The sequence below is a fragment of the Dermochelys coriacea genome, chromosome 5, assembly GCF_009764565.3.
Source record: "Dermochelys coriacea isolate rDerCor1 chromosome 5, rDerCor1.pri.v4, whole genome shotgun sequence".
NCBI classification, from domain to species: domain Eukaryota; kingdom Metazoa; phylum Chordata; order Testudines; family Dermochelyidae; genus Dermochelys; species Dermochelys coriacea.
Genome location: NC_050072.1, coordinates 22169392 through 22282230, shown reverse-complemented (window position 1 = coordinate 22282230; position 112839 = coordinate 22169392). Strand labels below are relative to the sequence as shown.

The following is a 112839-nucleotide window of genomic DNA, read 5'->3' as shown; positions in this document are numbered from 1 at the left end:
GTTTTAATGCTTTGCATGAGTGATGATCAGATTGCAATGCTCTCATTTCATAACCCAAAAGATGTGGCTAATTAACTGAAATTAGCATTTCAACATCATTTTAGGAGTCAGGCTTCACATCAGCAATTTGTGCGAAATGTGTTGGCCAGGTGAGTTTGTAGAAGTACTGACACACAGTACCCTGAATCTGCTGCTAAAGAACAAGTAGAAACCTGCATCTATACACAGGGGACCATACATAATTAAAACATCCAAAACTGTGCTACTTGCATATGAAGATTTAATGTTGCTGGCTGAGTTAGCATGTTATCTCGTGATTAGTTAGTCCTACTAGGTGGGGTTATCATTCTGCAGCTGTAAGTTTAATTGTTAGAGCAGCTAAAGCTTTATGTACAGGCATTTATGGTAGTTTAAATCTAAATAAATACATGAAATAAAAAAGTTTTGCAACAGGCCATTGTGCAAATCAGATAGAGCATCTGAGGCTCTCCCCAGTTTCTGGAGAGTTGTGTGCATTAGCACTTACATAAATCTTTACAAACTTTACTTAATAGTTTCAACAACTCTGTTGTGGTAGGTAAGCAATATTAGCCCCATTTTACAGATGGGGGAACCAAATGAGCATAAGATGGGTAAGTGACTTGAGTAAAGCTAGAGAGGGAGCTGGTGTCAGGTGGGACTGGAATTCAAAAGTCCCTTGCTTGCTGTGATTTTTGGGTGGTTCAATTTGTGGGTGCCCCACTTCTAACTCCTTAGAAAGATCTGATTTTCAGAGGGTGGGTGAGCACTTTTTGAAAAATCAAGCTCCTTCAAGATGCTACATATCATCTCTAGTCATTTTTTATAACAGACACATTTAGAAACCAAACAAAATGTTCTTACCTTGGTTACTCACAACATAGATTAACTCACTGAAACTGAAAAATTATGTTTCAAATTGAATTTGCTTTCAACTGCTTATATTCTTTGTTCAATAAGTGAAATGCAAAATGAATGCAATGTAAATTAACTAGTCAGTTTCATTCTCACAATCTGGAAAAGGGGGTAAATAGTTAAGTCGCAAAGTTTGGAGATGATACAAAATTACTCAAGATAGTCAAGACCCAAGCAGACTGTGAAGAGTTACAATGGGATCTCACAAAGCTGGGTGACTGGGCAAGAAAATGGCAGATGAAATTCAGTGTTGATAAGTGCAAATTAGTGCACATTGGAAAACATAATGCCAACCATACACAAAATGATGTGATCTAAAGTAGCTATTACTATGTAAGAAAGAGATCTTGGAGTCATGATGGATAGTTATCTGAAAACGTCTGCTAAATGTTTAGTGGCAATCAAAAATGTTAACAGAATTTTAGGAACCATAAGGAAAGGGATAGATAATACAGTAAATATCATAATGCCTCTATATAAATCCATGGTAAACCCACTCCTGGGATACTACATGCAGTTCTGGTCATCCTCTCTTAAAAAAAAAAAAAGACACATCAGACTTGAAAAAAGTACAGAGAAGGGCAAAAAAATAAATTAATAATGGTATGGAACAACTTCCAAATGGGGAGAAATTAAAAAGACAGACTGTTCATTTTAGAAAAAGAGATGACTGAGGAGGGGGATAACAGAGGTCTATAAAATCATGAATGATGTGAAGAAAGTGAATAAGGAAATATTATTTACCCCTTCACATAACACAAGAACCATGGTACATCCAATGAAATTAATAGGCACAAGGTTTAAAATCAATGTAAGAAAGTACTTCTTCACACAAAGCACAGTCAATCTGTGGAATTGATGGCCAGGGGTTGTTGTGAAGGCCAAAATAATTTCTGGGTTCAAAATAGAATTAGATAAATTCATAGAGAATAGATCCATCAATGGCTATTAGCCAGAATGGTCAGGGATGCCACTCATTGCTCTGGGTGTCCCTAAGACTCTAACTGCCAGAAAACAGGATACTGGGGTAGATGGACCATTGGTCTGACCCTCTATGGCCATTCTTATGTTCTTAACCACAGTATATAGTGGTCTTGATGTATGGGTTTCTGTGGGGGAAATCTCCAACCAGGCCAGAAAGCAGCAATGGTACTACATCTCCATTACTGCTAGTACAGCTCTGAGATTTCATTAAATCCCACAGTTCCTGCTTCCCCAATCCATGGGGGCAATGGTCCAGGGACCTATATAGCAGAAGAAAGCTTGAAAAATGTTTTGATATCTACAGAGCATTTTCATATTATATCTATTGTGTATAAATAAGTGTTAATTTCAGAACATATTGCTCCCAAAAAGGAACCTTAATTTCAGAACATATTGCTCCCAAAGATTATAAAGTCCATGCATCATGGCCATAATAAAAAGTGTCACAGTGACAGGCATGATGAACTCCAAAGTATTTCCTCATGAAATATAAAATCCACAACTACTCATTGAGGATCTCTTTATTCTCTTTTTTACCTTTTATGGTTAGAGTTATTGTTGTCACGTAAGCACAGAATAAATATTACCAGTAAAACTGTGTTAGGTACATCATAAAATCTATAGTGAGGAAAGCATAAGGGATTGGATTGATTAGAAGCTTGATAATTGGACATACTATCAAGATCGCAACAAGGCCAGTCAGGACCAAAAGTCAGAGCAGGGGCAAACCTGAGGCTGGGAGTAGTGGAGGAGTTCATAGTCAGGCCAGGGTCAATACCACAGTTCATAGTCTGAGTCAGATTTCAGGATCCCAATCAGGAGGTAAAGTCCAAGTCAAGCCAAGGTCAAAGCCAGGAGTTCAGGAACAAAGATGGTCATAGCAGCTACAGAAGACCCACACTGTTGCCTAGACACTTCCCAGAATGCCCCAGGGGGTTATACAAGGTGGGGAGCCAATGAAAAGACATGAGGCTGCTGCCTGTCAGACCTAGGGTTACCATATGTGAATATTCAAAAAAGAGGACACTCCATGGGGTGGATTTGCTCGTGCCCCCCGTCCCTTCCCTGCCCCCATTCCAACCCCTTCCTCAAAGACTCCACCCCCCTCCTGCCCTATTGGACCCCTTCCCCAAATCCCTGCCCCGACCCCGCCTCCTCCCCTGAGCACGCTGCGTTCCCCCTTCTACTCCCTCCCTCCCAGCCACGCAAAACAGCTATTTCACGGCGCTAGCGCTGGGAGCTAGGGGGAAAAAGCTGGCACGCTCTTGAGTGATCAACATTTACTCTCTTTCTTGAATGATCAACTTTTCTTTGGGGAAAAATAGTAATGGCAAAATCCCAGACATTTTTAGATATTTAAAAATTCCTCCCTGACGGCGATTTAAGAATCCAAAAGCCGGACATGTCTGGGAAAATACAGACGTATGGTAACCCTAGTCAGACCTCTTGAGGTGGGACTTCCCATAGTCTGTGTCCAGAGCGGGCCATGGAACACAAGGTAGTTATAGCTGTCACTAGGTGGCAATATGGTGCTGTCAGCAGCCTGGCGACTTTGCAGGCCTGGTTTCCAGAGCTGTGGGGGGTCTTACAAATAAAGCTTTTTTCACTGGCTTAAACTGGACCCAAGATGTAGTGAGCTAAAGTTGTTGCTGGATGGAGTACAATGTAGATAATGTGTTTGGGAATCCCAGCCTAATTCCTAGTGGACAAGTGTCTACATCACAGAACCACCACAACAAACTAACATTGATTGACAACCTTAATGCAGCTTCAGAGGGTATGTCTATGCTGCATTGTGGGCCTGCTGACTTGGTGTTTCCAAGCCTGCTTTTGGACATCCAACTGCGCTGTAAACATTGGCATCCAATTGCTGGGCCTGGATCGCCCAGCCATGCTAACACATCCACACTGCACTACTCAGACCGTGTGTCTCAGGTCTGCCACTTGAGCTGCAGCCCCACTGCAAAATGATGAGGATTAGACCCAAGTCAGCAGAACTGGGGCTCTGACCCACCAGCCTAGCAGGGTCCTAGGACCCGGGTCCTGAGCGCTTGCTGACCTGATTCAGACTGATTTGTGTGTGGATAGAAGGGGTGTTGGACTTAAACCTGAGTCAGAACCTGGCCTTAGTATGCAATGTAGACATACCCAGAGATGCCAGGGTCTGAATGGACACGAAGACTGAAATTTTCCTTCAATCCTAAGGGTGCTCCCTGCAGGTCAGAGAACGTTGTCCAGGCAGTGTTTGATTACTTACGTGGTCACTACACATACAGTACTAGTTCTGTGGATAACACGTTTTATTGAGTCTGTCTATATGTACTATACAGCAGTAGCGCCAAGTAAAAACCCTTCAGTTTTGATCCTGATCCTCCTGGAGTCTCTGAGTGTTTTGCCATTGATTGCAATGGGTGCAGGAACTGGCCTTTAAGGAGACTAAAAAGAAAATTCAGATCATCTGAATTTAGTTGCTTGTCTGGTCATCATGTCCTCAAACTATACAATGAGGATAAGCCAAAGGATTTTAGTGATTGTGTTTTAATTTCCAGGACGAAATAGAAGGGTGGTGGGTAGGTACAATATACTTTAATCCTACTGTGTTCCTTATAGCAGTATGAACATGCTTCGCACATGCAATTGAAAAAATAGAGGGGAAACTGCCCAAAGCAGGAAGGGAAACTTGTCTGCTGGATTGTACCCTTTTGTTTGTAGCTGTCATTGGAAAATTAGGGATGACAGTATTTTGACGCCTGCAGATTTTCTTTAGAAACAGGGTAAAATGATACAATTTGCATGCCAATCATGAGTGGTGGAGAAGAGCATAGCAAAGAGAAGGGACACTGTCAAAATCCTGTTTAAAATTGCTACCATTTATAATATCATATTAAGATCTTGAAAATACACTCTTTTCTACCAGTTTAATTTTCCATTTGGACAAAATGAGTCCCTCACCCCTCACAATTCTGTTTCTTATGAAGCACAATGCAGTAGTAAGTGAGCATACAGGGACAGACCCTTGGGACTTGTGTACACTGGGAAAATATACCAAAAATTTCCCACATGTTCTAGCATGTATTGGATTCCTATCAGGGTGACTTCTCTAGACCCTGCGGGGGAACGCTCCATCTTTCACACCAGCCTCTGGTAGCAGATGCCTCTGATGTTTGAAGCCTCCCACTTCATGCCCACAGCTTCTGGAAGGGAGAGAAGTAGGGCTGGTTGGAAAACAATTCCATTTTGCAAAAATATGAAGATTTCAACATTTGTTTTTGTTCTGATACAGCATGACAGTGAGATCTTTCAAAAAAATTCACAAAAAACCCATCCCAGAATAGTTTATAGCTTGGTGGTCAGGGCACTCACCTTGTATGTCAAAGACCCAAGTTCAAACCCCTTCTTTGTCAAATTCAGAGCAGGGACTTGACCCAAATTGTCCCACATCCCAGGTGAGTACCATAACCATGGGGTAACTGAGTAAATCTCTCTCTCTCTCTCTCTCTCTCTCCAGCTGTGGGGGTCCTTACATCACTTGAGGCAGTCAAGGACTCCGGGAACCAGCCACATGTTTGGACAGGCTGTGCTTGTTGGGAATATAGATGATTCAGAACCAGGCTTGGAGACGTTGAGAGTGAAGCCTGGTGTGGGGCTGCCATATGACCTAGAAGTTGCAGACAAGATCTTGGTGTGGTCTGAGTTCTCTGCTGTAGATTAGAAATGAGACTGGACATTGTGACAAACCTGGCTGTAGGTAGGTATGCCCTGCTGATTGTGGAATCCAGGATGGCTCCAATGAAGTCGGTGTGTTGGATAGATGTTAAAGTGGAGTCCTCTATACTGAGCTGAAGGCCCAAGGGGTGGAAGAGAGCTAGGCCTGGTTGGTGGCAGACTGAACCGCAGAGAATGGAACAACCCTTGAGGAGCCAGTCACACAGGTAGGGGAAGACAACTATTTCCATCTATCAGAGATGACGGTGACCACTGAGAGGAACTTCGTGAAGTCTCTCGGGGCAATTGAAATAGCAAGGGAAGAACCTGGAACTGGTAGTGGTTGTCACCAACAATAAACTGTAGGAAACATCTGTGCATGGAATATATGGCAGTATGCATCTTGGAGGTTGAGGGACACACACCAGTCCCCTAGAGCTTATGATAGTACTATTACTGCTAGGGTTATCATCCTAAATCTCTGAAAGCGTTCAGAGCCCTGAGGTCCAGGATTGGTTTCCATTCCTTTTTCTTCCTGGGAGCCAGGAAACACCCCTTGCAGTGAATTCTGGACATTTGATCACCACCACTAGCCAGAGAGATTGAACCTCCTGCCTTAAGCAGCCCTCATGTGAAGTGGCCCTGAAGAAAGGTGGGGAGGAGGGTCAGTGGGGGGATGGAGTTGAAAGGTGTGGTACAGCCTGATAAAACTATTTACGGTATCCATCTGTCTGACATAATGAGCTCCGAGGAGGGTAGAAAATGGGAGCGATGGTCCCCATGTGATGGATGGACGACAGTATGGTCCATCATAGGATTCACACAGTGGGGTGGGTGATTTGTGACCCTTGCCCAACAGGTCAAAATGGCCACTGGGAAGAGGTCGCTGACTAGGAGGTAACAGTAGAAGATCATTCCTTCCTGTGAAATCTAGATCTGCTCTTGGGTGATTTGGTCACTCCGTGGGAGGTGAAGTACTGTACTGTGCAAGACGATGGGCTTTCTAGGACTTGCTAAATTTCCTTTTTGTTGCAGGGATGTAAATATTCAAGGATTTCAGGGTTGCCCTGGAGTCCTTGAAATAGTGCAGGGACTTATCCCCTGCATCATTGAAAAGCTTGGGATCTTTGAAGGGAAGATCTTCCACAATATTCTGCACTTCTCTAAGGAGACCAGAGAACTCCAGCCAGGAAGCTCAGCATATAAGTATGGCTGTAGCCATAGAGCAAGAGACTGTGTCAGCAGCATCAGGGGAGGCTTGGGTGACCCAGAGACCCCTTGGTCCCATTTGGCAGAGGGCATAAGGGGGCGGTGCATAGGAGTTTATGCTACATAATAGTGTGCCAAAGGGTGGCATGTGAGGTCACTACCAACAGCCAGTAATGTACGGGTTGTCCTAATCATTGTGAGATGTATGTACAGATGACATTTAAGGAGTAATGTCTCTATAATGAAAACTATGGTCTTAAGTTAAGATGCGTCACCTGAAGGAGATAAACATGTTCTGTTCAGACAGGCTGTAGGAGACACTTATTGCTCTCGAGCTGACCATTGAGTCTTACAAGGTAAGTCTATTTGTATATGGAGCCACCAGCTAATCAAGATTGTGAAGTCGACAAAAGATCACAAACTCTGTAGGAAGGAGCACACAGTAAGGGTGGGGAGGGCATCCTGATTCTGACTAAGCTCAAAGAATTACTCTGGTATATCAGGAGACTGCAGAGACACACCCAGTATCCTTCAGCTAGGGACTAGCTGCCAGTGCTTCAGCTAGGGGACAAGCTGACCTGGTTGTTAATCACTGGGAGAAACACATTGGGTAAGATCACCTTTATGGAACAGGAGAGCGTCTTGTTCATTATGTCTAGGCTCTAGAAGGCTCTGTTCTTTGTTAAATACATATATACTTATTTTCACTTTCAACAAATCTAAGTGTTGTAAGTTAAGCAGAGTGGTAATCCTGAGTTGAAACTAGTAAGCTGGGTGTAGTGTTCCTTTGGGAACAGAGCATCTGTAAATACAGTGAATTTCTAGTGGCAGGGGTTGAGCACATCAGGGAAATGCCCAGAGGACTTGGGGTTGGAGCTTTCCTGTAGCTAATCTACAGCCTGTGTTGATTGAGGAGCATGCGTGTGTTGCTCATGACTAGTGGAATCAGGGAACTGACCCCCGATAGGCACAGATAAGGCTCCCGCATGCTCAGGGGGATGGGGCCCTCACAACCCTGGGTATTACCAGGAAGTGTCACAGCTGCTGGTTAACTAAAGGTCTCTCTCCAGGCACTTATATACCAGATACTAAGAGATTCAAAAGTGAGGAGGTTGGAAACAGAAAAAGAAAAAGCTTATGGTTTGTTATTTTCAGCTTGTTTATTTCGGGTAAAGGAATTAGAGTGTGTAAACAAGAAACATACTCCACACTAGATAAGCAGCAGTTGGAGCAGCCGTGCATTGCTCAGGAATTAGATATTGAAGGGAAAAGCATTGAGGAATTGAGAGGTTTGCTCATGGAGCAACAAAAGTTGCGTACGGGACAGACAAGGCACCCTCATGCTAAGGGCAGGTTGTTGTGTGATACCTCATGTTAGGATATAGATATTCAGGCCTGTCTGTAAAGGTTATATTCTAATTTAGGTGTATTCTTATCACTTAGCTAGTTACAGAGGTATAAAAGAAAGATCACTGTCTGCCGGTGTAAGGGCCTTCTCTTCCTGTGATAGTCCGAGGCCCTGTGCTTAGGCTAAGGCCTTTGGCTAAGCAGCAGAGGCAGCCATAAGCTGGGAAGCGACTGGTCACATCCTCACATTCCAACCTAGTCACATTGAAATCAGGTGCTATTGGGCTGTTAGGAATACAATCCTGTCCTGATCGTGCCTGTTGCCTCCAGAGAAAGGGAAGTGCCTAGAAAATGTAAAAGGAAACTTAGTTTGATAGCTGGCAAGAACTCACTTATCAATAGCTGGGATGTGAAATCCTCATTTCTTTGTTGTTCTATCACTGTAGTCCCCATTTCCCTATTGTTTATCTGTATAATCTCTGTCTGGTTCTGTGATTGTTTCTGTCTGTTGTATAATTAATTTTATTTTCAGGTAATAGCTGAGACACAGCTTCAGATTTTAGCACTGTACACACACCCCCCCCCCCCTTAGGGTTAACCTGCTCCCCTTATTTTCAAGCTTCCATACAATATGACTGCATAGAGTTGCACATCCAGTTACATTTATGTAACTGGGTTTTATCATTTAACAAAAACTTCCTTCTTGTAACACCACAACTGTTACTCTTATCTTCACAACAGTTACTTTTTACCATTTCCACAACTCCCAAATGTTTACTTTTCTCCAAACCCTGTATTATCAATTTTTGCAAAAGCTGTCACTCCTTTAAATCACTTACTCCTACAGTTAGTTCTTTAAGGTAGTGCAATTTATCTGTAACAACTTTGCCACCAAGTACAATTATTGCCACACAGCTGCCTTAACCCATGCTGTCTTTACCTTGAGACTGTTCAAAGAGGCAGTAAAACATTTGTCTCCAGGGATCTTTTACTCCAAAAAAAATTCCAGTGGAATACAGCAGACCTCCCTCATACTTTGTCCAAAAAAAACCCAAAAACATTTCACATAAGTTTCCAAAATATCCTCCATTAAAACTTCAGAAAAACAAAAGAGTGTAGAAAGGCAGGGGGAAAGAAGTGGAAAGAAACCAATTAAACCTGTCAGGTCAGTTTAAAGTATAGGCTACCAGCAGCAAATTAAGTAAACCGAGAAAAAGAAGGAGGAAGAGAAGAAAAGGACATATCTAGCTCTGAGCTAAGAGTAGGCTCCCTGGGTTGGAACAGTTGGGAACCCTTATCCCCAGGTTCTCATTCTGGCTCTGGGAGAAGAGTGGGGGTTGTTACCTGCTCCTGCAAACCCTGCCATTTTGTATTTTGAAACCATTTTTTTCCCCTCTCCACTCCCACAGGATCAACTCCCAGCTCCAGTCTGTAAAGGTAGTCTTAACTCTACTTTTGACTCTAAACCCTGTTGTGCCAAATCATCTTTAACCACCCCTAACTAATTTACAACCCTTCAGCAGCCCTTGCTGAAGCAGCACCAAACTTGAAAGATTACTGGCAGCTTCCCATAATGCTGCCCTTATTTCAAACCTCTCGCAAGCAGACTGAAGTGCCTCCTTTCCCTGGAAGGTATTCAGTCCCCAGGGGCAGGGACCTTCTTCCACTACCCATATACCAAGGAGGGTGGGCTCCTCAGCCACCCCCTTCATCCCTCTGGGTCTCCTAACACTTCCTCCATTTCCTTTTTAATCTAATCTCAGGTTGACCCCTGCACCTGGTATAGGCCCTGGTTCTTCCTTATCCATTTATCCAAAAAAAATCCTTTACCCTCGCTTGCCAGAACCGCAACTACCATCACGAGAGTTCACAATACTCCCTCCAAGCAGCTACGTGGACTGTTGGGGAGGGGGACTTACAGGCTGCTACTCACCTATCCGATGCAATGCATCCAAGTCACAGCACCAAGATGTTAGGGGGCTTATTCCTTCACCCACTTACTTCCCTCATCCTTCTTGCATGAACAGAGAGCAACAATACCTGAAGTCCAAAGGTGCAAACCATTCAATGTTTATTGGGGTGAACTTCCAGGAAGCATGATTCCAGTTTCCTTCCTTAGCATCCCCCTTCCCACCTCTGACACCACAGAGCCTTTACCTGTGTCCCTGTTCCCATTTCCCCCTTTAGCAAAACATGATTCCAATTCCCCCCCTTGACTGCAGACTATATAGTAAAACTTGAGTTCTGCTTAGCTATACCTTAACCAATCATTTTCCTGAAATTTAACTAACCAATCCTAACATATTGTAACATGATTATTTAACCAATTATATCCCACCACCTTAATTAGTTTACACCCAGCAAAATTAATTATACAGCAGACAGAAACAATCACAGAACCAGACAGAGATTATACAGATAAACAATAGGGAAATGGGGACTACAGTGATAGAACAACAAAGAAATGAGGATTTCACATCCCAGCTATTGATACGTGAGTTCTTGCCAGACAGGATGCTATCAAACTAAGTTTCCTTTTATATTTTCTAGGCACTTCCCTTTCTCTGGAGGTGGTGGGCACTATCAGGACAGGATTGTATCCTAACAGCCCAATAGCCCCTTATTTCAATGTGACTAGGGTGGAATGTGAGGATGTGACCGGTCACTTCCCAGCTTATGGCTGCCTCTGCTGCTTAGCCAAAGGTCTTAGCCTAAGACCAGGGCCTCGGACTGTCACAGGAAGAGAAGGCCCTTACACCGGCAGACAGTGATTTTGATTCTTTCTTTCTATCTATTTCCTAACACCTCACAAACCCAGGCACACCCGGGAAGCATCACAGCTTGCAAAGGCGCTTTGGCAATCGCCTGATGTATAAAATGAGGGCTTGAACATTGTCCTTGTGGTCCTGTGGGGGTGGTCAATAAATTGGGAGAACTTGATGTTACTGGCATAAGTTATACTTCACCAGCAAGGCATGATAGTTGGTGACCCTGAATTGTAGCTCAGCCAAAGTGTAGCTCTTGTGGCTCAGAAGGGCTGGGCACTTGAGCTCTTTATGATGCGGAATAGATATTGATATTGCGGAATAGATATTGTTGTCCATTTCTTTCATTAACTACGTTGACCACCAGGGAGTTATGGGGTGGGAAAAAAGATATTCTGAGCCTTTGGCTAACACACGCTACTTTTTGTCAGCCCTCTTGTATGTGGGGGATGGTAGCAGATGTCTGCCATGTAGTATGGACTGATGACGAGGGCATCATTAATAGGCAGGCTATCATTCCTTGAGACGTAGTATGCAGGATATCCACCAGAAAGAGCTGAAGCTCCTGTATCTTCTCTAGAGGAATTTGCAAACTCTCAGACACCCTTCCTCATCAGTTCTTGAAAGACTTTGAAATCATCTGCATAGAATGGGGAAAAGGGAATAACTGCCTTGTCTGGAGAGAAAGAAGATTTATTGGAAGCAGGTGCTTTCTCCTCATCTCTTAGTGCTTGATCCTCTGAAAGATATCTGTGAGGAACAGGGACTTCCTGAGGAGGAGGCTACATGGAACCAGTGGCTGGTCCTCTTACTTGAGGGCACGCTATAAAATTGGTCACAGTAGGGGACCCAAGGGTCCCAGAAAGCCCAGTGAGGTGAGGCATTGGGAAAAGAAGGACCCCAACGGAGTTCCAGACATGGTTTACAAGTTTGGCATCAACTAATTCCTGGAAACTTGTCCTCTGGGTACATCACTGGGGAGGGAGGTTGGAATGGGAAGGTGGTGCAATTTTGGGTGGAGATGTCTGATTCCGAGGATGTGTCATCATACGTTCAGTGAAGGGGCTAAGGGTATCACTTACTGTACTAGTGGTCGAGTCAGCATCAGTGATGGAGTTTTTATGAGAGAGTGCAGCAGCAGCACTGGTTGGTAAGTTGTGGCAGGCGGTCTCATGGCCGGGGCATGTGTGGTCTGGCCTAGGGGTTAGTATCAGGCACAGGCCAAGGCTCCAGGAGCCAATTACCAGGAATCAGGCTGCGATGGAATGAACTAAAGGGCAGGGATCAGGAGTGGGTTACCAAGAGTCAGGCCAAATCAGGATACCAGGTGATCAGGTTCAGATGATGGAACCAGAGGGCAGGAACCAGGAGGCAGTTACCAAGAGTCCAGGATACCAGGTCAGGCTCAGAAGACAGGAACAGATAAATGCGATTCATGGCAAGGTGAAGCCCACTTGTACAGGCAACTTCTTGTTTCCTCCTCTGGGTTAAAGAGGGGCTATGGCCCAATCCGGAGCTCAAGCTATTTAGCCTAAGAAGAATAAGGTTAAAGGGTGACTTGGTTACAGTCTATACATACCTACATGGAGAACAATTATTTGATAATGGGCTCTTCAATCTAGAAGAATACAATGCAATCCAATAGCTGGAAGTGAAATTAGAGAAATTCAGACTGGAAATAAGCTGTAAATTTTTAACAATGAGGGTAATTAACCATTGGAATGGATGGATTATCCACCACTGGCAATTTTAAAATCAAGATTGGCTATTTTAAGATGCGCTCTAGAAATTATTTTGGGGAAATTCTATATGGTCTGTGTTATACATGAGGTTAGCCTGGATGATGACAATGGTCCCCTGTGATTGGAATCTAAGAATCTGCCAGGACACGATGGCATCTCAGGGAGGCTTTCAACCCCGCAAATGCTGATTGAATATCTCTGAGCTCCAGTAGGTGTATGTGATGAGGGCTACAACCCCCCCCCCCAAATACAGGCAGTTAAGAACCCTACCTGTCTGCAGACACCGAAACTAGCCATGCCCCAGCTCAACTGTTAGAAAGGCAAATTATGGATCCACACTCACAGCTGTCGTGACTAATGGGGAAAAGCCCAGCTATGTAGGGGAAGGAACAGGAAAGAGCTTGGGACTGCTAAGAAGCAGTAACTTTCTCCCAGCCAGCAGAATTAGCAGCAGATTGCCTCTGAAAGACTATTAACCCCCCCTTGGAGGGACAAGGGAGGTAAACGGAGACAAAAGCCCCGAGGATCCAGGGCCTTTGGACTCTTTTAAAATGTATGTTTACAGTAAGGTGACCATATTTTGGGAACCAAATCCAGGGGCGCAAAAGGGATGGGACCACAGCAAAGTAGCCAAGACTGAAAAATGTAAGTTGTGGAGTGTAGCGAGGCAAATTTTTTTAGCAGCTTATATTTTAACAAATATGCATATAATCACAAATACAAAACAAATATGCATATAATCACCATGGATGTGACATCACACAGAAGAAGTGCATTCAGACACTGGTGACAAACAAGACTAAAACACTATCAGGAATGGCAGTTTTCCGTACCCAATGTCCATATGGCCTATTTAAAGAATCTCTTTCTTGGCCCCACTGCCAATGCCATGTCATGTTCCCGGGCAGTGGCTTGTGCAGCTGCAGCCCCACTGGCAGGGATGGGGGGTGGTAGCGGCGATGTTTGAGGGGGACGTCTCCACCCCTCGGGGAGCCTAATGTGTCTCCACTACAACCTGCCCCTCCAATCAGGGAGTGATGATGTGTCATATGCTCACTCTGCAGACCAATAAGAGGGCAGCGCTGTAGGGGCCCTAATTCAAATTTTTTTCCACTTGCCGTGGAGACAGCTGGGCCATGGAGTTGTGACTTGTGGGGACCAGGCAACCCGGCTGGTAAGTGCCTGATGGAGTCCTGCAGCATCCCCTTGTGCCGGGGCAGTGAGTGTGGCACAGCCCTTCCCCCTCCCTGCCCCCAACCACCACACACCAGCCTCATGCCCCCCACCGAGTGGTCCCAATTTCTCCCTCACCCTGGCCTCATGCCCCCTTCCCCTGAGCAGTCCCTGGAGCCCCCCACCCTGACCCGGTGTCCTCCCCACCCCGATTGGTTCCTGAAGTCTTGTCCCCCAGCTCATCTCTAGATGTCAAGGGAGAGTTCATTCAGACCATGCTTATATGTGGTATAGCTAATAGTACTAACAACAGTAATGGAAGCGTTCTGGATATTTCTCTCTAGCACATTTATGCATTAGACTGGGGTGGCCAACCTGTGGCTCTTCAGAGGTTAATATGGGGCTCCTTGTATAGGCACCGACTCCAGGGCTGGAGCTACAGGTGCCAACTTTCCAATGTGCCAGGGAGTGCTTTTGCATCATGGGCCTATTGTAGGATTGCATGTTTGACTGGGGAAGGAAATATATCTGATGGAGAAGAGAGATGATGCCATTTTCTCAGGATAAGTGACTAGAAGACTTAAGAATAGCCTGGCTTGGTGGATCAAGACTGCAGAAGGTGGCCATGATCACCACAGGAAACACCTCCATGAAACTGCACTTGAGGAACAGAACATCCTGGAGGTCTACCCACGGGGACTGTATGTCCTATGAAAGCTTTCTCTGCTTTGGTGTAGGTAACCATCCTGAGATGGAGGTATTTTCCTGTCAGTAAGGAGCCGCCCCACCACCCCCACACAAACACACTTAGCTTGTGCTAAGAATGCTCTTAATAGAATGTCATCTAGCATATTTCCACCTGAAAAAGGCTGGCCACTTTTCTAGCCTTCTTCCTTCTTCTTGGCGATGGAAGGGAAAAGAAAAAAAAGAGAAAGAGCTGGAGAACTGTTTTGAGGAGTAGGATGATACATAGAGATGGGATGGTGGGGCAGCTATTATGGTATTCATTCTCTCTCTTCTTAAAAGAGGTATGTGTGTGTGTGTGTGTGTATATATATATATACACACACACACACACACAATTATTCAGGGCTTATGGAAAATCGAAAATCGTCCTATTTATTTAAATAGCAGGTATGTTATTGACAGTGACAGGTTGTATTTCCATATGCTGTCCTACCAATGTCTATAAACCCAAATCTAGAAGAAATGCTTCTAGGAATTAGGAGCTTGTTCAATCCCTGTCTCCCATTAAACCTCTGCTGAACTTACTACCAAGGAATGACAGTTCTGCCAACCTGGGGTTTTGACTAATGCCCATTACCAAATATCTGAGTTCCACCCACTTAATAGATTGGCAAATGAAATCCCTAATGGGACAATTTGTGGCAGATTCTTTGACACACGCACACTTGGAAACTGGACTGTGACCACCAAATTCATTTCACATAGCCTACCTAAAAACTTGGAGTCACTACTAACTTGGCAGTTTTTTGCCCTGTATGTAGTGACATAAAACCATTAGTTCAGGGTTTCTCCTTTGTAGGTGTACAATAATGGAAAGGGAACAGACAACAAAAAGTATTAATAATACCTGTGCAAATTTAACCTTTATTATCTGTTCACTGTATACAAAACACCATTGCTGCATAGTGATAACTTATTTGCTGTACAGTTGACAGTGCTCATCAACAAACAAGTGTTAAAGAGGTATACACTTAACAAAAGGGAAATGATAGCCAGTGCACATAACTGACAAAAACATACCAGGAACCTGCAACTTCAGCTATAAGCTTTAGCATACAGAAGTACTGCATAACCACCTAATACTTGAGTAGTGTATAAAGGGGATAACAAGCATCTACTAATCAACCAAATTAAGAACATGGATGGAGAGAAAAGGTAGAGTTAAAGTTTCTGATATACAACACAGAGTGGCAAGAGGAATTTTTACATAGAAGCTCAGGTTTCTAATGTTGTTAGAATTTAATGATAAATAACAGAATCTCACAAATCTTTAGGGGCAAAATGTGCCACATTTATTTACATATGAAATGTACTTAATACAGTTATAATGGACATAGTGTATAGTAACATTTGACAGCAGCAAGACTTTTAAGGAACCGAACAATTACTACAGTATATCATGCGGATATCTATATATACACAATTTTTTTTAAAAAAGGTACAAAATTTGTTTAGGGATACATACAAGGTATAAAATGCAAAAGCAAACAAACAAAAATATAACTCTCACAGAGAACTATATATGAAAGGGACAGTATGGTACCTTTTCTGTACTTCAAGAATGCGTAACCAGTAATATTAGGTATACTTTCTGAAATGACTGAACTAGTTTCAGATGGTCTGTGCTAATGTTGAAAGGCCAACTTTTATTTAAATAGGCTGGTGTATTACCTTCTTGACAGTTGTGGTTGGACAGAACACTGAGCACCAGAACATTTGGCATTAGCATACTGAGCTGGGAAATACCAACTCACACAGCCAAGAAATTAAACTATTTTCTTTCAAGAGCCAGAAGAAAGGAAAATACACAATGCTGTGTACTCGTTTCTATATAATGTTAAATAAATTATATGACAAACCCCACCATAATTATAAAATGTATTTATCTAATTACATCTTATTTGTTTAATCCACAGCAGCCCAGCCTTTCTGTAACAATTTTAACTTTGTGTGACCTTAAAGATCTCCTTGCAGGGCCTAAACAAATTATGTAGCGATGCCCAGTTGTGCAGTAACATTTTTTCAAAAGTGCAATGACGTTCTAAGGAGTATGCACCCTGAATAGTAAACACCTGGTATTTCTGGTGTTACTGCCTAAACACTAAAAGAAAAGGAGTACTTGTGGCACCTTAGAGACTAACAAATTTATTAGAGCATAAGCTTTCGTGAGCTACAGCTCACTTCATCGGTGAGCTGTAGCTCATGAAAGCTTATGCTCTAATAAATTTGTTAGTCTCTAAGGTGCCACAAGTACTCCTTTTCTTTTTGCGAATACAGACTAACACGGCTGCTACTCTGAAACCTGCCTAAACACTGTATTCTTTATAGATGCAGTGACTATTCCTTAGGGAAAGATTTTCAAAACCTGAAAGATTTAGAAGCACAAGTCCCATTGATTTTCAAAATCTTCCCTATACATAAAAGCACTGCTTTCTGGTGCAGTTTCATTAACTAAACTTTCTTTCAGAAGCATTTCATATATAAAACAGTTTAACAGAACCGAAGGAACTGACCCTGTATTAAGAACTCTGTTTTAAAGAAACTTACTACAAAACAAACAAAACAAAAAACTGATTTTCCACTAAATAGCAATACAAACACGTAACAAAGAGTATAAAAATTGTTAGTTTAAATATATACAAACTCTTTTCAACTCAAATACTGTTTTAATGCTTATTGAGCATATAGACAATGAGGTGAAGAGGATACATTTATGTAGAATATATTGCAACAGCCTAAACTGTACTGTTAACACTATTATACGGAGAACTTTCTGTAACAAAAATGTCATTTATATTCCAATGTGGAGACAGATTTTTGCTTCTCAAATATCTGATCACTTTTCAGCTGAACTCAGTCTTTTAGATTTAATGAAGGCCATGCCATGTGTTCTCATATGAGTATTTAAGGCCGCTTCAGTTTCAAATGTTTTTGCACATACTTTGCATTTTCGGTCTGATACCATGTTGTCAGATGATTCATCTTCATGATTGGGTTTATTTTCTTGTTGATTATCCTCCCCAGACCCGTTCTGTTTCGATACTGGCTGAGGCTCCTTCAGCTTATGTACAATGAAGAGATGCCTGGAGAGAGATACATGAGAGGTATAGCAGAGGCCACATTCCCTGCACTGATACGAAGAGCCATCAGATTTGTGCTGCGGGATATGTTCATGAAATTGAAGAAGATTTTCTGTTGTAAAGCCACACACAGCACATTTGTGGACTTTAAAAACATTTATCTTCAACTTCTTCAATGGCTGCGTGATTGCTCCTCTGGGAGGCCTGAATTCCAGTACAGGTTCTTCCAACTTACGCTTTGGACTGGGAACCTAAAAAACAAGACTGTGTTATAAATACACAGTTCTTCTCATGAATATTCACCACTTGTGGACTTAAAAACCTTCCATGGGCATGTTCAAATAACCCCCTGCTAAATCCAATCTCTGAAATAATAGAAACAACCATCTATGTTAACAAGAATCAGTTCCTTAATATTGTACAAGAGATTGATTTTGCTAGCTAAGTAACAGCATTTGGTGCATTGTACGAACATTAATAAATGTTTTCCAGTATTACTGTTTTAAAATATAATATTCAATGATACAGTAATGATGGACATATTTAGGATATCTTTCTATCAGCACTTTAGTGCTTACTCAGAAATCTCAATCTTAACTGGATTTGATTTTATTCCATGCATGACGATGACGACTGTAGATCACCTCCTGATTGTTTGTGGCCAAAAGGAGATACTGGAGAAAGATGAATCACTGAGTACAATTTTTGATTACTAATCTACTACCAATCTGTTTCTTCATTTTATTGCTCAAGAGGCATATTTTTCAAAAATCCTTCATTTACCTGTTTGGCTCAGAGAATCCACGTTATATTTCAAGACTATATACCTAACATGACCCTATTTTCAAAAATGTTTTTAGAAAGCGGGGACAATTTCATGGCAACATTTTTTAGGGTAAAAAGAAAAGGAGTACTTGTGGCACCTTAGAGACTAACAAATTTATTTGAGCATATGATTTCGTGAGCACAGCTCACTTCATCGCGTCCAATGAAGTGAGCTGTAGCTCACAAAAGCTTATGCTCAAATAAATTTGTTAGTCTCTAAAGTGCCACAAGTCCTCCTTTTCTTTTTGCGAATACAGACTAACACGGCTGCTACTTTGAAACGTGCCATTTTTTAGGGTAATGAAACAGTCACACATAAATTCCCTTTTTAAAAAATGTGTGCTGGTGTCACCACTATCAGCCTCTGACTCAAAGACGTGTATATTTCTTAGTGTACAGAATGAGTTGATCATAAAACACTGAACAAGTGTCATTAACATTCACCATGGGCAACTCAACAACTCTGATAGCACCCTCTAGCCATTTAGTTTTCTCTTCACTCCTACCATTCTTCATCACACTGAACACTAATTCCACTCTACCATTTATTTCTGGTAAACCCAGACAACATTTTACTTAATATGGAAATAAATGTTGATAAAAAAATTCAAATATTTGATTGATGTAATGGAAAAAAAATGGGAATAGTCCAGGTGTCCTGAAAGAAATTCCCAGGCATCAAATGGAAAACGAGGCCTGTCTCAATAAAACCAAGATACTTAATATATACCATGAACATTCCAAGCTCTGTTTTTGGATCAGTATTCCTCTGGCCAAGGAGGATTGTTCAGTGTTAGTCAACACCACTCACTCATCCGGCACTGCAGGAGGACTGCCTTATTCTATGGATTCCTTTAAGTTACAACTTTAAACTAAGCCTAAATTGGTAGTATTACTATGTGATATGAGTTTGGTGGTGCCAGTTTGCCAACAAACATAGCTTCTATCTAAGCTGTAGCTGTTTAGTTGATAAAGGATTTTGGTTTGCAAAACTTCCAACAGAGCACCTTTAAAAAGGTGCTATTGAAACAACTCATCAAGAGAGAGGCTGAATTCTCTCACTTGAAGTCTTTAGGTCAAGGCTAGATGTCTTTCTAATAAACATGTCTTAGTTCAATCACAAGCTACCGACCTGATGCAGGCCTATGTTTTACAGGAGATCAGATTAGACAATCATCATGGTCCCTTTTGGCGCTAAAATCTATGTATCTATAAAAAGGTCTAACTTCACACAAACAAGAAGGGACCAAAACATTCATTGTTGAAAGAGGTACAACTGAAGTGTTTACCTTTGTGTCTTCTTTTACTTCACTTTCTTCTATATTGGTTGATTCTGTCATTTCTTTCACATCAGGGTCTTTAATGCCATGCATCAACTGAATATGTTTTTCTAACATCAGCCGTTTAGTAAAAGTGCGTCTTGAATCCGGGCAGTGCCTGTATAAGTGCAAAGCAGACATACATATGGTCAAATATTTACCTTTTTTTATAAACAATCTTTAAAAAATAAAAAAGACAGATATGAAGTAATGCATTATATCCAGGCACCAATGCAATTTGTTAAAGAAAACAATATTTTTCTAACAAAGTTTGTATACATAAGTATTAAAAAGTAAACAAAATTACCAAATACACTATTAGTTAAAAATATTTGAGCAAATTAACCTCTCCCTCTCTCTCTCGCTGTGGATATCTTGGTTGTAACATCCTAGAAGCTGACATACTGGGAGACAAAGTGAAAACTGAAGTATCTGAGCTCCTTCCCCCTCTACTCTTTTGTTCACATCACCAATGGGTAAAATTAGACACACCCATTCTATATCTCCCCTCCCCAAACAAAGCTTTACCTGGGCAGCAAACATCTCCCCTACAGTCTGAATTTGGATTCCAAATATCATTATTATTATTATTTGTTTTGCTAGTGCCTAGGAGTCTTATTTATAGACCTATTGAGCTAGGCACTGCAGAAACTTCTCAATCTGACCTCACCCCTGGATTCTTCTAAGTCTCTGGGCCTGATTCACCTCCCACTTTGAATCAAGCATCCCTTCTTAGCTCCCTTTCCACTTCACTTGGCATGCATCCAGGTTGGTCAAGAGAGCAGTCTTTATCTCCCCATCTGGCTTGCACCCTCAGCTGGAGGTGATTGTGAGGCTTTGAAGGCCTCCCAGGTGACCTTGGATATTATATAACATATCCCAACTGATGTCTGGGTTGGGGATGGGGATGTTTTCAATGGTTCCTGGAAGGGGTGTGCCCAGAAGAGAACAGGGGAAAGAGATATACACCAATATTCTCTTTCAAAATATCTCTCTTTTCGGGAACTAACATTTTCTATGATAATTACATTGCTAATTCAAAAAGGACAATATTTTTTATGATACAAAGAGATGATTCTGACATTAAAATGAACATATACACTTAGGCCTGGTCTACACTGGGGAAGGAGGGGGAGTGAGTGAAGTCTGTCTAAATTACGGAACTTCAGCTACGAAAATAGCATAGCTGAAGTCGACGTACTTAGAGCTACTTACCGCGGTGTCTTCACTGTGATAGGTCGACTGCTGACGCTCCCCCATCAACTCCGCCTACGCTTCTTGCTCTGGTGAAGTACTGGAGTTGATGGGAGAGTGCTCAGCGGTTGATTTATCGCAACTTCACTAGATGCAATAAATTGACCCCCGCTGGATTGATCGCTCCAGAAGTGTATGTTTTCTTTTAAAGGCAATGCAAGTCAAAATAGGAGCTCTTGATGCTCATCAGATGATGAATGGAACAAATGGAACAGTGGCCAACCAGATTACATAATGAGTGACTAATGCAACTGGATACTACTTAACAGATCAGTTGAAATCAGCCTGAAATGGGTTTAGAGTATGGCAGATCCTGCCCAATAAGCAAAGATGTGACATACCCATTACTATGCTCATTATTTTAAGTCCATAAAGCAATATGCTAGATCAGTGGTTCTCAACCTTTCCAGACTACTGTACCCCTTTCAGAAGTCTGATTTGTCTTGCATGTCTCAAATTTCACCTCACTTAAAAACAACTTGCTTACAAAATCTGACATAAAAAATACAAAAGTGTCACAACACACTATTACTGAAAAATTGCTTACTTTCTCATTTTTACCATATAATTATAAAATAAATCAATTGGAATATAAATATTGTACTTACATTTCTGTGTATAGTATATAGAGCAGTATAAACAAGTCATTGTCTGTATGAAATTTTAGTTTGTACCTGACTTCGCTAGTGGTTTTTATGTAGCCTGTGATAAAACTAGGCAAATATCTAGATAAGTTGATGTACCCCCTGGAAGACCTCTGGTTGAGAACCACTGTGCTGTATTATACATAAGTGGGACAGCCCAAATACTCTGGTTGTCATTCAAATTCAGAGTTGATCCATGCATTCATATCATAAATTAACTGATCTAACTGAATTAATCAGATGTTTGGTTTTGCATAAACAAGAAGTGCAGATAAACTGACAACAGCCTCTACTTTTCTCTTTACCTTTGTCTCCATTGATCTTAAAGAACATTAAAAGTAGAACTTACGAGCAGGTATAAACTTTCCTAATGCCTTTGTGTTTGATACGATTGTGGCGACATAGACTATGGGATGAACTGAAAGATTTGTCACATTGTCGACAAGGATGTTTCTTCATTTGCTTTAAAGAAGGGAAAAAGAAGAAAATATTAACTAGCAAGGTAATCAAAGGCAGTATATATTTTCAATCTTTTAAAAATAACAAAGTAAGGTTACTTACCAAGATCTTTTATTCTTCGAGGACACTACCTCTCTAGGACAACATTGTAGGAGTCACTGGTCCCAGAACAGTTTCTAAACTGTGTGACCATTAAGAGGCATGCACACACCTACCAGCATTGTAAATTGTTGTGAAAAAAAAGAGCTGCCCTTGCCCTCTTTTCAGTTCTTCTCTGCCACCAAAGATGGAGGGGGGAAAAGGGAGGATCAGTTTGAATTTACATAGGCAATGTTTTCAGATAACTCCAGTTACTATTAAATAACCCTTTCTCCATTGCCAAATTGCCTCTTCAGATCGTCACTCTGGTAGATTAGCAAGGAGCAGACAACTGCAGGAGGAAAGGTGAGGGATACCTAATTGAAAATAGACTGAAGCACTGCTTTGCCAAATTTGAAGGATGGTGATTTCATCTCACAACTTCGACTCATAGGAAAGATTCCTGAAAAGGCATGCGGAAAGTTGGGGTATAGCATGGCACTCCATTGTAGGACATAAGCCTTCTTCATAATTTCGAGGATCTAATGGTTTTATATTATAGATGACCATGTGGAAGGAGGTGGGAAAAACAATCCCAAAAAGGAAGGAAAGAAGCAGAACAATTTATGTCAGTTCATTCTGAGCTCTCAGGAGATTTTTTTCAAAATTGTACTTGCTTGAAATAGATGCAGCTGCAGGTGCCAGCATAGAAGCCCTCAACTGTGTTGAGTTTCTCTAAAAGAGAAAGATTAATGGAATCATCTCTAGTGATGGTACTCCTAATGAGAGTGGCCAGAGGGTCTCTAGTATCTGAAGAGCACTTCTTCCCACTTCTTCCAAGCTGCAAAAGCTCAAAGAACAAGCCATTGTTAATGTCCCCTATAACTGATTTAGCATATAACCAACCCAAGAACTCAGCAAGTCAGTCCCTTAAACAGCAGGTCTAACACCTTGAGCTTGCAGCAAAGACACTGCACACTCATTGCACATTCAGGAGACTAGAAGGTTTACAATTAGAAGTTTATCGTCGCAGCCATAATTTAATCGTATTGACAGCTTAAACACTTCAGAAATTGATAAGTCAGTCCCCCACAGTCACCAGTGAAAGTTTTCTTGCTTCCAGGCAAGTGGATTTTCTAAACCCTGAACTACATCTTTCTGCTTCAAAACAGTGACTCCCTAGACCAGTTCGATCAAAGACCTGGAACAGAGGATTGAAAGAAAAAGACAAAAGAAAGCTGACAGATCTAATGTAGATCACTTTGACTTAGATGATCCTTCAACTGAGTTAATTAGAACCAGGCTCCAGGTTCACTCAAAGTATCCCCTCCCAACTAGGAGACTGTCAGATCCAAGGACTCTTTGGGTCTGAATATGCAACAGATCTGAAAGAACTGGGTTGGACCCTAGCTAGGAGCGCTGTGCCCATAGAAGGAAATCCAGATCACTCAGACACTGAGCTGAAGTGCTTTGATTTGAGGATGGCTTATACTTGCCATTCAGGTTCAAGTGAGAGGATGGCAAAGAGATGTAGTCTGATCCAGAGTCTGCCTGGTGCCTAGAAGAAGAAATATCTGATATCTAGGATCATGTCTTCCTTTTCTGATAGAGAACACGCCTTTCCTCCAAAGTGACTCAAACTTCATCTCCTTCCTCTTTTTTTCATGGGCACTGGCCAGGTAAATCAGAGTCTCCCAGTATTCCATTTGGGACTTCTGAGCCGAGTTCTTGGATCAATGCTTGGGAATGGGACTCCAGAAGTGAATCCATCTATTCCTATCCAACAGATTCAAAGGAATGAGCAGCAAGGACTTTTCCAGGAGGATGACATTCAGTTTTTTGCTTCACTCATTCCTATCCCTTGAAGCCAAATAGCCCCTACATAAATGCCAATTTTTAAACAACTCTTAAGCCCATATGTTGATCTCAGATGGGCATTTCAATATCACAGGAGATACATGTCTTGAATGCAGAGCACCTCTCCAGATCTGCCCAACCTAACGATACAACAGGCTGAAGACAAAAGGGAATGTTTCCAGATTGATCGTGCTGACAGAATTAAGAAGAACTGAAGACGATTTTAGGGACAGTTATTTCATCTCAATAGTTTTGAATGCCAGATTGTTAGTTGATGTACACATCCTCCCTAATGGTTACACTGCTTAGGAATGACTGCAGGACCTCTGACAGATAATGGGGAAAATATATCAAATGGGGTTAATCATAATTAGAAGATTTTACAGACACAGTCCTTTCTGACCCCAACTTCCATTTTATATTTAATCTTTAAAATAGTGACTCCTTAGGCCAGTTGAAAAAAAAATTAAACCAAGTAAGCATGTAAGGAGCCCCACTGAAGCTTATGGGACTACTCACAAGCTTACAGTTAAGCACTCCATAATTGCCCTGTTCTGTTCATTCTGCCTGAAGAAGCTGGCACTGGCCATTGCTGGAAGACAGGATACTAGGCTAGATGGACCATTGGTCAGACCAGCATGGCCGTTCGTATGTTTCTTAAGTACCATGCTTCTTCAGGGTATAAATCCTTTGTACATGTTTCTAAAAGAAAAGACATTTGGAGGGACATGAGCTGAAGACAGTCTGAAACCACATTTTTAGAATATATAAATGCCTGGTGGTATACTTTAAACTTTGGCAAGAACTATGGATGACCACTTCTCATGATGAAGCCACAAGTGTGTTATAGGGGCCATCCAAAAACGTTATACCACATTACACCCCCAAGTATTCTCTTTACTCAGCTTATTTCAGAGGAAAAAAAGCTTTTTTTTGGAGAATTTAATTGTTTTTATTGGTACATTTTTCATACCCTACACCTGTAAAGCCAGGCTTCATTAGTATCCATGAATCCCAGGCCTCCCTGGGAGAGAAAAACAACAAATAAATTTTTGAAAAATGGGAAATTCATTTTCATTGTTTCACAAAAATTTAGTCTTTTTTCTGTGCTGACATTTTGAAAAAAAAAGTCATTAAAATTTTGTATTTTGGAATTTTTCAACAAGTCCTACAGATTTTAGAAATCTGTAAAAACTACCTAAAATAGTTTTCTATACATAATATTATCATCATTTTATATCTTAGGACTGCTAGACTTAGAAGGAAGGGACATGTCTCGTTGCGAAGCTAGAATTCTTTCCTTTTCCAAATACACAGATGGAAAATTCCATATATATATTTCCATAAAAAAGGTCTTATATCTAGCCCTCTTTGGTCATGAGATATGAACCTGAGACTAGTGCAACATAGAGTAATGTCCACCTGCACTGCAGGCCATTATACTTTTCAGGAATTTCCACAACGGGGGAAAAAGGAAACATTTGTCTAGCATATTTTGTTTCTTTTGTAAATGTCTGTTACAAACTGTTCCAGTGTTTGAAATGTCAGTAGAACAAGTCAGAAAATGTTGGTAACTTTGAAGAAGAAGAGATTGTGCACTTGTGCAGTAATTGTGGATCTTCGAAAAGTACGTCCCTATGGATGATCCACTTCATGTGTGTATGCATCTCTTGAGCCCTTGATCAGAGATTTTCCATTAACTGTGTCTGTTCAGCCCGCACATGCTCCCTATATCTCATTGTGTTGGACACTGAGGCTATATAGGGACGTGCAGGCAAACTGCCCTCAGTTCCTTCTCCACCCACATGTTCCATAGAGAACAGTCCAAAGCAGAGGGGAAGGAGGGCGGGTAGTGGAGCACCCATGGAGGATACATCTTGAAAAACAGTAGTTACCACACAAGATGAGTAATCTTTTTTTTTCCTTAAGCAGTGCCCCTAGGGGTGCTTTACTTCAAGTGACTTCCGAGCAGTACTCCCAGAGGGAAGAGGAAGTTTTGGAATTGAGTCCAGAACTGAAGACAGTACTTCATTACCAAGTGCCACGTCAGATCTAGCAGCATGGATCAAAATGTAATGTTCAGAAAATGTATATAATGAAGCCTATGTTGCAGCCCTCATACCGCAGATACTGACACATTCTTAAGTAATGTTGTGGATGTTGCTTGTGATCTGGTAGAATGCGTTATCACCCTTTCCAGGGGGTGAATGTCCGCAGTACCAAAACTAGTGATAATACACCCAGATATTCATCTTGATAGATCCATGATCTGTGCACAGAGACTATCTGTGAAGGAGATGAACAATCTAGATGACATTTCTAAATTGTTTGGTCCTATCTAAATACAAACCCAACCCCCTCCTAACATCCAATACATGAGAACAGGTCATCTGCAAAGAGCTATGCAGTTTTGGAATAAACACTGGTAGATGAACGGATTAGTTAAGGTGGAATTCCAACAGTACCCATAGGTAAAAATTTAGGGTGTGGACATAAATATACTTTATGCTTGAACACCATAAAGGGGTGATCTGCCATCAAGGCTCCAATCTCTCTGATCATACAGGCTGACAAGATGGCTATTAAAAAGGCTTCCTTCACAGATAAATGGAGCAGTGAACAGGTTGCTATTGGTTCAAATGGAGGTCTCATAAGTTAACTGAGTACCAGGTTGAGGTCTCAGGTTGGGGTGGAAGGAATGGCATGGTATTTACCAGAGGTAGTTTTTACCAGGTAAATCATGTTTTTTATTGCCCCTGGAAAAACCAGTTAGTACCACTTTGTGAGATTTTCTTTTTTAAAAACTGCTTTGTTTACACTTAGTATTAGTTAATTTCCATAATGGGATTACATAAAGCAGTAGATTTAGAGATTAATTTAGGGTTGTAGAAAGCGGGGACTCTGGACTCTTGTGGTACCAAGTAGGGGAATGGTACCGACACGGTACTGAGGATGCAGTAGCCAAAGCTTATGGTGGAGGAGGGCCCTAACAATGTAGGCATCAATGGTGTTTGGAGCCATTGCTTGCTTGGTTCCGAGGGTGCTGAATGGGTAGGTACTGATGGAGGGCTGAGCCCAATGGTGTCAGTTTGGAATGCTTATGCATACTCTCCTTGTGCTGTGGCCCGGTCAGAGCCATGTTTCTCCTTCAAGCTCTGGGACTTTCCAGCTCCACCAGTACTAGAGGAGGAGTCCTTCAACTCAACAGTACTAAGCCAAGAGGTTGAGGCTTTGGAGACCGTAGATCTTGAAGGAGACCTGGTCTTTTTTGGAGCTGGCTTTTTAAGATGAGAGTCTGCACTCCTCTTTTTAGAAACCTTAGCTGAAGCCTCCAAAATCTTCCCTTTTCTAAGGGGAAGTGTTTGCGGAGATTGAAGGAGAGCTGGATCTGTCCAGAGACAGATGTATGGAAGGTTTTTCTAGCCTGATTCAAAAGCTGTCAAAGGGAGCGTTCCATCCACAACAGTCTGAGTTTGATTTCCTTTTCCTTCCTTAACCTGGATTTGAAAGCCAGGCAGAAGCTTCACTTCTGGGAGATATGGCACTCACCCAAGCAATGGACACACTTAGAGTGGCTGTCACTAACAGGTAGAGCCTTTTGGCAGAGTATAAAACTTGGTGAGCCAGGCATGCCCTGCCTGGAGAATAAGGCTCCCAGAGGGGAAGGAGAGGAACAATCCTCCCATTACATATCTCTAACTAAAACTATCACTAATAACTAACCTATATTAACTAAACAAACAATGATAGGAAAAAACTGCATACAAGATAACAGAGGCGTGTTCAAGGCGGACCCTCTGAGGCTCTATCTCAGGCCAAGGTGGTTGAGAAATAACTGACAGGGGTTCAACCACACATCCCTGTATATTTTCGGTGTCTGGCATGAGGAAGTATTCGGAGAATGTTCAGGCCAAATGGACACTGCTAACGGAAAATCTCTGATCAAAGGCTCAAGAGGTGCATGGGCACCTGAAGAGGAGCACCCATAGAGATGCTACTCGAAGAAGAAAAATGGTTTTTTTTTGGTGGATTTTTTCCTATTTTTTTGACTAGCTCTAAAGGTTATTAGATCTAGACAAGGCAGTCAAAGAAGCATGATGAATGCAACATGTAACATAAGTCTGTAATTTACAACAACCACAGTCATCTGGACAAACAAAAACAAAAAAAAATTATGTCCTCTGGAACCAAACTGTTAAAGAATTGTGAGGGGAATGGAAAGAGAATCAGAAATTAGTTTAGCTGACTCAGAAAAATTTCATAGGAACTTTTTTCAGTCATTCCATCTGTTCTTGAACAACCTTTGGTATTGACTAAATAACCCTACAATTAACTGAGGGCGATGAGAGTCTTTCAGTAGCAATTTAAAAAGCTAAGCAACATGAAAGGAAATGGATATGAGAACAGGGAAGAAAAAAATAAGAGCACAAAAATGAAATAATCAGAAACATTATCCCTCTATTTATAAAGGTCTATTGAATTTGAAAAAAAAAACCTGTTGCTATTTTAGCATTAATTCATTTAATTTGGAAGCTACAGTAATTTACCTTTCCATGCTCTTTCCTCATGTGGGATATGTACACATCTCTCTGAGTGAAGAGTCGATCGCATTCCCAGCACGTCCATCCAGGGTTGGTTACTTTTTTGGGCTCTGCTTTCTTTACAGGAGAAGGAGATTTCTTCTCCAGCTTTTCTGTTCCATTGATGGATTTTGAATCCTCTTTGTTGTGACTGGCTGAGTTTTGAGTTGTGGGTTTAGTGCTCAGGAGCAAATTTATACCCAAGTTTGGTGGCCCCTCGACACTTTTCAATGTTCCATGCATAGACTAAAATATAAAAAATAAAAATGTTACACAAGTTTGCTGTTGGTGTGGCTAAAATGTAAAAAATGATCTGATACTGGGATATAAAGCAAAGTCAAACTATCTCAGTATCAGGCTCTTCTTTGTAGGATAAACAGATGATTCCCATGGACTATTTGCCAGGTACTTCGCAAATGTCATACTCAGCTATGCTGTTTCAGAGTAGCAGCCGTGTTAGTCTGTATTCGCAAAAAGAAAAGGAGTACTTGTGGCACCTTAGAGACTAACAAATTTATTAGAGCATAAGCTTTCGTGAACTACAGCTCACTTCATCGGATGCATTTGGTGGAAAAAACAGAGGAGAGATTTATATACACACACAGAGAACATGAAACAATGGGTTTATCATACACACTGTAAGGAGAGTGATCACTTAAGATAAGCCATCACCAGCAGCGGGGGGGGGGGGGGGGGGAAAGGAGGAAAACCTTTCATGGTGACAAGCAAGGTAGGCTAATTCCAGCATTAACAAGAATATCAGAGGAACAGTGGGGGGTGGGGTGGGGGGGAGAAATACCATGGGGAAATAGTTTTACTTTGTGTAATGACTCATCCATTCCCAGTCTCTATTCAAGCCTAAGTTAATTGTATCCAGTTTGCAAATTAATTCCAATTCAGCAGTCTCTCGTTGGAGTCTGTTTTTGAAGCTTTTTTGTTGAAGGATAGCCACTCTTAAGTCTGTAACCTACTACAGGACAGGCCCAACAAAGAAAAGAACAGAACGCCACTAGCCATCACCTTCAGCCCCCAACTAAAACCTCTCCAAAGCATCATCAAGGATCTACAACCTATCCTGAAGGACGACCCATCACTCTCACAGATCTTGGGAGACAGGCCAGTCCTTGCTTACAGACAGCCCCCCAATCTGAAGCAAATACTCACCAGCAACCACACACCACACAACAGAACCACTAACCCAGGAACCTATCCTTGCAACAAAGCCCGTTGCCAACTCTGTCCACATATCTATTCAGGGGATACCATCATAGGGCCTAATCACATCAGCCACACTATCAGAGGCTCGTTCACCTGCGCATCTACCAATGTGATATATGCCATCATGTGCCAGCAATGCCCCTCTGCCATGTACATTGGCCAAACTGGACAGTCTCTACGTAAAAGAATGAATGGACACAAATCAGACGTCAAGAATTATAACATTCAAAAACCAGTTGGAGAACACTTCAATCTCTCTGGTCACTCGATTACAGACCTAAGAGTGGCTATCCTTCAACAAAAAAGCTTCAAAAACAGACTCCAACGAGAGACTGCTGAATTGGAATTAATTTGCAAACTGGATACAATTAACTTAGGCTTGAATAGAGACTGGGAATGGATGAGTCATTACACAAAGTAAAACTATTTCCCCATGGTATTTCTCCCCCCCCCCCCACCGTTCCTCTGATATTCTTGTTAACTGCTGGAATTAGCCTACCTTGCTTGTCACCATGAAAGGTTTTCCTCCTTCCCCCCCCCCTGCTGCTGGTGATGGCTTATCTTAAGTGATCACTCTCCTTACAGTGTGTATGATAAACCCATTGTTTCATGTTCTCTGTGTGTGTATATAAATCTCTCCTCTGTTTTTTCCACCAAATGCATCCGATGAAGTGAGCTGTAGTTCACGAAAGCTTATGCTCTAATAAATTTGTTAGTCTCTAAGGTGCCACAAGTACTCCTTTTCTTTCAGCTATGCTGTGGAACAGAACTATCTTTCTGTTTAAGTGGTCTCTACAGAAATTAATGCCATTTACTTTCAAAACCAAAACGTTTCATTAAAAAACTGTGACTAAAAAGATAAGGTGCTTTCACTTCACCCATTTGACATCCAAAAAGAAGAAAGGTTAACTCTTTTTTTAGCATGTCTAAATAAACCACTAGCTAATATAATGAAATCTATTCCCACTACAAGTTGACAAAAACTCTATGAAAGATGATGGGGAAAAAAAAAAGAATTTCTGGGGTGTGGAGGGAAGGTGTAAAAATGGTTGCTCATTTTGAAGTATTCTGCACATTTTTAACTTAAGACAATGTTAGCTTTCAGAGTCAAATGTTTTATTCGTTACATACCATATTCTTTACGTACCAAAAAAAACTACATTAAAAGAACATTAAAATTGCAAAGTCAAGCACTTAAAAGGCTGCCAGGCAACCTTAATTCAGCCCTCTTGTTTGTATCCATTATGATACAGTCTTTAATTACATGATCACACATTATTTTTTCCAGAGAACCCCACCCTCAATGAAATGGCTGTAAGAATTTTTTATGTGAACAAAACAACATATTATTCCCCAATGTTGTTCTCAAGAATGGCTAAATCGTTTTCAATTAAATTAAAAATCAGCCTGAAGCAGACAAATTTCAGCCCAAACAGTAAAAACATAGCAAAGTGATAAGCAACTAAAAACAGGGCCTTATAATGGAAAGAGTTAGGCAATCTTAACTATAGGTGTAGCTGTCAACTCCACCTTTGCTTTAAAATCAATTGTTTTTAAATACTGGTTTCAAATACTGAAACAATACATATATATTATAGCAACAATACATATATAACTATATATGTATATGTGTGTATATGCCACTATTTATTCCTGTTTAGAACTGAAGAAGCTGTACACATCACAAAGGGGATGCTCTCAGTAAGTTGCTACGGGAAGTATATTCCCTTGCTTGATGGTGGAGCAAGAAAATGATGCAAGAGTTAGATAAGAAGGCAAGTAAAGGACTAACATCACGGCGGGATAATAATAATTAAAGTATCTGGCAAAATGCAACAAGATTATGAAATAAATCCTCACAGAAAATATGTCACAGGACTTACAATGGGAGCTAACAGAGGTTAAGAACACTGAAAATACCTTGTCCTCACTTCTCAGAACATCTTTTGTCATCCCATACATTTGACAAACATGCTATTTTCCCTCATTTTCAACTATAGGATAAAGTCACTCTGAACTAAGAGCAGATACATAACTCGAAGACAGAAGGCAGACAATGCAGCAGAAGGCCCGGTCTGGTACAATATTTGAAACCAGTTTTTCTGGAATACAATTGCCATAATGGGATCCAGTTGCTTATGGCACCATATTCTCAGCAGAAAAAACAGGAATTTAAAGAAAAAATAATTTCTAGTCTCCTCCCCTACTGGGTGTAGATGAGAAAGAACTTTAGGGTATATTGTGTGTTTTTAAAAGAGTTGGTTTCTCAGAATTGCTGTTCTTGCCTTCAGCACAAATTTCAACTACTTCTCAGGTAGTAAGAGCCATAGCTCAAGCTGAAATTCAACTTGCTGATTTCAGCAAAGACTATGAGTCTGATTCTCCATTGCCCTGCACCATGTTAAGTCATTTATGTCAGTGTAAAGAAAATGCAAAGTGGATGTCAAATGCCACTATTCTGGTTCACACCACTTTACAATGGCATAAATGATGACACAAGGTACAGGACAATGATGAATCACACCCTTGTGGTTTAAGGAATCTAACAGTTGCTAAGGCCTCCAGTACTTTAAAAATAAGGTAAAGCAATATATTTAAAATAAATGGCTAACAAGTTGCAGCTGGGTGTGTGTGTGCGGGGGAGTTATTGTCTCTTAATAACACAGGTTGGAAGGATAATAGCCAGAGTTCTCCAATAAATCATCTTATTATGAAAATACAGTTATGAGATATTTTGTTTTATTTTACCTTCTAAGGGTATATATATTTCTGCATCCATACAAGTAGCACAATGCTTCTCTTATCAGTGAGTTCTGAGTACAGAAAGCTTGATTCTGTAATGAGCTGAGCACCATCAACTCCCAACGGACTTCAACAAGAGCTGATGATATTTAGCTCACACTGTAGGAGATGCCAACACTTAGCAGGATTGGGTCCATAAATCTCATTGTAACCAGTATTTTTATAATGTATCATCTTACATGCAGTACCACACACTTACTGGCATATATAAAATACTAACATTCAGACAGAGAAATCTAGTTAGTGCCTAGAACATATAGAATCTATATTGTAACTGCGCAGAGATATTAACTGCAAATTACTCTTTAGGAATAACTACCACCTATTAGTTTCTATAGTTTTCTCATAATTTTGTGCTTTTCTGAGATGATTTCGTGTAATGCTTTAAATGTGACAAATGCTGTACAAGAATTTAAATGAAAGGAGATGCCCACACACCTTGATATGATCCATCATAAGTTGCTTCTGTGCATATAAAAGAGAACAGTCCGGACACTTGAAAACAGACACCTTCTGGTTTTCAATGTGTTGATCAAAGTGGCGATACAGCAAGGGTTGCAGAGTAAACACAGTGTCACACATGGAACATTTATATATTATTCTAAAAACAGAAGAAGTTCATTAAATAAAAGTCAGTCATCCTGATCATTTATCAGCAGGAATCACTGTTAAATTTCTTCTCATCACAGGTGAGATCAAATGTATGTATATATGAACATATTGGTCTGTTGTGGAAAATCAAAAATGAAAATGATACAACTAATTCAAGAATAATCCTCAAAATGGAAAGTAAAGCAGCACTCAAGAAAAACAGTATTAAAATCCAAAATCAATGGCACATTTACACCTATTTATAACTGTTATATATAAAAACAGTAAATGCTTCTGACAAGGTTTTCCCAACGTATATATCTTTAGATCTCTAATTCACATTTATAACAAAAGGGCTGTTGATCTACCTGACTTTGGAATGCAAAGGCACAAATTTGAAGGGGATTTGATCAAAAATGTTAACATGTTTAAAGTAGGGTTCACTTTTGGCTTAGATGACTCTTCTCAATTTCTTAAACTATTAGTCCAATCCCTTCAGTCTCTCTGAAGCTAAAATTTCACTGGAAGGCAACCTTTCTATTTGGCAATTTAAATTTTTCATCAGCTACCTATTTCAAAGCATTGTACAGAAATGACCAAAGTACAGCTTCTAGTACTGCTGATGCAGGACTCCTGGAAAAGCAAAAGCCAATTGTGTAATTTTAATAGCAAGTGAATCAGCTTCCTTCCTGTATTACAATATTCTCATAAAGATGTTAACTAGCAACAAAAGCGTGTTATAATAATTAACTATTGCATAAATTCATCCAGACTTTATAAGAAGAATAGTGAAGAATCTAAAATAGTAATTAATAAGGACCAAAACAGGCTGAATTAGTAAAGGACATTGTAACAGCAGTCTCTGAAAGTGAGTTAAAATGACAGCATAAAAATGCTTCTTAAAATTAAGGAAAAATTATGAATTAATCTTGAAATGGGTATCATTTCAGCAGAATTTCTAACTCTGTCAAGCTCCCTACCAATAAGTAATAAACCAAAATGAAACTAGGATGTGCTAATGAAATGGAGAGATCAAGTCAGTTCACAGAGAGGGTAACCCTTTGGTCTAAGTGAAAGAACGAATACTACATAATAATGGTTTGAGGTTGGTTGCATTTTGCCAGTGATTCTGCAAACAACATGGAATGTTATGCACTGTTTTCTTTTCATGATTTTTTTGTTTGTTTGTTTTACATGTTTGGCTCTATAAGAAATTATTTTAATTTTTACATAAAAAAGGACTGTCAAGATTGGTAGGTCCAAAATTTATCCTCTTTTTCATCTGTTTATAAATCCCATGTAATTCCATTTATTTCTTCAGAACTGTTGTAATTTTTCTTTAGAAAAAGGATAGAAAGAAAATGGCATTTGAAAGGGAAAAATAACAAAGCAGCGTAGGAATTGCCATATTTAATCAGAACTAATCTAGTATCCACTGACAGTGGCAGTAGCAGCCACTTTATAGAAAAGTGTAAGTATCTAGAGTCCCCTGACATTTTTTCATCATCAACGCTTCTAAAATTTACTTTTAAAATGTTAATAATAATTTTCCAATGTTAATATTCAGTTGAATCTTACTGGTACTGGTTGTATTTTGTCCCTAAACTACTGGAAGAGCTAACTCTGTTAAAGGGAAATCTCAACTCACTGCCCAGTCAGAGCACCTGAGCAGAATACTGGAGAGATGCAGAGCAAAGGAATCTTTCCCCGGCCACGGAGCTCTTTTGGACATGTTCCATGCGCATCACTTAAGTCTTAAGGATGCAGTAGCACCTGTGCCCATAATGCATCCATAGGGAATGGGGAGAACCCAAGGATTCACATGGCAATGTGTTCACCCTCCACCGTTTGGCACACCGGGAGCTGCTGTGTAGCTCTATACTTTATAGGTGATGGCCTAGCTCAGCAGAAATGCAATAGCGAAAAGCAGTTTAAAATTGTAATATTTTATTCACAGCATTCTTCATTTTAATGTGAGAATATAAAGAGCAACTCACTAGCAAGAGTATTTGTAATTTTCATTTATTCATACATTTTGTAAAGAAGACGTGTATTTCCATCAATAATAGATGGCATGTATCAGATATCCATATTTTGTGATGTGACCCATCTCTGATAAAGTGGTTTTACAAAGCTAATTAATAATTATAACCAGGTTTTGAAACTGAGGCACAGGAAGGTTAAGAGACTTGAACAAGGTTATACACCACGGCACTGAGCCTCCAAACGATTGTCACCCATGGCAGCACACTAGACAGAACATTAGAATCCTGACTCCTGATACCCATCACTAACTACTTGATTACACTGCTAGAAACTAAGAAGGGAATAAAATGACATCATTCTGATTCCATACATTTTGAGTGAGAAAATGGCAGAAGTGGCAAGAACTCAGAGTTAATATCCTTACTCCGACTATAAACATGTATTTCAAATAAAATCGTGTACATTATAAATCAGAAAAATCTATTAGGTCATCTAGGGTAGTAGTTCTCAAAGCCGGTCCGCTGCTTGTTCAGGGAAAGCCCCTGGCGGGCTGGACCAGTTTGTTTACCTGCCATGTCTGCAGGTTCGGCCGATCGTGGCTCCCGCTGGCCGTGGTTCGCCGCTCCAGGCCAATGGGGGCTGCGGGAAGGGCAGCCAGCACGTCGCTTGGCCGGCACCGCTTCCCGCAGCCCCCATTGGCCTGGAGCAGCGAACTGCGGCCAGTGGGAGCCGCGATTGGCTGAACCTGCGGACGCGGCAGGTAAACAAACCGGTCCGGCCCGCCAGGGGCTTTCCCTGAACAGTTCCATAGCCAGTGACTTGAGTGGAAGCTGTTTCAGGCCCCAATCTATAAATTTGCGACTACAGGATTATATATATTGTCAAATGGTGGAATATTATGTTAGTACTTTTTAATTTGCTTTGCTTTCTGATCTTTTCATTGTATTTAAAGTAAATTAATCTTTGAGTAATCACTTCATGTGTAATGGAGCAACACAGTGCTCATTAGCAAAACCAGCTAATATTGATAGGAGAAAATAAATCTGCTACTGAGAATATTACACCTCTTTAAAAATATCAGATTCTTAATATTCACATTTTAAATAAACATTTAAGTTCAGTTAAAGATGCTCTGCTTTCGCAGAAGTTCAAAATCTTCTTGATAGGTGTCCAAATTCCCAAGTCATCTATTTTCAGAATAAACTCTACTAATTTAAATTGATACAGATATTCTGTATGGTATGCTGTATCATGGTAGACACATGGATCCAATTCATTACAAAATATTTCTTTCAGACGCATTTTCAAAGTTAGGTATATACAACTGAGCATATACATTTGTGAATCAAACAAATAATGTGAGTCAATACCAAAAGTGTCTAGTTAAGGCCCTGATCAAACAAAGTACTAAAGCATGTGTTTAAGGGCTATGCTCAATCAGGACTTAAATTACTGTAGCCCCAGTTCAACAAAATACTGAAACACATGCCTTAGTTAAAGCTCATGAGTAATCTAGTTGAGGTCAGTGAATATGCATGCACATGCTAACTATTTCCTTACAAATATTATGCACCAACAACTGTATGTGAGAAATGCACTTATTTCAATCTGTGAAAATCTGGCCAATAGAAAATTTAAAATTTTCCTTAGAACACGTAAACATGGAATCTATAGGTACCTTAATATCACATTAAAAGACAATTAGTAATTTTAAAGGTGTCTCTACTAGGACATGGCATTTCTCCTTCCAATAATTTATATGTCTATATACATGATAATTGTGCAATAATGTCCTATATTGTGTACCAACAGTCTAATGTTATTAATAAATTGGTTCCATACATATTAATTTCTCCAAGCTTTAAAAGGAGATTACCAATAAAAAAAATCTTACTGCTACTCCTAAGAGCTCAGACTAGCTACAAAGAAAACGTCACAGAGGAGCTTCTTTAGCCCATAAAATAAATTAAACTATCCCTGATGAGACTGGTGTGTGTGTATGTGTGTAGAATTAAAATTGAAAAAGCCTTCCTTCTCCCCATATTAAAATAATCTCATTTGTACCTATTGAAAGCCATTCTACCTAATGTGGTTTTTCATAAAACAGGTTAAAATTAAATTTAAGAAGTGAAATCATATCTTATTTGCTGCATCTGTTCTGATAAACAGACATTAGTAATACAATTATAAATCATGCAATTCCACTAAATGCCAAGGGCATACAGTGTCTTACTTAATGCTCTATCTCCATTAGTTCCTGCAAAGAAAACAGACTGTATGAGCAGGTGACTGCCACAGCTGCAAACATGGTGCACATCCCTGCATAGGTTCTAAACTCACCTCCATCCTAAGATTTCACTTTTGTAACAAGCAGAGGAACAATAAGGCAACTATCTGTAAGTCCACTTCAAGCCTTCTGTCCAGGCTGGGCTGCTCCCAGTGTTCCTATTTCAGTTTGGACAGGCCCTTGCCTATCAAACTTTCCCTCTGACACACAAAAACCCTGTGTCAGGAGAGCCCAGGCCTGAAGCCTGTTTCCCCTGAGCCAGAGGAGGGTCCTTCATTCATTCCGGGACAGGTGTTTCAGGGGTGGCTCCAGCCCTTGTCTTCAGGACAGACCTATAAATCCTTCCTGACCCAGTCCATCCATCACACCTTATTTTCTGCGGTGCTGAGCACACACAACTCCCAGAGGAATTGCAGGCCACAGTTCCCGAACAACGGTAGCGGCAAAGCCGGTTGGCCGCGCTTCCACCTAGGAACTGAGGGAAGGGGATGTCGCCACTTCCGGGGAGGTGCGGAGCCAGGTAGGGAGCCTGCTAGCCTTGCCAATTCCCTCCCTACCCCAGCACCAGCAGAGCTTCCAGGCTGCGTGCCCCCAGGCTGCCCCCCTCCAGCACCCATGGCAGCCCTGGGCAGACCCCTCCCCCCAAGATTTAGTTCGGGGTGTTTAGTACTAGTCATGGACAGGTCACAGGCGGTGAATTTTTGTTTACTGCCCATGACCCATCCATGACTTTTGCTAAAAATACCCGTGATTAAAACAGCCTTAGTGATAACGTATCTGCAGGTGTTTGTGAAGGGTCCGTTTAGGGGAAAAAAAGCTTAGAACTTTAAGAAAATCCAACTGTTAATTCTTAAAATAATTTGCTATAATACAAATGTATAGAGCCCTGCAAATCTGCGGATATCTGCTTTATATCCACAAACTGTATTTATGGATCACAGATAGACATGGATCCAAATTTTATATCTAGAGCTCTGCAAATCTGTGAGACCCACTTTATATCCGCGAACCATGTTTGCAGATCGGATATCGAATGCAGATACAAATTTTGTATCTGCACAGGGCTCTACAAATATATTCCACAAAAATGCATGTTCCTCCTTCTGCATATGGCTCTAATGATACACTAGTTCATACTCAGAAAAAGCATGTCATTTCATATCCACAAATAGGGGAGCCAGCTCAAAAGAATTAACCTGTGAACATGACCTGATACAGGTCAATACGGTCAAGATTAATTCAAGATATCTTTTGAATTCTTTCAATGTGAAACATTCATTTGTAATTTCTGATCTTAGGGTTTTTTTGCTGACTGTGAGAGGGCCCTCTGGCTCCAGCCTCTACTCAGGCTTACAAACTGCTCAGAGACCCTTGTGCTAGTCAAACATCCTGTGTAGTTTATTTACAATGTGGGTTCCCAATACCTTCATACTATATACAGCTCTGCTTCAACAGTCCTATGGAGCCCCCAACTCCTATACCAAGCAGGGAAGGGCAATCTCTCTCTTCTCCCTATTACCTGCTTTCCCCCCGTACTTCCTTCCTGTGCCTAATAGATTAATTAGCCTTCCAGCTCTCCTCCACCACAAATTAGGCACAGCTCTGTTTAACCAGCCCCATTCTGCATTATTTGATTGGAGCTGCTATGACCAGAGTGAGGGATCAGCTGTTCTTGCTTAGCACTCTGTCACACTGGCTTTTGCTACTACTACTAATACAAAAAAAAAAATCACATAACTAAAAACTGTTTCCTTAGTGTTCAGCACAGCAATCTAAAAGTTTCTGAATTACATGCTGGCATTTCTGAGCCTACTGTCAGAGATGCCATCTTGCTAAAAAGGAACATAATTTGCGACAACGGAAACATGGGAATTCAGGGTCAGAGCCCATACATTAGTTTCAATTCTGCTTCAATATGGGTTTGAACAATCTGAAGAATAAAAATATACTTTGGAATATTAAACAGGACAGTGTCAAGTTTAAAAGGCTTAAAATTAGACATAATGATGGATGCTACACTGTTCTTTTACTCTGCTGCCTTGAGATTTTTTTGAGCATGCAAGATATTGAAATATAGAGTCATGCTCTCTGCATTTCAGAGCGGCAAGATAGAGCAGAATTCTTCAATATTTTAATACCCTACCTGTACCTAACAATTGAGAAAGCAGGGAGAGGAATGACAGCTTTGTGGCAAAGGCACTGGGTTGGGATTTAGGAGGTATATAGATTCCACTGAGTTCAGCTGGAGTTTACCCTCATATTTCTAAAAACAGGATCCTGAGGCTCAAATCCTAACTCTCCCACAGACCTTGGGTAAATCACTTAATCTCTCTCTAAGTCCCTCTGTAGTAAACTGGAAATAATGCTTCCCCATTTAACAGAGGAGTTGTTATACATCAAAAAAGGCACATGCAGAGACAGACCAAGGTGCATCTGCCTTGACCTTGGCAGGCCAGGTTGGAGAATGTTTAATGGTGGGCCTCTCTCACTTAACTGCAGTTGGAATTCTCTTTTTCTTGATGACATGTGGGTCTTGTGAAGGTGCAAGCCTAGCTCAGCACTCCCAAAGGTTGTGGCTAGTAGTGAAGACAAGCCAGGTAGAAAAGACTGATGGGGGACAACATCTCCTGGAGAAAAAACACATCTTGTCATGAAATGGCCTACCTGGGAGAACTTTAGGCCATAGACAATTCTTCCCTGACAGAACAGCATGAGACCAATGAACTGAGACTACCTAGTATTTCTGAGACTGCCAAAAGTGACTATTTACAGCCCTGCGAGCAAAAGTGACTGAAAGAAACAAGCTCTCTGGAGTCAACTGCTCTGCAATACTTAAGCATTTACCAAACACTATCCTTATCTTTTCTGGTTTGTCAGGCAAGCATTATGAAGGAGAAAAGTGCAATAACAGTGCTGAGGAATATTAATGATTATTAAGCTACACTAAATGGAAAAGCTATATTAACTAAAGCACATTCTAGAAGGTGTGGAAAGCAAGGGCTCTTTCTGTTCAGTTTGAAAGGCAGAGCTATAGAGAAGCTTGGGAGAGAAGAACTGAGGGACTAGATGTATGTAAAAAATTACTCCAATTTCTCTAGTACCTCTGAATGCTGGTTGACATGGGTGACAGTCGAGAAAGTGTGGACCAAATTTAACATAATCAGAGAGACATTATACTAGTTTCTAATTTCTTTAAGTCTTGTGGTGTTTGCATCCTAAATTAGAGACCATTTCCACAAAACCATAATATTACACTTTTGTCCTGCAGAGCAATTATAATATGCATGACTTATCACTGTAAGCAAAATACTTGCTGATTCACCTGTACATTGTATTCTAAGTTTTACATCAGAATCAAGTCAGACACTGATGATTGTTATGTCAATTTATCAATAATATTATTGCACTGTAAAAAGTTATGAAAATACCTTTATTAAATCAGAGCATAAACCTGCAATTATTTTACTAATTAATGAATAATAGTATAAGAACATAAGAATGGCCCTACTGGGTCAGACCAAAGTTCCATCTAGCCCGGTATCCTGTCTTCTGACAATGGCCAGCGCCAGGTGCCTCAGAGGGAATAGACAGAACAGGTAATCATCAAGTGATCCATCCCTTGTTGCTCCTTCCCAGCTTCTGGCAAACAGAGGCTAGGGACACCATTCCTGACCATCCTTGCTAATAGCCATTGATGGACCTATCCTCCATGAATTTATCTAGTTCTTTTTTGAACCCTATTATGATCTTGGCCTTCACAACATCCTCTGGCAAGGAGTTTCACATGTTGACTGTGCGTTGTGTGAAGAAATACTTCCTTTTATTTGTTTTAAACCTGCTGCCTATTAATTTAATTTGGTGATCCCTAGTTCTTGTGTCATGCTGTGAAATAAATGTCAGTGACCATCATGTTTTCCCCAGATTGTAGTTTTATGCCTGCAAATAGAACATTAGACAGAAACAGTACTCTGTTAGAATTATACATGTCTCAACACACTTCAAAAACAGCAAATATGTTAATCATTTCGACTGTCACTACTGTTACTCTAGTTCATGATAAAAAATGCAGCTGATTTAAAATCATTTAGTTTAACAATGAAAAAAAAACACTGAGCAAGACTGAATACAGGTAGTTTCTTGGCAGCAGTGTATCAAGTTTTCTGTGCTCTGGTTAAAAAAATCTTATTGTTATGTGCATGGAAATCTTATCTTTGCCAAATAAATGACTAGAAAATGTGGCGTACTCCACACATTATCAACAGGATGATAAATTGCTGGTTATGCAGTATGTGACTTTTAACATTATAAATACAATAGAGAATGTAATTGTACTGGTTATTAAAATATAGCATTAGAGTAAGAGCAAAAGATTAATATTGCTTACTTTGGTTCTCCTATCTTGATACCAGGGTGTTGTGTATAGGCATGGGAATGTGTGCTGGGTGCAGATTTAAATGCCATGGGACAGATAGGACACTTGTAGAAGACTTCACAGTGAGAACCTTGAATGTGAGACTTGAGTGCAGCAACATCAGAGTACACAACATTGCAATGTACACAGCTGTAAGGGAAGAGGAAAAGTCAATCTAACATAACACAAAAGTGTACTAAAATAAGTGGAATCAAAACTGGGTTTTAGGCAGGTGGAGGAGGGAGGATTATGTATTCAATCGGATACAATCACATGATTTGATTGGTTAACAAAGTACAAATCAGAGAGACAAGGTGGGTGAGGTAATAGCTTTTACTGGACCAACTTCTGTTGGTGAGAGAGACAACTGTTCCAATAAAAGATGTTACCTCAGTCACCTTGTCTCTCTAATATCCTGGGACTGACACGGCTACAATAATACTGGAAAGTACAAATCACACATTAAGATCCAACAGAAACAAAGTGGTTATAGACCTAAAAAAGAAAAAAAGATAACAATAATTAATTTGCAAGATCTAAAGCCAGAGGACAAGATTTGATAATAGCGTTATGCCAACAATAGACAGAATGGCCAATAGAATCTACTCCTTCTGTTGATTATAAACAAGAACTTTTTAGACACTATAGGCCTTAGAAAATACATTTTTATCAGGAGTAGGGGATTGTATGAAGAACCATATTGCAATCTAGAAGCTACCAAAAATGAAATACAAAAAGAATAACAACTTTATTATATGTATTCAGGTTTAATTTTAATGAAAATGTTTTCTTAACGAGTGATTTTTCTCTGTACATAGTTAAATCAATATTTGGACAGAGAAGAGTAAACTTAAATTCAGGGTGACTACACAGGAGCTTTACAATCTTTTCTAAATATCAGGTTGGAATTCTGAAAATATTTTTCTAAAATATGCCTTTGAATTCTTAGTGTCTCTGACACCTTCCCACAATTCAATCTACAGCAAAGGAAGTAACATAAATTGAGTTAATATAAAAACACAGGAATTTCCATACTAGATCAAGTCAGTGGCCCATTTAGTCCAGTGTTCTCTCTCCAGTATTAGCTGCTTCAAAGAAGTTCCAAAAATAACCCGGTAGTGGACAATTATGGAATAACTTGCTTACAGGGAAAGTTTCTTACTAACCCCAATCTTTTGGAAGTTCACTTGAAGAATGAAGGTTTATATCCCTTCCAAACTTTATTTCTATCTAATATAATTATGGAACTTCTCGTTAGCCATATAAATGACCAATCCTTTTGACACCCACTAATCTGTTGGCCTCCATGTTGGCAATGAGTTCCACAGACCAATTATGCATTGCATTTAAAAAAAAATCCTTTTATTGGTTTTAAATTCGCTTCCAATTTCATTAACTGTCCCCTTCTTTTCATATTAAGAGAGAAAGGGTAAATTCACTCAATTTACCTTCACTATATCATTTATTATTTTGTATCTATCATGTATCTACCTGTTCGTATCTTCTCTAAGCTAAACAGTTCCTACCTTTTAAATCTCTCTTCTTATGGAAGATTTTCCATGCCTCTAATTATTTTCGTTACCCATCTCTGAACTCCTTCTATGTCTGTTATATCCTTTTAGAGATACGGTGATCTTATGGAAGAGAGATAGCATGATGATATAGGAAACAATATGCCATATTTCAGATATGGCAAGCCAAAAGAATTAGGAAACTTTTTGAAAAGTGAAAGCACAATTTTTGAGCCCTCTTATCTCACAAACGCATCATCTCTGAGATACCTCCAGATTTCTAAAAAACCTCTACTTCAGCATAACAGCATACATGTGAAATTTCAGGTGATTTGGCTTAAATCTGTTAAAGATGGGAGGAGCTCAAATGAAACTTATAAATAAAAACGACCTTCCATCTTAACTACAGACACACAACTCTCCACAACACTAAGTCTTAAGTATCATCATCTTTTTATATTTAACTCATATTAGTTCTACTTCTAATGTGCTAGTGATATCACATTCAAGAGGATTTTTTTTCTTGCCATGAGTTTTTTTCCTTATAAATAAAATAATCCACAAATATAAGCATCCACTGCTGACTATAGTCTGCATGTCTGCCTGAATACAGAAGTAGCTCTGCTGAAGATCTGGGTCCCCCTCAGGTCCAGGTCCAGGTCCCCCCTCCTGGACTCACTGTTGCAGCAGCTTTTTTCCCCTCAGTTTGAGAGAATCCAGCTTGAGTCAAGTGAGCTGAATTTCCTCAATTTAATTAGCTCAATCAGCTAGTCTAGATCACTGGCATCAAACAGCTTCCTTAAATTATCAGACACTGTTCAGAAAGGCAGGAGGAAATACATCCTTCCTCAAGAGAAAGTTTGGTGTTGATTATGAGGGTTCTAATGAGGAAGAAGATAGATTCTTGATTGTCTTGGATATTTTTGTTTTAGGATCATTGGATGGAGAGGAGAAAAGGAACTTTGACACAGATTGTGGTGAGGGGTTCAGACAGTTTCTCATAGGGTTTTGAAGAGAAATCCTAGATAATCTAGCATCATTGTCCTGATTCATTGTGGAAAGTAGATTCTGACTATGAGGGGGTCTTCTGATTGCAACGGCCATATAGGTAGAGGCCAGGTGTCTCTGAGGAAGATGTTGCATCTGAGTCCCACAGGTGACTGAAGTATAGGAAGGGAATTGGCTGGGGATGGAAGACACATCAGAAACCTCCCCCTTCTTCCGAACACCCCTGATTATTCAGGAGAAGGGGAAGAAGGAGAGAGAGAATAATCCAAAGAGACTTTAGGGCAGATGAGAGATGAATCTTTGGCCTCACCTACCCAGGTCACCAAAACCAGAAAGATCCTGCCACAACATCTGCCTAGATGCAGTAAAAAGACTTCATCCTCCCCTCAGAGTAACCTTAACAGAAAACTTCTCAGCCATCCTGATAACTGAACTGTGTTTCCTTGAGGGGAAGACATACTATCGGCTGGTGGGATTCTATATCACACCACTCTATCTTTAGGAAGCCAGTTAAGACTGACTGCAAGACTATATTGAAGTGCTATGCAGAGGTCTGCTGTAGGAGCTCGGAAAAGAGAGGCTATTCTGAGCTGTTGTCTTGGTGCTGGTCTGAGTGTTGGTGGAAATCTAGGGACTGACAGAGTTTCAAGGCTGCTCAGTGCAAGGCTAGAGGTTTCCTTGATACTCCTCCAATCCTTGTTACTCCACTGACAGTTGCTTCCCAGCAGAAAATTTAGGGGAAACACAGGAATTAAAAAGAACGAGGAGTACTTGTGACACCTTAGAGACAAGTACTCCTTGTTCTTTTTGCTGATACAGACTAACACGACTACCACTCTGAAACTGGAATTAAAGACTCTCAACGAAGAGCCAAAGTAGCAGACTGTTGCACTCTCTGATGGACAATGTGAACTGGTTTAAAGTATAATGTAATGGTAAATCCAGCAGTGGGAACCTGGACTTCCCCAACTGGGGAAAAAGAGTGAGAACAAGAGAGGGAGAAAAATAAAGTTTCCTTCTGTATCTGATAGACAGGTGGAATACACCCATCAGTGCTTTAAAGATACAGTATAGCAGTAAATACAAAAAAGATTATCATTATTTTACCAAGACTACCTAAAAGTCAGCTTATGTTTTTTTTTTAAAGAAACTAAATTAGTAAAACGTCTGAATTCATTAGCTTGAAACTGTATGCCTTAATATGACATCTCATGGCTGCATGAAATTAGTGGTATTCTGATTGAGTACCATACATAAGCACATGCCCAAATGCATAGCTGACATCCAGCAAAAATTTTTATCCCAAAATGTGTAATACAAATAGTACTGTAGCCATGACAACTTTAAAATAATAAAGCAGCATCTTGCAAGCAACTGTCACAATAAAGAGAAACTATTTCAGTTTAAGTTTGAAAAACTTTATATATATATATATATATATATATATATATATATATATATATATATATATAAACTGACAAACTATTTTAGTTACACGTGTAATCATACTGACCGAAAACCAACTCTTCGTGTGTAATGTAGGCAGTTCTTAGTGACGTGGGTCTGGAAGTGGACCGATCTGCAGATTGCGCCACATTCAGGACACGTATATGGAGATTTATGCTGATGAATTCTCTGGTGTGATGCAAAACTGCACTGGTTAGGAAGCAGCATCTGGCAGATATTGCAAGTCTTCTAAATGATAAAGCAAAATAGATAAAACAAATGGTTTGGTTCAACGATATGCTTTCTTCTGTCAAACATTACAGCACATTTAAAAAAACCCGTGTTATGGTTGTGATATAAACAAACAAGAGCAGGCAAATTCAGATATAGGCCCTAGTCCTGGATCCCTTTGTAAAACAGAGGCCTCTAAATTGGACATTCTGGGCCTGATATAAACCTTTACACACCACTCTGGCACTGTGAAGGTGCCGAAAGGTCCATGTCAACTATATTTATGTTCTTAACTCAGAGCACAACAGAAAAATCTTCGCCACCAAAATAAACTTAAATATGGTGTGTTATCTTTACTTTTATATCTCCTTGCTTACGTTGTTTTTTAATTTAACATTCAGAGTACCACTTATTGGGGGGGAGGTTAATTTTTTTTTAAAGGTGGTTTTAAATATATTTACCCACAAGACCAGAGTATTGTGTATGCATTGTAAATATTGCACATGTAAATAAGAATTAAATTTATGTAAAACATTTCTAAAGCTTTTTTTTTTTGAAAAGGAGTCTCTGTAAGTGCAGTAGCCACTTTCCCAATCTCAACCAATTATTTTTGGTTTTCAAACTAACTCACTAACTAAAATCCTTTAGTACATGCTGATTACTTGTCAAGTCAGAATCACTAGCACTTTTTGGCTACTTTGTGCCATTCCAGTGATGGAATGCAAACGATGTAAATCAGATGTAAACACAGATTTAAATTGGGTTTACAGCTCCTTTCCATCACTGGAGAGGCACAAAGAGGCTGAAGAGTACCTGTGAATCTGGCCCATATAGGTTTTAGTTACATAAATGCAAAAAAGCATCTCTAAATAGCTAGGCTACAATCCTGGACAGATTTATGGTCTGTGCTTGACTTTAAGCACATGAATGGTTCCAATGACTTCAACTATTCACATGCTTAAAATTAAGTATTGGATGTTAAGTCTTTGCAGAACAGGATCCCTAATTCTTCTTTTTAATACTTTGTTTGTTTTTAATAACAAGCTAGTTATAATAAAATAATAAAAAGTAATTAATAATAAGTGATTGACCCAAGGCAGAAAGCTACAAGCCCCAAGCTGAAGCCTGAAATTAAACTAAAAACCAAAATCAGGAAATCTCTTAGGTCCTACACTTTAAACCAAGCTATGATATACATAAATAATGGATAGCTAACGTACAGGGCTTCTGGTGCTTTTTGGTATTTCTATTTTTTCTTCGCGAAAAAAATTAGAGTAAGCAGGTCATCGTCTGTGAGAAAGTACAACTTTTAAAATGTTCAGTTTCTACTCTAATGGATTTTAGGGTCAAATTGTCAAAAGTGCCCCTTGACTTTCAGTGGGACTTATACTCGAGGGACTTAGGCACTTTTGAAAATAAAATCGAGTCTCCTAAGTGATGTAGGCGCTTTTGAAAATAAGACTTTTGAAAACTTCACCCTTGGAATAATGATGTGCATGTTTTGCTAAAACGCAAAACAAAAAATCCTCTATCAATTTGTATTACAAACAGACTTATTGAACTACTGATTAAACAAAATTGTAATTATGAAATAATACAACACAGTGTGTTTATTCTTGCTGTAAAAGAGTCTGTCCCCTGCAAATGGGAGGCATAATATGAAAACGACCATCTCCTCCAATTCTGGACCATTTTCCTTTGAATAATTTTGTATTTCATAGTAAAGTCCAAAGCTGCTCCCTCACAGTATGTTGCAATTATAGTCATAACAGCAGAATCAAAATTGCAATTGTAAGCACAAAAGTAGAATGTTATAAGTAGGACACTACCAAATTCACAGCCATGAAAAACACATCAGGGTCTTTTGTGTACAGCTTTCACAGGGGAAGACCAGCGTTTTTAAACTGGGGTTCCTGACCCAAAAGGGAGTTGTGGGGGGGTTGCAAGGTTATTTTAGGGGGGTTGAGGTATTGCCACCCTTACTTCTGTGCTCCCTTCAGAGCTGGGCGGCCAGAGAGTGGCAGTTGTTGGCAGGGTGCCCAACTCTGAAGGCAGTGCTGCCGCCAGCAGCAGCGCAGAAGTAACGATAGCAGTACCACAACCCCCCTCTACAATAACCTTGCGACCCTCCAACAATTTCTTTTTGGGTCAGGACCCCCTACAATTAAAACACTGTGAAATTTCAGATTTAAATATGTGAAATCATGAAATTTACAATTTTTAAAATCCTATGACCGTGAAGTTGACCAAAATGGACCGTGAATTTGGTAGGGCCCTAGTTATAAGTAGCTTAAATGTGGTGCTGACTCATCATTATTGGCAATTGAATCTATGCACCCATGTAAAGTTAGGGCCTAAACCTGCTCCCACTTAAGTCAGAGTTTTGATACTAACTACAAGAACAGGCCCTTAATAGTTACTGTGAAAGATAACATTAAGGGGTTTATTTGTTTTTTTGAAAGAATATTAGTAAATACCATGAACCAAAGTAAACCCTCAAACAATTTAACAGTTTGAGAATGTTATGCTTATTCTAACATGGAATATACTTTTTATTAATATTATGGTGATTCTCCACCACGGTCACAGGCATATTCCAATAAGGATTGCTTATCTGAGTAGGATTGCAGGATCAGACCCTAAATATTTAAGATGAAATCCTGGCTTCATTGACGCTAATGGGAATTTTGCCTTTGACTTCAATGAGGCCAGTATTTCACCTGTAAAGGAATTATTTTTTAAAGATGCTATTTTGTACACTCTCTAATTTTAGAAACCTGACAAGAGACAAAGTAAGTTCATTTTTATTTCTTTCATAATGCAGGATCTCAGTCTAAATGCTTTTGAGGACCTATGCAAACCCAGAAAAAATTATATATAGTTTTATTTTAAAGAAGAATGTTAACATGAAGTATCTTGAATGCTACACTGAATTAGGGAGTTTAATTTTATGCAGCTCACTCTTAAACTTTACTTTATAATCCTGATGGCCCTATATGTTGGAACATGGGCTTGTTCTAAGCATGTGCCACAAAATGTCCTCATTTTACACACACACACACACACACACACACACACACACACACACACACACTTTAAAAAGCCAAATATTTGTAATTAATTGTCCCAGTAAATAATTCCTGAAACACTGAATTATGACTTCCATTACTAATAGAACTAACGTGGGGTTTTAATTTTGTGTTCATCACAGGCTTAAGGGCAAAAGCCTGACTAACCATAACTCTATTTAAAATATTCTTACCACATTTATTGAGCTTCAGTACCACTGCCACAATTTATCTTTTGCCATCTACGTATTAACAAGCAGTAATACAATAGTGGAGAATCTGGAGTATTCTTTGATTACATAAGAAAATGGCAAAACAAAACTTCTTATTCCAATAATAGAAATATATGGATTTTTCATATTCCTTCCAAAGTATCTTTGTTTGCAGCACTACAAAAGAAAACCTGGATGTTACGCCACAGAAAAGCCAAACACCATTACCAATCCCACTAAGTATTCCTCAATTTCAGAAGTGCCAGCAAGCAGTTTGCATAATTAGTCTACAACACTAACACTCCGGAATGTCACAAAACTCCAGCAATACTAGTTGTCAAAGTAGGCAGTTTGCTACTTTAACAAGTGTAGAAAATATGTGTAATTGTAGCTGCTTACAAGAAGACACTACCAGGGAATTCTAAAAGCCAACACTTCTGCTTAACACTTTACGTTGGGCTTAAGGTGAGCCTGAATTTTCACTTCTATCATTCCAACCCACATAAGAGCAAACCATGTTTTTCTCAGTGTGACAAGCATTACAAGCATTAGGATCTAGGAGTAAGGAGGAAGAAGCTTGGGGGAAAATGGTGGTGAGGAGAAATAAAAACCCACAAGACCAGTTAAGTCATATTAAGGGGTACTGGCTACACAGCTTCCATGAGCGCTATGCAGTTATACCTCTAAGCCTATCTTACCTGAACATTTTATTACTTCAGGTTCACTATCTTCTCTATATAGCCCACTGACTCAATCCCGCACTTACACATGAGTGGGCCCATTGAGTTCAATGGGACTACTTACGTGAGTAAAGTTAGGGCTTGTCTACACACTGTGGCAAATACCTCTAAGCGGGTGTAATTTGTGAAGCACTCTAAATGCTCCACGTACGCCCTGCTGGCATGCTCTAAACGGTACCTACTTCAAACTGACATAGTCCTATACTGCCATGTAGATAAGCCCTTATTCACGTATTCATCTACAGTATTAGACACATAGTCCGTTTCTGTGGTGGTTTGTGTGGATCTTTCATAAAATAATAAGGAAGCGTTCCAGTAATATGTGGAGAAGGACCTCCATATTCAAACCGTTAGACTGGTGGATTTTTTTGGATAGTTTTTAAAAGAAACCTTCTAATCTCTTTCTGAGAAATATTTTTAAAAAGAAAAAATTGTTATCTAGACTAAACCAAAACACAACATTTGTGCTAACTGCACTGCAAGAACAGTTAAAAGGACACTGTGAAGATTGGTAACCCCCATATAAGAGTTACTGTGCTTTCTATTTGTTTGCAAAATCCAAATAATTCCACATGATCTTACCAGCTCCTCCCCAATCAATCCACCTTTTCCGACTTCCTCTCTACCCCCCACGGCCCCAAGAAACAAATCAGTCTAGCAACCCACATTCTTGAGCAACTTTACAATAACAAGCCAGTGCGAGGTAAAAGGAAGATCAAAAGTCAATGAAATAATATTCCTCTTTCAAGTTTCTAAAGAGATATTATAATCAGAGAGAAAAATTCAAAAATTATTAATTTTTGGACAATGTCCTTCTGCAACAAACACTATTCCCACAACAGTGCTTACACTGATTGATGATAGCGCACAAAAACATATCTCGTCAGAAAAATGTGATATACTGTAGCTCACGAAAGCTTATGCTCTAATAAATTTGTTAGTCTCTAAGGTGCCACAAGTACTCCTTTTCTTTTTGCGAATACAGACTAACACAGCTGCTACTCTGAAAACTGTTGTTACTGAAGTGGTGGTATTCATTTAAGCTGCTTTCATGTTGGGCATTCCATCTCAGTTGTAATACTACTGAATGTAATAATGCACAAATATAAAAAAGTGGTCAGAGAGGTTGAAACCATGTCTGACAAAGGAAAAAGACCACAATAAATAGGAAAAATAATTCATTTTTTTAAAAGAGGATTTTGCAAACAACAGAGATTTATAATATTTAAACCCTATTTATTATCAGTGCCCTTTAAAAAAAAAAGAATTAAAATTAAAACTTTCTGCCCTTGCAGTGGCTCACTGAAATAATAGAGACTGATGTAGCTAAAATGCTTGGATTTTTTTTCTTTGAAAACAGAATATCACATGGCCAGACACTAAGGCCTTGTCAACACTTAAACTTTTAGAGGTTTTGTTACCGGTTAGAGACAGCCAAGTTGTTCACAGGTTATATGCAATACAGTCTAGTTTGTGTCCCCATAGCAGCTTTTCTGCCTTCACAACTGTATTTGAATGTCCACACCTCTGCCTACTCATGTTTATATTAATACATTCTGGGGAAATCTGGGCAGCTGTCCCATAGGCCTCAGCAGAGGAAAATGTGTCCAAAAGATATGCACACAGCACAGAATAGTAGCACATTAGGCAAGAACATCCTAGTTTAGGGACAACTGGGAGGAAACAGCACAAGCCACGTCGATTATACAAACATGATTAGGTTGCTTTGCCCACCCTGGCAAAAACCATCAACAAAAATCCGGCATGATGGATCATGCTTTTTTTCATGCTTTTCTGCTCAACTCTGTTCATTTTATCCTTACCTCATCCTCCCAGCCCACCCGCACTCCACAGGTCCTGTCTGATATGTAGCTTCTGAGCTCTCTGGGGCAGGGAATGTCTTCTTTCTTACTTGCTTTTACAGTGCCAAGCCCAATGGGGCCTTGGTTGGGGTTCCTAGGCACTACCATAATATAAATAATAGTAATGGATTAGTTACAAAAAAGCCAACTGTATGCCAGCCTAGGCCTCTGACAGGGTTAGCTGACCAGTTACGGAGTTTTAGTTATGTTGCGCATGGGCACAAAATATATTTAGAGTCAACCATGCCAATAACTGGTTAAACACTTCGTTCAAAATTATAGTGGGACCTAAGGGTGAAAATTCATCATTCCATCTTCTTCGCCCAAAGCCTAAATAATCAGACTTTATGCAGGGATCTCTACAGCATTCCAAGGGTGGGAATCCACACATCAACCCACAGTAAGGCCATGAGATTTCACTGCAGGCCCTTTGTAACTATTATCCCAGCTAATAGCTGGAATAGCATCTGCTACTGTGTCACATAATCCAAGCAATCCTGGATTCAGTGTTTCCACACTCATCTACCTTAATATGCAGGGCTACTTCAGGTGATGAGTACAAAGTGTTGTTTCACAGACATCCCACCAGCACAGTCCCACACAATGTGTCTTACGTAATATGGAGGCCCTTGCAGAAGCCATCTGCGTCTGTACTATCAGAGGATTTCTTACTAAGTGCAAAATCTCAGCAAGTCTATCCCTGCCGTTGCCCATAGGAGGAAGAATGTTATTCCGTCTCTGTCGATCTGAGTGTATTTACTGGCTTTCCATTCACACATAACAGGAAGCTGCAACACGAAAGCCAGCCACATGCTTTGAAATACAGTAGAATCCTTTTTAATTGGCACACCCCAAGGAAAATCCAAATATGCCAATTAAGCAATGGTCTCAATTATCAGAGGCTTATAGACTACATTGTGCATTGGTTTATTTCACTTTTATTTAATAAGTTTAGGTAAATTATGCAATGTACACAACATTTTTAAAATACTATATTAAGATAAATTTGACTCATTTTAGCAATCATAAGAGAGAAAGAAAGCAGTCACAAGAAAACAAATGGGCACACAGCTGGAAATATATGCTAGCAAACACAACTTTTCACTCCTCTTTTCAGAAGGCCTGCACAGCAGGCACATCATTTAAATAGAGTTAGTGTGCCATTTATTCATTGCCTAGAGTCACCGTAGCACCCAAATAAGCGCCTAGCACACTTACGGCACTATAAGTAATCGAAATCGAAATCAAATCAAAGACACAATCAACCATAAGACAATCGTTCCCATTAAGTGTGTGTACTGTTAAGGAGGGTGCCAATTAAGTGGATTCCATTGTATATTTAAATTCCAAAGCATAAAAAAGGATCACTACAAATTCTCAGTGAATATCATTACCAATTTCAGTATCTCAGGGTACAGTTCTAAGAAACTTCCAGGGCTTTGGAGCTGTGCTTCGGCTCCACTCCAGCTCCAGGCAAAAACCTGCAGCTCCACTGCTCCGGAGATGCTTCACGGGCTCCACTCCAAAGCCCTGGAAACTTCGCTAAATCTTAATTTTAAAAACCTCCATCACCCTTACAGATGTAAACTTTAAGACCTGGATCAAATCAAATTTTTCCAACAAAGTATACTCTTAATTCTGAAAACAATGACATTCACTATTTTGTGCTTGCAGGTTTTTTTTTCTATTTTTAAAATATTTTTTCAAGCATTTATTATTTCTCTCAAATGAGGTATGAATGTTTAAGTGAAAGAAAAAAACACATTCAAATCTCCTATTCTTATTGCTGAAACACTGGAATTTAAACATAAGATACTCTACTTGTCCACTTGTGTCTGCAGCCTGCTGGAAATGTGTAGCAAGAGATGTCTCATCTTGGAAAACTTCATTGCACTCCAAACACTTTAGACTATGTCTACAGAGTTTTGATGGGTCTTCATCTAGAGGCATAGCTGGAATGATAGGTGTACTTGCTGGGGCTGATATTACTGTTCCAGTTATGCCAGACTGTATCTTGGTTACAGTATGTGTGCCAACTCCTATTGGGCTTTGAAGAGTAGAAGATGCAGCAGTATTGCTTGAAGGAGACGCTATCATTTGATCTGCTGGGACTGGTTTTAAAATCAAATGGGAGCACTGCATTACAACTCCTTTTTCCTTATGTCCACGCGCATGGGAAAGAAGACTGCATTTATTGTAGAAAACTAAATTTTTTGTACAATGGTTACATGTCACTTCAATTCGCACACTCCTCCTATCATAATGCTGTGTCAGACTCTTTTCGAGAGCAAACGAATCACCACATTCCAAACACTTGTAACCACGTGTTGGTAATGTTATACCTGCATTGGCAGGAGGACTGAGGTTTGGGACGTAAACTGGGACAGGATTAACACTACTCAGCACCTTATTGAATGCTTCCACTACAGAACTCTGCAGAGATGATACCACCTGGACTCGTGACACTTTTTTAGAAGGCTGTGAGGCTGCTGCAGAAATTATTGCCTGCTTTATTTGTTGCTGAGGTTTTGTTAGCACTTGGCGGAGTTCTGAGGTGGTTTGAGCACCTTGAGGCAGAAGATTAAGGTTGGCAAGATGGACTGTCTTTGGCACAAGTTTAGCACTGGCAAGGCTTGATGCTGGCACCACAACAGTCTGCTGCTGTATAGCATTTGCAGCTTTAATAATGGCACTACTGGCACTTTGCACAGAAGCAGCAGATATTACAGTGGCTTTCACCGTAGTATTGTTAGCAAGCTTCAGATTAATAACTTGTGATCCTGCTGTTTTAACTGCTGAAACTGGGAGAAAGGCAGTAGCCACAGGTTTAATAGTGACCTGTTTTGGTGCAAGTTCTGCAGATGCAACAGCATTGGTGACAACTGCTGACTGGAGAGGTGTCCTAGGAGGAGAAGAAAGAACAGCAGCAGAAGTTGGAGAGGATAGGAGAGATGTCATGGAAGCTACCATGGAAGCAGTCTGCTCTGGCTTTTTACCAGAGTCCAAATCAACTTCTGGCAACACCCTTGTAACTGTTCTCTTGATTTCCCCAGAAGAAGTCTTGATGGTTTTTATGCGAACTTTTGGAATGGCTGGCGTTGACCCTGCAGGAGAAGATGGAGACCCTTTGCTACTGTTTTCACTTGATACACTTCTGGGACTATCGGGTTGTTTTATAGATGGTTTTTTAGCACCATCAATAAGACTCTGAGATTCAGGTGATTTCTCAATAGCCCGGGGACTTTCATTCATGTCTTTTGGTAATGGAGAAGATTCTCTTGAAGTAGACTGTAATTCGTTACTGGTATCTGTAGCTGCCTTTTTAGCACTCAGTGCTGCAATTGCAGCAATGCATGAAGAAAGTTTTGCTGATGACTTTGCTTTGGACTGTGAAATGCTGGCAAGATTTGTTTCACCTTTTTCAGTACCTAGTTTTCCATCAAGTACCCTGTTTTCAAGCAGCTTTTCAGAATTGTCTTTCATCAATTTGTCCTCTATTTTTCGGGCTTTGAATGGTTCATAGACACTTAAATTCACAGAGTTTGTTTCTGTTTCTCTTTTAACACCTTTGTTTTTATCTACATTACTTGAAGCTGGAATTCCAGGTTTAATCAAGTTTTCCCCTCCAAGCATCTTTAGTTTGTCATATTCCTGCTGAGAAACCGATCCTGTTAACACATTTGCTCTGAAATTTGCACGCATCTCTTCTTTATCTGGAGGATCATCCACCTCTATTTTTTCATCATCATCAAATTCTTCAGCACTTGAAATTGGGCTAAACTGGTTGAAAGCTGAGTCTTTCAGAGTAGCCTCAGAAGCTGACCCCTCCTCTTTCAGACACTTCCCTTCATCTTTACCATAACTTTCAAGAGCAGATGCTGTTAGAAAACCATTATGTAAGCCATTGCCTGTGGAATGGTGGCCATCCTTATCCACTCCTTCAGAAGACTCAATATTACGTACATTTTTCACAATGACGCTCACACCAACATCTGATGATGATGGCACATGAGAATCTTCATCTGTATGAGCATTCTGTTTTATGTGGTTTTCATGATCATCATGTCCAGACTCAATAGCTGCTTTAGGATCGACCATGTCTGGGATGTCAAAGGCTGCAAGAAGGTCGTCGAAGTCGGGGGTCTTCATATCCCCCATGGTCATGTATTTGTCTGGAAGCAAATCTGTAAAAAGAGCAGAGAATCTTTATATCAGTACCTTAAACATCAAAACCATATTTTAATACTATATATATATATATATATATATATATATATATATATATATAAAAATAAAAAAATAAAAAAAAATAATGCCCCTATACATAGTTTGCAAATGTTTTTGCGAAGTGTTACCACACTTATTTCACCCATGATTCTATAGAAATGTTATAAATCACAATTTCTTTTCAGAGGTTAGAAATTATCCAGTAGCTGTCCAGGTCGAAGTGAACACGCCGAATGATTACACTGTGAGACCAGCACAAAAGAAGCTTTTGAGGATTATAATTTTCCCTTTTATTTTAGATTTACACTTTCCTTTCAAAAGCACCCTACTCCTGTGCTTACAGCCAGACACCTCTACATCATGGAACTTAAAAACCTAGATCTCTTGCACATTTGTACTTTTCACTGTTAGTCAAACCACTGAACATACCCAAAGACTATAAATCAAATGCACTCTTAAAAAATGGCATTTTTCCATCACACTATCCTCTATATGACTTGAATGTCCAGAATATTCACTTTTCAGTACAGCTATGAAAGAGGTTCCATCAGGATTCATTCCAATTTAGTATATTTAGGTTGATAAGTTCAACTCCAATTAAATAGGCAAAGGAATAGAGAGTGAGGAGTGTTGCCCATTATTTGACATCTACTGACTGAGACAAGATGGGTGATGTCATATCTTTTACTGGACCAACTTCTATTAATGAGAGACAAGCTTTTGAGCTACACAGCGCTCTTCTTCAGGTCTGGGAATGGTACTCAACTGTGTCTCAGCTAAATACAAGATCAAACTATCGGTGACCCTCTTGAGTACCTTTCCCAGACCTGAGGAAGAGCTCTGTGTAGCTCGAAAGCTAGTCTCTGTCACCAACAGAAGCTGGTCCAATAAAAGATATTACCTCACCCACCTTGTTTCTCTAATACCTTGGGACCAACATGGCTACAGCAACTGAGCGTATCTAGTGACTGAATCAATTAAGGTCATGAGGTCTTTGCAGTACTGGACATTTGAACTGTCTTCTCAAGAGTTTACCTCAGTAAGCTATTTTCCAGACTATTTTCAGTCACCCACTATGGCCCCGATCCTGCAAAGATTTACACACATGCTTATATTTATGTACTGTGAGTAGTCTCATTGACTTAAGTACTTTTGTTGTGGTTGTTGCCCTTTGTTAATTGTGACACTGCCCTGCAATCTTTCCTTTTTCTCTGCAAAAACTAGGCAGATTGAAATTCCTTTGAGTTTACAAAAGGGTGGATTATTAATTAACTGCCCCCAGAACATTTTCACAAGGTTAGAGTATGAGGAGTACCTGTAAAGGTCCTTTTGGCCCCCTATACTCTAGGGTTAAAATCCTGTTAATTGAACTGCTTTTAAACACATAGCATACCAACACTATTTGCCTGACCAGTGAATGTAATGCAGAAACATTTTTCAGATGGTCTTTAAATAAACACACCCTAGACAAAAATACCGTATTGACCTCATTTGTAAAGTAATGATATCTGATCTACACTGGGCAGACAAGCCAGTTTTCTTTAATGAAAATGGAACATTTTTGGCTATAAGGAAGCAGACCCTCAGATTGTAACAAAGCAGCAAAAACTAATCTCAGGGTTTGTCCTGGGAGCTTCAGATGGACAAAAGTTCAACTACTGCCTAGTGCTTGAGATAAGAGATCTGCCTTGTGCAAATTCATAAGCATCTGGGAAGAATCTTTGCAAAGGCCTTGTCTATCCAGGAGAAATTACCAGCACAGCTATTCTGAAATAGTTATTCTGCTACTGCTACTCCAGTATAATTTAACTATTCTAGAATAACTCATCCATGTAGACACTCTATTCCAGAATAAAAGTGATTTTAGCCTGGAATAACTACTCTGTTTCCAAAGCAGAGCAGTTATTTCAGAATAAAGTCATATTTAATTCAGAACAGTGAGTCTATGCAGGGATTTTCCATTATAGCTGCCTGTCAATTTCCCCATATACACAAGTCCTAACTCTCTGAAAACCTGATAAGAAAGGGTCAGGAGCTTGAATTTAATGGCATGCTTACTTCCTGTGCAAGATACGCAGAGGGCTCTGCTTGCTACCATTAAACCAGCTGTTTGACAGGACACAATTAAAAGGGAGCACTCGGTCCTGTCACATATAGTTAACAAGACCAGGGATGGTTCAGACAATGCTGCCACATCTGCAGGAGGGGTCAGGGCATGGGTTCCCACCTGAGACAGAATGAAGTACTAGTGACATGTTTATTGCTTGTGCGTCAGTGCTTTGATGGGTACATGGTATGGAGAACAAGCTGCTACTTATTGAACGAGGGCACTATTAGCGAGTATCATCCCTTTATCACTAGGGGAAATCACACATTCCTCTTTATTTCTATGAACCAGAAATCTTCACTCACTACTCACTTAACTCCTCCCACAAATACATATACCTAGTCTAAACATAATACCTAGACTTCCCTTCCCCCACCCCATATCAGGCCATGGTCACAGCATGGGGTGGAAAGAAGAAAGAGCTTGCTTATTAAATTCTGGGCCTTGTATGCAAGGAGAACAATAAAATGGCTTTGCAGGGGCTCCAGCTTTGTTAGCGTTAACCCTGAACAAAATAGTACAACACAGATGGCTAAAATCCAACTGGAAGATGTTTCTGTTGGAAGGACACAGTAGTTCTCAACTATTCCACTGACAACCCAACCAGAGAAAAACAGGATGTTGGGCCACAAATTCATAGGATCTCCTACAGACCACATACACCAATTTTGGTTTCCAGTGGAATTTAAAATATCTTAATCCCCTCTTGGAGAGATATCACTAGCAAGCTGCTCAGATTAGGTTTATTGAAGCACAACTCAGGACATGATACAAGTAAAATAAGTGAGTTATTAAACAAAAATAAAATAAACAAATTTACCAGGTTATTGTGGTGGTGGTGGTTGGGTTTTCCTTTTTTGTTTGGGGGACTGTTTTGTTTGTTTGTTTTTGAAGGAGAAAAATGGGATAGGACTGCTTGACTGGGTTTTTTTTTCTTATTTTAATACAATAATTCTGCATACAGGAACTACAGCATGCAACTCTGTGACTATTCAATAGCCTTCCTGCCTCTCTGGTGCTTCCATCTGTACTGAAATATGCAAAACATGTTGTTTCACACCTTTATCCTCAGTACTTTTTTCTCCACATAATCAGCCAGTTGAGCTAGCCCATGCCTATATCTTCCATTACTGGTATACAAGGAAGATTCAAAGGTCTGAGCCTTAGGTGATGTAAATCAGTGCAGCTCCAATGAAGTCAACCCTCCACTATCTTTCTCCAACTTACCACAAGAGAGAGCTTAGGTATATATATACACAGCAATAAAAACATAAAACAGGACAAGACTTTTAAAAGTTTGTAACAGAGACCTTAGGCCCCATACTTGTTTCAGATGTACTGATGCTACTCACTGCTATACAGTTCTCTTGAGCTATTTAACTGCAAAAGCTGAGAATTCTGCTCTTCACCTTAAATTTGACACTTAATTCAAAATCTGCTTTTTGACACCAGTTCAGTAAAAATGGTTCAGGATTTAAAAATGAATCTATACTAAGGCTTCAGCCGCCATTAAAATCTGTTTGGCTTAACTAGTTTTAGAAACAGAGAGTAGAATTTTAGAAAAATGTTCCCCATGTAGAAAAGCCCTACAAGTCTTGTCTTGGGCCACATCTGGAAGAAATCATCACTATTTTGAAGAATGACAGAGGCTTCCCTAATATGACAGATTACGTTCCATGGATCACACAGAAGGCTCCCCAGACCACAGTTAGAAAAGATGATGGGGGTGGGGGACAGGACTACATTTCAGATAATCAAGACCGAGTTGCAACAGAATTATTTGCTTGTGACATTTAAAAATGTGTGTTCAGTTTCTGTAACTCTGTAATGTCATCAGATGACTGGGCTCCCTTAAAAGTTTTTAAGATGAGTTGAGATGTGATTTTTACAGACGAACTGACCATCCATCCTGAGATGGGCTACGGTCTTGTTATAGTAAGTACAAGTGTCTGGGAACAAAATAATGCATATCTAATTGCTGGGTTTGGTGCCCCGATACACTAGTGAAGGACACCTTCAAAAGGCAGGCAGATAATATAAAAGTCTAAAGACCAGGAAAATTGCCATCTTGACTGTACAGTGACTTGAGGGTCCAATCCTGCCACTTTTGGAAACCCACATTTCTACCATTCAGCTGATAGCTACAAGTATCAGGAAGGCACTTTCTACCCATCAGTCCACCCACACTGCATCCAGGACTGCACCTATGCCCAGATATCTTACTGATGCTTGGGTATTTACATTCCTCTGAAACAGCAAGCATAGGCCATTTCTGGAGACAGGATACTACTGGGTCTGAGGTATCTTTGGTTTGATCTAACATAGAAAACCCTATGTGCTATGAAAATCAGGAGACAACCTTGTGCAGCCCAGGAATTTAGCTCTCATGTGGCAGGCAGTCATCTGAGAAACACATTTGCAAGTCTACTTGTAATAGGGCTCTGTAAGGGTTTGGGTAGCCTGGGAGCATCAGCACTTCCACTGTACATCACTCTTGGTGAGCCAACAATTGGCCATTCCATGGCAAGAAATGGCTGATATTTCTGACAGTGGAATTGGTTGCTCAGCAGACAAATGAGAGAGGCAGGAGACTTTCCAAGGGGTTTAAAGGAAAGTTTTAATATAAAGTAGAATTTTCATGTTAAATGTTGCAATTATTTAATCTAAGCAATAATTTTTATTTTGTACACAAACCCTGACAAAATTCTTTTTAAAAAAGAGTAACAGTGAAACTCCTCACTACTAAATAAGCTCAGCCATCACCAAGTTACGTTTACTAGCCTGCCACCTCAGATCAGTTCAGTTGCCATGGACTTTGCAAGTGCTACTGTGGTAGCGGCAGCGAACCAGCGGAGCAGCGGGGACAGCAGAGCAGCTCACAGCAGGAGTTTGCCTGGGACTGGTAAGTATCCGAGTGTGTGTGTTTGCTTGCTGAGGAAGTATCCGAGCGTGTGTTTACTGGGAGGGCAGGGAGAGAGCCTGAGTGAGTGTCTGATTGGCTGCTAGCCTGCAGGGGGCGGGCATTAGGGTGTCTGTGTGTTTGCGTCAGGGAAGCCTGGCTGTTTAAAAATAGCCAGAGCCTCGCGAACCAGCTGAGCGGCAGCGAACCAGCGGAGCAGCGGGGACAGCAGAGCAGCTCACAGCAGGAGTTTGCCTGGGACTGGTAAGTATCCGAGTGTGTGTGTTTGCTTGCTGAGGAAGTATCCGAGCGTGTGTTTGCTGGGAGGGCAGGGAGAGAGCCTGAGTGAGTGTCTGATTGGCTGCTAGCCTGCAGGGGGCGGGCATTAGGGTGTCTGTGTGTTTGCGTCAGGGAAGCCTGGCTGTTTAAAAATAGCCAGAGCCTCGCGAACCAGCTGAGCGGCAGCGGAGCAGCGGGGACAGCAGAGCAGCTCACAGCAGGAGTTTGCCTGGGAGTTCGCCTGGAGTGAGCCCAGTGAGGCTTACATCTTGCCAACGTCTCTGAGGAAGCTCATAGTAGGTAGGTGATATGGAAGGGGGGGGTTCAGCTGCTGTGACCTGCACTGGATGTGCCATGTTTGTCTTTCTTCCACAGGACAGAAGCGACTTTGTCTGTACAAAGTGCAAGCTGGTCTCCATATTGGAAGAGAAGATTGAAGGTCTGGAGCAACAGGTAACGACCCTGCGTTGTATACGAGAGACTGAGGATTTTCTGGACCAAACTCAGGATAGCCTTCTAGGGGCACAAAGCTCTAAAGATATAGAGCAGGTTGCACAGAGGAGCCAAGAGGCCAGTGAAGAAGCTTGGCAACATGTGACCTCCAGAAGAGGTAAGCGGAATGTCCGGGTTCCAGTAACACAGACACAGGTAACTAACCGCTTTCATGTTCTCTCCACAGGTACCAATGCGGAGAGTGGACCAGATGATATGTCTGGGGGGAGAAAGCGGAAGGAGACTCCGCTGGTTGGGAGGCATGAGATGCGATGTCCTGAGGTTGGGGGTTCCACGACCACCACTCCCAAGAGGAGAAGGCGGGTGGTGGTGGTCGGGGACTCTCTCCTCCGGGGGACTGAGTCATCTATCTGCCGCCCTGACCGGGAAAACCGAGAAGTCTGCTGCTTGCCAGGGGCTAAGATTCGTGATGTGACGGAGAGACTGCCGAGACTCATCAAGCCCTCGGATCGCTACCCCTTCCTGCTTCTCCACGTGGGCACCAATGATACTGCCAAGAATGACCTTGAGCGGATCACTGCGGACTACGTGGCTCTGGGAAGAAGGATAAAGGAGTTGGAGGCGCAAGTGGTGTTCTCGTCCATCCTCCCCGTGGAAGGAAAAGGCCTGGGTAGGGACCGTCGAATCGTGGAGGTCAACGAATGGCTACGCAGGTGGTGTCGGAGAGAAGGCTTTGGATTCTTTGACCATGGGATGGTGTTCCATGAAGGAGGAGTGCTGGGCAGAGACGGGCTCCATCTTACGAAGAGAGGGAAGAACATCTTTGCCAGCAGGCTGGCTAACCTAGTGAGGAGGGCTTTAAACTAGGTTCACCGGGGGAAGGAGACCAAAGCCCTGAGGTAAGTGGGAAAGCGGGATACCGGGAGGAAGCACAGGCAGGAATGTCTGTGAGGGGAGGGCTCCTGCCTCATACTGGGAATGAGGGGCGATCAACAGGTTATCTCAAGTGCTTATATACAAATGCACAAAGCCTTGGAAACAAGCAGGGAGAACTGGAGGTCCTGGTGATGTCAAGGAATTATGACGTGATTGGAATAACAGAGACTTGGTGGGATAACTCACATGACTGGAGTACAGTCATGGATGGTTATAAACTGTTCAGGAAGGACAGGCAGGGCAGAAAAGGTGGGGGAGTAGCACTGTATGTAAGGGAGCAGTATGACTGCTCAGAGCTCCGGTACGAAACTGTGGAAAAACCTGAGTGTCTCTGGATTAAGTTTAGAAGTGTGTGCAACAAGAGTGATGTCATGGTGGGAGTCTGCTATAGACCACCGGACCAGGGGGATGAGGTGGATGAGGCTTTCTTCCGGCAACTCACGGAAGCTACTAGATCGCATGCCCTGATTCTCATGGGTGACTTTAATTTTCCTGATATCTGCTGGGAGAGCAATACAGCGGTGCATAGACAATCCAGGAAGTTTTTGGAAAGCGTAGGGGACAATTTCCTGGTGCAAGTGCTAGGGGAGCCAACTAGGGGGAGCGCTTTTCTTGACCTGCTGCTCACAAACCGGGTAGAATTAGTGGGGGAAGCAAAAGTGGATGGGAATCTGGGAGGCAGTGACCATGAGATGGTTGAGTTCAGGATCCTGACGCAGGGAAGAAAGGTAAGCAGCAGGATACGGACCCTGGACTTCAGGAAAGCAGACTTTGACTCCCTCAGGGAACAGATGGCCAGGATCCCCTGGGGGACTAACATGAAAGGGAAGGGAGTCCAGGAGAGCTGGCTGTATTTCAAGGAATCCCTGTTGAGGTTACAGGGACAAACCATCCCGATGAGTCGAAAGAATAGTAAATATGGCAGGCGACCAGCTTGGCTTAATGGTGAAATCTTAGCGGATCTTAAACATAAAAAAAGAAGCTTACAAGAAGTGGAAGGTTGGACATATGACCAGGGAAGAGTATAAAAATATTGCTCGGGCATGTAGGAAAGATATCAGGAGGGCCAAATAGCACCTGGAGCTGCAGCTAGCAAGAGATGTCAAGAGTAACAAGAAGGGTTTCTTCAGGTATGTTGGCAACAAGAAGAAAGCCAAGGAAAGTGTGGGCCCCTTACTGAATGAGGGAGGCAAGCTAGTGACAGAGGATGTGGAAAAAGCTAATGTACTCAATGCTTTTTTTGCCTCTGTTTTCACTAACAAGGTCAGCTCCCAGACTGCTGTGCTGGGCATCACAAAATGGGGAAGAGATGGCCAGCCCTCTGTAGAAATAGAGGTGGTTAGGGACTATTTAGAAAAGCTGGACGTGCACAAGTCCATGGGGCCGGACGAATTGCATCCGAGAGTGCTGAGGGAATTGGCGGCTGTGATTGCAGAGCCCTTGGCCATTATCTTTGAAAACTCGTGGCGAACGGGGGAAGTCCCGGATGACTGGAAAAAGGCTAATGTAGTGCCCATCTTTAAAAAAGGGAAGAAGGAGGATCCTGGGAACTACAGGCCGGTCAGCCTCACCTCAGTCCCTGGAAAAATCATGGAGCAGGTCCTCCAAGAATCAATCCTGAAGCACTTAGAGGAGAGGAAAGTGATCAGGAACAGTCAGCATGGATTCACCAAGGGAAGGTCATGCCTGACTAATCTAATCGCCTTTTATGATGAGATTACTGGTTCTGTGGATGAAGGGAAAGCAGTGGATGTATTGTTTCTTGACTTTAGCAAAGCTTTTGACACGGTCTCCCACAGCATTCTTGTCAGCAAGTTAAGGAAGTATGGGCTGGATGAATGCACTCTAAGGTGGGTAGAAAGCTGGCTAGATTGTCGGGCTCAACGGGTAGTGATCAATGGCTCCATGTCTAGTTGGCAGCCGGTGTCAAGTGGAGTGCCCCAGGGGTCGGTCCTGGGGCCCGTTTTGTTCAATATCTTCATAAATGATCTGGAGGATGGTGTGGATTGCACTCTCAGCAAATTTGCGGATGATACTAAACTGGGAGGAGTGGTAGATACGCTGGAGGGGAGGGATAGGATACAGAAGGACCTAGACAAATTGGAAGATTGGGCCAAAAGAAATCTAATGAGGTTCAATAAGGATAAGTGCAGGGTCCTGCACTTAGGATGGAAGAATCCAATGCACCGCTACAGACTAGGGACCGAATGGCTCGGCAGCAGTTCTGCGGAAAAGGACCTAGGGGTGACAGTGGACGAGAAGCTGGATATGAGTCAGCAGTGTGCCCTTGTTGCCAAGAAGGCCAATGGCATTTTGGGATGTATAAGTAGGGGCATAGCGAGCAGATCGAGGGATGTGATCGTTCCCCTCTATTCGACACTGGTGAGGCCTCATCTGGAGTACTGTGTCCAGTTTTGGGCCCCACACTACAAGAAGGATGTGGATAAATTGGAAAGAGTACAGCGAAGGGCAACAAAAATGATTAGGGGTCTAGAGCACATGACTTACGAGGAGAGGCTGAGGGAGCTGGGATTGTTTAGTCTGCAGAAGAGAAGAATGAGGGGGGATTTGATAGCTGCTTTCAACTACCTGAAAGGGGGTTTCAAAGAGGATGGCTCTAGACTGTTCTCAATGGTAGCAGATGACAGAACGAGGAGTAATGGTCTCAAGTTGCAATGGGGGAGGTTTAGATTGGATATTAGGAAAAACTTTTTCACTAAGAGGGTGGTGAAACACTGGAATGCGTTACCTAGGGAGGTGGTAGAATCTCCTTCCTTAGAGGTTTTTAAGGTCAGGCTTGACAAAGCCCTGGCTAGGATGATTTAACTGGGACTTGGTCCTGCTTTGAGCAGGGGGTTGGACTAGATGACCTTCTGGGGTCCCTTCCAACCCTGATATTCTATGATTCTATGATTCTAAGTAAATAATCTTTTCTTCATAGTCGCAGCATAGGATTTCAAAAATCCTTTGTGCTCTGACAGAAGAGACTCTGGACATCTATGTTGGAAACAGTATACAAAGAAGTGAACATAGCTAGAACTTTAAAGGACAGCCTTTAGAGGACCTATAATCCATGTTCCAATAGCTATTAGAAAGACAAAAGAATATCGGATACCAGCATCATGTTTAAAACATAGGAGGATGTACCAATAATGTCAAATACTGCACTGAGGTCAAAGAGGAAAATAATGAAGTGTAAGGGAGCCAAGATCAGAACAGTGGAGGGGAGTGGCTGACCACAATAAGGAGTGTAGTTTCAGTACTAAGGAAGAGGCAGGAGATATTGAAATGGATTGAGGAGGTGGTAGGAAATGACATCATAAAAGAGGTAAGATCACTATTTCCTGTCCTGTATTGAGAAAGAGTAAAAAGAAAAGGAGTACTTGTGGCACCTTAGAGACTAACAAATTTATTTGAGCATAAGCTTTCGTGAGCTACAGCTCACTTCATCGGATGCATCCGATGAAGTGAGCTGTAGCTCACGAAAGCTTATGCTCAAATAAATTTGTTAGTCTCTAAGGTACCAAAAGTACTCCTTTTCTTTTTGCGAATACAGACTAACACGGCTGCTACTCTGAAACCTGAGAAAGAGTAAGTTACACATTGTTAACTTGGGGATGGGTGGAGGCCAGGAGTGGTATGATGGCTCTAATTTTCAGAATTAACAGTGTCCTCAAAAAAAGGAATGGGGAATGACAGAGGTGACGATAGAGAAAACTGGGTAGAGAGAAGAAATGGTTCTCTTTGTAGGACAGATGTCATGTGATGAGGGCAGTGGCACCAGAGAAAGAAGAACAAGTTGCCAATAGCTACAGGAGATAAGAATTAAAAGGGTTTTCACAAATATAGCAGAGGAGGGAGAATACCTCTAATGAGGAAAAAAAAACATATGCAATGACGACGACTAAAAATGGCAAGGCATGTGAAATCAGTTTTAACATCTGCCTTAACAAGAAAGAAAGTTTGGACAATTAGGGAATAATAAAAAGGTTGTAAAAATACCTATGAATTAGAGCTGTCAATTAATCACAGTTAACTCATGCGATTAACTAAAAAAAAATTAATTGCGATTAATCGCAGTTTTAATTGCATTTTTAAACAATAGACTGCCAATTGAAATGTATTAAATATTTTTGGATGTTTTTCTACATTTTCAAATATATTGATTTCAGTTACAACACAGAATACAAAGTGTATAGTGCTCAGTTTATATTACTTTTTATTACAAATATTTGCACTGTAAACATGATAAACAAAAGAAACAGTATTTTTCAATTTACCTCTTACAAGTATAGTAGTGCAATTTCTTTATTGTGAAAGTACAAATTACAAATTTATTTTCTTTTACTACATAGCTGCACTCAGAAACAAAACAATGCAATACTTTAGAGCCTAAAAGTCCACTCAGTCCTACTTCCCGTTCAGCCATTCGCTAAGACAAACAAGTTTGTTTACATTTACGGGAGATAATGCTGCCCACTTATTTACAATGTCACTAGACAGTGAGAACAGGCATTCGCGTGGGACATTTGTAGTCGGCCTTGCAAGGTATTTACATGCCAGATATGCTTAACATACTTGTAATCAAAACTAAATATATTTAAATAAATATAAAGTGAGCACTGTGCACTTTGTATTCTGTTATAATTGAAATCAATATATTTGAAAATGTACAAAACATCCAAAAATATTTAAATAAATAGTATTCTATTATTAACAGTGCGATTAATCACACAATTAATTTTTTAATTGCACGATTAATCACAATTGATTTTTTTAATCACTTGACAGGTCTACTATGAATAAAAAGCAGGAATTAGAGTGAAAACAGGGTGGATAAAAATCAAGCTTTTAAAAAAAATCAGTTCTGGATTTCTATTTAAATGAAATGTTTTTTAAATTTAAACTTATTTAAAATTAATTTGCAACCGACAACCTATATTATGGCCTAAGCTTCTTATATTAAAATTGTGTAAATTAAATACAAAAAATCAGCATTCAACACTGAACTGGAGGAAGTCACTGGCTAAGCACCTCCTGGAATCAGATTGTTGAAGTGCTAAAATCAACTTTTGACAGTCGTAGCCTCTTCTGCAGGAGCACAGGAAATAATTTATTTGTTTATTCAAATAGTTCAATTCAATGATTACTTCATTCAAAGTGAAGAAACCAATTAGGATTTATTTTCCTCTTCCAATCTATGGAAGAAAAAAAAATGTGTGAGAGAGGATGAGATCTACTCTTTTTAAAATCTTGAAGGACATGATGACCAGAAACAATCAGTTCAATTTATTAACTACAGACACTACCTCCTTTGTTTAATAAATCAGTTACCTTACAATGCAAAGACATTTTTCATAAATTTTTTTTGTTATGTATGCAGCATATTTAAGGTAGTTTTGTTTAACAAAAATACTTAAAGTACTGGTGTTCTGCATTTGTAATTGCTCTGAATTTCTATTCAACTAGAGCTTGACACAGATCACATGTTAAAAAAGTAACCATCTAGTAAATAAGAAATGCATTATTCACCATTTCTAACATACACAACATGTAAAAATTAAGAATTTGAATAAATATAACTTATGCTTTATGTAATAGCTTAATTACTATGTGTAGATAGTGTATCCTCCTGGCTAGCAAAAAGAGCGATCAAATTTAATATGAAGGCGACATTTAGTTCTCAATCAAAATGTTTTAACGGTTAATAAATAATGTGAATTAACCTCTTTAGGAGCAGTAAGCAGCATCAAAGAAACATGTTTTTTTTTCTGCTTTTTCTTTTTTTAAAACAGAATTACAAAGTTACTAAAGAGAATGCAGCAGGTGTAATATCTGGATTTTAATAAAAGAGATGATATAGCTTAAATTAGTTCAGATTGGCTTGGTTACAAATAAATATAGTACCAGATTGAAACCTAGCTGACTGTAAACCAAACTGGACTATAAACAGGATAATAACAAAATGGCAACTTATCATGTTTGAGGAAGGTGTGGAGTGGTGTGACCCATAACTGTTGTTGTACATTTTGCCTCATATTTTATCCTCATCAGTTACCTCAATGAAGGAGTAAAAAGAGGGAGTAAACAGCTTGCTAACAAAATATATGGATAATATTAAATTGGGATGTGTTCCAAACACTAGTCAGGCCAGAGAAATAATACCAATAGACATACAAACACTGGAACTCTGGGCAAGAAAAACACCATGATAAAATTCCATTTTGAAAAATTCAAGCTAATGTACCTAAGGAAACATGAAACAGTTATCTAAAAAGAGTAAGAAATCTAACGCTTTAAGAGACTTAGGATATGTCGATACTGCAATGAAAGCACTGGTTCAGACTCAAGCTCAAGATCAAACCTCCATTCTGTCTAGCTTGGACCTGGGCTCTTGGACCCTACAGGGGTGAAGGGTTCGAACATGAGGCCCATAGGGATCCGGGCCCAAACTCCATCATTTTGTACTGTGGACACGGCTTGGGCTTGGGCCCGGACCACCAGATTCCGGGCCATCTCTATCCCACAATTCCATGGGACAATGTCCTTTGTTTTGCTTAGTGTTTAACCCTTCCATTTTGTTCTGACCATTGAGATGCAAGCAGAGTGAATCTTTTCCCCGTGATGGTAATGGTCACCGGCACAAAGAAGTCCTTTGCCAAGCATAAAGAAAAGGAGTACGTGTGGCACCTTAGAGACTAACAAATTTATTAGAGCATAAGCTTTCGTGAGCTACAGCTCACTTCATCAGATGCATTTGGCTGTAGCTCACGAAAGCTTATGCTCTAATAAATTTGTTAGTCTCTAAGGTGCCACAAGTACTCCTTTTCTTTTTGCGAATACAGACTAACACGGCTACTACTCTGAAATTTGCCAAGCATGTTGCACAGCCAAATTTTGATTAATCCCTGGCACAAGGTGAGCAAACAGTTCGACGTTAATAATAGTACCAAGAATGATCATACGTACCAACTAATAGCAAATAAGTTGCAGCCTTGGAGATTCACTGGACCGGTGACTAGTGCAGGGAGCGGATTAAGATGCTAAAACCAACTACTGGAAAGCCAAGGATGAGAATCATATCTGGGAACCCACTGTCATCCTTCCCCTTTTAAAAGGAGTTTGACCAGGTGGTGGGTACTGCACTGAGACATGAACACTTCAGACAGCCTGGTCAGCCAGGAGAGCAATCTTCTAATCCCTAACTCCAGTAGAGGACCAGAGGGGAGCCAGCAAGTGCCAGATGAGGCTGCCAAAGTAATTTGTGTGCAAAATGGTCGCCAAGGAGGCTCTGCAGCCGGAGTAGCTGCAGCACATTCTGGGTCCCTATGTGGAGAAGCTTTTTGATGCTCCCCTGGAGGAGCTGCCTGCCATGGAACCAGCATCAGAAATGCAAAAGGGAGAAATAGCCCTGAGCCTGTTAAATTTCTGGCTCCATGTTTGTTGTTATTAACATAGGGATGGGAGGAATTTCCCTTTTATAACCCAGTACAAAATGTATTGCAAGCCGTAGGCAGCAGCATAAGCCCATCTACACACATACCATGTGGAATTCAAGGAAGCGCAAAGAACAGTGAAACAAGCACTTAAAACTAAATGTTTACTAGAAAATCGCACATGCTTACAGAGATGTGACGCAGTGTGTAAAATAAGAACCGTATATTGCTTTCCCTTTTAATACACCACACTGTGCAAAGCAGGCATGCCACATTATAACAAGCCGCCTGTAAACAGAAAATTGTCCGCTGTGAGTGAGGTTAAGTGTAGTCCATGGGTGACAAAAATCAATGTCTGGAGTACAAACAGGAGGTTGTATGTAGTCCTGAAATGTGCCAAGAAGATGGGGGAGCAGGGAATGACTGTGTAGTTCTTTGAGAATCCATATTATCGGTGTGTTTGCATGTAGTTCCTGAGTAGATGCATTCAGAGCAGCCTACGAGTGCTGTAAAGCTGTAGGGAGCCAATCATCCATGTGGACACTTGCGTAGCACCCTATTGATTCCCTCGATGAATTCTGATCCAATCCTGGGCACTGAAGCAGCATTTTTTCTCCGTAGTAGGGACTCCAGATAGCCAGACAAATTCCAGGGAAGGGTATACTTCCTAGGCCCTCCTCTGTAGGTCATCAGCCCACTCCACTCATCCACAGGCTGCTCTGTCAAGGAACACCTCTGTCTTATACACAGCTGTCTTGCCACCAGCAGCTTGGAATAAAGTCCCGCTTCGCCATTCTGGGACCTCTAGGATTGTTGATGTCCTCAGGAATGTGGAATGCCTGAAAGCATAGAGAAGGTTTATGTAGAAAGCTGCACCAGCCCTTCAACAATCCCCAAAAGGCCAAGCAGGTCTGTAATTTTAAAACAAAATTATAGTAAATTGTAACTTACCATTGTCTGCGCAGTCTTTTCACTGTGATTAATTGAACTTTGTTTAAGAAGCTTCTGGGAGCTGAGGCATTCCTTTCAGAATCCTTACAAGCTCAGTTTACAAAAGTATTAGCTTGGTGTTTCACGAGGCACGGAACCTCTCTAGGAAGCACAAACAATAATGCACAGTCTGATATCTGCTTTTAGACCCTTCAAGGTCTGATGGTCCTTCAATTTCTGATGGTCCTGCCTATTCTAGCAGGCCCTTGGGATGCAGAACTGTCACAGACCGGTCCAAGCAGAAGTGTTTCTGTGATCAACTTATGGTGGACATTCTGGACAGGGCCAACAAGCAGATGCAATACCGGAGGGAGAAAGATGTGCGGCAAATGGAAAGGCACAGACAGACTGTAGAGCAGAGGACAGAGTTTCTGCACATATGGGAGGTTTGCAGCATTTCTGGAGCAGGAATATCAGCTGAGGAAGAAAGATAGAGCTTAGCTGAAAGATCTGTTCGAGAGGCTGCTTATGCTTATAGCCATCAGAATTCAGTCTCCTGCTGCACCTGCACCATGGCCAGAGTCCTCCTCCGCGGTTCCATGTGCTGCAGACCAGGAACACTTTGGACATTTCTGTGGTTGGCTGGCCCATGCAGCTCTCCAGCCCATGCTGGCCCCCTCCTCCTTGCATACATACAACCACTTGCTGACCTCTGCCCCTGTGAACAGCTCCACCACCTGCTGTGGCGCCAAGTGCACACTGAACGTGGAAGAAAGGCAAAGGAGAACAGGAACACTCAACACTAAGAGTTGATAGTGGAACCAGTTCCAAAAAATGTGCACTATTGATGTTTAAGGTTTTGCTGTTGATTTATTGCTGGTATTTTGGTGTCTTAATATCAACCGGTATGTCTGGCAATGGTTTAATATTGTGTGTTTCTAATACATCTTCAAAGAATAAAAAGTTTATTATATTAAGAAATGTTATTGGCATCACTGCATTGTATCATGTAATGTGTACTTCAAATAAAAGCTTATCACATGAAAAGGGACAACTGGGAAGTTGTATGCAATCATTATTTCTCAATACATTTCTCTACATCAAGCCATAATCTAAAATCCAGTTCTTGCCACTTCATAAGCTGTCATGATATTCATAACTACAATGCACGGCAATCAACCTCCCACATACATTTCATTGCAAGATGTAAAGACTGTACAAGCACATACATAAACGTATTATACTCCCTCTTCCATTAGCCCATGAGTCCATGATGTGGGAGCACCGAACATCCCTGATGTGTGTGCCTAGATGCATCCTGTCCTAGCTTTGATAGGTGAACTTTCTGGTTGAGTGTACCAGTTCAGCAATCCATTACTGTAATAGCTCCATTGATGGGCACATGGCTCACGTTTGGCTTCACAAGTATTCTGAAGAGCACAGCAAGCCACAATAATATGGACAGTATTCATGACAAAGGCTTCCAAATGTGTCTGTAAACAGTGCCAGTGGGATTTCAGTCTTCCAAATGCACATTTAACCACCATTCTGCATCTGCTAAGAATGTAACTGAATGTTCCTTTGCTGGACTCTCTGAGATCAGGATATGGTTTCATAGCCAAGGCAAAACGGGATATGTGGGGTCCCCCACGATAACAGTGACTCCATTTATGACAATGCCATTTGGTGGGAACAGTATCCCAGTCTGTCCATTAAGGTAGACTCCTGACCATCGGAAAACAATGGCATCATGAACTTTTCCAGGGCAGCCCACACTGGCATCCATAAGTTGGCCTGTGGTCCACAAGGGCCTGGTTAATAATGTAGAACCCTCTGCAGTTTATGTACTCACGTGTTCCTTGAATAGGGCAAACAATGAGCACACAAGTCCAGTCAATGGCCCTGGTGCAGTTTGGAAACCCCATTCTCTCAAAACCATCAGTCCACCAGGAATATTGTTTTGGCCTGTTTGCATAAATCACACACCTGATTCGCTCTGAAACCTCCATGAACACTTTACCCATAGATGACTTTCCAACGCCAAACTTGTTAGTGATGGACCTGTAGTAGTCTGAGGTATAAGCCAGCTTTCAGACTATTACAGAAACCCGCTTCTTGACTGGTATGACCGCCATCATACATGTGTTGTGATGCTGGAGAGCAAGCTGCTCACAAAGCTCCAGAAATGTAACTTTCTTCATGAGGAAGTTCTGGACCCATTGTCGGTCATTCCAGGTCTGCATGATGATGTGATCCCATTAATCTGTGCTTGTGGCTGGGCTCCAGGAAAGCTTATCTACACAGACATCAACATCAAGAGCCAAGAGCCACAAGCAGCATCAGTCAGTTCCATTTTTCCATGTCTGTCATCCTCCTCCTCCACCATAATCTGCTGCCAGAACGTCCAATGGCATCTAATGGATGCTCTGCCCATTTGCTGAAACAGGAGTGAAAGCGTAAGCAAGAGAAGCTCTTCAAATGGTGGCTCCTCCCAATGTTACTGGCTTCTGTTGCCAGGGAATGCAGACCCAAAAGACAACTTGGCAGGATCTATTGGTAATTTCTTGTACATGCATGATGGACAGCCAGGTTTTCCCATGCTGAGCAATAAACCAAAGCCTAAAGCAGCCACATCTGGAGAGGGTGCTAGGAAGCCCGGGATAGACTGTTTTAACTCAGGTCTGACTTAGTACTGCACTTTGGAAGCTGGAGCCCTAGGTTTGAGGCCCAGCTCCAGAAATTCTAAACCTAGAATCAATACGTAGTGTGGATGCTCAAGGCCTGGGCTTGCAAACCCAAGGTTCATAGACTAACCCTGGGTTTACATTGCAGTGTAGACGTACTCTGAGGGTCAACACTGGACTGCAAATTAATCTTGGTTTTGCAATGTGATTTGGTAGCAAAAGAGGACAATGCATCTTTATGTTGAAGGCTATGTCTACATTGGAATATAGGAGTGTAATTTCCCTGCTGGTGTACACATACTTACCCTGCCTCTCATTGAGCTAGCGCAAGTACAAATAGCAGTGTAGCCACGGTAGCACTGGCAGCAACAGCGGAGGCACAGCTAAGCGGTACCAAGTATACACCCACTCAGGTGGGTATGTATTCAGCATGGCTCAACCATGCCTCCACGGCTGCTACCAGTCCTACTGCAGCTACACTGCTATTTATACATGTACTAGCATCGTAAGAGCTAATGTGAGTATGTGTACACGAGCAGCGGAATCACACCCTTATCTTGCAGATATAGACGTAAAGGCTTCATGTAAAAAACCAAGAAGGTTAGTAGTCTCAATATTGCTTTGATACAGCAATGTCTAGAATATTAATTCAGTACTGGACCCTCATTACCAGGAAGATATAAAAAAAGTTCACAGAACAAAAATGATGACAGTCAGAAAGAATAACAGCTTAGACAGTATCATGAAAATACTGCAAACAGAAATGCAGAGTTGGGCCAAGATCAACAATCATGGACACCAAAATAATTTTTCTCTACCTTAACCATGTCTCTCACTCCTAGCAATTGATGTTCCAGAGAGAATTTTCTGTATACATTTCCTACTGCTTGAATAAAATTGGGGCTTAGAGGAGAGCTAACGGACTGATGTTCAATCCAGATAAACCTAACTCTGGTAAATGCAAGACGCAGCCATAAAAACCTGAAGATTACATGAACATTTGCAATGTAAGGATCTTGCTAGATGCTAGGCTATTCAGATAGGAGCTGTAGCCATATTTTCCATCTGTTATGGTAAGATGACAGACTTTCTTTCATTTGAGGACCTTGCTACCGCAATACATGCCTTTGCCGCCTCAAGACTATATTAACAGGCTGTGCTCTACAGAGAGATACATTTTGAGACCATCTAGAACAGGGGCGAGCAAACTTTTTGGCCTGAGGGCCACATCGGGTTTCAGAAAATGTATGGAGTGCCTGAAGCATCTAGACTCAAGAACTTGCTCCACTCGGTCTCTCAAATCCCAACATTGTTGATTATCCAGGCTGAAAATGTCCATAAATGACATTTGGGAAGGGAGCTAGTTGAGGGAGAGAATGAAGTCACAATGTATGTGGGAGTTATTATAGGTTCATTGGCACTGACTGTGTCGAATGTGATAATGTGAATTTTATATATTGTTCTATTTAAAAGTTAAAAGTGCCTAGAGCCAAGGACAGGCTCTTAAAATTATAAATGAAAATAGACAATTTTAAAAGTTCATCCAAATCACTTAAGACATTTTTGTTTTTCATCTGGTCTTTTGTTTTCTTGGCCTTATACTGTTTCCTTAAGAATCAGAGATGGGGGTTAGAGATTTGCATCTGCAGCAATTCTACCTTTGAGGCAGCAGTTGATATCTGTATAGGCTTGGTCATGAAAGCTATTGCAGAATGGACCGCAGAGATTAGAGAGGAGGAATTAGGGGAAGGGGAGGAATGAAATCTTCATTAGCATAAATCCTACCTATTTAAATCAAGACTGGATTTTTTTTTAAAGATATGCTAGAGCTCAAACAGAAGTTATTGGATTGAAATAGTAATTATTGGGTGAGGTTCTTTGGCCAGCATCATGCAGGAGTTCAGCCTAGATTAACAGAATAGTTAAACAGTCCCACCTGGCCTTAAAAATCTACTTCTTCCTAGGCAAACATAGCCAGTTTAACAATTATGGAACACAAAGCCATAAGTAAAATGTCCATGGATGAAAATAATAAATTAGAATAATCATTTACTATACATCAGCAAAAGCTTCAGCACTATAAAAGCAAAAGGAAAGCAACTGAAGCCTTGAGTAACTTATTAATAGTATAATCATAGTGCCTTGGAATCCCTGTCAAGGATCAGGATCCCATTGTGCAAGGTGCTGTACACACAGAATAAAAAGACAGTCCCTGCCCCAAACAGCTACACTGCTTCCTTTCCTTAATGCTAACTACAGACCTTCTCTTCATCATCCGTAAAGGAGGCAGGGGACAAAAAAGCTACTAAAACATCCACTATAGCAGATCCTTGAGACTTCGAGAACTAAAGATATTTGCAAGCTATTACTTCCACTTATGTACAGTGGATCTGTTAGTGCACTTCAACTCAGTGAACTCCTTTCGTAGACCGGCATTCAGTTACATTTCTGTTCTGCAAGGTTTTTACCGAACTGCCAATTAGCATGGAGTCTGCCCTGGTTGGTACCACCAAAGGGAGGGACAACATGTTAATGGAGAACTCGCTTTTAGTACATGATTAGAAGGAAATTGTCATGCTGCTTAGGCCCCTTAACTTTGTGCTATGTATTGTCAGTCATGATTCAAACTTGCCTTAACAGAAGGACAATACTGATGTTCCTCAAAGAGAATATGTAAGGAGAGACACCAATTACTAGCTAACCCCTCAAAATTTTAGAAATTTAAGAAAATATCCATTTAACTGATTTGGGGAGCGTTGGAGGGAGAGGGGGTAGGTAAAAATGTTAAGCAGTATGAAAAGTCAGGAACCAACAAGATTCTGGCTTTGGAGATACATCCTTGATTCCCTTGCCAGACTGTAATACTCACCCCAAACTAAAAAGAGTGACTGCTCTGGTTTTGACCCCCAGACACAGAATCCACTTTAGGAACAGAAGATGTGGTTTAAATGAAGAAAGCACTATTGACTACATCATAGGCAACAAAATTTCACTGCTAAGTATCCAGCAGTTCTTTTTCCATCTCCCGTGTTTTTGATTTTATGATGCAGATTATCAAAACCACTGGTAAGAAGACTATAGGCACAAAATATCTTGTGCACAATTTCACAAACACAGACCTTTTTGCTTCTACAAAAAGAGAACCATTTAAAATGTTTTGGATAAAAATTCAGTGTTAAAATATTGTGACAGGGTCAGGCCGGATGGCTACAGGAGAGTAATAGAAGGCAGATATATTAGCCCCAGGTTAAGTAGGTCCCTTTTCCCTGGGTAAGGTAACAGGGAAGGTTCCAGAATAATCAGGAACCTTCTGGAGACAATTAAGACAGACAGGCTGATTGGATGCAGGTGTTCTAATCAAGAAGCTGCTAGAATCAATTAAGGCAGGCTAATCAGGGCACCTGGGTTTAAAAAGGAGCTCACTTCAGTTTGTGGCATGCATGTAAGGAGTTGGGAGAAAGAGGCACTAGGAGCTCAGAGTGAGAACGCGGACTGTTGGAGGACTGAGGAGTACAAGCATTATCAGACACCAGGAGGAAGGTCCTCTGGTGAGAATAAAGAAGGGGTTGGGAGGAAGCCATGGGGAAGTAGCCCAGGGAGTTGTAGCTGTTGCACAGCTGTTCCAGGAGGCACTCTAGACAGCTGCATTCCACAGGACCCTGGGCTGGAACCCGGAGTAGAGGGCGGGCCCGTGTTCCCCCCAAACCTCCCAACTCCTGGTCAGACACAGGAGGAGTTGACCGGGACTGTGGGTTCACAAAAACGGCCAAACTGAGGGCTGCCGTGAAGCTCCAAGGTGAGCAAATCCGCCAATAAGCGCAAGATCCCACCAACGTAGAGGAGGAACTCTATCACAATATATAGTGATTTATTTTAGGATAAAGAAAATGAATGATGTATTAGAAGTACAGCCCAGCTGGATTAAAACTAAATACTGTACTTCTGAGATACCACGCAGACATACTGTCCAATGGAGTAAAGGCATGTTATTAATATCCTTGGGAATTTAGTTATCCAAGGTGCAGTAGAAAAATATCAGTTTACTAAGAACATTGTTTTTAAAGATTTAACATAAAAGGCTACAGAAATTAGTGTATAACAACACCCATATACAGCATCAGAAAAAAAAAAATCAACCTTACCTTTGAGTTTTCTATAACTCAATTTACTGTAAATTACACTGTATTTGTAAATATATCCAAGTCAGATTTTTATTTTTATGCATTTCAAAGAAACTACAAAGTTAAAAAGTTAAAAGTAAAAATGCTTAGTTTATGATTTTCTTTTAATTATATGTTTTGAACTTTTTATATATGACAATAGCAGCGTAATAAGTAAAGGCCATTGAAAAGTTCTCAGATAAAATACTGTGTAAGACTGAAACTGTCCAGGTCAAAACAGGAATTTTGTTCTTCCCTCACTAAGAATTCAGTTAAGTTTGTTTCCGAAGCTGAAAAATAGCTCAAAAGAACTTGCATGCTGTAACATTAGGCGTGGTTAAGGTTAACTGTTTAAACTTCACCAAAAGAGTACATAATGCATAGTTCTACATGTCTATCAAAAGAAGGTAGATCAATTCCCGGGATAGGTGGGAAGGAATGGTGAGCCTAAGTGAGGTAAAACAAAGTTTACTTTGTATCTCACATCCAGGCTCACCCTTTCCTACTATGGGTCTTTCCCATTCACTGGACTGTCAAACAATCTGTGAACTCAACTCAGATGGGAAAAACCCACATACATGCAAGTGGCCAGTATTCTCACTTGCTGAGTGGATGAAAAGTTTGTAGTCAGAGCTTCCTTTCACCTCAGGAAAAAAACACTGCTTCTGCTCTTCCCTCTCTTAGGCAAACTGTCGTTCTCAGGCATCTGGGACCAATACCTTCCCAGCTTAAATTACATCTTGCCTTTATCACAGCAGCCAGGCATTTGAATCCTGATTCCTCCCTTTTATCTCAAGGTCCCTTCCTGATTCCTTCATCCTGGAGAGCTCTACCTCCAAGCATGATTTCTGGTAGGTGTTCTAGGATAAAATCAACAATCTGCCTACAGGTCAGACCACTGACTTCTACTCCTGCCCTGGCCTAATGTGCCGTTTGCAATGTCCATTACAACAGGGATGAGGTGACTTCCTGATTCATCAGGAAACCATGATCTCCCAAGAACTGGATTATTCACAGAATATCTGCCTTCACTTTCTCCATGAATGGAACCCAAATTAGGAGGCAGGTAAAAGTGAAAATCCTTCTGTCTGAGGGCTGCCACTAAGGCTACAAGTGCTTTGGTAAAGACTTGTAGTGCACCTGAGAGAGCAAGTGGAAGCACTTAGAATGTAAAATATATTTAAAAATATTTAAATCTGCAATATATTCTGTGAGGTGTGCAAACACTGATATGTATCTCAGATTAACAGAAGAGAAAAAGTTTGAAGTTCAAGATCACTCATTTCTGCCCAGTCTTAGAATGGAGGACTATTCCCCTGAAATGCAACTTCCTTCATGTCTGCTCTCCACAGATTTTGGGGTGCAGTACATAAATACAACATATGTTTGGAGATACTGATTTAATTTTATAGCATATCCATTCTTGTTTATTTATTGAACCCACCTGTCCAAAGTGATGACGGGCCATTTAGTATTCAGATCAGGGACTCTCTCACTTCAGAGGGGGTGATACAGAATGAGATCTCTCCTAGTCCTACCTCCTCTAGGCCTGTTTGATTTCCCTCTTTTGTACTGGTTGTCTATTCTGACTACCCAGCAAAGGACTTCCTGCTTTTGTAAAAGGACTTAGTCCCTTTCATACTACTTGAATTATGAGAAGCATTTTCTCACCTTCTCAAAATTCAGCCACTACTTTGTCTAGTGATCACTCAAATATTTTCCCTCAGAAGTTTTCCAAAGAATGGAGGAGTTCTTTAAGCCTGGATACTGATCTTCTAGTAGAGTGCCAGCATGCTTTCAAGAGACCATTGCATAACAGAGAGTAACACCAGTGAAGTGGATAATATGAATTAAGCTTGCTTTTCTGATGATGTGGGTGAGACCTCTCACAGGAAATCTCCCCATCCTAGGATCTCAAAAAAAAAGGTAGAGACGCCGTAGGCCCCGGGATATAAGAACATAAGAACAGCCATACTGGGTCAGACCAAAGGTCCATCTAGCCCAGTATCCTGTCTTCCGACAGTGGCCAATGCCAGGTGCCCCAGAGGGAATGAACAGGACAGATAATCATCCAGTGATCCATCTCCTGTCGACCATTCCCAGCTTCTGGCAAACAGAGGGTATGGACAACACCCCTGCTCATCCTGGATAATTAGCCATTAATGGGCCTATTTCTCAATGAATTTATGTAGTTCTTTTTTGAACCCTGTTATAGTCTATGCCTTCACAATAACCTCTGGCAAGGAGTTCCACAGTTTGAGTGCATTATGTGAAAAAATACTTCCTTTTGCTTGTTTTAAACCTGCTGCCTATTAATTTCATTTGGTGGCCCTTAGTTCTTGTGTTATAAGAAGGAGTAAATAACACTTCCTTATTTACTTTCTTCACACCAGTAAATTTTATAGACCTCTAACATATCCCCCCTTAGTTGTCTCTTTTCCAAGCTGAAAAGTCCCAGTCTTATTAATCTCTCCACATATGACAGCCGATCTATACCCCTAATCATTTTTGTTGCCCTTTTCTGAACCTTTTCCAAGTCCAATATATCTTTTTTGAGATGGGGCGACCACATCTGCATGCAGTAGTCAAGATGTGGGCATGCCATGGATTTATAGAGAGGCAATATGATATTTTCTGTCTTATTATCTATCCCTTTCTTAATGATTCCCAACATTCTGTTCGCTTTGTTGACTGCCGCTGAACATCAAGTGGATGTTTTCAGAGAACTATCCACAATGACTCCAAGATCTCTTTCTTGAGTGGTAACAGCTAATTTAGACCCCATCATTTTATATGTATAGTTGGGATTATGTTTTCCAAGGTGCATTACTTTGCATTTATCAACACTGAATTGCATCTGTCACTTTGTTGCCCACTCACCAGTTTTACGAGATCCTTTTGTAGCTCTTCGCAGTCTGCCTGGGAATTAACTATCTTGAGTAGTTTTGGATCTTCTGCAAATTTTGCCACCTCACCGTTTACCCCATTTTCCAGATCATTTATGAATATGTTGAAAAGGATTGGGCCCAGTACATACCCATAGGGGACACCACTATTTAACTCTCTCCATTCTGAAAACTGACCATTTATTCCTACCCTTTGTTTCCTATCTTTTAACCAGTTATCAATCCATGTAACCAACTTCCTCTTATGCCATGACTGCTTACTTTTCTTAAGAGTCTTTGCTAAGGGACCTTGTCAAAAGTTCTGAAAATCTAAATACACTATATCCAGTGGATCCCCTTTGTCCACATGCTTGTTGATCCCCCTCAAACAATTTCAGTCGATTGATAAGGCATGATTCCCTTTACAAAAACCATGTTGACTATTCCCCAACAAATTATGTTCATCTATGTGTCTGACAATTTTGTTCTTTGCTATAGTTTCAACCAGTTTGCCTGATACTAAAGTCAGGCTTACTGGCCTGAATTGCTGGGGTCACCTCTGGAGCCCTATTGAAAAATTGGCATCACATTAGCTATCCTCCAGTCATTTGGGAGAAGCTGATTTAAATGATAGGTTACAGACGACAGTTAGTAGTCCTGCAATTTTACATTTGAGTTTCTTCAGAACTCTTGGGTGAATACCATCTGGTCCTGTTGACTTATTACTGTTAATTTATCAATTTGTTCCAAAACCTCCTCTAATGACCCTTAATCTGGGACAGTTCCTCCGATTTGTCACCTAAAAAGAATGGCTCAGGTTTGGGAATCTCCCTCACATCCTTAACTGTGAAGACCAATGCAAAGAATTCATTTAGTTTCTCCGCAAAGACCTTATCATCCTTGAGTGCTCCTTTATCATCTTGATCGTCCAGTGGCCCCACTGGTTGTTTAGCAGGCTTCCTGCTTCTGATTCATAGATTCCTAGATACTAAGGTCAGAAGGGACCATTCTGATCATATAGTCCGACCTCCTGCACAACGCAGGCCACAGAATCTCACCCACCCACTCCTACGAAAAACCTCACCTATGTCTGAGCTATTGAAGTCCTCAAATCGTGGTTTAAAGACTTCAAGGAGCAGAGAAGCCTCCCTCAAGTCAACCATGCCCCATGCTACAGAGGAAGGCGAAAAACCTCCAGGGCCTCTCCAATCTGCCCTGGAGGAAAATTCCTTCCCGACCCCAAATATGGTGATCAGCTAAACCCTGAGCATATAGGCAAGATTCACCAGCTAGATATTACAGAAAATTCTTTCCTGGGTAACTTAGATCCCATCCATCTAATATCCCATCTCAGGGGATTAGGCCTATTTACCCTGAATATTTAAAGATCAATTACTTACCAAAATCACATTATCCCATCATACCATCTCCTCCATAAACTTATCGAGTAGATAAGCCAGACAGATCTTTTGCCCCCACTGCTTCCCTTGGAAGGCTATTCCAAAACTTCACTCCTCTGATGGATAGAAACCTTCGTCTAATTTCAAGTCTAAACTTCCTGGTGGCCAGTTTGATGTACTTAAATATTTTTTTGCTATTACTTTTTGAGTCTTTGGCTAGCTGTCTTCAAATTCTTTTTTGGCGTTCCTAATTATATTTTTACACTTCATTTGCCATTGTTTATGCTCCTTTCTATTTTCCTCATTAGGATTTAACTTCCATTTTTTAAAGGATGCCTTTTTGCCTCTCACTGCTTCTTTATTTTCAGGGAAGAGTCCACTCTCCTATCAATAGGCTCTTTGGTAGAAAGTCCCTTTTGTGGGCCTTCATATCTTTTACCAATGTTTAATCTTCAGCATCAAGTTCTGGGAGAAAAAGGAAATCTCCTTTGCTTCTATGTATGTAGTAAATGTTTATGACTGTTCACATTGTTTCTTTGGAAGTGCCTGATCCGAAGTAATTACATCCAGAGAACAGCATGAAAAGGGTCAATTTCTGAGCTGAAGGGAAAATACTGTTTCATTGCCTCTTTATTTTCTTCCTGTTTATCATTTTAACTCAGTTCATCACACAAGTTCCATTGAAGCAAATCACTGGTATGAGTGTAGCAACAAAAGAAGATAGTAATGATACCAGTGAGTTATCTATAGAAAAGGAATGTGGGAACCCAGGCAAGAATTCAGTGGTTTGCCACTGGAAACACTCCATTTCCTTGGATCCTCTGGGGGCCCCCCCTACGTGGCTGCTGAGACAGAAAGGCAGAAAACCAGGCTGACTCTTGGTATGGGAAGAAAGTTGCTGCAGCAGGAAATCTATGACTGGGGGTCCTTACCACTACTGCCCTGGCTTCCTAGAACCTGTGTTGAAATGTTGATTTATCACAGCTGTTGTGGATCTGAAATGGAGGAAGTTCACATATGCCATGTTGAAACACCCTCAGGCGGTTTAGTAGCGGTAGCTCTTTCCCTGGTGTTGGGTTCCATGCTGAGGGGTTAATGAAGGTACTTTGGATTTACTAAAGGGATTCTCCGTCACTCCTCCCTAAACTCTGTGGCTGGACTGGTTTGACTTGGAGAGACTCTAGTCCTAAGAGCAAAACAAACAAAACTATCCTTTCAAACACTCTAGCAGGGGAAAGGAACAAGAAAAGCACTGTTGAGTCCTAGCTTTTTTATTTGTCTGCGATTTCACTTAGAGCTGGAGCAATAGTACTGATGCAGTGCCTCAGACAGGAGATTGGGGAAAAACAGAATTCCAGGAATGAGGCCAAGCTACTATAAATTAATGTTGAAACTGAAAAGGTATTTTTGGTTTTGTTTTGATCTGTAAAGAGGAAAACTGAAACAATCGGTATAAAACAGCCTGATGCTTTGTAGGAGATCTGTCAGCCGAATGTATGGAAACAGAATAACCTAGCAGCCTCCTCAGTGGATGGGTTTAGCTCTATATTTGTAGCTAGGAGGTCTGGTTCTGCCCTCTCAGTTACAAGCAGAATCACTTCTTGATTACATCTTGGGCCTTATATGCTCAGTCCCTATTCTCCTTCATTCCTCCACTATTGTTGATATAGCTGATCATCTTCTTCCCTCCTTGATATCCTGTCCTTTTATCTAGCATTTGTAAAACTCTCCTTTCTTTAGTTTTCTTCTTACCACTAACTGCTCTTTCAATGCCTCCGCCCCTCTCCACTTTGTGGGAGCTACATGGGTTCAGGGCCCCTTCTTCTCCCTCTAAACCTTATAGTTGAGCAACATTATTTGCTCTCCCAATTTCAGTTACCATTTCTATGAAGATGACTTGCAAATTTACCTTTTCCACTCCTGACTTGTGTTGTGTTTCCACTTCGAATTTTAGGCTGCCTCAGCAACTTCCGTTCAAGATATTTTCCTAACCACTTAAGTGTAACATGGTCAAAAATAAAGCTTATTTTCTCCTAAACCCTCTTCACTTACCCCATTTTCCTTCCTTATTATCACCACCATCCTCCCTGTCACTTTGACTTGAAATCTCTGTGTGATCTTCATCTCCTACCCTTCATTCTGTCCTCTCATCCAAACTGTGTACAAAGTTTGCATTTCCCCCTCCACATTTTGAAGATTTCTCTCTATCCCAACAACTAAAATTACCTTTATTCCCTGATCTGCTCCCATCTAAACTACTGCAACTTCCTCCTCTCCAGTCTCCTTCATACACACATCATCTTCTCTCTCTCCTGTCCATCTAAAACAGTTGCTAAAACTAGCCCCCGTGACATAAAAACCGTTGGCAAAGGGTCCCCTATTCTTTGCAAATGTCTCTCATCTCAGACGTGACAAACCCACAAGATCAAACACATTTCAGAAAGTGGAATCTAGGTCAAATTACAAAGGATGTATATAAACAAACAACACAAGATGTAGGGGCAAAATTAGAAAGGCCAAGGCACAGAACGAAATTAAACTAGCTAAAGATATAAAGGGGAACAAGAAAACATTTTACAAATACATTAGAAGCAAGAGGAAGACCAATGACAGGGTAGCCCTGTAACTCAATGGAGGTGGAGGGAGGCAATAACAGAAAATGTGGAAACGGCAGAAGCGCTAAATGACCCTTGGTTTAGTTTTCACCAAAAAGGTTAGTAGCGATTGGATGTCTAACATAGTGAATGCCAGTGAAAATGAGATAGGATCAGAGGCTAAAATATGGAAAGAACACGTTAAAAATTACTTAGACAAGTTAGACATCTTCAAGTCACCAGGGCCTGATTAAATACATCCTAGAATACTCAAGGAGCTGACTGAGGAGATATCTGAGCCAATAGCGATTATCTTTGAAAAGTCACAGAAGACGGGAGAGATTTCAGAGGACTGGAAAAGGGCAAATATAGTGCCAATCTACAAAAAGGGGAATAAGGACAACCCGGGAATTACAGACCAGTCATTTTAACTTCAGTACCTGGAAAGATAATGCAACAAATAATTAAGCAATCAATTTGTGACTATGTAGAAGATAATAAGGTGATAAGTAACAGCACGGATTTATCAAGAACATATTGTGCCAAGCCAACCTAACAGCTTTCTTTGACAGGGTAACAAGTTTTGTGACTGGGGAAAAGCAGTAGATGTGGTATATCTTGACTTTAATAGGGCTTTTGATACTGTCTCACATGACCTTCTCATTAACAAACTAGGGAAATACAACCTAGATGGAGCTACTATAAGGTGGGTGCATAACTGGTTACAAAACCATTCCCAGAGCATAGTTATCAGTGGTTCACAGTCAAACCGGAAGGGCATATCAAGTGGAGTCCCGCAGGGATCAGTTCTGGATCCAGTTCTGTCCAATATCTTCATCAATGATTTAGATAATGGCATAGAGAATACATTTATAAACAACTGGTGATTTTTTGATTTTTAGTGATTCAGGAAATATAGCTGAATATCCTTAACACATTTTTTTGAGTAGCATGATACATTTTTAAACTGTTTTAGGCAATAATCAACTATTAGGTAGTTATAGTTCATAAATGTAATTCATGATTTTCTTTGCAGTGAGCATTAATTTAAAAGTTTTAATATTGGGAAGATTTTGCCAGTAGTATCCTTGCTGAGATTTCTGTTTTCTAAACAAAAACAGAAGTTTTTGAAAAACATGTGCAAATTGGTTTTAAAGTTTCTTCTACTCATTGCAATTTATGCATACAGACAAACTTGATTTTTTGTTTTTTAAGTTTAATAATTGTTTATTATGTTGAATTATATTAGGTACTGTTGCTTGGTGCAAATTTGTTTGAAGCTGAGACGTACTAGCACTTCAGCAAAGATATTAAGGAAACAGACTTCATCACTTTATTGGTACTATGGGTAGGGTAAATAACTTTTATTAGGATAGAGAGCAAAAATCCTGCTTATTGTAATAGTTGCATATCTGAAGCAGTATTTCTTCTGGCTGTCCCATGGTGTCAAATTGTGAAGCCAGAAGGGGCATGCATGTTATGCGGGGATGAGGGGCATTACTGATTGAGGTTAAAGTCACCTCTACCATATCCTACTTGCCTTCTGAGTATTCCAAACCACGCTGAATCACAGTTTGAGTTGTGGTTACTCCTATTTCCTGGAAAAATTATGCTAGCTGATAGCTCATGAAAACTAGTGTACTGCTTTTGTTTGCCTTAACGTACTTGGCTTTCACAGCAAATCATCAGAACTATTGATCAGCTGTCACTGGTAACATATTTGCTTTTGTTTAGGCTGGTGTTAAGAAGTGATATGCATTATTGATGATCTAACTGGGAGATAGGGCACGTCTATGTGGGGAAATTTCCCGACACAGTTACATGGGAATAGTTATTCTGTTGTAGGTACATTGTTCTAGCTCTTTGTGGGGACACTTGATAAAAGTGAATTTATTCCAGAGTAGAATGTCCACATGGGTACTTATACTTGTATACTTACCCTGAAATAACTAATTTGGCATAGCTATGCTGGGAAATTTCCCAATTTGACAACGCTTCAAGCTAGCCACTGAAACTCTCTGCACACTACTACTATTTATTATTTTTACAATACTCAAACTGGTGCTGAGTTGCTTTACAGATCAAATAGAAAAACATGGTTTCTGCCCTAAATAATTAGCAGCCTAGTTCTAGACATAATATGAATTTGGACAACAACTGTTAAGGAGAGAAACGGGTGAGGAAGGGGCTAAAGATAAGAGTTACAAATCTGAAAAAAAAAATTGGTGTAGGCATATGCATATTTTGAATGTCTCAAGCCCCTTTCTCTACCATAATAATTGTAGACTCACTTCTTGTGGGAATTGCAAAAGATGTGCAGATTGAAGAGATATTTGAATAAGGAGATGGGATTACAATATAGGTATTGGCAGAGCTATGCAGGGCATGGAAGGTGAAGACAAGATATATTTCATGGAGCAGAAAAGAGGGAGCCAGAAGAAGGATTGAGAGACTGTGTAACAGGGAGGATTTGATTTAAATCATGATTTAAATCACTAGTCAGGAAGACTCGATTTAATCTTGGTTTTCTATATAAAAGTGCATTCTTGTTGTTTGTTATAACCTTAATACATATTCTTCACAACTCAGAGATAGATGTAGGTTTAATTTTTAGAAGGTGCACACTATAACTTTTTAAACAGTGATTTATTTTGAAAACTTTTCAGATTAGTTTTACAGCAATATCAGAAAATGAATGATTGTTTGGTTTATTTCATTTACGAAAGGTAATTGAAGCAGATAGTTCACCTCCCAATGACTTCATAAATATCTCCAATTCAACAGGTTAATCATTAATATTTGAAGGATTTTCTTGCCATGCTGTATTAGGAGGAGAACATCACCAGACAGACATTTAAATTGTTTTATTTAACTAAAACAACAACGTTAAATATTCTGGATTTTTTTCTTCAACAGTAAACATATAATATTTTAACAAAACAAGCATATGTCCCTCGCTTCTCACATTTACCTCCAGACTTCTTCTCCTTGTCCAAATTTATTCCACCCCCAACAATCTTCTATTCATTGAACTTTCTGAAACTTTGCACTTTTAGAGAGAGGTAAGGGATTGACTCTATCTACACAGATTTGCAGAGGGACAATAGAGTTGAGGTATGTTATTTCTCAGCTCTCTCTATATAATTTATTTAAAAACATTTTTGCTGTTAACAAGCATGTTACCTCTGGAGACACAGATCCACAGTTTGAGAACTACAAAACTAAGCATCTCTGATGGTATCTTCTAGACTGAGCACTAAGTTCCATTGGATAGATAGAAAGATTAACCTAAATAATCTATACAGAAACCTGTGGAACCCCATAAGATTGGGTTGCTAAACCATGAACTATTAGAATTCATTTACAAAACTTTTCTTAAACATTACATGAATATATTGTCTCATATTATAGAATTAGAATTTGTAATCCCTATTCCATGATGACAGGTTTCAGAGTAGCAGCTGTGTTAGTCTGTATTCACAAAAAGAAAAGGAGTACTTGTGGCACCTTAGAGACTAACAAATTTATTTGAGCATAAGCTTTCATGAGCTACAGCTCACTTCATCGGATGCATCCAATGAAGTGAGCTGTAGTTCACGAAAGCTTATGCTCAAATAAATTTGTTAGTCTCTAAGGTGCCACAAGTACTCCTTTTCATTCCATGATGAGATATCTTTGAGCTATAATGTATCTTAATTAAACTATCTTTAGATACGTTTTTTCCTCAAAGTATTTTATCAAAAAAATCCGATTTAAATAAAAAAAATAAAAAACATTGATTTTTATCCATCCTGCGGTTAGATTCATGGGGAAAGAGGTATGATGGTTCTTGGGGCACTCAGGAGTGTGTGTCACCTTGTTACCTACTGCCTTGTTATGCCCTTTCTCTAGCTGGAGGGAGTCTTTCTTGGAATAGCTTGATGTCAGCTCCCTGACACCATCTGCCTTTCAACCTCTTAAACCATCTCCTCTAGGCTATGCCAGCCCTAATTTCGCCTTGCAGATTAAGAATAGGTACACCCAAATCCCTGAGTCCCTTTCAGTCATTCCCCTGTGATATTCAGCCCTTGACACTGGCTATGCATATACATTCCAGATTCTGTGCACCCAAAGGGGCAGTGTTTACCAAGTTTACTTTAAACCACTGCTTTTGAAAACCATACAGCACTTGTGAACATTTATGATGAAACAAAAGTAGGTTTATCTAAGAAAAAGTAAAGATTTAATGAGAAACAAGAGAAGAATGGTGGAAACAAATTGTTACAATACAAAACAAAATCATAATATGGGAACTAGGGGCTAGGCTTAGGAAAGGAAACTATTGATATCTGATAAAGAATATTTCCCCCCTCAAAGTTCAATCTGTTGCAGAGCTGTCTGGTTTCTCAAGAATCAGGATCCAAATGTTTATTAAAGAACCCTCACTCGCAAGGGGTTTCCTCAGTGAATGGATACAATGTGTTTCTCCTGTTATACTGAAAACAGCCTTTTGTTTCTATTCACAAACAGGGTGAACCTCTGTCTTCTTGTAAGTTTTCTCTTATACCTTTAAGTGATTTTGATTGTTTGTCGTTTCCTCTGATGGTTCCCTATTCAAAATCTTAGTATTTTGTAAGGCTAAACAATTGAATCTGGCACTGGATCACTGGCCAGATAGAAGGGGGCGACACCTCTCCCTTGCCAGTATGGGCCACCATCAAGACACATCTCCTGGTGACTAATTTCTACTCCGAGTCCATAAAACATACTTTCAGTATAAAGACATTATTCCTTAAATGTTACCCATACAATCATCTCACATGAATTCACAACTATGAATGGCAGTATTAATGTTACTTCATTCTTGCTGCTACAAACCCCATCCATGCCTTAGTAATTTCTTTACACAGTGATGCAGCTGCCTCCTCTGTGGCCTTACTGTCTCTCACCCTGTCACCCCCAACCAGTCCATCCAAAAGGTTGCAGTCAAAGGTCATCATCTTCTCATTCTCCTCTGTGAATCCCTTCACTGTTTCCCCATCCTCCTGTCCAAACTTATTAAAAAAAAAAAAAAGGACATTCATAACTATTCTTGTACCCCTCTCCCACTCATTCTTCCTGGGCCAACATATTGCAGACACGACTACACTATACACAAAAACTTGTATCTGGGAGTAGACAGCACAACTAGGTGTATTCCAGCAGCTTTTCCCCTCTTTAGACAAGAAGCCAATATGAGCTCAGGTCCCAAACAAACATATCTTTGGGGATATTCCATAGCCTTGTTTGTTTCTATCACAAAAGCAGTGTACACCTGGAAAGCTCTGCTGAAGCAAGGCTAAGACTGGCTATAAGAGTTATGGCTGAAGTGCAGTAATAGGGAAGCTTGGGCACCTCCTACCATGCTAAGCTAGACCAAGCTAATTCTATATTTTTTCTCAAAACGAGTACAAATTTCAGCCACCTTTTTTAAAAATCTACTTAAGGAAAAACTACATGGCTGTATGTTCAGAAATTTCATTCAGAGAAATCCTGGAGAGGGAGGTACGAGAAGAGTATAAATGAATTTCTGTAATGCTATTTAAAAACCACATTGCTGTGACAATGGTGGTACACTTTTGCGTTAGTTAAATGTTTTTTATGCTAGTTTCATGATTCAGGATACTGAAAGCAAATTAGGATGATAATAGAAGAAAAAAAATGAAATTTCAAACTTTACCACCCATTAACAATATAACGTATTATAATCTTGGAGCATGTGGGCAAGTTAATGATAGAAAGGTAAAGAAGACATCATTGGATTCATAAAAACCTACAGTATCACAGGTTTCAATTTCAGTTGCGTCACCCTCTAAGGTATGGCAGGGGGGACTTTGTGCCCTCCCCCTCATAGCTTCAAGTCCTCTGGTTGGTGAAAATGTTGATAATAAAATGTCGTTGGAAATGGGTAGGAAGTTGGGTATCATTTCAAAGTCCTTTCTCCCACAAACACAATGGTACCAAACATGACAAACCTAGAATAATTACGTACGTATATATCAGGGGTTCTTAAACTTCACTGCACTGCAACCCCCCTTTTGACAACAAAAATTACTTCATGACCCCAGGAGATGTGAACGAAGCCTGAGCCCGCCCAAACCCCAGGTGGGGGAGTCAAAACCCAAACTCCCAGGCAGGGGAGCCAAAGTTGAAGCTCAAGGGCTTCAGCCCCAGGCCGGGGGGCCTGCAACATGAGCCCAGCCACCCAGGACTGAGGCCCTCGGGCTTTGGCTTCAGCCCTGGGCAGTGGGTCTCTGGCTTCAGCCCCAGGCCCCAGCAAGTCTAAGCCAGCCCTGGTGACCCTATTCAAAGGGAGTCCCGACCCAGTTTGAAAACCGCTGATATATATTCAAGAAAATGTTTTTTTTTAAATCAACTTTTAAAAATTATACTATAACAAAGGCATGTCAAACATGCAACCCTCACAAAAAGTTACACTATGGCTCTCAACTAACAGTGGTGTGTTATCAGTGAATACTCAGAATATGATACTTGTGTTTTTTTAATGTTACAGATTACTATAATTGAAGGAGAGCTTCAAATTGATCTGTCATTGTGATGTTGTATGGAATCTGGGAGACATTTTATGTTATTGTTAATATCAGGATTATAAAATTGCAAGGAATCTGACCAGATATGCTATGTAAGGTATCTGTGAAAATGTTATGATTTGCCAAGTATGATAATTTTGTTTATATGTTTGTATCACCTTTGTATCGTGATTTATAGATATGTAGGATATATATGTATTTCAAACTTGTGCTGTACATCTGGGCGACACCCCCAGACAGATTGCCATCAGCATTGCCTACCTACCCTGTTCGATGGCCCAGTAAGGGTCATCAATTCTACAGTGAACCCATTGAAAGAAACCAGGGAATACACCTTATGAGTCAGCAAGGCTCATATGGTATGCCTGTGGACAGAGAAGTTTAAGGCTTTTCCATGTCATTTGCTGGGCAGCTTGTGTTTGGGACAAAAGACATATAAGCTGCATGGCAAAGGACTATAAAAGGCACCTCGATCGTCTCCATTTTGTCTTCATTCCTGCTTCTTACCTCTGGAGTAACTTTTCTACAAACTGAAGCTCTGGACAGAGGACATCCACGCTGTGGATGTATTTCAGAGGGACTTTCAAGCCTGCAAACTCACCAATACTGCTAAGAACCTAATATATGGACTTTTAAGTCTTATGTATGTATTTTGATTGATTTACTACTTAACTCTCTTTTTGTTCTTTCTTTTCTTCTTTAGTTCTAAACACTAAAGGATTGGCTGGCAGCGTAGTATTTTGGGTAAGATCCGAACTAATATTGGCCTGGTAACGCGGCTGACCTTTTGCGGTCAGACAAACATTTTGTATAGTAAGCAAAGTTTTTAAATAACTTCTCAATGTACTGGACCTTTGTGCTGACTGGGAGCCAGAGAACTGGAATGCAATAAAGGGGGCTGTGTGATTTTTTTCAGCTTCTTGATAACCCGTGTCGGGGATCAGGAGTACAGTTTGTGACTAGTTGGTGAGTTTAACTGCAATATTAATCACAAGTTTTAAGAGAATCTGCTCTACTTATTGCAGCCTGCCCTGACCTTGACATTTTCAGTGAAGGCAGCCCCAGGCACACCAGGTCACAGCCATCATGGGCAAAACAGAAATGGTTCAGTGGTACTGATTATCAGCTTTGTTTATTATGCCAAACGAGTTGTAATGGGGCACTGGTTAAGACATCAGCAGCCAGCCATAAATTATGGGAATCCATCCACAAATAGCATGCACATAGTTACATAACATATCTGACATAATTAATTACAATCCCAAAGTAATTGATTACAAAATTCTTGTTTTTACTTTGGCCTTGACTATTTTTTAAGAGTCAATGGGGAGCTGGAGAATATTGACTAGTAGCTGAATCTTTGGAGAATACCATTGCAGCAGACCAGGTTAAACACATCGTTTGGTGGCACCTTACATGCTACAAGCAGCGCACACAAATTGAATTTGGTATGGTTGGAGAGGCAGTATATCGAGCTTCAGGAAAAAGTTGAAGATGCCATAGAAAGTGCCTGCTATGGGCGAGACTCATCTTATACTACGTCCCAGGGCACGTGTTTTGAGAAGAACACCTGTTTCTTTTGCAGTAAGCCAAAAGCCCAAAGACATCCATTAAACACGGTTTCAACATGTGACACTGGTGAGAAACTGAATGAATCAATCACTCTTAGGGAGAATGTTGCATGGAAAGTAAAGTGAGTGCACTGACCCAAAAGGTGTCCACGCCTAGGACAGTGCGTATCACATTGAGTACAATATCAAGAATGTATGTAATGTGATGTGTGAAAAGATAAAATTCAATAGAAACAATTGCTGATTTTACTACTGCAAACTGTGCAACTCAGCTGGAGTTCATAAATTGCCTCACAGAGTCTCTAATGGATGGAAAAGTGGTGGCAATAGCTGATGCAGAGGCTACTACAGAGAAATATGTGGTTTGAGCTGGATTGAAGAGGAACAGATGCTTAGCAGAAAGGCTCTTAAAGCACTTATTGAAGATGAACTATGGGATATGGATATAGCTTTTAGCAACCTTATCCACAGAAATGAATCACAGCGCCTATCCTTAAAAGCCGCAAAAGACATGATGCTATGAAAAACGGAAGAAAGTGCTGATGTCAACAGTTATATGCAGACTCTGTTTGCAGCTGCTAAATTTTTACGGAAAAGCATTTTGTCCTGCAGTACGTATGAGTTTTAGGGATCCACAGCTGATGCCAAACCTCAAAAAAATAATATTGCATGACTTGTAGTTCTTCTTTAGGTGGTGCATCAGTAGTTGCAGTGACTCTAGCACCACCAAGTACGACAGTAAGCAAATGGAGCCAAGGCTCTCATTTTATCACAGAACATCATGTACGAGTGCTTGAGTGAAAGAGAGGTTTCCACGACAACTGGGTTCCATAGGTGCGTAATCTACGACTAGAAGTGCTATCAGAAAGACTGAATTATCTTACTGGAAAGCATTTGATTCAGCCTCCAGAGATTCTCTCTTCACTCTGAACATCCTCGGAATGGCTACGACAGTCATTGATGGGGTCATAAATGCTACGGAGATGTTCATCTGCTGAGTTTACCATTTGAAGACTAATATTATGACACTTGCGGAGCTACATTGGTGGATGTTTTCCAAGAAGCAGACAAAAAGAGAAAAATTGCCATCAACAAGGGGAAGCAAATCATCAAATAATGGAATAGCTCCAGGATAATCAAGCGCATCCAAAACTACCCTGCCCTACTGGACATAGATGTGTCTTGGAGGATGGACTGATCACACCAGTTATGTGCAAAATATCACGTGCTTCCGAATCAATCCTTAAGCTAATCAAGCATGTGTGCGCAAATACCAGGTGCTCACCACGCCTGCTAACGTTTGGTCAGCAGCCTACCTTGTACAGAGATATACAAGTGGGGCTCGGACGAGTATCAGTGTGACAACATGTCTAGCAGTGCTGCCCTATATGGAGACAACACCAAAGTTGACTTTAATGAATAAATGTGTTCAGTCCTACATGTCAAGGCTAACTTCCCTAGGATCCCCAAAGAAAAGTGTCTTTTTTATGTAAGCAATGCATCCCTGTGTTAAAGTATAACATAACATTTTCTCAAATATATAGATACATCATTGTTCTTGGTTTGTCATGTTTGGTACCACTGTGTTCCCTGGAGCAGGGGTTCTCAACCTCTTCCTTTCAGAGACCCTCCCCAACATGTTATAAAAACTTCACGGCCCACCTGTGCCACATAGAATCACAGAATATCAGGGTTGGAAGGGACCTCAGGAGGTCATCTAGTCCAACCTCCTGCTCAAAGCAGGACCAATCCCCAACTAAATCATCCCAGCCAGGGCTTTGTCAAGCCTGACCTTAAAAACTTCTAAGGAAGGAGATTCCACCACCTCCCTAGGTAATGCATTCCAGTGTTTCACCACTCTCCATCAACTTTTTTTCTGCATATAAAAGACAAGGCCGGCTTTAGAGGGTAGCAAGCAGGGGAACTGCCCAGAGCCCCACACCACAGGGGGCACTGTGATGCTACATTGCTCAGGCTTTGGCTTCAATCCCTGTTGGTGGAGCTCGGTGCCCCAGGCTGCAGTCCCATTCAGTAAGGCTTCGGCTGTCTGCCCTGGGCCCTAGCAAGTCTAACGTAAGTCTTGCTTGGTGGACCCCTGAACATAGGCAGCAGATATAAAAGGCCAAGTGAGGCTAAGCCTCCCCAAACAGCCTGCCCACCACCTTTGGAGCACACCGCTACCAAAAGGGTGGGCGCCCTGCCTGCAGTCCCTCATGGGCTTCCCCCCAAGGCCCCAGTCCCACTTGTCCTCTTCCCATCTCAGCTCCATCTGCATGGGAGCCTTGCGGGAGGGGGTGAAGAGGCTGGCTGGCTCAGCTGGGCAGCAGGGGCGAAGAAGTGCGTGAGCGGACAGCTGACTGGAGGGCACCGGGGGAGAAGAGGCGCACGCACATGAGTGGCCAGCTAGCTGGCTGGCCGGCAGGTGGGGAGACGGGGCAAAGAGGCACACACAGGCATGTGAGTGGCCAGGCTGGGGGAGGGCTCTGAGTGAGGGGGCAAAGAGGCGCGTGAGTGGCTGGCCACAGTTTCCCCAAATAGAGGAGTCACATGCTGCCCATGCCCCTGAAACCTGCTCGTGACCCCCCAGGGAGCCCCAGACCCCCACTTGAAAACCACTGCACTGGAGAAATGGCTTTCGAATAACATCAAACTCGACCCGCTTCTCACGACATTGTATTATCAAAACTTCCACCAACCAGAGACATGGAGCTGAGAGCCAGGGGAGGCAGCAAATCCCTCCTGCCATGCTGCGGAGGGTGACACCACTGAAATTATGCTTCTGTAGAGTTTACAAATCACATGACATCTCTCTTACCTTTCTGTCACTAATCTGCCCATGGAATGAGATTTGACTACATTATACTCCCAGATTATTATTATGTGGCATTGTAAACTAAAGGCAACACTAAAAGCAAACTATCAAATATATATGATGGGATAAAAATGGCTTTAACAAAAATTTAATATTCTCTCTTTTTAACGCATATCTGTATTATCCTATTTCTGAAGTACAGCAGAACCTTGCTAATCCACACTAATACCTGGGAGACTGATTGTCAATTACTGACATTTTGTGAATTAGCAAGTATGGTAAGCCAACAACTAACAAAGACAATGCATCACAAAATGTACTTTGTTGATTTTGACAATTGTAGTTTGGTTTTATTTATTTATAATACTTCATAGTGTACTGTGATATATTTTGTAAAAATAATGAAGACTTGAGCTCAAGTAATGTGCCATTTTAAGAAAACATTTTAGGAATGAAAGCATCGGAAGTCTATAGTTGGGACAGTGAAGCTATGGAGACCACAGATACATACAGGTATCCATGCCAGACAGAATATATCCATAGCATATTTCTATAATTTAACAGAGAGAACAGCCAAGGATGTAGGTCTATGCATAATAGCGTCCACCGGGACACACAACTAATTTGGATGCCTCAGAAGGCATTGGTCTGCATTCATTTCTTCACATAGGGTGCAACAGCAGCTCCAGACAGGCTGAGCAGACTGCTGGAAATCAGCATTATGTTCCCCTAGTTTTCTGTAGTTCCTAGAGACAAAGCTCTTTCAATCAGTCTTTGCTCATGGGTTCAAGTTTGGGGCCTTAAAAATACAAAAGTTTTGTACAGAATTCGGCTGTGAAATCTTTACTATAAGGTACGGCAAGACTACTATTTGCATATACACCTTAGCTGAGTTTTACAGCTATGGACTACCAAGCACTGGCAAGCCAACAATGGTCCACTATCACAAAATGATGTTTTGTTTTGATCTCTAAGAGAACTTCAGTAGTTTGCCATTTGCCAACAATTTCCTGTGCTTATAATAGCTAACTGTTGGCAATTGCTGTTTTGTTTTTAAATGATGGGTACTATATATTGGAATTTTTTAATGTCTGATTTGTTGAAAGATTAGTTTTTGTTTTCACAATTGTTATAATTATGCTAACAAAGCCTCCATATTTTAAAAAAAAAAAAATCAAATCACACACTGATATTTTCTACTTTAAAAAAATCTCACTGGTGGTTTATGACTCTTTGGAAGCTTGAAAATCTTCTTCCACCTCCAATCATCAATTGTCTACAAAGTTGGCTGTTAATGTAGAATTAACTTCTTGGTGGAGACAGAGGGGGAAGAAAGTGAAAGGAGAAAAAGGGGAATTCTCTGGAATTTTATCTGGAGATCTTATTCCTAATGGCCTACTTCTTGGTTGTGTTTTTGTTGTTGGGATTGTCTTTTGTACTGTTTATTAAGGCAAAGTTACAACAGAACAGTGACAGTACATTGTACATTACTTACTCAGGATCAGGTTAATATTCAAAGAACCTAGCCAACTGGCTTCCCAGCTGGTGAGCCCTCCTCCTCTGAGTATACTAGGAAGGGTGCCACATTTCTAAATACCTATCCCTCCTTTTGGTTCTTCTCTTCTGTATATGCTTTGTGTGCCCATGTCCCATTCTTCTAGTCAAAAAGAACCAAATGCGTTTTTTCAAACTTTGTTATTGCCAATCTTTGGTTGGCAGCAAGAGAGCAGATTTTTCACTAACATGATAATAATAAACAGCATTTACCAGTAGATCTCAAAGCACTTTACAAAGAAAGTCAGTATCATTATCCCCATTTTACAGATAGTGGAACTGAGACAGGAAGTGACTTGCTCAAAGTGACGCAGCAGGTCTGCAGCAAAGCCAGGAACAGAACTCAGGTCTCCTAACTCCTCGTCCAGTGATCTATTCTCTAGGCCAGTGGTCTAATTTTGGGGGGAGGTACCCCTGTCTGCACCACCATCCCCAGGAGATGGGGCTGGGAGCAGGGCCATGGATCCCAGGGGGAGGGGGAGGACATGAACAGGAGTAAGGGGGCTGAGAATGGGGCTGCAGCTGGGGGCAGGGCTGGGGCTGGGAATGGAGCCTGGCTGAGGGCCAAGGCTGGGGACAGGGCTGGAGCTGCTGCAGGGGGCTGAGGCTGGGGGCAGGCACAGGGCTGGGAGCAGAGGAAGCAGAGGTGGGGCAGGGCTGGGTTGCACTCCCTCCCTGCCCCCCAATGAGGGCTAGCCTTGACCCGCCATGCCCTCCCACGAACGGTCCTCTGCACCCCCTGCCCTACAGTTTGGGCAGTGGTGCTCTAGTTTAGGCCATGACAAAGCACTGCTTTCCCGTTCACCCTCTGAAGCTGAGCAGACCACCTCCACAGTAAAACAGTGGAGGAAGATGACAGATATAAAATTGCCTACATTTTGCTAACAAATTTGATTAAATACGGTACATCAAGTTTTGGGTCTATCAGCCGCCATAGTTTCTCCTTAAACTGAAGACAAGCCCCAAAACCATCTAAATCCCAAAAACTTCTCTTTTTTGCATGCTGTTTTGAAAGATTATTACAAAAATAGCTTTCTCCTACTCTGATATCTTTTGTATGTAAAATGGGCTGGAACATTAAGTTACAGACACCTGAACATAAGAATTTATAATGGTAACTTAACAGCTCTGGATATCCTGAATCTAATGAAAAAAACGCATAATATTCTAATTACTCTTTCTTCCATTTATTTCCTCCACTCAGACTAATACAGTCTTCTGCAAAGTGGATGGCAATTCTTGCTCAAAAGCAACATGAAGCAGCTACAGGGAATCTCAGTGAGAGCACTCCAAATCAGGCAAGGCCTGTCTGCGCAACACCAGCAAAGAGAACAGGCCCTGAAAACATAAGGGTCAATATTTTCACATTCCGTTTCAGGAATCAGTATATATGTATGTTCTACCTTACAGTCATACTTCCAAGAAACAGAAACCTAGCTGTTTCATTCAAAGGAGACCTGGAACCTGATAAATCATTATCCCTCTGTTCAAGATCAAATACCCAAGATAATCCTCAATCCAAGATGAGCTCATGATTACTGATACAGAGGACCAACCTTCTAACATTAAGCAGCATTTTCAACTGAAAAGGCTGGCCTATGTGGAAAAAACAAAGCCACCAGATGTACCATATAAACCAGCATCTATTCCGGTTTCTCATGTTACAGTATAAACTTCCTTGCAAATGTAAAATGTAAATAAGACATCCGTTGCAAAAAATAAAAAATGGATAATGCAGAACTAGTGCCAAAAAACAAATAAAACAGATACACTGAGTTTTGTTCAATTCAAGTACCTACAGTTTTAAAATAGTTTACTATTCTGGTGGGAAAAAATGAAATGAATTTTAGCTGACACTTGGAAAAGAGCATGCATCATCATCAGCAATAAATACTATTATGCAACATGGATTCGTGTTTGCAAGCATAATTCTGCTACAGATGTCTATAGTCAAATATAGAACCTCTGCACTCAGAAATTATGTAAACTATTAAAAGAAATCATAGCACAGTGATTTGTTAGGCATTTTACTCCACCATGCAAGCTATTCATTACCCTATCAAATTTGAGAAACACAATATATTATACCTACATATAAAACTATATAAAATATTTTCTGGCTAAACATTTAACATGCCACTTTCATTGTATCACAATTCACTTCCAAATACCTTATGTCATCTACTGCAATCAGAAATAAAAAGGTTCCTTTATATTTGTCACTCTTTGATATAGACACCCTGCCTATCAACAGCCACCATACAACTTACCCAATCCAAAAATTCTCAAGGCTTTTAAGACTGTCTACTTTACTCTGCTGAACACAAAGAAAAAAACCTCATTTCACACTAGAATATTTCAATATTTTTCCTCCATATTTTTCTTGACTGTAGATTTATAAAACCAGTTTACAGCCAGGACTGTTTAGGTTTGTGAAAATCATACTGGATAAGATTCGAGAGTTGCTGATTTCCTGTTTTAGGAAGTAACAGTTCTAGCAAAAGAATCCCCAAGGCAACATGTTTAGTGTTCCAGTGTGTAAGCTCTAACAGCCTTTGTTCTTCCCTTTGCTATAATCATTACTGCTTTCTTCTCTCTCCCCCTCTCCCTCTCTCTGAAGCCTCCAGTTTTCAGTATAAGATGCAAATGCCAGCTCAAATCTAAGTACACATTTATTTTTTAGATGACAAAAAAATCCTGTCCATTATCCATTGCTGTGAAGCTTTGGTTAAAAGCAGTCATCCCTTAGCAGCTGATGCACTGCCCATTCGGTTTCCTATTCTAATTTCATAACTGCTCAATATTATAATTTATGTCACTAATAATCCACTAGAACGCTATCAAAGCTCTAAAATATATCCTTCCACTTGGCTGCAAAATCCTTTCGGTGTAATACAGTTTAAGAAGCACAATCAACTTAGTATATTTTATATATATTATACACCTATACATAAAACATATATAAAATACCAGTATTACATTAAAGTTGTTAATTCAGAAATCATAAGTAGGCTACCTAGATTTGGCCATGCAATCAATTTATAAATAATTAGATGGAAAATTCAAAATGTATAATGCTGTACTGCAATGCAGAATAGTTCACTGCCATGTGGTCCACAATTTATGATTGTCACTCAGAGGCCTATTCTGTATGACTGAATAGTGAAAAAATCCTCATCTATGAGATATATAATTGAAGATATTGTATTTAGCCTGGGTATCAGTAAGTCTTTACAAACAATAGCTTTAATCCCATTAAACTTGGATGAGGTTAATAGTATTTCTTCACCTACATTGAAACCATTGTTTCTTCACTAATGTGTCAGGTGTGCAATCAGGAATCAGATTTAGTTTTTGTATACATGTAGCTTCATACTGTTGTTATAGCCACACTCAAAATACCATATCTCACCTTGTGAACCTTGACCTTTGAAAGATTTTTTAGCCAATGCTCAGTTATTGTCAGAGATGCATTACCTCTGCAAATATGAAAGGGTTAAAGGCAGCCCCAATCAATAGGCCTACAAGAAAAAAAAAAAAAAAGAGTATGCCTTACAGCATCTTTGCAATGCTTTTATGCACAATCCTACAACAATACTGTTTCCTTTGGCCTTTAAGAAAGACACAGCACCCCCCTTCACATCTTATAACGAAAAAAACAGTAAGACAACACCCTGTAAATAAAACAGCATGCAAAGCAGCATTCTTCAGTCACAAGCATAACGACAATTACAAATCATTCAATCCATTTTTATTTAGTTTAACCAGTGTCCCACCCTTGCAAAGCAAAAATATTTGAATAAGGGTCATAAATCTCAGCTCTTGCCCATTCTTTAAACATAAAAAGGAATGAAAAGCTAAAGTAATCTCAGTTACTGCAAATATGTAAATTTATATAAAGAATCCTTTATGACTATATTAGCCACATACCAGTGCAGTGTGTCTAAAGTGTGCATTCACATACTGTTTTGGGATGGTATCTTTCTGCAAGCTCCTCTGCTTTTGGCTGCCATGAAGGGAGGAAGCTATCCCACTGTAGTAGCTCAGTGACTGCATTGTGTTCAGGAGCTGATCTGCCTCAAACCAGTTTCAGCCGGTTCTGGTCACCCTACATAAAAAGCTATGGCAACCCTCGCTGAGTTGCCAACAAGTCCCTGAAAATTGCAGGGGCTCTTTTCTTCTTTGGATATGGGGGTGATTTCAATCATGTCCCCCTATTTCAATCATATCCCCACTGCATACAAACATCCTTACACCCCAATTCCACCCCATAAACATTCCCTTCCTCTCCTCCCCCACTTACCTCCCACAACCTGGCTGAAAGCTGTGAGCGTGTGTGTCTGTAGCTAACAAAGAGACTGCAATAAAAATCCTCATAGGATCTCTCTTGCTGCACAAGGCAGACTCGGCCGCAGCACTGGGGTGACTGCTAACCAAGGTCTTCTCTGCCTCCACTCCCTACAGTACAGGGTGGCTGCCGATTAACGTCATACCTGCCCCCTCATGCCGGCAGCTCTGGGGTGGCAGCTAACCAAGGTCTTCTCCTTCCCATCCTCCCATCTTTTCACAGTATTTGGGGCAATGCTAACAAGTGTTTTCTCCTCTCCACACATGATTTTTCTCCCCACCCCACAATCCACTTCCACAAGAAATCACTTCTCCCCTCTCCCAACAGCACTGTGGTGGCTTCTTTTGCCTCTCAATCCTCTTTAGGGCTCTGGTGGAAAAGAGTTGTTAACCAAGGTCTGATCATCTCCCACACCTTCACAAAGCACAGGGGGCAGGAAGAGGGTGCTGCTAACCAAAGTCTTCTCATCTCCCACAACCCCCATCCTCAAATGTGACTCGGTCCTGGTCAAGGTCTTCTCAACCCCCCAAAGGTCTAGAATGGCTCCTCATCAAGGTCTTTTCTGCACCCACACCTCTCAGCACCGGGATAGTTCCTAACAAAGTTCCCCTCTTCCTCCACCATCCTCCAATCCAGGGCCTTGCTTCCTCAACACACACTTGAGGGTGGCTCCAAATCAAGATCATCTATACCCCATTGCTGCCTTGTCCGCCATTGATCTTTTCTGTGCCCTTTCCCATGCCCTCAGTGAGGTGGCTCCTCAACATGATTTTCTCTGCACCACCCCAACCAATCCCTCCAGTGGTATAACTAATGGCGGTTTCTTCCCTCCAACACTTCCTCTTAAAGAAGCAGCTCCTGACAAAAGTCTTTTCTGTCTCTGATCCTCATGCGACCTTCTCCCCACACAGAAGTGGTTCATAGCCACAGTCTTCTCCACATGCCTCACGCTTATCTCCTCCCAACTCTGGGGCAGCTCCTAGCCACAATCTTCTCTGTGCCCCTCGCCCCATCCCCTCAATGCACTGTGGCAGCTCCTAACCCCAGTCTCCTCCACACCAGTCATCCTCATCCATTGCCTGCACTGGGGGGCTCCTAACCATGGTCACAGTCTCCTCCACATCCCTCACATTCACCCCTTCCCACAGTGGGGGGCTCCTAACCATGGTCTCCTCCACACCCTTCACCCCCATCCCCACCCTTCACTGGGGGGCTTCTACTCATGGTTTCTTCTGTGTCCGTGACCCTCATCTTCTCCCTGCAATGCAGGCACCCAAACAGTCTCCTCCGCACTCCTGGTCCCCATCCCCTCCCTGCATTGGGGGGCTCCCAACTACAGTCTCCTTCGCACTCCTGATCCCCATCCCCTCCCTGCACTGGGGGTCTCCCAACCACAGTCTCCTCGTCCCTGCACTGGGGGGCTCCCAACCACAGTCTCCTCCGCACTCCTGGTCCCCATCCCCTCCCTGCACTGGGGGGCTCCCAACCACAGTCTCCTCCGCACTCCTGGTCCCCATCCCCTCCCTGCACTGGGGGGCTCCCAACCACAGCCTCCTCCGCACTCCTGGTCCCTGCACTGGGGGGCTCCCAACCACAGCCTCCTCCGCACTCCTGGTCCCTGCACTGGGGGGCTCCCAACCACAGCCTCCTCCGCACTCCTGGTCCCTGCACTGGGGGGCTCCCAACCACAGCCTCCTCCGCACTCCTGGTCCCTGCACTGGGGGGCTCCCAACCACAGCCTCCTCCGCACTCCTGGTCCCTGCACTGGGGGGCTCCCAACCACAGTCTCCTCCGCACTCCTGGTCCCCATCCCCTCCCTGCACTGGGGGGCTCCCAACTACAGTCTCCTTCACCCTCCTGGTCCCCATGCCCTCCCTGCACTGGGGGGCTCCCAACTACAGTCTCCTTCACCCTCCTGGTCCCCATGCCCTCCCTGCACTGGGGGGCTCCCAACTACAGTCTCCTTCACCCTCCTGGTCCCCATCCCCTCCCTGCATTGGGGGGCTCCCAACCACAGTCTCCTTTGCACTCCTGGTCCCCATCCCCCTCGGCACTGGTGGGGGGCCGTTTCCAAACTAGAATCCCTACATGGTCTCCAGCCCCAAACTAAAGCCCCTTCCTGTTCAGAGGGTAGCTGAGGCCTGGGTGGGGGGACCCCACCCCAGAGGGTGCTGGGGGCCGCAGGGGCCTTGCCTGGAGGCGAGGGCGCTCCCCTGGGAGGCCGAGGTGCCTACACCTAACCCCTCCCGCGGCTGGGAGCCGCTAGCCGCCCCCCTGCCGTGCTGGACTTTGCAGCCTTCAAGCCCTGGCAGCTGTAGCGCTCGGGTGACCTCGGCCCTGCGCGCTGGCGCCGGCTGTCTCCCCATGTCGGAGGGGTCCCGCCGGCGGGGACACCCTTCCCCCTTCCCCCCCCCCCCGGCGGCCTCGGAGCCCCCTGGGCGGCGGCGGCGGCGGCGGCCGGCGGGCGAGCCGCGGCTGCCGCACTCCAGGCCGCTCTGCCACAGCCCAGCGGGGCCTAGCGCGCGTGGGAGCAGCAGCAGCAGCAGCAGCAGCCAGGCCGCGGGGGAGAAAGCGAACCCGCTGCATGCACATGCCGCACCCCCATGCAAACAGACCTGCTGCTGCCCTGCGGGGTCAGCGACCCGCACCCGTGGGGGGCAGCTCCTGCACGGGGGGCCTCGGGCAGACAGGGCTCAGGGCTCTCTCACGGACACTGCAGCCTGCAGAGAGGCCTGGTTAAAAGATGGTTGAACATAATGGCAGAGAGAGAGAGAGAGAGACACTCTGGCTGGGACTGGAGGAAAAGGTGGGGGTGGGGGGGGTGCCTCTGTGGCTTGTCGAGAGATGGGAGAGATCTCCCGTGTGATCCGATTTTAAGCTTCTCCCTTGCTGGGAAGGCGGATAGGGGCTTTTATAGGTGTGTTTGGAGCATTTCCTTTGACGGTCAGGGACTCCTTGGGGGACGGCGGAGAGACAGAGAGAGGGCGAAGGAGTTAAAAGTCAACCATACATGTCTAAATCGCAGACAAGGGGAGCTCCCGTGCACTGCTGGCTTAACGGGGGATCTGCAATTTCGGGGCTTTAAAAAAATAAATAAATAAAACTTGTTCTTTAGGAACCAGATTGAGCAGGCCCAGACAAAGAGTTTATATATATAGGTTACCAGCTGCGATTCGTGTTTTTTGTTTTTCCAAACTGAAGACTGAAAATGGTGTTGGCTAAAATGTCAATTACACAGATACTGCTTGTCTCACTGATTTATTTTTAAAATGAGTATCTGATTTTTTCCTTAATGATCACAGAGGTTTTTACTGCTGGAAACTGAGAACTCTACGTTTGACATTCAGAACAGAAAAATCCCACGGACGTCACTAGGCAATTGGGGTGGGGAGTATGTTTCCTCCTTTCACAATCTGTTTTCTTCTATCATTACCTATGTTAAAAAGCCTCTACTGTCAGAGAGGGGTCCTCTAGTTGTTACAGGACAGGAATCAGATCTGGGTTTTGTTTTCAACTCTTCTACTGACTTGCTATAACCACAAACAAAGCAAAAACTTGTTTGAACCAGTTTCATCACCACCTGTAAAATGGGGACAATATTTCCTTTCCTCACAGGGATGCTGTACAGCTTTGTGAAGTTATTTGACGTCCCTGGATGGAAGATGCTATGAAAGAATAAAGAATTATAATTATTTGCTGTAAGGTGAAAGAAATTTGACTCCTGCAGTAATTAATTTACACCCTAAACATGAGATTTGATTGGACTTATTTTGCCATGCATAAAGGGATGTGGGCAGGTTGAAATTACATATTTTAAAATAAAATGTTACCTTTTTTATCAGTATTATTGTAGATTAATACACTAGCAGGAAACTTAAAATATCTGCACATGCTTTTTAACATTATTGCAAATCATTTGCATTTCACTTACTGAGTACAGTGGACAATGAAAACAGTTTCACTTTTGTTTCTTGGCAGTTTCACTTTCTGCGTTATAGGAGAATGTTTAAATCCAACGTTAAGGACTGGCTTATAGAAGCTGGTGCTTACAATCTTCAATAGAGTTTTGAATCTTAGCTGTTATATACCCCTTGGCTTTTTGACTTCTTTTTTTTTTTTTTTTTTTAACAAAACATATAATGTTATCCTATATTGACTTCAGTGTTCCCTAACTACAAATATTATTGATCATAAAATTATCCAGCCTCTTTCAAAAAATTACTCTGTAGTATGACTGATCTCTTGTGGCATGAGTTCTATGAACTGACTACAGGCTGCATGTAGAAATAGCTTTTTGATCATTGTAAAGCTGCCTGCCATTAATTTCATTGTTTGATCCTTTTTCTCTGATAATGAGACAGCATAGTGTACAAGTGTACAGTATTCGTCTTTGAAGCTTTGTATATGAATGACTAATTATAACATCACAATAATAGCATTATTACATTTCGAAATAGGCATTACTATTTTACTCTACTTCGGCATGAACTTCTGGCATTTTTTGCAAGTATATAGAAATTTGTCATATACACACTTGATAATCATGAATGCTACAGTAACATTCCACGTAAGTCTGCCAAAAACAGCATAGATGCAACAAGCGATACCAAATTTACATTAAAGTACCATCTTATGGAAGGATGCTCTTATTAGAAGATTTGTTTACAAAGGCCCTAGTTCTTCAGATTCATTCACTTGGGACAGATTATCCACCCACATAGGTGAGTTTGCAGGATCAAGACCTTAACTTGCTTATAATCTTAAATCAAAATAATAAGTGATTAGTGCAATCAATTAATTACAAGCACAATATTGATCCAATGTGAGTCTGGCACTTTTTAGAGCAAGTATTTGAATGAATTTGGCAAACAGTAGTAAGAATAAACTAGGGCTGTTGATTAATTGCAGTTAACTCATGCAATTAACTTTAAAAAATTAATTGTGATTAATCTCACTTTTAAATAATAGAATACCAATTGAAATTTATTAAATATTTTTGGATGTTTTCCTACATTTTCAAATATATTGATTTCTATTTCAACACCTAATACAAAGTGTACAGTGCTCACTTTATGTCATTATTTTTATTACAAATATTTGCACTGTAAAAATAATAAATAGTATTTTTCCATTCACCTCATACAAGTACTGTACTGCAATCTCTTTATCGTGAAAGTGTAACTTACAAATGTAGATTTTTTTGTGTTATATAACTGCACTCAAAAACAGAACAATGCAAAACTTTAGAGCCTACAAAGTCCACTCAGTCCTACTTCTTGTTCAGCCAATCGCTAAGAAAAACAGGTTTGTTTACATTTACGGGAGATACTGCTGCCTGCTTCTTATTTACAAATGTCACCTGAAAATGAGAACAGGCATTCATATTGCACTTTTGTAGCTGGCGTTGCAAGGTATTTTACATGCCAGATATGCTAAACATTCATATGCCCCTTCATGCTTTGGCCACCATTCCAGAGGACATGCTTCCATGCTGATGATGCTTGTTAAAAAAAAAATGTGTTAATTAAATTTGTGACTGAACTCCTTGGGGGAGAATTGTATGTCTCCTGTTCCGTTTTACCTGCATTCCACCATATATTTCATGATTAGCAGTCTCAAATGATGACCCAGCACATGTTCATTTTAAGAACACTTTCACTGCAGATTTGACAAAATGCAAAGAAGGTACCAATGTAAGATTTCTAAAGATAGCTATAGCACTTGACCCAAGGTTTAAGAATCTGAAGTGCCTTCCAAAATCTGAGAGAGACGAAGTGTGGAGCATGCTCTCAGAAGTCTTAAAAAAGCAATACTCAGATCTGGACATTACAGAACCCGAACCACCAAAAAAGAAAATCAACCTTCTGCTGGTGGCGTCTGACTCACATAATGAAAATGAACATGCGTCAGTCCACTCTGCTTTGGATCATTGTCAAGCAGAACCCATTATCAACATGGATGCATGCCCTCTGGAATGGTGTTTGAAGCATGAAGGGACATACGAATCTTTAGCGCATCTGGCACGTAAATATCTTGCAATGCCAGCTACAATAATGCCATGCGAACGCCTGTTCTCACTTTCAGGTGACATTGTAAACAAGAAGCAGGCAGCATTATCTCCTGAAAAGAAAAGGAGTACTTGTGGCACCTTAGAGACTAACAAATTTATTTGAGCATAAGCTTTCGTGAGCTACAGCTCACTTCATTGGATGCATTTGGTGGAAAATACAGTGAGGAGATTTATATACACACACAGAGAACATGAAACAATGGGTTTTATCATACACACTGTAAAGAGAGTGATCACTTAAGATGAGCCATCACCAGCAGCGGGGGGGGGGAAAGGAGGAAAACCTTTCATGGTGACAAGCAAGGTAGGCCACTTCCAGCAGTTAACAAGAACATCTGAGGAACAGTGGGGGTGGGGTGGGGGGGAGAAATAACATGGGGAAATAGTTTTACTTTGTGTAATGACTCATCCATTCCCAGTCTCTATTCAAGCCTAAGTTAATTGTATCCAGTTTGCAAATTAATTCTAATTCAGCAGTCTCTCGTTGGAATCTGTTTTTGAAGTTTTTTTTGTTGAAGATCAGGTCTGTAATGGAGTGACCGGAGAGATTGAAGTGTTCTCCAACTGGTTTTTGAATGTTATAATTCTTGACGTCTGATTTGTGTCCATTTATTCTTTTACGTAGAGACTGTCCAGTTTGACCAATGTACATGGCAGAGGGGCATTGCTGGCACATGATGGCATATATCACATTGGTAGATGTGCAGGTGAACAAGCCTCTGATAGTGTGGCTGATGTGATTAGGCCCTATGATGGTGTCCCCAGAATAGATATGTGGACAGAGTTGGCAACGGGCTTTGTTGCAAGGATAGGTTCCTGGGTTAGTGGTTCTGTTGTGTGGTGTGTGGTTGCTGGTGAGTATTTGCTTCAGGTTGGGGGCCTGTCTGTAAGCAAGGACTGGCCTGTCTCCCAAGATCTGTGAGAGTGATGGGTCGTCCTTCAGGATAGGTTGTAGATCCTTGATGATGCGTTGGAGAGGTTTTAGTTGGGGGCTGAAGGTGATGGCTAGTGGTGGTCTGTTCTTTTCTTTGTTGGGCCTGTCCTGTAGTAGGTGACTTCTGGGTACTCTTCTGGCTCCGTCAATCTGTTTCTTCACTTCAGCAGGTGTAAGAATGCATGATAGAGATCTTGTAGGTGTTTGTCTCTGTCTGAGGGGTTGGAGCAAATGCGGTTATATCGTAGAGCTTGGCTGTAGACAATGGATCATGTGGTATGATCTGGATGAAAGCTAGAGGCATAACATGGCTGCTACTCTGAAACCTGTCATTATCTCCTGCAAATTGTAACCAAACTCATTTGTTTGAGTGATTGGATGAAGTAGGACTGAGTATACTTGTAGGCTCTAAAGTTTTACATTGTTTTATTTTTGAATGCAGTTACTTTTTTATACATAATTCTACATTTGTAAGAGGTTGCACTACCGTACTTATATTATGTGAATTGAAATACTATTTCTTTTGTTTTTTACAGTGCAAATAGCAGCTCATTTCAGCAACATTATTCCTCACCTGTAAATTGGCCTTGTATGTACCCAGTTCATGGAGAGTTGCAGGCTACCTGTGAGACCATGTCTACATTACAGATATTACAGTGCTGTAGTTATGCCACTGTAGCACCATAGTGTGGAAGTTTCCTACAGCAATGAAAGGGGTTTTTCTGTCACTGGCGGAACTCCACCCTTCCTGAGCGACAACAGCTAGATCAACATTCTTCCATTGACCTAGCTGCATTTACAGGTTAGGTATTTTTCACACCCCTGAGCTTCGTAATTATGTGTACCTAACTTTTAATGTAAACCAGGCCTGAGTCAGAACCATGTCTCTGTTTGTTGGTGACATCAAGTCACCAAGCAGTTAGAGTTGCTGGAGCCATTGTTGGTCTCTTCAGAACCAGTGAGTTTGGTTTTAGGCCCGGTCATAGCATGGAAACTACCCCGATTGTGTTGGTTCACAACCACTTCCTGGTAATTAACTATCTGTAAGCTTCCTTCATTACCGTTGAGGTACCGTTAACTCATCTGTGGACAGTAAAGGTACGTAAAGTTGCTTGAGTTTCTTTATTTCTTTCTTTCTGAGAGATCTCTGAAAGTAGTACTGGGCAGTTGCTTGTCTGCCCTGACGCTTCGCTCATTCAAGGTTCCATTCTGTCACCTCTCCTGTTCCGTGAGTATATTGAGCCATTAGACGGCATAGGCTTTGGCTTCCCTGCTAAAAAAGGTGAGCTTTTTACTTCACATTCATGAGCTATCCCAAAGTAAAAACACAGTGAAGAAAAGGCACTTTAGTTTTACTACAAAGTAAACAAAGCGAGGTAAACCCTAGCCTGAGGTATAGGGCTGACTTAAGCAAGTGTACCTCATAGTAAACCTAAAGTGTCTTGCTATAGTCTTAAATTGGGATAGCTCACATGTGAGAGTTACCCTGAGGTTCAAAACACACCATTTTAGCGATATAAACAAGACCTTAGTGGGAAAGTGTTGTCTCATTGTAGTGTCTTCAGTTTGCAGATGACACCCAGCCTTACATGTCCATCATTTCTGATGGGCCAGTTCCTGACAAAAGGTATCAGCAACAGGCTCAGCACCATTTAAGGGATGCATACAGTTTAAATGTAAGTGAAGATGGTGACAAACTGCAGTTAAAACCAACACCGAGAATATCTGAACCACAGTTTTCTGAAATGATGATAAATGGATTTGCAGTTAATGCTGTGCATTGCTGAACCTGTTGTTGAAACCTATTGTCAGCAACAGGTACTTCTGCTAGTAGAGGATCTGGTTTTGACAAGGCCTTCTCTAGTAATAGCCGCTTCCCTAGGCCATCTCTCTAGTAGGAGATGGGAGTGGAAGACACAGAAGGCAAAAAAAAAGGAATTAAACACAATAAATAAATAAATAAAAATTACAACACACACTGCTGCATACAGCCATTAGGGCACACTCATTGCTTCATTAATTTGTTGTCTGATACTTAAATACCATGGTGATCAAACTATAGATAGTTGAGAAATACTTTCTATCCCTTAGAGGATTCTTCTTCAAGTTACCTTGATATAGCAAAAAGAACAGGAGGACTTGTGGCACCTTAGAAGCTAACAAATTTATTAGAGCATAAGCTTTCGTGGGCTACAACCCACTTGATCGGATGCATAGAATGAAACATATAGTAAGAAGATTAGATATATACACACTGTGACAGGGTCAGGCCAGATGGTTATAGAAGAGTAATCCTATTGGGATCCAGGAAGTGGGCGGGCAAACCGTCCACTGCTAAATGATCCCCCTAGCCTAAAAGGGGGATCCACAGTACCTAGATACGAAATAATTCCGGGGGACAACTAATGAAATAACAGGGACAGGAGTGTGGTCAAAGGATCAAATGAAGGGAACCAGATGGGGACACCGAGCAGAGAACCCCGGACAGCGCTCCCCAGACACATGAACGGACCGAGGATCGGAAATAGGCCCCACAGTCACAGGAGATTCCATCGGCCAACCTCCTCATTCTGGTTTTATAGATGGCCATTTTAGCTAGGGAGGTTGACCAGGAAATCCCGTGATTTTGTGGGGCCACAGATAGGGAGTGCATAAATAAGAAGATGAGGGGAAAAGTGCAACCAAAAACGTAATAAAATATTGTTGAGGAGCCGGAATAGGGGCTGCAGCCTGGCACCTTCCAGGTATGTGTGTGCCAGGGTTTCCCTAACGCCGCAAAAGGGTCAGGTGTCTGGGATTAAGGTGAACCGCGCCAAGAACACGCCCATGCTCACAGCTCCGTGAAGGAGCCGCCAACTGACATCCCCGGCGGGCCTCGGGACTAATGTGGAATATAGGCTGGCCCACAGGGCTCCTCACCCTCCAAAGGTGGCTGGAGGTCCCGCCATTTTGTATCGGGGCAGGACACGAGGGTGAGGGCGTGAAGGGTGTGGAGCACGAGTGTGTATAGATGTTTTCTTGGCGCGGTTTGAAAGCAGACTGGCTGCATCTCGTGCAGCTGGCTTACAGTGAAGGGGTGAGGGGGTCGGTTGGATCCACGGAGCAGGGGTCCAATTAAAAGGTCCAGCGGGCCTGGGGTAGAGGGTGGGCGGGGCATGCCCCCGTGCAGGACCCGGCCTTCACCTCCTGAAGCATGCGCCGGGGAGTACAAGGTCTGGAGAGTCCCATGCGCTGAGCGAGCGTATGGGGATCCAGCCAGTCTCCCCGGTCATAGTCCAGGAGGTCTCCGACTCTTGTGACTTCTGCCAAGACCAACCTCTGGTGCACCAAACGGGACTCCGCCACCTGCACACGGAGCTGGGGGTTGTGTAGCAGGGGCTCCGCGAGGAGATCTACCCCCTCGGTGGCCACCACGGACCTGGTCGTTGAAAAGAGTTTCCAGGTCTGGAGGAGGTCCTGGTAGAAGACCAGCAGCCTGGAGATGTCTCGCGGAAGACCTCTCGGATGGAGATAAAGGAGCTGCCGGTTGTATCGGAGCCCTCGGAAGCGGCACAGGAAAGCGTGCGCCAGTATGCTCCACGCCGGACTACCTGCACCATAAAGGAGCCTCTGCAGGGCTTGGAGGCGGAAGACATGGACCTGAGTAAGCGGACATTTCAGGCCCTGCCCTCCCTCCTTCAGGAGTAGATGAAGAACCCCTACAGGGACCCAGTGCAGACCTGACCAAAAGAACTCCAGAATCGATGTCCGGAGGTTGGCCAGGAAACCCGGGGCCGGGACCAGGGTGTTGAGCCGGTACCAGAGCATGGACAGGACTAGTTGATTAAGCACCATCGCTTTCCCTCGAAGGGAGAGGCACCGGAGTAGTCCTGTCCATTTCCGGAGCCGCTCTATCACCCCGCCCTCTAAATTCTGCC

General features: G+C 41.3%; 1 protein-coding gene across 4 annotated transcripts; it reads right to left on the bottom strand.

Moving 5' to 3' along the window:
* Window positions 1-15874: 15874 nt before the first annotated feature.
* Window positions 15875-104846, bottom strand: ZNF532 (zinc finger protein 532). 4 transcript variants are annotated; one of them, XM_038403733.2, is made up of 11 exons: window positions 104534-104846; window positions 100983-101091; window positions 53896-56258; window positions 46029-46210; window positions 41970-42146; window positions 33160-33322; window positions 28669-28947; window positions 22077-22189; window positions 19800-19947; window positions 16908-17936; window positions 15875-16695 (listed from the first exon to the last, which is right to left on the bottom strand). In XM_038403733.2, exons 3-10 carry the CDS (start codon window positions 56236-56238, stop codon window positions 17442-17444), a joined length of 3900 nt encoding a protein of 1299 aa, XP_038259661.1. In that variant the 5' UTR covers window positions 56239-56258; window positions 100983-101091; window positions 104534-104846; the 3' UTR covers window positions 15875-16695; window positions 16908-17441. The 4 variants fall into 4 exon arrangements, with proteins under 4 accessions (XP_038259661.1, XP_038259660.1, XP_038259665.1 ...); XM_038403732.2 differs by lacking the exon at window positions 104534-104846 and adding an exon at window positions 101501-101597; XM_038403737.2 differs by lacking the exon at window positions 100983-101091.
* Between the last annotated feature and the right edge of the window lie 7993 nt (window positions 104847-112839).

Excerpts from the sequence above, each read along its gene's own strand:
- ZNF532 (XM_038403733.2), bottom strand. The coding sequence starts at position 56,238 with ATGACCATGGGGGATATGAAGACCCCCGACTTCGACGACCTTCTTGCA. Across the intron at positions 28,948-33,159 it reads TTATGATGGATCATATCAAG|TCTATGCATGGAACATTGAA; the intron begins GTGTGTGGGCAT and ends TTTATATTTTAG. Across the intron at positions 22,190-28,668 it reads TGAGGAAAGAGCATGGAAAG|CAAATGAAGAAACATCCTTG; the intron begins GTAAATTACTGT and ends CCTTCTTTAAAG.